Raw genomic sequence first — 144,179 nt, forward strand, 5'->3', positions numbered from 1 at the left:
GTGACATATCTCAATTTTAAAAAAAGATACAATTAAAACTATAATAATGTTGTCTGGGATGCCACGTTTACACATGCAGCCTGAGCTCCCCCGAAGACAGCCCTGGGCACCAGCAGTTCCTGTGACCAGTGACCCACAGGTCACCACAGCTGTGTCACAGCTGGTGGCTCAGGAGACAGGAGCAGTCTCCCAAGTTTAGGCTAAAACAAAAATGCGGCATTAGCACATAAAGCAGTTGAGATAAAACTACTGAACAAGCACCCAGTAGCTGCAGATGAATGGCCCTGCTCAGTGAGGGCCATGAATTCTCAGGCCTCTGATCTAAAAATAAAATGCAAGAAAAATCCATTCAACCCAAAGGCAGAAAATCTGAGCCACGCCCACCCCCACCCCATCTGCCAATCCATGCTGTCTGTCGCTCTGTAACTGCAGAGGGATGGCCTTATCTTGCAGTTAGTCAGTCATGGCAGACGGAGTTCTTTCTGAAATGTCCTCCCAGTTCTAACAGTACCACACTTCTCCTTCCCATTGCCTTATTCCTTTCTTCTGAACAACTTCAAACAGTCTCTTAACCTCTGTGATTCTTCGTATTAAATATCAGTTTGGCTAGACCCTAAGGCTCAGATAGTTCATCAAACATTACTCAAGATGTTCCTGTGAAGGTACAGGAATTTTTTTTAGATAAAATTTACATTTAAACCAGTAGAGTTAGAGTAAAACAAGCTGTGTACATAATATGGGTGGGCCTTATCCAAACAGTCGAAGGCCTTAACGGAACAAAGACTGATCTCCACTAGCAGGAAGGCACTGTGCCAGCAGATGGCCCTGGGATTCAAACTGCAACTCTTCCTTGAGCCTCCAGCTTGCTAGCCTACTCTGCATATTTTTAACTTGCCAAGCCTCGACGATCACATACAGGAATCACCAATGATTCAAAATGAATCTCTCTCCCCTTCTCTTGTTCTCTTGCTAATTCTCCCAATATACGTGGTATGTGTGTGTATATATATATATATAAAATATATAAAACATTCTATTATATAATATTGTATAATATGTATATTATGCATAACACATCATTATACACTGATACATTATACACTGATACATATACATTCTTTTTTTTCTTGGATATGGTCTTGATCCCTGTCTCCTGTACAATGTCACACACCTCTGTCCATAGTTCATCAGGCATTCTGTCCATCAGATCTAGTCCCTTAAATCTATTTCTCACTTCCACTGTATAATCATAAGGGATTTGATTTAGGTCATACTTGAATGGTCTAGTGGTTTTCCCTACTTTCTTCAATTTTAAGTTTGAATTTGGCAAAAGGAGTTCACGATCTGAGCCACAGTCAGCTCCTAGTCTTATTTTTGTTGACTGTATGGAGCTTCTCCACCTTTGGCTGCAAAGAATATAATCAATCTGATTTCGGTGTTGACTGTTTGGTGATGTCCATGTGTAGAGTCTTCTCTTGTGTTGTTGGAAGAGGGTGTCTGCTGTGATCAGTGCGTTCTCTTGGCAAAACTCTATTAGCCTTTGTCCTGCTTCATTCTCTACTCCAAAGCCGAATTTGCCTGTTACTCCAGGTGTTTCTTGACTTCCTACTTTTGCTTTCCAGTCCCCTATAATGAAAAGGACATCTTTTTCGGGTGTTAGTTCTAGAAGATCTTGTAGGTCTTCACAGAACCGTTCAACTTCAGCTTCTTCAGCATTACAAAAGCAAAATGGCTGTCTGAGGAGGCCTTACAAGTAGCTGTGAAAAGAAGAGAAGTAAAAAGCAAAAAAGAAAAAGAAAGATATACCCTTTTGAATGCAGAGTTCTGGAGAATAGCAAGGAGAGATAAGAAAGCCTTCCTCAGTGATCACTGCAAAGAAATAGAGGAAAACAATAGAATGGGAAAGACTAAAGATCTCTTCAAGAAAATTAGAGATACCAAGGGAACATTTCATGCAAAGATGGGCTCAATAAAGAGGACAGAAATAGTAGGAACCTAACAGAAGCAGAAGAGATTAAGAAGAGGTGGCAAGAATACACAGGATTATACAAAAAAGATCTCAACCCAGATAATCACGATGGTGTGATCACTCACCTAGAGCCAGACATCCTGGAATGTGAAGTCAAGTGGGCCTTAGGAAGCATCACTACAAATAAAGCTAGTGGAGGTGATGGAATTCCAGTTGAGCTATTTCAAATCCTAAAAGACGATGCCGTGAAAGTGCTGCACTCAATATGCCAGCAAATTTGGAAAATTCAGCAGTGGCCACAGGACTGGAAAAGGTCAGTTTTCATTCCAATCCCAAAGAAAGGCAATGCCAAAGAACGCTCAAACTACCGCACAATTGCACTCATCTCACATGCTAGTAAAGTAATGCCCAAAATTCTCAAAGCCAGGCTTCAACAATACATGAACCGTGAACTTCCAGATGTTCAAGCTGGATTTAGAAAAGGCAGAGGAACCAGACATCAAATTACCAACATCTGCTGGATCTTCGAAAAAGCAAGAGAGTTCCAGAAAAACATCTACTTTTGCTTTATTGACTATGCCAAAGCCTCTGACTATGTGAATCACCACAAACTGGAAAATTCTGAAAGAGATGGGAATACCAGATCACCTGACCTGCCTCCTGAGAAACCTATATGCAGGTCAGGAAGCAACAGTTAGAACTGGACATGGAACAACAGACTGGTTCGAAATATGAAAAGGAGTACGTCAAGGCTGTATATTGTCACCCTGCTTATTTAACTTCTATGCAGAGTACATCATGAGAAACGCTGGGCTGGATGAAGCACAAGCTGGAGTCAAGATTGCTGAGAGAAATATCTGTAACCTCAGATATGCAGATGACACCACCCTTCTGGCAGAAAGTGAAGAACTAAAGAGCCTCTTGATGAAAGTGAAAGAGAGTGAAAAAGTTGGCCTAAAGCTCAACATTCAAAAAACTAATATCATGGCTTCCAGTCCTACCACTTCATGGCAAACAGATGGGGAAACAGTAGAAATAGTGGCAGATTTCATTTTTGGGGGCTCCAAAATCACTGCAGACGGTGACTGCAGCCATGAAATTAAAAGATGCTTACTCCTTGGAAGAAAAGTTATGACCAACCTAGACAGTATATTAAAAAGCAGAGACATTACTTTGCCAACAAATGTCCATCTAGTCAAGGCTATGGTTTTTCCAGTAGTCATGCATGGATGTGAGAGTTGGACTATAAAGAAAGCTGAGCGCTGAAGAATCGATGCTTTTGAACTGTGGTGTTGGAGAAGACTCTTGAAGAGTCCCTTGGAGTGCAAGGAGATCCAACCAGTCCATCCTAAAGGGTATCACTCCTGAATATTCACTGGAAGGACTGATGTTGAAGCTGAAACTCCAATATTTTGACCACCTGATGTGAAGAACTGACTCATTTGAAAAGACCCCGATGCTGGGAAAGACTGAAGGTGGAAGGAGAAGGGGACGACAGAGGATGAGGTGGTTGGATGGCATCACCGACTCAACGGACATGTGTTTGAGCAAATTCCGGGAGTTGGTGATGGACAGGGAGGCCTGGCGTGTTGCATTCCATGGAGTCACAAAGAGTCAGACATGACTGAGAGACTGAACTGAACTGATGATAATATTCTACAGCCTTTTGTATACTATGGACTTTGTTTCTCTGGAGAACCCTAATGCACTCCTAAAATAACTGAATTCCTATCAGAAATCATCTCTTACAACCAATACTTTCATAAAATGTCAAGTCATTACATGATTTAAAATGTAAACAAAAAACCCCCACAAAATACAGCAAATCTAGGAAGAATAACATCTGTCTATATATTGATCAAACTCATCAAAGTATTTACATTAATTTTAAATGCAACTATACATCATACTAGTGGTAATAATTTTGTATCCTTTCTATGGCTATTTTCTTCAGTGTATAACAACTCATTAGGATACTAAGTTACACCATATTCCTTTGAACTGATAACAGTACCAGATCTTTCTGGGTTCAAGTCCAGCTCCACTATTATTCACAGGGTGACCCTGGGCAAGCTACCTCTGTGTACCTCAATTTTTCTATATATAAAATGGGGGTAAATAATACCCCCTCCATGAGTCTGCTGTAAGAATTAAATGTGATAGCACATATAAAACACAAAGTAAATTGTGTAGCAGTGTTTTTCAAATAGTAAGTTTCTGACCTACTAGTGAAATAAATTTAGTGGGTCTCACAACCATCATTTGTTAAAAAATAGCATAAATTCATTAATGTGGGAATTATCAGAGGACACTAGACATACAGAGGGTGAGTAGTGTGTTACCAAATTTGTTTTAGATATGTGTGCATACACACACACACACAGACCAGGTTACACACACAGACTGTTTAGATTTTTGTCTTACAATGGGTCACAGTGAAAAACAAGTGTGAAAAGCCAGCTTCCTCCATATAGTAAGTGCTCAATAAAATTTGGTAGCATTGTCATTATTATCTCACCCTAAGAGGTAATACGCCTTTCTTTACTAGCATAGTAAAAGAAAGCTGCTAACATTGGTGTCAATTTTACCCCTGTTTCCTGCAATGCTGCTTAAGAGTCACTCCAGCTCCCTAAGTTAACTTGCCAACTCTCTCTCCTCAAAGGACTCAGGCGGTCATTTAAATATTTTCTGACTCACAATGCTGGCCAAGGATTAGTGAGGCCCTGCCCAGCCCAGAACACATGAAATGTGATTTGCTAAGAAAACCACTTGAGTCTGCAAGGCTGCACAGGGCTTTTGTAAAATTAAAGCCATGCTGGAGAGACACAGTTCTCTCCCCCCCGCCCCCCGCTCCGCTCCCCCCACCCCGGAGATGTGTCATAAAGAGAGGTTACATAAGGTCAGTTAAGCTGTACCTTCTGAGGCTGGAACCTCAGCTCTGTAATGTGCTTCCTTGTTTGGGGGCTGGGTTATGTCACTGTGTTTTTCCCCTAACTTTCCAGCCACACACACTCCTCACTTAAGAATGGAAATGCAATCCCTATCAACTGTTCTTATAGCTTAGGTAAAGGGAATCTGTTACACCAAAGGAGCTTAGAGTTTGAAGATCTCAAAATAATTTCTATTGCATGTAAGTTTTTCCCCTCCAAAAATGAAAAACTCAGCCCCAACTTTTTTGTAACAACAGTGATAAACAACTCCAATCCCCCACCACAGACAAACACAAATACACACACACATGCATTAGCACTGTTTTGTTTAAAATGGAGCTCCTTGTCCCAGCTGAGAGTAAGCTGAGGTGTGAGTGGATCTGCAGTTTTCAATGGAGTCCCCAGGTTGTTCCTTAAATTCAGAAAACCAGGTTCCTACAGATGCACATGTAGGTGCTGTGCTTCTTATTTCTTCTTCTGTGAGAATACAACCTTGGGCTTGTGCCAAGGCATTACATCTGGAACATATAAGTGCGTGTAGGGGTGTAAACTAATCTTTTAATATGTGATAGTATTCCGTTCTTATTTTTATTCCATTCTTCAAACTATGATGGGGGGTGGGGGGCAATTGCTTTAGCAGCAAAAGCCCTCCCGTTAAATGCAATCTATTTGCCTAGTAGATAAAACAAGTTAAAGTGCAGCCTTACTCCAATGCCTTCCACCATTCCCTGGTGCCTCCAGGGTGTGGGGTCCTTAGTTCTCACCGCATTTCTCAAGGCATGGAGGCGGGGGAATTGGGGAGTATCCTTAGGGATCTTCATCACAGCCTCAGAGTAAAGGGAGCCGGTCGGTCGCATGCTTGGTCAGTGCCAGGTGCACCCCCATTCCACAAAATCGGGGGTTAAATGTCTCATCCAAGGCCTTCAGCCTCAAACACTACACTATATGGTGTCACTTTCTCCAACAATGAAAAAAGATGCTGATGTTCCTGGATTTTTGTCTGTGCAGCCTGAAGGGTGGGCCTCGGAGTGTGTCCCCATAAGACAACGACCGGTGGAGGTGAGTGATGCACCCAGGAAAAGTATTTCAGGACTGGACTTAGTATCGATGAGACTGTCAAACTTCCCACTGACTACAGACTCAGTACAACCCTTGTCAAATACTTAGCTGTCTTTTTTGCAGAAATTGACAGCTGATCTTAAATTTTAAGTTGATCTTAAAATTCATATGGGGACCCAAAAGAGCCAAAACAATCACAGAAAAGAACAAAGTTGAAAGAATTCATAATTGTTGATTTCAAAACTTACTACAAGGGTATAATAATCAAGACAGAACTGACAATGGTAGTATCATAAGGACAGACATATAGATCAATAGAATAGAACTGAGAATGCAAAAATAAACACATTTGTGACTGATTTCTGACAAGGATGTCAAAACAATTCAATAGAAGAACAGTCTTTTCAACAGACCGCGCAGGGTCAACAGGGCATCCACATGCAAAAGAATGAAGCTGTACTGGTCTACCTCACACCACACACAAAAATTAACCCAAAATGGATCAAAGAGCTAAATAAAAGAGCTACAACTGTAAAATCCTTAGAAGAAAATTTAGCCATAAGTCTTTATGATCTTAGATTAGGTAAAGGTTTCTTAGTTAAGACACCAAAAGCAGAAGCAACACAAGAAAAATAGGTAAGTTGGCTTCACCTAAATTAAAACCTTGGGCTTCAAAGGACACCATCAAAAAAGTGAAAAGACCAACCCAAAGAATGGCAGAAAATACTGAAAAATTATGTATCTATCTGATAAGGGACTGAATCTAAAATATATAAAGCACCTTATAACTCAGTAGTAAAAACACAACCCAGTTTTTTAAATAAGCAAAAGATCTGAACAGACATTTCTCCAAAGACAATATACAAATGGCTGATAAACACATTAAAAGATAGTCAATCAACACAATACTGAGGGAGAACAAAGTTGGAGGACTGACACTTCAAGACAGGATTTACTATAAAGCTCCAGTAATCAAAACAGCACAGTACTGGCAAGACGAGACCAAAAAAAAAATCAATGGAACAGAACAGAGAGCAGAGAAATAGACCCCCATAAATACAGTCTACTGATCTCTGACAAAGAACAAAGGCAATACAGTAGGGCAAAGACCATCTTTTCCACAAAGGGTGCTGAGAACACCTGAACATCCACACACACACACAAAAAGAAAATCTAGACATAGACATCACATCCTTCACAAAAATTAACTCAAGATACATCACAGACCTTGTAAAATGCAAATGTCTGAAACTCCCAAAAAATAAAACAGCAGAAAGCCGAGAATACCTTGTAACGGTGATGACTTTTTAGATCTAACACCAATAACACAATTCATGAATGAAATAATAAACTGGACTTCATAAAATTTAAAAAAATTTCTCCTCTGCAGTAGATAATACCAAGAGTAAAAGAAGATAAGCCACAGAGTGGGAGAAAGTATTTGTGAAAGACACAAGTGGTAAAGGACTGTTACACAAAATATACCAAGAACTCTTAAAACTGAATAATAAGAAACCATCTGAATGAAAAATGGCCCAAAGACCTTAAAAGACACCTCAACAAAGAAGATATACACATGGCAAGTAAGCACAGGAAAAGATGCTACATATCATCACATGACAACAGGGAAACATAAAACAGCAAGGAGGACACCATTACATACCTACGGCAAAGGCTAAAATCCAAAAAACTAACAGTACTAAATGCTGACTAGCAGGTGGAGCAACAGGCCCTCTCTCGTATGCTGCTGCTGGGGATGCACAACGGTACAGCCACTTTGGAAGGCAGTGTGAAGGTTTCTCAAAAAACTAAACACGCTGGGGCTTCCCTGGTGATGTGGGGGTCAAGAATCTACCTGCCAGTGCAGGGGACGTGGGATCGATGCCTGGTCTGGGAAGATCCCACAAGCTGCAGAACTAACCCCATGCACCACAACTTCTGAGCCCTTGCTCTTGTGCACGCCAGCCACACCTACTGAAGCTGGACAACCGAAGGCCACGTGCCGAGAACCCATGCTCACAACAAGAGAAACCACTGCAATGAGAAGCCCATGCACCGCAGCAAGGAGCAGCCCCTGCTCACAGCAAATAGAGAAAGACCGCATGTAGCAATAAAGACCCAGCACAGCCAAAAAAACCCACAACAACCAAGGACACTCTTATCGTATGATCCACTCCCTGGTGTTTACCCAAAAGAGCTGAAAGCTTATGTCCACACAAAAACCTGCACAAAGATGTTTATAGAGGCTTTATTCATAATTTTTAGTACTTGGAAGCAACTAAGATGGCCTTCAGTAGGTAAAGAGAAAAATAAACTGGGATACACCCAGATAATGTCATTCAGCGCTAAAAATGTGCTATCAATTCATGAAAAGACATGGGAAATCTTAAATTCATATTACTAAGTGAAAGAAGCCAAAATGAGAAGGACACACAGTGTATGATTCCAACAGTGTGACATTCTAGAAAAGCCAAACCATGGAGACAACAAAAAGACCATTGAATACGGCGGGGGTGGAGGAAGGTATGAACAGGTAGAGCACAGAGGGTTTTTCAGTAGTGAAATATTCTGTATGGCATTGTTAAGATGGACATATGTCATTGTACACTTACCCAAATCCACTGAAAGGAGAACACCAAGAGCGATGAGCACTTAGGGAAACTATAGAATTTAGATGTCCATGAAGTGCCCCTGCAAGTTCATCCTTGGTGATGAATGTAGCACTCCGGTGAGCCATGCTAATAATGGTGGGGGCTACGCATGTGTGGGAGCAGGGAGCAAGGGGAAAATCTCTGTATCCTCCTCTCAATTTTACTATAAACCCAAAACTGCTCTAAAAAATAAAGTTAAAAAACATATTTAACACCCCTAACCATTAGGAAAATGAAAATCAAAACCACAATGAGATCACTTCACCTGGACTAGAACAGCAATGATCAAGAAGATGGACAGTGGTAAGCATCGGTGAGGATGTGGAGTCATTGGAGCCTTCACACACTGCTGGTGGGACTGCAGAATGGAACAGCCACAAGGCAAACATTTGGCAGTTCCTCAAGATGTTAATCATTGAGTCACCATACGACCTGCAATTCCACTGCTCGGTACATACCTAAGAGAAGTGAAAATCCATTTCCACACAAATTTGTACACTCTTCCAGGGGAAGGTGAGAGCCAGGGCAGGTAAAAACAAGAGAGCATATGGACAGAGAAGGTGCTCTTGGACATATGGTTAAATGGTGGGGGGGGGGGGAGCGGGAAAGGCTGGAGAAGAATACATACAAAATAAGTGATTATGTTAGCCTTTTAAAAAAATATACACAGGTACACAAACTTGTTATGTAAGGTTGTAAGACAAATACACACCCAGCTGATCATAAACCTTCTTTCTGGATGTAAGCCTGGGATGAGGGAGGTGGAACTTCGTTATTTACTCTACAATTTCTGATTTGCTTGCTTTTCTGTGTATTAAGAAATAATCAGGGCAACGCATGCAAAAGATAATTTCTTTTTCTGGCCAAAACAGAAGAAAAAGGAAGAGGCCACTGGAGTTGGGTAGTGAGGGAAGCTGTGAAAGTGGACAAGAGCAAAAGAGCATCCCAAGTAGTGGGAATAGCAGGAGCAAAGATTTGAAAGTGGAAAAGCTTCTGGGGTGTTTGGAGGATGTCAGGTTCATTCTGTTACAGGAACCAGTGGGGACCTGGGGTGAAGGTGAATCAGAACCGTGAGCTGAAGCAGCCAAGTTCCAAAGGTGTCATATGCCCCTCAGGGAGTGACGGCCATGACGACATAGGGTACCGCTGGGAGAGAACGGGGGGCTATAGTTGGGAAAGAGGTCTTGGCAGCAGTTCAGCTTGGCCTCTGTCTCACCATAAACCAATCGCCAACTCCATTATCCAGATTTGTCTAATAAGATGGTCTCCAAAAAGAACAACATCCACACCACTGAAGTCCCCAAATCTGAATGAAGAACTTCCAGTGTGTCTGAGCACACCTTTTCAATAGGAGCACAAAGAAGTGATGGAGTGACCTGGGTCAATCCTAAGTACCAGATGATGACCCCAGTAAGCCCCGCCACATGCAGGCTGTGAACAGGGTAAACACTTTGCAAATATCTTTTCAATTAATCCTCAGAGCAAAACTCTGAGGTACAGGCAAGCACTACCTCCCTTTACAGATGGGCAAACAGGTCTGGGGGCTTCCTTGGTGGCTCAGATGGTAAAGCGTCTGCCTACAGTGTGAGAGACCTGGCTTCAATCCCTGGGTTGGGAAGATTCCCTGGAGAAGGAAATGGCAACCCACTCCAGTACTCTTGCCTGGAATATTCCATGGATGGAGTAGCCTGGTAGGCTAAATTCCATGGATGGAGGAGCCTGGAAGGCTACAGTCCATGAGATTGCAAAGAGTCAGACACGACTGAGCAACTTCACTGGTTCACTGCAACAGGCTTGGAGAGATTAAGCACCTTGTCCAAGGTCACTCCCTCGGTTAACACTGCAGCAGAGACTGGAACACAAGACCCCAACTGCCATCTCTACAACCTCCAGACATTTCAATCTGCTTCAAAGCCAGGTCAGTACTCTGCTCCAGTTTCCAGGAAAATATTATGGAGCTCAGAACTGGAGTTGAATTCAGAGGTTGGGGTTCTACCAGCAAATTCAGACCCATAAAGTTACTATATGCTGGCTGGAAGTGGAGGTGGGGTGTTGGGATAAGGAGCCAAGTTGGACTGGTTAACTAACTAGCTTGCTCTTTAGCTGGCTGAGCCAGGCGAGACACCAAGCTGCCTCCTCTGTCCTCCAACTCTGGCCAGGGGCCCCAGCCTCTTTTTCTGAGCGTTTCTGTTTTGACTTGGGCCCCATGTCCAGTTCTGCCCTGAAAACCTGTGCTTCACCTTGGAAAAGCCAGGAGACACCTGGGACATGAAAGTGATCACCTCCTGTAGCCTTGTTCCTCCATGGCCACCAGAGACCCTGGGGCACCCGCCCAATGTCCCCACAAGCCCTCACTGAGCCAGGGGCTGAACACTCACTCTGCCTCCCAGAGCTGACATTCCACAGGGATGTGCACCCAAGAGAGGCCTAAGATACTTATAACACCTGTCTCTCTTCATGTCACTGAACAGATATTCAGGGAAGATTAACTGGCATTTACTGAAGGCTGCTACGTTAGTTCCTTTCCCACGGTACATTCCAACACACACACACACAGCTATAACCAATGAGAATCCCGCATCAAGCCCCCGAGGCTCATGCTCATTGCCCAGGCAGCAGATTCAGGAACATCACTGCCCTGGGTCCCACTCTCTGGAAAGGAAAGACACCAGCCTCCTGGTCAACCAGGAGCACACACAAGGCTGAGATCTTACTCCAGCCACCTGCTAAGATCTGGAGAGAGGCTGGGGGAGGTTCTGCCCGTATCACCTCATTTCCTCTCTCCTTTCCCCAGGGAGACAGACCATATCCATATGTAAAGAGTGGTCTTCCCCAAGGCACCCACATGGCTGCTCCCTCTTTCAAATGGGTTTCCGCTCAAATACTGCTTCCTCAGAGAGAAGTTCCCTAACTTAAACCAAACCAGCCTCCATCCCAGCTACTCTGAATCCCCTTACCCAGTTTCATCTCCTTCATCACACTGACCACTCCCCTTGGCATCTTATCATGGATCTAGTTGTCTATTACCCATCTTCACCCCTGCGATGTGAACTCTGAAGGGAGGAGCGCTGTTGGTTTCGTGACGGCTGTGTGACCAGTGCCAGGGCACTCCCTACGTAAGTGATTCTTGAATAAGTGAAGAAAATTAGCTGAGCTAAGTGGCTAAGGTACATGGGGAAAAAAAGCAAGGTTTTCCTCCAAAACTCTCCACAGTGGACCCCGCTCCACTCATCACACTGGTGACCTCCCACAGAAACTGGAACTGACTCAATAAATTAGCATCATATACATAAACATTTTGCTTTCATTCAAGTTTCAACCTGTTTGTGCGAGGTGCCACGAATCAGGCAATATCCTTACAAACCATTAAGGTAATGGGTCCAAGGATTAATCTTCTAAAAATATAGCTAGGACTATAATTAATAAACTGATTAAGGAATTAACTTGACAAATCTCAAAAAAGAACAAAACGAATGAAAGAAACAGAGCCCCATTCCTCATGGCCACCCACCCCTGCTGCCCAGTGAGTTACAGGAGCCCGGACGATAGAGAGCTTGGCCTCGAACGGTTCTAAACAATTGCAGTTTTCTTTGGTGCCTCCTTGCCTCAGGCACCCTCCAAAGACTTTTGACTCAGGAGAACACTGAGCTCTGGTCAGGGGCTCAGGAACTTTGGTGATGGCAGAGAAACAGAGGCAGCTCACTGGGATGGGTGGGTGGTGGATGAAAGGATCAGGATGCAACATGGACCAGAAAAACTGGAGCAGTAGTACGCACCTCTCCTCCTCATCAGAGGGGGTACGGGGACGACATCCGGTTCTCTGCATCCCACATCTTTCTCTGCCAGGAATAGGCTCTCTCAGGAGGCAACGAGTTCCCTTCATCGGAGGATCCAAACTTGGGTTAAGCAGTAACTAGGAGGAGGTGCTGTGGAGGTGCTTTAAACTGCAGGCTGAACTGTGTGACCTCAAAGGTCACGCTGTAGACTGACATTCCTATGGGCCAGTTCCTTCGCATTTCACTACTCCTAAACCTCTCCAGCCTCCACGAGCCTCCCTCAGTGGATACCCAATGCGTGCTGTCCCTCACGGACATTTAGTGAGCACTTACTGTGTGCCAGGGGCCAGAGTGGAGCAGGGACAAGGGCAACAGGATTTTATGTTCTTCTGGGTGGACGAAGACAATAAACCCATGAGCAGATCCGTGAGGAAAACCATTTGAGGCAAGCTCCAAGAGTAAAATACAATGGGGGAATACGGGACTTCTCTGGTGGTGCAGAGGATACAAATCTGCCTGCCAACACAGGGGATCCCTAGTCTGGGAAGATCCCACATGCTGCAGAGCAACTAAACCCATGTGCCCCAAGTTCTGAACCTGCACACCTAGAGCCCGTGCTCCGCAACAAGAGAAGCCAACGCAACGAGAAGCCTGTACACTGCATTTAGAGACTAGTCCTCTCTCTCTGCGACTAGACAAAGTCCTCACACAGCAACAAAGACTGAGTGCAACCAAAAATAAATTTAAAAAATGGGGGAACATGACAGAAACTGACAGAGAAGGGGCTGCTCTGGACAAAGTTGTCAGGGGAAACTTTTCTACAGAGGAAACATTGAGCTAAATGGCATGAAAGTGCCAGACATGAGAAAAGGTGATGAAAGAGTGTGCTCAGCAGAAGGAAAAGCACGTGCAAAAGAGAAGTCTGAGAAGTCTCCTGACGAGTTCAAATATTCATCAACTGCATCCTATCCTAAAGGCCCCACCACAGGCCCTAAACACACATCTCCCTCCACCGCACCTGCCTTCTTTCCCCACTGACTTCTTTATCAGATTTTCTCAAGTCAAGGCAGAGCTGATTTGACTCTGAACTTTCCACTGGTAGGTGTGCTCTGAGCAAGGGCACAAAGGAACATGTGTGCACCTCTACCTCAGGGACAGAGGAAATGCTGACATCTTGACTCCATAAAAAATTGGGCCTGTCTTGTATAGGGAACCATAACTCCCATCTTCCCACTTGGCGTTCAGGGCCCACGTTTGGAGGATGCGGGCCTTTTGTAGAATACGATCTAAAGAGAACCCTCTGAAAAAATACACACCTGGGCTCCAAGCATCTCAGGTGTATTTCAGAAGGTTCTTAGAGCCCCAGGTTCAGAATGTCTGTCTGTGGTTACCACCGCTACAAGAAAAAACTAAACTGGTTCAGCCCAGGAGCACCCCACTGATAGAAGGGACAACCTGTTAGAGGTGAGTAAATGAGAGGGGACAAGATCAGACCCTCAGACCCATAAACAGACTCCCCCACTACCTCATCTAGCTCTGATAGAAGATGTCAGCCTGCCAGGGGGACCAAGGCCTGAAGGGGTCCTAATGAAACCTTATCCACTCCACTCCAGTGAGGGAAACATCCCACAACACCCCAGAGCCTCCAGAGAAGGTCCAAGACCCCGTTTTCCAGGACTGTCCTTGACAAAGGTCATCTCTAATCTCACATTCTGAGATAACATTTCGCACAAAGCTGGTTAAGCATAGGAAGTGTTAATGCAAAGCCCAAGTGTTTCAAGGCGGAAGGGGACACCACAGCTACTGTGTAAATAATTCAGGTCCTTATCAGGAAATGGGGAAGTGCGGAGAGCTTGCTCACCTAGCTCACAGGGGAGTTTGGGATGGTGGTGCTCTGTTCATGTCAGTCAAAATAGTAACAAGAAGGACAGTTAGCCGAGGGAGAACTTACCTTGTACCAGGCACTACAATAAAAACTTTAATCTTACACAGCCTTTAAAGGTTTCTCCTATTATCATCTCCACTCTACAGATGAGGAAACTGAGGCATGGGCAGGTGAAGTAACTTGTGCAAGACTACACAGCTGACACCCAGACATAGCAAAACTCTTCCACACCCCAGGGTAGAAGGTGGTAACACCTGGGCAGTGCATGAACTGCTTAGAAATAAGTTTCTGCTAGCTCACCCAAGACAACCACCGTTTAGCAGTTCTCACATCCTTACCCAGTCCTGGAGGCAAGCCTGATTTAGGCATTAAATGGAGAACCCTCGAGGAACAAGTCACTCAGTTTCAGCAATGTATAAGCCCTTGATGAGGCCGCTGATACTGCAAGCGCGTTTCTTCCTCGTGGCAAAGCCCACGGGAACTCGACTCAGTAGAAACTTCCACACTCAGAAAACGCTTGCCCCTCTCTGGCTACGAGGGACCGAAGTTCGCCTTAACCCCATGGTGTCCGCCTCCCCCTCTATCCTTGGATCCTCGAGCCGCTTAGTTTAAGCTGCAACAAGCACGGGAGCCCGAGTGGGCCCGAGACCGCAGCCACCGCCCCGCGCGCCCAAAGCCGGGTTCCCCGCCGCGAAGTGACTGGTGGGTCCTGCGAGCCCCGACAAACAGCGCCCGACGGGAAGACCCGCGGAGGGAAAGGGGCTGCACCCCAAGACAGGTGGCACCTCCCTCCCCGGAAGTGGGTCCGGGAACTTTTAGCCCAAGAGCTACCAGAGGGTCGAAGGCAGGGTCTAGGCGGAGCGGCGTCCGGTCGGGGCTGGTCGTGGCACTGCCTACCTGTGCCGCGTCCGGGGTTCCCCTGAGCGTTCAGGGTGCCCGGAGCCAGGAGCGCGCACTGTGCCGCGGGCACCGGGATGAGCGAGGGCGGCTTGGAGGTGGGGTCTAGCTCCGGCTTGGTGGGTGAAGTGGAGAGGAACCAGCCCGGGAAAGCCTCCCGCCCCAGGGTGTCTAGCAGGGTCTCCGGCCCGGGAAGGCTAGCGGAGTAGCGGGGCTCCAGGCCAGCCACCCACACTCACCTCGGCTCCCAGCACGGGCTCGATCCGCGGGGCTGGCGCACGCCGCGGCTACGACTCTGGCAGCGGCCGCTACGGGGGCGGCTCCCCGGGGCGGGGCGGGGCCGGGGGCGGGGAGGCCGGGCCGGCCACGTGGGCGGGAGGCGGGCCGGGGACCCCAGCGGGCGGCAGGCCGGGTGGCGGGGAACTCGGACTCGGTCACGCTTGGCCGCTGCTCAGCACTTCCCACTCCGCACCCTGTCGGGGTCCCAGGGAAGGCTGGGGACGGAGAAGGGGAGGCCTGGCCCCCGGGGCATGCCCAGCACCCATTTGGGAGATAACTTACTGGGTCCGGAAGAGGATGCGCAGCCCCCGAATCGGTGGCTCCGGAGATCTGTATCCCAACGGGAGGGGGCTGTGGCGACTCCCGAGCCCTGGGCAGCAGGAGCGGCCCGGGCGGGCGAGGGCCCGGGTCAGCGCTTGGAGCCCCAGCCTCGCCTACCAGGCTGACCTTGGGCGTGTCTGGTCCTGCCCAGGCCTCACTTTCCCCGACTGTGGGAGTGAGAATAAGGCGAATCCCTGCGCGCCCAGCAGGTTCTCAGAAAATAAGTTTGTGGGCGGATGCTGAGTTTGAAAGAGCAGCAGCCAGCAGTGTGGCCTGGGTCTTTCCTGCCGAAATAGACATGAGAATCTAAATAATCTAAAATCATAAATCTAAAAGCATTTTCTGTACTCATCCATTCAACAGATTAAATTCTTCCAGTCCTCAGGACCCCATAAAGTCAGGAATAAAAAAAAAATCCCTACACACTAGTTATGAGCTCTTATGAAAGTACAAACCATGATTAAAAAAAAGTTCATCAGCTGCTTTCATGTGCCTGGCGAGGACTTCAGGTGCTTGATCTACAGCCTTGTGAGGTGTAGGGCTTGTATGGGCCGTCTCAGGAACTGAAGCTTAGAAAAGTGAAGCCAGCCCCCAGGTCAGAGGAGAGAGCACCAGTTCCAGGGCTAAGTTTCTCCGCATCCATACCGCCAGTAAACCAAGGATCAGGTTCTGAGTGGACCTCCTCACTCTCTCCATGGGGCGAGCTCTAACCCCCACCCCCTCATTCTACCTCACAAGGGGGAGGGGGATGTTGGGGGCTTCCCAGGAGGGACCTGCCCTGGCAGCAGCCGCTGGGATGTAAATCTCCCAGCCCAGGCACCACCACCCCGACACACCGTCACCAGCACCAGGCATTCAGACCTTCATCTGGCACAGCTGAGACTCCCTTTATTGAAAACTCCTGTCTCTCCTTTGCAGGCACTCAGCCTCCTAGGGCTGCGTGACCTCTTCCTAGCCCACAGCCCACCTTCTGGGCCAGAAACTGACCAATCTTGAGCAAAGGAACTTTCATTCCAACAGGGGCAACTTCATTCCACTACACCTTGACCCCAAACCCAGTGCTTCATGACCTATCCCTTTCCTGTGTAAGGATCACACACCCTCTCCAGAACTCCATCTCCAAGGCCAAAACCTATATCCAGATCCCTAGTCCTTGACCTTTTCTTCCAAACCTCTTTTGTTACTCTCCCTCCTCCACACAGTAGAAGATCACTTACTACAGCCAGCCATGTTTATTAGGTAATAATAAAGGGCTTCCACTCCCTCAACAACCCAGAGCTCGGCAGGCACTTCCGCCCCAGAGGTCGACACCTGGTGCTCTATTTAGGTGGCGTTGTCCGAGATAAAATTTCTATTTCCATTAGATTCCATGTAATGATTGGAGCATCTGCTACATGCCACAGACCATGCCAGACTCTGAACCTCAGCAGTGACTGTGTCACAAGACAGACAGACATAGTCCCTGACCCCATGGAGCTCACGGCTGACGTGGGAACAGTCAGAGCCGTCACTGGGCAGGTGAGGGGGCAGGACGTGGTGAGAGACACACAAGGGAAGTGCCGGCCCAGACTCAAGCACGGGGAGGCTTCCTGTGGGATGCGGGGCGACAGGGCTGGAGAGGACAGACGTGGAAGCCCAGAGGTGGGAGAGCAGAGGGCACGCTTCTGGAAGCCCATGGAAAGGGGCCTTGGTGGCCAGGGTGACACACGAGACCCTGACCGTGGAAAGGCCCAGGCAGAGGTGATGGGACTCCGTGGCTGCTGAGTGAGGAATGGATGCAGTGGGTCAGTCTCCTGGACACAGCAAAGGCAATGGGCGTGTTGACCATTACTGGGGATGCACTCCTCAGTTTCCTTTGTTTTTCAGTTCCGGGTGTCCAGAGATCAGAACAGATCTGCAGGAATATGTAGACCAGAAACAAATCTATGTAAACCCACAATGGTTTATATGCAGTGCCCCATCACCTCCCACCTACTCATGGTTTGGGCCTGCTAGGGGGAGGGTAAAGAGGACTTGGCTCCTGGGCTTAGATTAGGAAACTGTTGGGGAAGAAGAGTCAAAGGGAGGACCCAAAGGGAGTCCTGTGGTGGGGTTGTGGAGGGAATAAGCAGGAAATGTGCGTCACTATCCATGGAGTTTGAAAACTGGTGGAGAAGCCAAAGATATTGATGATCAGCCACCTTTTCTCCTTGAAACAGTCAGTTCATGAGGGCTCATTCTTGAATTCAGCTCCATCTCCCCTAACTTTGCAAGACAAGGTAGAATAGGACCAAGGCTGTCACCTAAGTCATCAGGTGGGAAAGCTGGGGTGTGTACTGCAGGTCTCCACATGAAAGAGTGAGTGAAGAGCTATAACTGGTGACAGGTAGGGAAGCAGGGGTGAGGGGCTGGGATGAGGCACCAGGGAGCACAGTTGGAGAAAGCCATCTCTTGAGAAGGCACAACAAGGGCAAGGGCGAGATGGAGACCACCAACCCGGCCATCGAGTGCCCACCAGGTACCTTTAACACTCATCCTGTGAGATCACACATTTAAAACCCACTGATAATATAATACCACTCGTATGACCAATGCTGAAAGAAATATTAAGAGTAAGATAAAACCCACTCACAATCACCACCACCCAGTCATCAGTTCAGTTGCTCAGTCGTGTCCAATCTTTACGATCCCATGGACTGCAGCACACCAGGGTTCCCTGTCCATCACCAACTCCCAGAGCTTGCTCAAACTCATGTCCATCAAGTCAACGATGCCATCTAACCTTCTCATCCTCTGTTATCCCCTTCTCCTCCTGCCTTCAATGTTTCCCAGCATCAGGGTCTTTTACAATGAGTCAGTTCTTCACATCAGGTGGCCAAAGTACTAGAGCTTCAGCATCAGTCCTTCCAACGAACACCCAGGACTGATTTCCTTTAGGATGGACTGGTTGGATCTCCTTGCAGTCCAAGGGACTCTCAAGAGTCTTCTCCAACACCACAGTTCAAAAACATCAATTCTTCAGCGCTCAGCTTTCTTTATAGTCCAACTCTTACATCCATACATGACTACTGGAAAAACCATAGCTTTGACTAGACAGACCTTTGTTGGCAAAGTAACTTCTCTGCTTTTTATTATGCTGTCTAGGTTGGTAATAGCTTTTCTTCCAAGGAGTAAGTGTCTTTTAATTTCATGGATGCAGTCACCATCTGCAGTGATTTTGGAGCCAAAAATATAAGAAGTCACTGTTTCCACTGTTTCCCCATCTATTTGCCGTGAAGTGATGGGACCAGATGCCATAGTCTTGGTTTTTTTAATGTTGAGTTTTAAGCCAACTTTTTCACTCTCCTCTTTCATTTTCATCAAGAGGCTCTTTAGTTCCTCTTCACTATAAGGGTGGTGTCATCAGCATATCTGAGGTTACTGATACCCAGCAACATCTACTGTTATTTTGTGTGCTTTTTTGTTTTCCATTTAACATATTGTGAGCCTTTTCCTTGTGATAAAATATTCTACATGACTGTTAAGAGCTGCCTGTTGGTCTGTGGTATGAATGTGCCTCTTCTTATCAGCAGTCCTGACTGGTACCTGGTTTGATCCTCACTTCTCAGCATCGAGGATAATGCTTAGTGATGAAAATCTTTGCATAACTAACTTTGATACACAGTTCTGGTTATTTCCTACAGAGAAAATGCTAGAAGTGGATCACTGAAAGGAATATTCAAGTCTTCTGCCTTTAGCAATGTTCAGATGCCCCCCCCACACACACACACACTTTCTTTGAAAAGTGTGGAGAATCCAGTTGATGAAGCAACACTAACCTTCTCCCCCAGGAGATGGTGACACCTGTGAAGGAGTAACGTGTTCATCTCAGTGTTCAGACCTAAGCAATATTCTGCAAGCAGCTAATACAGTAAAAGACTTCTTTCTCTAAAAGCAAGTCCCATCTGCTCTCATAATCTGGGCTTGAGGAAGACCTGAGAAGCAAGACCGGGAGGTGGAGTGGAAAGATAGACAGGTGTTTCAGAGCAGGAAATGCCTGGGTTCAAATCCAATGTCGCCCTGCCCTGAAGGTGGGATGTTACACCTAAGCCATAAACCCTGCTGGGAGTATGGGATGCGCCCAGGTGGTAGCAGGTGTCCAACTCACAGGGGTGACTCTAATACACAACAGGTCATCACCAAGCCTAAGTCTACAGTCTGGACACAGGACCCACAGGGAGTACAAACTTGAGACAATGCAAGCCACTCGGCAGGGGATGTAGGACACCCCAGTGGCCCTCAGCTCTGGAGATCATGGTAAGCGAATGGGGATCTCACCCCAATTTGCAAAGCAGGAATAGATGCAGTTTACTCTTCTGGGAAGCCTTTTGAAATGCACTAGCAACTGTTCCTGCTTACCCTGATGACAACTGAGACAAATAATGGCTGTGTGCACTTGCCACGTGCCAGGCACTGGACTATCCGGACTATCCCCTCCATCTGCTTTATCCTGACAACCACACCATAGGCAGGTGCATTTTTATCACCATCAGACAGAGGAGGAAACTGAGGACCAGGGAGATGAGGTAACTTGCCCTGCTGACCAGTCAGTGGTAGGGCTGGGGTCTTAAGCTGGTTAAAGAAGCAAAGCCCAAGTCCAGCCCACATGGAAGGCATAAGCAAGGGGCACAGCCTGCCCTCAAGGAGCAGCTGAACTAGTGAGTGAGAGGGTCTGGCAATAAACACGGGAGCTGCTCCTGAAGGCGTGTGTCAGGACCTGAATGAGGGTGGACAGTGGTCAAGGAAGGCCTGACTGGTTGGAGACTTCGAGAGGGAGAAGGAAAAGTATGGCTCAGAGGGTCCAAGACAGGACCACACCAGTGAGGATCCTCAAATTCTGCTGTGGCGACAGAGAAGAAAGAGAAACACAGAGAAAAAAGAGGTTGGCTAAGAGCCAGGTAATAACTTTGGGGTTCACTTCTGGGTTATCAGCAGTTTACAAGTAGCCATTTCCTGTAGTTGGTCCCAGCCAACTGCCTGCAGAACTGAGTCCTCCAGGAGACAGGGACTCCACTGTGGTCACTGAGGCCCTCTGCTACCCAGACCAGGGCTAATGGAGATATCTATCACTGTACATCCCTTAACCTGCCCCAGGTGACCACATCCCCAAAGGCAAGGGGGGCTCACTGTGTACTGGGTTCTATGACTGTAACTCTGCTTGGGCTCACAGTTAAGCCTCACCTCAGCTCCATTTGGTACTGAGCTATTACTTATTTCCCAGATGTAGAAACAGTCCTGATTGGCTCAAGTGACCTGCTTAAGAGTCCCCCCAAAAGTCGCAGACTGAGATCTAAGTTCCGGGTACCTGAAACCAAAGCCCCACTTTAATCACAATGATTAAAGAATCTCGTCAAGAATGCACAGTTATATAACCGTGTGCAGGATCTTCAAGTACATAAACCAAAGGCAGGTGCTGCTTATGTTTGCCTTCTCTCACCAGTCACACTTTGGCCTTTGCTGTGAGTTCCGCCTGGCCTGGCCTTGCCCAGCTGGTGGGGAATATCCATGCTTTGTCTGGGACCTGCCACCTGGCCTGCTCCCTGGAATGTTTTGACCAGCCACATCAGGAAGAGCGGTCCTCAACCTAAGGACCATCACTCGGTCTCTGCATCCCCTCCAGCTTCTAAAACTTGGGAAATCCCCCCAACCACGAGTTGGTCGTCGTCGGTTAGAGGAACAATCACTGCCTTTGTTCACAGCCAGAGCAAAGTGTGGTAGTCCAGCACAGGGACCTTAAAGCAACAAATTCAGAAAAATGTCTGTACCTCTATCAGAGCTGAAAGATGATCAGGGGACAATGAGCCCGGTAAATGGGACACAGGCAGATCTGAGAACCCAGTCAACTGTTACAGGCTATGTACAGTCAACTTTTAAGAATCCTGCCTTAGTTTAGTTTTGTGAGGAGCACCTCCCCCTCCACAAGCCCCATGCCTTCCTTCCACAACAGTCACATTTAGACCCATCCTCTTCTCTTAGGAAAAGAGATGATTTAGCGTAGCACGTAACAAAGGTGCTCCAGGAGACAGGGCCCTGTGCCCGAGCCCTGTGCCCGAGCTCCTGGGCTGAGGCTCCTATCAGCAGGGAACTCTCTTCTACCCATGTCCATAGGGCCCACAAGTAGTCCAAAACCTGCTCTTCCACAGAATAAAAACCGCTATTTACCACACGGCTAGCACTTGCCAAGTGTGGCTGAGGGTGCCCTATAAACCTCAGCTCATATAAGTCTCACAATAACCCAGTGTGGTGGGTATCAGTCCCATCTTGCAGATGAAACAACTGAGGCTCAGAAGAATTAGGGGGTTTGCCCATAGTCCCATACTGAGAATGAGGTGGAAGCGAGATGGCAGGGATCATGTATATCTTATTCATTACTGCATCTCCAATACATATTTTAGGCTCTCAAATAGATATTGTAAAAAGATTTTATTACCTATAAATGTGAAAGATGGTCTAAAAACCCTCTAGAAAGAGGCCAGGGAGCCAAGTCTAGTGATCTTGCATTATTTTTCATTAATCTCAAAGACCCCATTTAAATTGTATCTCCTTGCAAAAGGCCTTACCCCTTGTTTCTGTCTGTCCTGCCCTTCATTCTATCTCCACTATTCTTGAACCACTTCTGATTTTGTTCCTCTCAACTGAGAAGACAGGGTAGTGGGTAGGGGTGGGAAACGTCTTATTGAGTCCTTTATTAAGGACTCACTATGCCCAAGACGTGCATGCGTGCTCAGTCGTGTCTGATTCTTTGCGACCCCATGGACTGTAGCCTGCCAGGCTCCTCTGTTCATGGGATTCTCCAGGCAAGAATACTGCCGTGGGTTGCCATTTCCTCCTCCAGGGGATCTTCCTGACCCAGGGATCGAACCGGCCTCCTGCACTGGCAGGTGGATTTTTTACCACTGTGCCACCAGGGACACCCATGCCTGAGACAGTGAAGGTATAAATTATGTCTCCTTCCTCATCCACCTGCTTATTGCCTGTAGCCTCTTATTCAACTAAACCTAAATTAAGTGTCTCCTAATTAAAGCCTGTAAGGGGGAGCTGGTCTTTATGCTACATGAAGTTTGCATTTCTAAAACAAAGTAAATAAAGCCAGTGGTGAGGTCCCACAGATGTTGGCAACTGTATGAACCCAAAGCAGATATAAAAATGGACTCTTGCTTTTTAATACCATGGTAAAACTTAGGGCTTCTCATGCTGTCCAACGACTGAGCGACTTCACTTTCACTTTTCACTTTCATGCATTGGAGAAGGAAATGGTAACCCACTCCAGTGGTCTTGCCTGGAGAATCCCAGGGATGGCGGAGCCTGGTGGGCTGCCGTCTATGGGGTCACAGAGTCAGACACGACTGAAGAGACTTAGCAGCATGCTGTCCAAAGAGGATTTTCTCACCACTAACAGGAAAGAGGTATTCACTTACTGCAGCATCTACCTAATGAGATCCTTCCAATGGAGTCCTTTTAGATCCGTCTGCTTAACATCTGAACCAGCTGTACTCTCAATATGTGGACTGAGGAGGGAACCAACTCGCCGTAACCTGCTACTCAAGTTTTCTTCTTCTTGGAAATTATGTTGAGAGACAGTACAGCCCATTGGTTAGGAATGAGGATGATTCAATCAGATGCACGAATCCCAATGTTGCTGACTTCTTGTTTGTGCCCTCGGCAAAGATACCCCGTTTCTGGGTGTCAGAATCTCAAAAATGAGACCCCAAAGTTGACATACATCAGGGATAGAACTCAGAGCACATGGCACACAGAAGATAAGACACCATCTGTCAGAAGAATGAACAGGCACCGTTTTCTTTCTGAATGACAGGAAATTTGTGGCTCCCAAATTTCAGCATCCATCAACTTCTTTTCCAATTTCTTCAAAGAAAGTCCATTGTTCTGAGAATCAAATTTCTCCTCGAGGTAAGTGTCCCTGCCCCTGTTCCAGACACCGAGGAGACAACAGGTATCTGACCGACAGAGGGTAGAGTAAACGATCAAGGGCAGCAGGTTCCTTTTCCTGCAAGTATCAGACAGACCAGCCACCCTGACCTACTCCTCCTCCTGGGTAATCTCTCTCCCTCTCAGAACGAGGGCCCACAGAAAATTGTGCTAGGAACCCCAGCTAGTCAGGAAACAGAAAACACGACCTAAAATAATGAGCCACCACAATCTTAAAACAAAACATTTTATTTGATGCAGAGATTCTAGGGTACAAAAACAACATTTTGCAAATGTCACCTGTGTACTACTATCACCTATTTACAGAGTTATGTACAAATCAAATAAGACAATAACATCTTCAATGTAAAAATATAGCATACTGCTACAGTCTGCTGGTCAGTGCTCACTATTCCATCAAAGCTCACAAAGGAGAAACTTAAAGATGAAACAAAGACAATGGCAATAACCACTGTTCCACAGGCCTTCCCCCCAGACATAGTAATAGGGAGCTTCTGCAGTGAAAAACAAAACATACAGTGAAAATAAAAGTCATCTACTCTCTAAATGAATACATTTGGTTTTTACAAAAGCTTTTGCTCTCTCCAGACTCACTACATCTTTTTCTTGAGACAGAAAATAACCACTTATTAAAAATAACATGCTTACACATTAGCGACATCCAATGGTAATTATTTTTTGGCTAATGACTGGAGCGGCCAACTTTGTCTTTGTCACATACAAACAGAAGATAGCTTCTTTGAATCTTCTCCACTGAAATTTTCTTTGATAAAAACATCAGATACACAGTCATAATGGTTTGCTTTTGTCAGACATCTGCTTGTACAAACCACAGTGCTTGGTCAACTTGGAGCCATGGCTCCAGCCCTTTAGAATACGGACACGTTCCTTGTGGAGTCTGTGGTCCTCACTGAATTTTGGAGAGGAGTTGAAGAGCAGGAAGGAAGGCAACTGCCCAAAATTCCCAAGAGGGCCTCACTTGCCCTATTAGCAAATTAGCCCTTAGCAACTGCTATCTTATCTGTGGTTAAAGTCTGCACCATTTAATAATACTGTGAGTCATGAATTAAAGGTGACATATACAGATATATAAAAATAGAATCCAAAATTGGGAGGGAGGGGTGGTTGCCACTCAGAAAGTAAGAGCTGGTCTTGAAGAAGCTCGGGAATGACATCAGACACATCAAGAATAAGCACCAAGTGTTTGAATACACAGGGAAAAAAATAACAAACCCACATATGATAGAGGACTACTGCTGAGAAAAAAAAACTGTAGTAAGCAACCTTCAAAATGAACACAGGTGATATACCACTTTTAAAAAAGCGTCTTTATATTTCTAAATAGTAAAAAAAGCTGGGTACGTAAGAATTTCTGTTAATCCCCATCCTGAGCTTGGCTTTCACAAGGCACCAATATGAATAAGGCACCACATTCTATTTGGGCAACTAAACTGAGTGTGAAGCTGAGAAACAGAAGGACAGTGAAAGTTATTAAGCCCCTGGCAAGCAAGAGCTGTGAAGAATGAGTAGGGGTGAGATTATTTATCACTGGAATAAAAACACTAGAGGGATGACTTCACTGTGGTTTTCAAATACACGAAGGTGACCAGCTGTTCTTTTTCCACTACATGCTGAACAAAAGCAGGCTGGTTTGAATTTCTATAAGGAAGATGTACAAAGAACTATCTATCAGCAGGGTAGGTTACAGAAGCTCCTTCGCTGAAAATCCAGTATCACATCCACAGCCAAATGTCTGAAATAATTCATGCGCAACCCTTCCTGTTTGACACTATAGGGGCACCTGCCAGATAATCCAAACTTTCTCTCACCCCCTAAGCTCTGCAATCGGCATGAAAGCTATTGTCTTACAGTCTGATCTCCTTCTGTTTATTTTCACCCTGAACCTGGAAAGGAGGTGATATAGCAAGGATGATCCAACTCCATGAGGACTCCTGACTGGTATCTCCGTATTCTGTCACACATCTCCAAAACAGATCAATTTACAAGTTATTTAAAACCAAAGACAGGGCAAATGCCTGGCTCTAGTGGATACTCAGGACTCCTTGCCATACTCTTCACAATGTCTGCTTTCCTCATTAGGGCCTGGCCTAAGCTCAGCATTAAAAAAAGTGATTTATTTTTTTTAAGTGATTTAATTCATCTAAAAAAGTGATTAAGCCAAGAGTTAAAACTATAAATAAGGTCCTTTAAGGTGTGGAATTTAAATGAAACTGCTCCAAGTGTCACATTTTTTAAATGAGGACAAACCTGATTTTGAAATTAACAGTTGCCTTGCCTTTTCCTTAAGATATATGAAGTGTGAAGAAACAATCGAAAGATTTCAAATATATTCACAATCATAGCAAATTTCTTTAGGGAAGCAATGGGTAAAAAAAAAAAAAAAAAGCAATCTATCTTCTGGCTGCGTTTAGCAAGAGTATTTTCTTGTGGTACCAGACATCTGTAATTACCATGGATGCCTTTCTTTTCAAATCTTCTAAAGCAGATGTGGCAAATTGATAGCTAGTGGGCCAAATCAGGTCCACCCATGGGTTTCCGGAATTCAATTAAGAATTTTAGTGCCCATACTAAAGAAAAATAATCAGATTTTTTTCATGTAAAACTGCAGATTCTCAGTTTCTCTTGAAAAATGGGACAATCAGGAAACACTATATGGTCACAACTGGTTGGAGCGGCTGCTCCCTGTAGATGCAGCACAAGGGTGTCTGCTGGCCACAGTCTCCACCAGGCCCCACTGTCTCTCTGAGCCTGAGAAGGGTTTGTCATCACACCTTATTTATCACTACACTTGCTACAGGGGGGCCTCCTGAAGGAACAGCATTTGTTAAGTAAGAACAGACTCTTTCCCAACAATATCAACTAGAAAAGGCTCATAAGCTTCTCATTGCCATTGTCCACCTCTCTCCAATAAAGACAGAGTAACTCCTCTCTCCTTAAGAGAGCCCCATGAGTGCTGAGGTGGTTGCGGACTGCAGGGCTTTCTCTCTTTAGGGAGGACAGTATGTCATTTCTTCACCAGGAATTAAAAAAATAAAAAAAGCTTTTTTCTTCCTTTGCTTCTTTTAAAGGAAAAGACAACCCAACTCTGAACTTCTGATGTGGGACTGTCTTCAATCATAATTGTGTCAACTAAAAACTCTTTGTCTCATGACTTTTATGGCCTCTCTCATGTTGGGCTCAAAATACTATTACCTGACTGGGTCACCCACTGAAATCCTGGGACCTGGGCCTGGATGAGTTCTGATTCTCTGGAGATCAACGTGCCTCACAGCCCCAGGCCTCAGTCCTCCAAAAGACTCCTGCCCCTGTATGACTGGGCTGGGCCCATCCAGGCAGTCCCCACTGCTTGTAGCTCATCTCAGAGGAGAACACACCTTTGCCTGGGCCTTCATCCACCTGGTCATGCTCTAAGAAAAGCCGACTGTGCCAAATGCTAATGTGTCATGTGTGGCAGACATGTAGGGCATCGGCGAGTCAAGATAAACAACTAGCTCCCTCATTTCAACTACCTGCCCTCCCCGGTTAGCTGAAGGAAGCCTGGACCTACCTCTGGCCTCCTGTACAGAGGATACCACCTAACTGAGCTACAGAGCCTTTTACTCTCGGGATGAAGGCCCTTCATTGAGTTCATTCCCATATTCGAATTCTTGGTTCCCCAGCATCTGAAAGCCTGACTTTTGAACCTTTATCTGAATTCTGTCCTATGATTTCCACCATCCAGGACCATTCGTGAGTCAAAAGCACCTCTGCGAAAACTACGTTTTGCATTAATCCATACGGTAACCGTTCCCACTTCCAGCATGAAGTGAGGAGGGGTTAAAAAAAAAAAGTGAAAGTAATAAGACAACACTAGGAAGTTGGACTTCTCAACTATTCAGAGCTGGGCATTCGCACTGTCATTTTCATTACTTGGTACAAAAGTTTGATTTTGCTGAACATCACAATCTTTAGTATTTCAAAATAAGTACCTAAACCCTAAATCCAAACTAAAGCATCACTTGATTTTTGGCCAAGCACAATTTTTCCTTTCCATTTTCCGAGTGAGTTTATTTAGCAAGCTCTCTGCCCATGCTCACAGAACTCAGCTGATGCTTCTTATCCAGTCTTTGACTCTGTTTCTGGGGCCAGTTTCTCAGAGATGCCTCCTTTCACGTACAAAGCTGAACGTCTATTCCAAGACAGCTCCTAATGGCACTTCTGGGGTATGCACCATTTCTTGACTTCAGTAAGAAATCATTCTGAAAATGTTCCAAAGTGCATTTTCATACATTAATAAGACTGACCTATCTCCTTCACAGAATGGATGCCGACAATGAATGGCAGGACACTCACGGGTGCGCAGAAACTCTACATTCATCTCGGATTCCACAGTGGCAACATGGAACATCCCTCCTCCAACAAGATGCTTGGTCTTACAGGGGAGACAGTTCTGCAGCCCACTTGTCTCTCCCTCAGAGCAGCTGCAGGAAACTCGATGCCAGAGAACAGACAAGCATGTTCTTCTCCCAAGAAGCTGCCAGCTGCCTTTAGAGCAGGCAGTGTGGTATTTGCATCAAAGATACACACAAACCTCTTCTTTCCAGCAAGGGTGCAAGCCTTCCCTTCTCCACCTGCTGGGCATGAGCCTCGAAGGAAAAGTCCTCCCCTCCCCACTTCCGCACACCCCACCTTAGGATGCTTCTCAGTGTCCCCCCCTCAATATTGGTCCTATTTTGTGAAGGAGTGAAAATCAGGGTCCCTGGTATTGGTGCCAAAATCCAACAGCATTTATGAAAAAGGCAGAAAAAGATATTCACTCCCCCTTAAGGTCATGGAGATGGAACAACTATTTTCCCTTTGGAAACTAAAATTCTGTACAGAAGTCACTCATAAAAACAGAACATATACTTCTCCCTTTTAAAGCAAATTCTTTCCTCTTAAGCTCTCAATACCTATTTTTGGTAGAATGAAGTACAAGAGACAAATCTTTAATTGGGTAAGTCAAACAAAAAGAAAATGAAACCTTATTCACAGGCTGGGGTTGTGAGGGAAGTACTTTAAGATTCAAGAATTTAATGATTTCAGGTCCCATGTCTTCTCTAGACAATACTTGAAGAGCACATTCATCTTTGTAACAATCCCTTCCTTTTCACCTTCTTAAAAAGAGGTTTGTCATTAGGTAAAACAAGTTCAGCAGATTAACTGGCTACCACCTCCACATACTGCTGTTTTGTCAGTGGATTCTCATCCCTAATTTTCTGTTCAGAGCTTTAGACTAGAGGTCAACCAAAGCACAAATTACAACTTCGGTGAATACAGCCCAGTTAGGTATCAGTTTCTTAAAAATAAACATTTAGGCACCAATATCTGAGATTCAGCAAAGTAAGTATAAGCCAGGGAAACTTGGTGGGCAGACCTGGCCCCTGAGTGATGCCTATTCAGATCAAGATGTGGCCCCAGTGCCCTCTGCACATTGACCAACCCATCTCAGAAAGAATGGTCTAGATGGTGATCGGCCTGGCCCTGCAGCCCCCTCTTTGGACAGACATGTCCCCCAGTAATATATAAGACTCATTTTTATGAAAAATGACTGTATATTCAGTTACCTTCTTGACCTCTGACTCCAGAGCTTTTTTTTAAACACCCCTGGCATTGTAAATTCCATACCAACAATGGAAAGAGGCATTATCTTTAACTACATGGATTCCAGAGAGACTGGCACTTGACTTCTGTGGGCTGTAGTGGCATCAAAAGTGCTTTTTCCACACAGCATTTCAAATCAAAACAGCCAATAGCTAACTGGCAAAGTTTGCACAGATAAATTAAGTCTGAATGATCAGTGCAGGTATTTTCCTGTTTCTTCCCTACCTCCCAAAATTGGCTCTAGTCCAAAGTCTGACCTAACATGGCAAGCTGCTGTCAGACAGTATGGACGTGCCTTTCACAGTTCCACATGGTTTCAGAGAACTGGAGACTCTGCCAATATATTTGGTAGAGAATAGAGAGGCAAGGAGAGCAAGTACTGGCCAGGATTTCGCTCTGAATATCCTTGTAAGAGACCTCAGCTCCAAGTGGGCCACATACCCAGAGAGATGAGCTGGGGAACCAGAGAGAGGCGGCAGCTAAAGTGGCAATGCTTAGACTCTTCCATTCTGTTACAAAGGGGCGACCATGTGGAGTTCACCAGTGTAGCTGCAGCAACCAGGTTCTGCTTTGCATGCCCCTGAGGCAAGGAGCTTGGAAGGAAGGGCAGGAGGGTCTTCCTCACCTAAGAAAAGAAGAGAGGGCAGAGTCACATGTTACTGCTGGGTGCTCAGGCCAGAATGAGGCTGGATCTGGGTTTGCACCATGCACTTTGCACAAGTGAGGCAGGCATCCCCACCAGCTCAAGGCTGGGCATTCTCATCCTGCCACCAGCTTCCAGTTCCCTCAGCTGAAGGGCCAGGTTTGCATGCATGAACTCCAAAGGGTTATAGGCACAGTAAGAGCAGCTCCACATGGCATCCTGTGGGGGGTTCCCTGGGGAAGCAGGCCCTTCTACCAGAGCCTGTGTTGAGCTAGAATGGAGAGAACACTATGCCCCATGAATCCCTGGGTCAATACATGTGGCTTTAAAGACATTGGCAAAGTGGGGAGTGGTGAACTCTACAAATCTACAGGTCCACAGACACTCATCCAACACACTTGGGGCCCAATGTGTTTAGTATCACCTTTAGAAAGGCGATCTAATGCACATACTGTATGTTACATAACACGGTCCTGGGCAGCTCACCATAATTTCTTATCAGTATTTCTGTAGCGCACACACCTAACAATCCCATTACCTACCTGGGAGGCTATATCAGTGTAGTTTTGTTACTTCCCATAAGGTTCAACTGACAAATAAAATTGCAGCAAAATTAGCAAAAAGCTTCTCCTGGATTCTGGAATCCTAGGGCAAGGCTGTGGCCCGCATTAGGAACCCAACCCACCGAACCACCAGCTTCCCACTCCCCGCGCCTCACCCAGGCCTGAGGAGGACGACACGCTCTCCGTCAGCGAAGACGTCTCCGTCTGGTCCGCGGAGAGCCCTTCCATCAGGGGCAGGGACAGCTCGGACGAGGGCACGGATGAGTCGTAGATGCCCGAGTCCCGCGGCATGTCCGAGGGCCCAGCCGCTTTCCCCGCGTGCAGCAGGGGCCGCAGGACGGCACTGGCACCCGCGACAACGGGTCCAGCCTCCACGTCTTCGTCAGGCCCGAACTGTGGGCCCCCAGAGGGTGGGTCGGCTGGTGTCCCGGGGCCCGCCAACTCGGCCTTGAGGCCGAATTCATTCTCGGGCCCTGGCTTGCAGAGGACTTCGTTTAAAACCAAGCCTGAGTCAAACTTCTCCAAGACTGGCTCCCGGTAGCGGAGAGGAGGCGGATGGAAGGGAGCGAACTGTTTCTCAAACCAGTCAGGCTCCTCATCAATAAACTGGTGCATGTTGCAAATGGCGACATACAGGGAGCGGCCCGACTTGCTCCGGAAGTAGTTCCTTCGGCTAACGCGTCCCGGCTGCTGCCCCGGCTCTTGCGGACTGCGGTCCTGGGAGTGCAGGTGGGAGCAGAGCTGGGGAAGATGGTCCATGAGTTTGTACTTGGTGCTCAGGTCCAGGACACCGGGAACGTCTCCTTCGCAGGAATAATCGAAGTAGACGGCGATGAATTTGCTGAGCGCCGTGGATGAGCTCTGCTTGGCCTGGCGGAGCTTCTCGGCAATGGCAGACACCGCCACCAGGAAGAGTTCCCCTTTCCCCGAGCCTCGGCCGCCTCCTTTGTGCTTGTAGTTCTTCTTGTCCACAAAGTATTTCATGCCTTTGGAACACACCACGATGATGAACTGGGACTCGTGGATCTTCTGGATGACCCATTCTCTCTGCCCTTCCCTGCAGAGGCTGAAGTCTTCCCACAAGTCCAGAGCCACCTGGAAAGAGACCAGGTAACCTCACTCACCTGTACAGCTTGGCGAGTGACAAGATGGGCAGTGTTACAAGAAGGGCTCATCATCTGCCCCAAATCTCTGCTATGTGCAGGCTCCAGGCCACCCAGCTCCAAGGAACAGCTAACATTCCATGGGTGACCAACCACCAAGCACCAGGCCCTCTGCATCATGCTCTCATTTTAGCATACTGTGGGATCATTACCACTCCCACCCTACAAGTGAAGACAGAAGTACAGAGTATCTGACAACCTGCTTAAGTCACACATCACATGTGAGGCCTTCAGTAAACCTAAGAGTGTGATGGTGAGCATGGAAAACAGAGGAAATGAGGGAGGATCTATCTGATGAGTGAGGCTGCCTGGAGGGGGCAGATCCTGAAGAGAGAACTGGAAGGTGGTAATAGCAGGGTGTGGGTGAGGGATCTCAAAGTGGGCTGGGAAATGGAGTTCAGGTCTGGATGCCAGAGTCGCCCACTCATGCTGCCAGCTGACTCAACGACAAATAGTATGAGTGACAAAGAGGGCTTCCCTGCCACTCTCACAGCCCTGAGGTCAGCCTGCTGTTTACTAGGTGACTGGTGCATGGAGAGAAGGGTGATGATCTGCAATAACACCACCACTCTGGTTCACTCACTTGTAGAGACTGCCATCTCTCACCACGACTTCTCAGCAGTCGACAGGACCACATCCCTACCAGGCCTTTAACCCAAGGGGAGGTCTGGGAGGGAGTTGGGAGTGGAGCACTGACAAAGTAAGACCACAGGACATGTGTGGCCCCTCAGAGGGCTTCACTTTCTCAGACCATCTTCACCTGATTCTGCTGCAAATTCTTTTGGCAATTTCATTTTGTAGTTCAGAAATTAATTCCCAATGCCTATGCCTAAATGTGGCAGCCACAGTCTCTTATGGGCGAAAGGGTTCTGAAATGACTTTGACTTCCTTTTTTGCTCTAAGGTATTACCAAAGGGAAGAAACTCCCCAACATCTACCTACTTGCTGAAAATAATCCTGAATTGTCTTACACTTTCCTTAATTCTCGCTAACATTATACATTCTGAAAGCTAACTGACCAACCACTTAAAAAAATGTTCCTGCCTGACCCAGCAATTCCATTTCCAGGTATCTATCTCTGGAAAATCAACAGAAATGAGGCAAACTGGAACCAAAGATGTTTAACAATTTGAAACAACTCAATTATGGTGAATCATTAATATGAACCAAGTGTCTACTTAAAACTTCAGTTTCCATAGAACTACTAATAATATAAAAAGTCACTGAGTGAAGAGAAAGAAAAAAATAACTCCAATCCATCCAAAATGCAAAACTGTATGTATGAGTTCATCTATGCAGAAAAAGACTAGGAGGAAATACAACAACTTTAACTGTGGTTCCTCTTCTCCAAGTTAAGATTATCATTCATTTTGAACTTTGTCATTCTTTTCTAGTTTCCAAATTTTCTATTACACCCATACTTAGGTTACACTAGCCCACCTTTGAAGTTGCTCAGTTGTGTCCGACTCTTTGCGACCCTGTGGACTGTAGCCTACCAGGCTTCTCTGTCCATGGGATTTTCCAGGCAAATGTACTGGAGTGGGTTGCCATTTCCTTCTCCAGGGGATCTTCCTGTCCCAGGGATCGAACCCAGGTCTCCCGCATTGTAGGCAGACACTTTACCCTCTGAGCCAGCAGGGATGCCCTAAAAAGAGTCCAAAATGCAGTACTTGGATGCAATCTGAAAAATGACAGAATGATCTCTGTTTGTTTCCAAGGCAACCCATTCAATATCACGGTAATCCAAGTCTGTGCCCCAACCAGTAATGCCGAAGAAGCTGAAGGTGAACGGTTCTGTGAAGACCTACAAGACCTTTTAGAACTAACACCCAATAAAAATGTCCTTCTCATTGTAGGGGACTTGAATGCAAAAGTAGGAAGTCAAGAAACACCTGGAATGACAGGCAAATTTGGCCTTGGAGTACAGAATGAAGCAGGACAAAGGCTAATAGAGTTTTGCCAAGAGAATGCACTGGTCATAGCAAACACCCTCTTCCAACAACACAAGAGAAGACTCTACACATGGACATCACCAGATGGTCAACAGCAAAATCAGACTGATTATATTCTTTGCAGCCAAAGATGGAGAAGCTCTATACAGTCAGCAAAAACAAGACCGGGAGCTGACTATGGCTTAGATCATGAACTCCTTATTGCCAAATTCAGGCTTAAATTGAGAAAGGAGGGAAACCCACTAGACCATTCAGGTATGACCTAAATCAAATCCCTTATGACTATACAGAGGAAGTGAGAAATAGATTTAAGGGACTAGATCTGATAGACAGAGTGCCTGATGAACTATGTACGGAGGTTCATGACATTGTATAGGAGACAGGGATCAAGACCATCCCCATGGAAAAGAAATGCAAAAAGGCAAAATGGTTGTCTGAGGAGGCCTTACAAATAGCTGTGAAAAGAAGAGAAGCAAAAAGCAAAGGAGAAAAGGAAAGATATTCCCATTTGAATGCAGAGTTCCAAAGAATAGCAAGGAGAGATAAGAAAGCCTTCCTCAGCAATCAGGGCAAAGAAATAGAGGAAAGCAACAGAATGGGAAAGACTAGAGATCTCTTCAAGAAAATTAGAGATACCAAGGGAACATTCCATGCAAAGATGGGTTCGATAAAGGACAGAAATGGTATGGACCTAACAGAAGCAGAAGATATTAAGAAGAGGTGGCAAGAATACACAGAAGAACTGTACAAAAAAGATCTTCACGACCCAGATAATCATGATGGTGTGATCACTCACCTAGAGCCAGACATCCTGGAATGTGAAGTCAAGTGGGCCTTAGAAAGCATCACTGCAAACAAAGCTAGTGGAGGTGATGGAATTCCAGTTGAGCTATTTCAAATCCTGAAAGATGATGCTGTGAAGGTGCTGCACTCAATATGCCAGCAAATTTGGAAAATTCAGCAGTGGCCACAGGACTGGAAAAGGTCAGTTTTCATTCCAATCTCAAAGAAAGGCAATCCCAAAGAATGCTCAAACTACCGCACAATTGCACTCATCTCACACGCTAGTAAAGTAATGCTCAAAATTCTCCAAGCCAGGCTTCAGCAATACATGAACCGTGAACTTCCAGATGTTCAAGCTGGATTTAGAAAAGGCAGAGGAACCAGAGATCAAATTGCCAACATCCACTGGATCATCAAAAAAGCAAGAGAGTTCCAGAAAAACATCTATTTCTGCTTTATTGACTATGCCAAAGCCTTTGACTGTGTGGATCACAATAAACTGTGGAAAATTCTTCAAGAGATGGGAATACCAGACCACCTGACGTGCCTCTTGAGAAACGTATATGCACGTCAGGAAGCAAGTTAGAACTGGACATGGAACAACAACTGGTTCCCAATAGGAAAAAGAGTATGTCAAGGCTGTATATTGTCACCCTGCTTGTTTAACTTATATGCAGAGTACATCATAAGAAATGCTGGGCTGGAAGAAGCACAAGCTGGAATCAAGATTGTTGGGAAAAATATCAATAACCTCAAACATGCAGATGACACCACCTTTATGGCAGAAAGTGAAGAGGAACTAAAAAGCCTCTTGATGAAAGTGAAAGAGGAGAGTGAAAAAGTTGGCTTAAAGCTCAACATTCACAAAACTAAGATCATGGCATCTGGTCCCATCACTTCATGGGAAATAGATGGGGAAACAGTGGAAACAGTGTCAGACTTTATTTTTTGGGCTCCAAGATCACTGCAGATGGTGATTGCAGCCATGAAATTAAAACACACTTACTCCTTGGGAGGAAAGTTATGACCAACCTAGATAGCATATTAAAAAGCAGAGACATTACTTTGCCAACAAAGGTCTGTCTAGTCAAGGCTACGGTTTTTCCAGTGGTCATGTATGGATGTGAGAGTTGGACTGTGAGGAAAGCTGAGCGCCGAAAAATTGATGCTTTTGAACTGTGGTATTGGAGAAGACTCTTGAGAGTCCCTTGGACTCCAAGGAGGTTCAACAAGTCCATCCTAAAGAAGATCAGTACTGGGAGTTCATTGGAAAGACTGATGCTGAAGCTGAAACTCCAATACCTTGGCCACCTCATGCGAAGAGTTGACTCACTGGAAAAGACCCTGATGCTGGGAGGGATTGGGGGCAGGAGGAGAAGGGGACGACAGAGGATGAGATGGCTGGATGGCATCACTGACTTGATGGACATGAGTTTGAGTAAACTTCAGGAGTTGGTAATGGACAGGGAGGCCTGGTGCGCTGCAATTCATGGGGTCGCAGAGTCGGACATGACTGAGTGACTGAACTCAACTGAGCCCACCTTTCCCCAGGCTAGTCACTCACAAAGTAGAGCAAACAATGGGTTGTCTGTATTTGAAGACTGTGCCACTTGCTGGTCTTTCAGGCTGATCAGCCCACCGCTAGAACCTTCATACATTAGGAAACCCTGCCAGCCTTGTAAATATGCCTTACTGACACTAGGGGGCAGCCTCACCACATGGAGAGAGTCTAAGAAACTCATTGAGCCCTCCATCTCAAAGCACAGATAACTTCCAAGGGTGCCTCCACAGTAAGAGAATCTGCTTGCAATGGTAGAAACACAGATTCGCAGGTTCGAGCCCTAGATCAGGAAGATCCCCTGGAGAAGGAAATGACAACACACTCTGGTATTCTTGCCTGGGAAATCCCATGGACAGAGGAGCCTGGCAGTCTATGGGGTCACAGAGTTGGACACAACTTAGCAACTAAACAACAAAAAACAGAATCATTGTACAGTTCTTGCATCTGTAAGAAACAGAGTGTGTTTTCCATGAGAGCTTCAAACTTCACTCTAAAATGAACACTATGACATTATAAAAAAGTTACATGTTAATAGCTTAACTCAAAAGAATAGGTAAGAAACCAGAGTAGACCATATGAGCACTTAACATGTTGTTAAGCAAAGCTCCCCCAAAGAACTGTCTAAACCCACTTCTTTACTTACCATTTTCTCTTTGACCCTCCAATGCCATGATGACCTCCTCCCACCACCCCCACTGCACACTGCCATCTCCTCCACCATCCATACACTCAACAAGTCTCTTTAAAGCATAAAAAACTTCCTGCCAGGTGGGTGCCACTCAAGGCTTTTGAGCAGGAGTGTCAGGGTTAGAACGAAATGTCAGCAAACATTTCGTTTCAATGATGGCTATGACAGGCTCAAAGAAGAGTGCCAGGGCTAACCCCTAGTTGGAAGCTAAGAGTTTATTAGCACACATCCCACCCAGGATAAAAGAAGAGACTTTACATTCCTCACCTCACAGCCACAGAAGTCCTGGAGGAAGTAGGCAAAGCACTGGACAACGTTCATGTGATTCTGGCCATCTTTGCTGGAATAGCAGAGGAAGACCTTGGGCCGAGGCCGGAGCCTCTCCCTGGGGAGTGCTGTGGTGTACGTGGAGGACTCTGAACTCTCTTCATCTAAGTGTGAATAGATATTTTCTAAAGTGGACAAGAAGATAGGGTTGGTGCCCATGAGCAGCGCTCTGACTTGTTCCCCACGGCTCGAGACGTGATGCCGTCTTCAGTCATCATGTCACTTGGCGTACTCCCAGCTCCCTAACTCTACCAGCCCCTTGGGTCACCTCTGGGAATGGGACAGCTGATTTCTCCAGCGGAGCCAAAAATGGCCAAAATTTGTTCTTCACCAGAAACTGACCATGGTTAAGCCAAAAACACTGCCAGGGCCACCCACCCACCCCCACCCTCCACTCTGGTCAGCGGTATCTCGAACCAGCTCTTGCAGCTGAGTGCAGCTACCGGACCAATGAAGCTTCAGCAGAGCTGACGTCCTTTAAAACTTTCATTGAGGTTTAGGGGAGCTTTTTTTGCACAACTTACAAAGGTAAAGTGCGTAAATCTTAAGAGTACATCTCAGGAAATTTTTATCTGAGTTTATATTTGTGTAACCACCACTCAGACTAAGATACACTTCCAAGTTTCCCACAAGCTTCCCTCCTGTCATCGGACTTTTATAAGTGATAAAGCCCTACCTCTTCCCTTACTCATACCTTTGGACTTCCTATATGCTACTGAATTCATCATCCTGAGTTTGAGAAGGGAAGTACACCCGTCCTTTTAGTGGCTCCTGAGGTGAAGAGTCAAGTATTTTAATTCTGGGAACTACAGCAGTCAGGGAACTGACTACAGTTGTGTGGTTTTCCAGTCACTGCCTGGAGGGACCAAGTGCTCCCAGTCGCCCTCTGTTGGCCCCAGTCCTGCCAACTTGGATTGGGGGTGGGACACACCACACAAATACCTTGTTGCTTCTTGCGGCACATCACTGTGAAGAGCGTGGCGAACGCAGATATGACGACCAATGGCACAGTGATGGCCACGGCTCTGATGGGCCCAGCCCACGGGGAATGCACTGGGAAGTTTCAAAGGGAAGGCTTTTAGATGTCAGCAGTGTAACAGGTTCAAAGAGAAACATTTTTTTTTCTTTTTAAAAATAAGCCGCACAACAGGTTCCAAGACTCCCTGACCACCTTTCTCTAGTAATGATTCGGTGATTATAAAAGGATTCACTTTAAAAGACTGTAGCATACAATTCAACAGCTAGAATCTACTGAGACCACTGAATACCTTTGAGTGAGAATATGCCCAAGGAAACCTCCCATCCCACCACTTTGCTTCTGAGGACAACTGACTACTTATTTAGTCCCAGTGACACATGTAGCACACTGGCTTTGATCTTCCTGGCATCAACATTAGGGTGGAAGGAAAGTCAGATTTGATGGAACATCATGTAAGAGTGAGGAGCTCAAGTGTTTTCTTTTCCTAAACCATGAAGTACAGAAAGTATCAAATATCTTGGTCCACTCTGTAGTTCAGAGGCAACATTTCAAACACACACACAAAATCTCACCTGGTTTTAAGGCATAATGCATCACTTTTCTTGTCGTATTACTGTCATCGACCAGCTGCAAAGCAGAGGATACTGTATTATTTTTTTTTAAGTGATAGCATCTCAACAGATTCCATTCATTTTTCCATCTGTGGTCAGTGGGGCAAGCGGAGGGCAGAGCTGCTGCTGCCTGTGATCATTTTCAAACCGAGATTAGATAGTAACAGTCGGATACATCTCTGCTTTTCCAAGCAAATGAGTATACAGAAGATAGATAAATAGTAAGGCCCTACTGTATAGCACAGGGAACTGTATCCAATATCCCATGACAAATCATAATGGAAAAGAACATGAAATAGGAAATATATATACATGTGTGCATGTATAACTGAATCACTTTGCTATACAGCAGAAATTAACACAACATTGTGAATCAACTCTACTTCAATAAAACTTTTAAAAAAAACAGCAGTTCCCTGGTGGTCCACTGACTAGGACTCGGTGCTTTAACTGGCAAGGCTCTGGGTTCAGTCCCTGGTTGGGGAACTAAGATCCTGCAGTACAGCCAAAAAAAAAATTTTTTTAATAAAAATAATAGGGCTTTCTTGAGTTATGTGTACCTCAATTATATAATCCCCAGGAGACACATTTTGAAGAAGGCAGCTGGTTATCTCTGTATTTTGCTCCTGCAAAGAAACAAGTAACACTTTAAAACTTTCTTCTCAGATAAAGGTCACCAGGACCCCTCTTTTGTTCTGGAACTGAATGAAGGAGACTTCCCGCCAGTTTCAATTATGGTTTCAGAAGATGACAATTAGAAAGCAACTGTGCTTATCTGGCAGGTTATCTGAACTTCCCTCTGCTAAAAGGCCCAGGAGAGCCTGCGACCCCCGTCATAGTCTATGCTGGGCTGGTGGTGCCCTGAGCAGCAGTTTTTTTTATCTGAAGACAAAGAAGCTAGTTAGAATACCTTTTACTTAATAAAAGAATGGGGAAAAAAATTACCCTCCCATTTGTGCATATTTTATTTGCCACAATAGAAGGTCAATGACAGAGGTGAGAGCGGGCAGGAAAACCAAACTCAGCACACGCATCTAGGAGGGCGCTGGTTTCTGCCACCAGAACTAAAAACCTCTCTTGGTGCTCTTGTGGGGTCATCGAGCAGTCTGGTGAACTTCCATGAAATACCGCCCACTCCCTCTGACTATCTCAAGTTTAAGAACTTGGTTACTGAATTTCAAGTTAACCTTGGCCTCTGTATAAGTTGCGAGCCACTGACATGCTAGTGACTTGGCTCCCAGATTAGCTGTGAGGCCTTAAGCAGCAGGCCAGGTGACCTCCGTGGGCCTCAGGTTCCACATCTCTAAAGCGAGGGTGACAGCAGCCTTGGTTTCATTGAGCTGTAAACACTCAATGACCATAGAACTTGCTGACCAGCACACAGTGAGCACCTGATTCAGGTTTGAAATGCAAAAGACCTGACGACTACGTCATTGTTTCGGATCCTTTGGTAAAACTTCACTGGCTACGTCAGCACTGGGCCGGCTAGGGTAGAGATAATTAGATAATTAGGGAGTGAGGGGTGACTCAGGATGACCCTGAGATGAACTCAGTGATAACATTCTACCCACTGCTCAGAGTCCACAGAGCCTAATGTTCACACTGAACCATCCAAATTCCAGGGGCTCTGGGGTCACTTTGAAACATGCAGTGGTTTCTTTATGCATACCCAGCAGCTTACCTGTTTACAGGTCTTTCGCTTGAAGGGTCCTTCATGCTTGAGCTTGTAATGAAGATAGAAGAAGCGGAAGCCAAAGGTGTGGGGCGCGTGGTCAAAAGACACCTGCATGTCCGAACCGTGCTGAGTGATATTGAGGTTCCGAGGCTTCCAGACTAGGGGGAGGAAGGACCCAAGTGAGCACCCTGACTCCACTTGGGATTGGACAAAGACAGCTACATTGTGCTCAGTCACTCTGTCATGTCCAACTCCTTGCAACCAAAGGGCCTGCAGTCCGCTAGCCTCCTCTGTCCATGGGATTATCCCAGCAAGAATACTGGAGTGAGCTGCCATTTCCTCCTCGAGGGGATCTTCCCAACCCAGGGATCGAACCCACTTCCCTGACGTTTCCTGCATTGGCAGGCAGATTCTTTACCACTGTGCCACCTGGGAATCCCAAGGACAGCTATACTTACAGGGTTTACAAGCCAGGTTGTCCGGCTGCAATAGCAGGTCACACGCTATTAAGAAAGACACATGTTTTTAGTTTTAGGACAGTTTGACATCTTCCTCACCTAACAATTCAATACAATATAAATATTCGGTACTGAACACTGCTGGAAAGAGTGTCAAACACAGCAACCGCATCGATTCAACAATGCTTCTCAGTATAGCCCAGTTGTATCTTGTGAAAATTTGAATTGTACAATATAAAGATATTAATGCAGTTCATCTTATGCCACATAAGTGGAAACAACATGAAGTCACCTACATTTTAAAAGCTTGTCAGGTATTACATAGCTTCAAGGCCATGGCCAAGGGCAGTGAGACTGTGTTCATGCTTCTGTCTTAGGGAGGGGGCTGTTTTAGCTGCAGATAGAAATAATGCCAGCCCCTACCCAACTGCAGAGTGTTTAGGCATAAGAGAACATCGGAGTGATCCTGGCAGCTTGTCTTGAGGTTACTTTAACTTTTGCAGGCTCTCCAACTTAAAATCCTTTTGATGGAGTCTAAAAATGACATCCAGGCATCTACTAGGTAGCAGCACCAGTGCTGAAAACGAGGAGCTTTGAAATAGGATTTAAATGTGATTTAAAAAAAAAAAAACCATGAGAGAGGCCCTATATGCCATGCTGCTAACCCAGGAGGACCCTCTGGAAAATGTGCTTACGATGCCAAGAAAATCAAAGGCTGCATTGAGGTCATGGTGCCCTGAAATGGTGATAAATGCACCTCCTGTCCCACCTCACCCCCAGAGAGACTCTGATTCTGATGAAGAAAATTAAAGTAGGCTAGTTTTGATTTAGGCAAGCTTTCCATAAACACATTCTTTGAATCCTCTATCTGGTTGTTACATGTAAGGCATTGAGAGATACTGTAAAATGCACATGGTCTCTGCCCTATGAAATCTTATTTTCATTAAGAAAATGAACGTCTCTGTATAGAGAACCACTACAGTGTTAAGAGAAGAAAACAATCAGAGTAAGAACTCTAGAGCAGCAATTTGTGCTGATGAAAGACACACCACACCGTGTGCAGAACAGGTGGAAAAGGAGAGGCAGGCAGAGAGGGGAACCCAGTCCAGCCAGTGGTTGGCTGCAGGGTGAGGACTCCAGAGTCGGGCTCCGTGGCATTCAAATCCCAGCCCCCAGCAGCCCCTTTAACCTCTCTCTGTGTGGCTCCACCTCTAGTAAGTGGGTTTGGTAAGATTAAATCCTTTGTAGGGCTGTTATGGAGGTCAACTGCATTAATATTTGGAAAGTATTTAGAATGGAGTCTGGCACAGAGATGTTAAATAAATTAACTTCCTAGAATGAGGTGACCTCAGGGACACTACTTGATTTTCTTAACCTAATCTTGAAAAAATGACAGGCAGCCACCCACAGAGGCCACCCTCCTGAGGACAGGTACAGAATGGAATCATTTGATGCTTACCCTCCACCTTAAAATAAACTTATACTTTCTTTTCCTCTTCTTAAGTTAAACAATTTTACTACATGGCTGCATTGCAGCACCTTCAAAAAAGGTCAATTGTCATGTCCACTCTATAAAAAGCCCGGAATGGGTGTTTCTGGTTAGATGACCAGTTGTTGTTTAGTTGCTCAATTGTATCTGACGCTTTTGTGACCCCACGGACTGAAGCCTGCCGGTTCCTCTGTCTATGGGATTTCTCAGGCAAGAATACTAGTGTGCACTGTCATTTCCTTCTCCAGAGGATCTTCTTGGCCCAGGGATCAAACGCATGTCTCCTGCATTGGCAGGCGGATTCTTGACCACTGTGTTGCCAGGGAAGCCTGGGTCAAATCTTAATTTTATTTTTTCTTTTTTTTCCCCCAATTATTTTTATTAGTTGGAGGCTAATTACTTTACAATATTGTAGTGGTATTTGTCATACATTGACATGAATCAGCCATGGATTTACATGTATTCCCCATCCCGATCCCCCCTCCCACCTCCCTCTCCACCCGATTCCTCTGGGTCTTCCCAGTGTACCAGGCCCGAGCACTTGTCTCATGCATCCAGCCTGGGCTGGTGATCTGTTTCACCCTAGATAATATACATGTTTCGATGCTGTTCTCTCGAAACATCCCACCCTCGCCTTCTCCCACAGAGTCCAATCCCAGTTATTTTTATTAGTTGGAGGCTAATTATTTTACAATATTGTAGTGGTTCAAATCTTAATTTTAAAAATTGCTTTTCTGGATGCTTTTCTCTTCCCCATGCTAGTTTCATACTAGTATTTCGTGTACTCTTGAACATATCTCTGTCAAAATGTCTTTAAAAGCAGGAGAAATGTCTCCCCGTGGAAAGTAGGCAGGAAAGACCATACTCACTGCGGGTTCTGAAGAAGAAAGGGTGATAATTGCTTTCATTTTTAATGGAAGGAAAAGGGACGATCTTTACAAAGTAATCCGTTTCAAATTTCATATTCAGGAAAGGTTGAGATTCCATCCCCTAAAAGGGATCAAAAAACACGTGTGATGTCACGGAGAAATCACCCACCCCTCTACCTACGTGCAAGAATTCCAGTCCATCCTGATAGTCCCCCAGACACAGTTCTAGGGTTGAGGGGGTTGTCCCCGGGCAGGAAAAAGTCAGGTTTCTTTTCCAGACCAAGTTTAGGTTTGGACCCCTAAATGAAAAGGAATATGGACAAAACTTTTTCTTACAGTGAAGCCGAGGCTCCAAGCTGGTGGGGAAGAGTCCACAAAGCCACCTTCCAGGATGGCTGCTCCACTCCAGCTTGTAACCTGAGAGGTGTGTCTGTCTTACCACCAAGAGGTGCTGGAAGGTTTCTGGGAGTGTGGAGCAGGCTTGCCCACCTGGGCAGGCGGGTGGGACTCCGCAGCCCCTCCTCCTGCAGTTTCACAGGCTCTCAAAAGACCATTCAGTCCCCAGAACAATGGCACGTCTTCAGGAGTGCATTCCCCTGCATGCAACTTACAGCTCTTTTGAAGCTACTGTTGAGCTGCTTCGGGTCCTTTAGAATCAGTTGTTGGCACTGTCGTCCCTCTGACTTCAGCTCCTCCAGTATTACCCGAAATCCTTTTAGGAATTCGATGCCTGAGCAAAGCAGAATGCTTTTATTAATATGAAAAGAGGACCTAATTACTTTTGAACACACTTTCCTTCCTCTAAGATCACCGTCCTCTCCCCCTACACAATAGAGTAATAGGCATTCTAAGTCAGGCAGGAATACCTGGGTTTACAGAAAGGAAAAAGGCATACCCTGCATTCCTCTCATACAGGCCAGGTGACTTTCTGTCCCACCATTACTAATGAATACATCTCTAATCCTGCCAGCCGAACGAACATCCGTTTGCTCTATGACATTAGGGTTCAAATATTTAGATCCAAGTCACAATTGATCATAAAAATCTGCAGTGGAATATATAATTTCCACGTCATTAAACAAGGTGTATTCAGCTGACAATCATTTCCAGTGACTAGGGACTTGCCCCGAACCATGTTTCAAATACTTTCCATTTTAGTCCTATATTTGCTGGCGTGTTTCACTGAGCAACATAGAAAATTCCCAGCAAAGTGTGTGTCTACACCCAAGGGGGTCCTAGGCTGGAGATTAAATAGCTTAGGAGAATGCCTATGTGATTTACAAAGCCGTTCTTGCTCTAATCACGCCTGAAAGGCAGACACCCAAGAGCTGCCCAGTGTGTGCTCTTGATGCTGCCCTCAGAGGCCCCCGGGACGCCCACAGCGCCGCTCAAAGGGGCTGGCCCAGCCTCCCGCCACCTGAGCTTCCCCCGCTGCACGTCCAACTAGTTGCTTTCAAAAGGATTAAGCTCTGATGGCCACGAGAGCCGGTGCTGGGGCTTCGTATCCCATGGAGACTGGAGAGGTCCAACTGCAGCTGGAGTTCCCCGAAGCAGGCCTCAATTGGCAAGATATCGATTTCGCATTCTTTCGAAACACCAGACAAGGAGACATTTTTCAACCCTTCCCCTTTCCAGGGCAAGAGTAATTACACAGGATGCAATTAAGCAGGTGGGAAAATTATCGATGGCAAAGGCCAAGGAAATCTTTTTCTCTTTCGAATAGGTTCTCCAATCCTGTAATTATTTGATGAAGAGCACATATTTTATGGTGGGAAGGGCAAAGGAGTTACAATTAGAGCTTCACGACTTAAGAGGTCGGAGCACAGAGGGCACAAGTCCGGATCCCGCCGTGTTGTAGTATTTCGAGTACAAAGCTTCCTACAGGGGTGAGGGCTGGCGGAGCCACAGCAGAGATTCACACATGCTGACCAGATCCAAGGTTTCTGACCAGCAACTATTCAGGAGATCTCACAGGAACTTGTCTTTTGAAATCCTCCCATTCCTCCCCTGAAAATATTTTTGAACAAATCCTTATTATTTATACTAAGATTTAATTCATGCAATGTTGCCAGAACTGTTTAAACAAAAGCCAGGTGATTGATATGACTGTAAGACTGTACATCTCACAGTTACAGACAAATTCATCAGTTGGAGGTGGGAGTGGGTGATTCCAGTTCTTATATTTAAAAAGACTTGCCTGGAAAACCACTATTCCAAGTCTGGGAATAAATGTAAATCTTATAGTAACAGGTTTATCAAAATATTATAACATCTCATAGTTAGATCATGTTTACAATTTTATAGGGCAGTAAAATAAAGGGACTTATTTACTCCTTGTCATTTAACTGATTGAATCCTTCTCACAACCACAAGAGGAAGGTATTGTCCCCACTTTATAGATGAGGAAACAGAGGTGTACAGACACTAGATGACTTGCCCAGGGTCACACAGGGATGAAATGGCCCAGGTTGGATCAAACCCAGAGTGCTCTTAATGCATGTGTTTTTCTATCTCCCAAGGAGTCTACTTAACAGAACCTCATAGAAATTGTTAGAATCTATCCAGCCATCCCCACCCACACACTGTCATGCAGAAAAAGCTCATCTTTCTGCCCTCACGGTTCCACATGTCAGTTCTCCTCACATCTCTTACTTTCATTCTAAAGAAGAGGGAGACTGCAATGTGTCAGGCCAATCCTTTAACCATTTTTAGCCTTATGTTGGAATGACCACTTCTCTTTTATCCACAGAGGATGTTTTTCCTTTTAAATGTTAAGATAATGTTGTTTTTGGAAAACCTGCTGCATTCAGACCCAGTGGTATTTACATGGAGAAGTGAGTCAGGCCCATAGGTCTGATCCATTCTTCCTCTCTCTACTCACCTTTTCTGAATCTGGTTCCTTTGAGATTTACCCCATTTAGATTAAGAAATTCAGACTTTATCTTACTTTTTCCTTGGTCAGACTTTTTTTTAAATTCTAAGATTGGGTGCAAAGTCCTAGGAAACCTGAGGACCGGGATCTGATGTGATAACAACAGACACTATTACTGTTTTTTAAGAGCTCTCTTTAGAAATGTACTGTGTGTGTGTGTTGTCCTTAATTCTTTTTCTACTTTTAACAGGTTTATTGAGGCATAATTGGCATACAATTAGTTTCATTTTACAGAGAACATTTTCATATACTTTGACTTATGTGTATACCCATGAAACTGTCATTAAAACCAAGAACTTACCTATCACCTTCAAATTCTTTCTCCTGTCTCTTTATACTCCCTCTCACTTCTGTTTCCAGGCAATTAGGAACCTGCTTTTTGCCACCAAAGCTTTCTTTGTATTTTATTGACTGTGTCAATGCTCAACTTCTTTTTTTTTGTCTTGCTGATTTCACTCAGAAAAACTATTTTGAAGTTCATTCACATTGTTAAGTATATCATGGTTTCATTCCTTCTTTGCTGGCTGGTGTTCCATTGTGTGAACTCACCTCAGCTGGTGTATCAGTTTATGCAGTGGACATTCAGGATGTTTCTAGTTTTGGACAACTAAAAATAAAGCTGCTATGAATGTTTGTGTGGATATATGCTTTCCTTTCTCTTGGGGAAACAGTAGTCAAATGGCTGGATCATGTGGTAATGCATACTTAACTGTTTAGAATACAAAAAGGTTTTCCAAAGTAGTTATCCCATTGTACATTTCCACTCAATAATTTTTGCAATTGTTTTGGAGTATGCGTGCTCAGTCACTTCAGTCATGTCCAACTCTCCGCAACCCCATGGACCATGGCCCGCCAGGCTCCTCTGTCCATGGGGTTCTCCAGGCAAGAATACTGGAGCGGGTTGCCATTTCCTTCTCCAGTGAGAAAGTATGAAGTGAGTGAAGTGAGTGAAGTGAAGTCTCTCAGTTGTAGTTGATTTATAATGTTGCATTAGCTTCTGCTGAATAGCAAAGTGAATCAGTTATACATATACATGTATCCACTCTGTTTCTAACTCTTAAATGAGGAGAAAGTCATGTGCCTCAGATGGGGAAGCTGAGGCTCAGATAGGTGTAAATGCTTCTCTTAAAGGTTGTGTGTGTGTGTGAGTGCACACTGTCGTGTCTGACTCTTGGCAACCCCATGGACTGTGGCCTGCCAGGCTCTTCTTCACATGGGATTTTTCCAGGCAAGAACACTGGAGTGGGTTGCCATTTCCTTCTCCAGGGGAATCTTCCTGACCCAGGGACTGAACCTGTGTCTCTTGCATCTCCCACAGCGGCAGATGGATTCTTTACTACAAGCGCCACCTGGGTAACTCATCCTGGGTTCAAACCCAGGCCCATCTGAACAAATGAGCTCTCTCCATGTCCCACACTCAACTACCCCATCCCATCCTGGGCATCATCAATTCATTAAAGAGGACAAGCAGATTCAGCCCTAACTTGAATCTGGCCAGATAGTGTAGGTTTGTTGTTTTGTTTTTTTTTTTCCTGTTTAGTTTGTTTGGCTTTTTTTTTCAGTCCATACAATTTAAATATAAATTTAGTTCATTTCCAATATTTAAAAATTGTTAATTCCATGATTTCTCCTGAAAACTGGGGTTGTCCTGACAACTCGCAAAATGTGTCAAGGCTAGGCCGGTGCATCTCCATGTGGCCAAAGAAATGCTGGATCCTGAATCCATTACATTCTTGGATAGGCCACTCATCCCCCCACTCCTGCTGAGACACACAAGCAAAGACCTCAGTGACATTTACCATTCACACACTATTATTTTACAAACCTACATTTCTCTTGGTAACAGCCAAGGGAACAAAAGATGAGCCATGAAGCACAGCATGAAGCTGTGTGCATGCGCAGCAAGAGTTACAATCAAGTAGTGTCTGTGCAGAGGCACACCTAAGCCACACTTGTGGCAAGACCTACTTGGCCCCAGGAGGCCACTGCACTTAGGACCTCCGGATTGGGTACCACCCACCATCGTAGACTCCACTTGGACCACTTACCGAGGGCCCCGGGGGACCAAAGAATGGTGACAGCCACTTGGTCGTGGCAGGCGTACTGACTGATGGTGATGTTCTGGGCGTCGGCGATCACGTGCTTCCCTACCGGATTCAAGTAAGTGGTGCAGTCTGGAGGGTTGGGAGAACGAGGACAGTTAGATTTAAAAATGTGTTTCTTTCTTCTTCTAAGTTCATCTTCTCAAATTACATACACAGAGCATGCTCGGAGTTAGCCAAATCTACTCTGTTTAAAGATGTGTGCCTCAAAGCCCACAGATGACATCAAAGGTTAGCTGTTGGGAAAACTGTAAGATGCTGCCGTGGGGTTTATGTATAACACCACCACCCCCTCACTTTTAAGTTAAAGTGGTTGGAGGATTATGTAAGGTCTGGAGTTTGCTGTATCAGGCATTCACTTTTTTACTACTCTGACAGTTTACCTAAATCAGTAATAAGTTAGGTTAGTTCAAAATTTTTCCAATGTTACAGAGTGATCTGAAACCAAACAATGACTAAGTAATCTGGGGTTTGTTCTTTTTCAGAAGAAGCCAAGAGGGCAAGGTGACTGGGAAAGAGGAACTCTTAGGAGGATGTGAACTTGTGGGGGCGTCATTCACAGCCAGGCTGTTAAAGAATCCAATTAGGACCTGCCAAAGGGACTAAGTGATTTAGTGATAAGCAGAGCACCTTGGATGTTAACTAGCATGACAAAGGTAAAACTTTTGTTCCCAACACTACCTCATCAAAGACACCCACAATACCCACTGAATCCAAACACTCCCATGGTGCTTGAAAAAAACGAAAACCACTGATTCTTTGATTTTGTCTGAGGACGTGATTCATTGCCACCTGCCCGTGCAGCAGCTGTGCCACCTGGAATTGCTAAGTACACTTTCAAAGTCTGCACGATCCTAAAAAAGCTGCCCGAAGCATCCAGCCAGACCCAGGCGGGGACCTCAGAGGATGGCTGCAGGCTGTTTCAGCCACGCGTGCAGGGGGAGCCGCCAGCCTTCACTACAGACGTCAGAATTACACTACTTTATCGCTATTCCTTTCCAGTGATTGAAGACTTTCTTTAGTATCTGATGCAAAAGGTCTTCCATCAGATTTCAAACCTACTCATTACCCTCTCGGAAGTCAGGGGATTTTGGGAATGAGGTATTCAGAGGTATTTTCTAAGAAGCTTGGTGAGTTTGTGGCACTGCCATCCCCCCTCCCCATAAACTATACCACACATTTCCCACTTTTTATGACGAAAAACATTCACGAGATATCTGAAAGTCACAAAAGAATATAAGAAAAACATAGAAGTCATCCATAACCTCCCACCACACAGAAGTAACTGCCAACATCTAATGGATACTTTTGCAAGCCTTTTAATGTGCACATGATATTCTTTTAAAACTTCTTATAAGGGCACAACACACATGCACTGAAAACACCCCCCTCCTCTTTGAAACTCCATCTTCCACTCTGCTTTGTGTTCTGCTTTTTCGCCTAATTCCTACAGAAGGCACACTCCCTTCTGCAAACTCCATCTGCTTCAAAAGCAATCACCTCTACATTTCAGCATTACTTTTGAAAAGATGTTAATGATTAATAAAACCAAATTCTACCTCTGATGAAAATTCACTCTCAAAGTGTTCTACATGTGTTCACTAGATAGATGAGAACTTTAAAGTAGGGGGAAAAATGTTGAAACACCTGGTTTAACACACACATTGAACAAACAAGGAAACTGAAGCTACAGTGATCTCCTGGGTGGCTTGCAGTGTTGCCAGTGATCAGCCCAAGGCCAGGACACAACACCACCTCTGAGGGATCACACAAAAGGCTCTTGCCATTCTATCTCCAGCACAAAGCTGGACTAAAAAATAAGTTCTGAGTCAGAGGTATTAACTGGCAGAAATCCTGGCTGAGACCAGCTTCTCAATTAAAAAAAAAAAAAAAGAAGAAGAAGACAAAATCCCACCATGTATATAAAGTTCAGACATTTTCATTTATTGAGATCTACAATGAAAGAAGGGGCCTTCCAGGTGGCACTTGTGGTAAAGAACTCACTTGCCAATGCAGGAGCATGAGAGACACAAGTCTGACTGATCCCTGGGTCAGGAAGATCCCCTGGAGGAGGGCACGGCAGCCCACTCCAGTATTCTTGCCTGGAGAATCCCATGGAAGAGAAGTCTGCCAGGCTAAGGTCCATACGGTCCCAAAGAGTCGGACACAGCTGAAGTCACTCCGCACAGCACAGTACATAATGAAAGAAAACTTTTGACTTCAGACAGCTTTAGGAAAAGATTCATGGACAAAAGTAAGTCATTCTTTTTCTTTCCTCTTTTTTCATTTCTAATGTCAAAATCGGCATTCTCTGGGTTTCTGCAAATGCAATTATGCAAATATAAAATCTATTAATTAAAAAAATGTAGTATAACCTATTCAGGCATTACCCCCTCAGAGCCTGAAGAAACAAGAAATCCAATGTGAAAGGAGGCAAGATCTGAGAGCTGGTTTTGACTTAAAGGCAAGACATTTTCTTTCTTTGTAACATTTAAGAGCAAAGGAATAGAAAAGTAACATTTCTGTAGTTTAATACTTTTGGTGAAAACTTGATAATTGGTTCTTAGCTATTTCAAACAGAACTAGTAACCAGTCAACAGAGCAGTAACAGGAACTTCTTGTGGGAGAAATAAATTATCTTTTTCAATGGAAAACAATAACTAAGTATTTTTGCACAGCCTGGATCCAATTATTAGCGACTCTTAACATTTTGGATTCTGGTTACAAAATAATTATGCCCAAATGACATTTGGCCAAAATGCAACCTAGCTTCAGATGTCTCAGGAGTTGAGTTGTGAATTAAATTCTAATTAAATGCCAAAGAATCAGAAAGAAAATAATGACCAAGAGATAGACATTGGCATGGGGGCCATGTATCTAGTCCCATGAAGGAAACACTAAGGCATTTTAAGTTTTGTAGGTATGGATCCTCTTTCACAAAACCCCATATTAAATTAGAGATGCAAATAGTTGTTTGCAGCTGACCGGAAAGTTTTGAACTTTGAATGTAATACAAGATCTACCAGGACCAAGAACATATTATTAGAAATTAACTTTCGAATCTAAAGAAAGATCCCTTACACGTCTTTACTTAGCTGAATCAAGTCTCATGGACTTGTAAATCTTTCCTAAGCATCATAGCATTTACCCAGAACATGCATGCATCATGGACGTGAAGTATCTGAGTTTCCCATGTTAAATCCTCATCAGTGAAAGTACCCATGTCAGCGACTGTGGGCATGAACTTGACATCCATACTTGTATTTAAAACTGTTAGGTTGCACACATGATCTCAAAAACCCTGCTTTAGTAGTGTTGATTCCAAAGGCCTCAGTGTGACCTACAGCCCTTACTCATAATTCTCTCCAAGAGACGAATCAAACATCAGGAGTCACTAATATGAATCAATCTCCTTCCTGTCAACATTCTTACCTATAAATTATGGCTCGTAAGGCTAAAATTGCTCATAATTCTATATAATTACCTTCTAGGGCATGAAAGCAGATGCTCAGAGGGGGTTCTACATGCTTCATCAGAAAAAAAAAAAAAAAAACCCAACCTGCCCTCAGGAAACAATTTGGTCAGAAAAAGTCACAATTCCTTGACAGAAGGGCCCCAAAAGGTGCTTGGGTTCCAGCTCCAGTTGGAATGACTTCTAATAGTAACATATTAGTTACTGAATGCACACTGAGGCCAGATCCTGAGATGAGCAGGTATAAGCATTACCTCACTTAAGTCTCAAAATGGTGCTGAGGAAGTTAATCATTACTTCACATGATGAGAAAACTGTGGTTTGGAAAAGTGCAGTCGTTGGCCATCATTCACGGCTGATGAGGTGGGGGATGGGGTGAGAACTCAGGCCCCCATCAGAGGTGGCTGACTGGAGACGCCCGGGCCCATCTGAGACACAGATTCACTCGGCTCATTCTGTGTTTGTGAAAACTTTTAAGTAAATGCCAATATATATATTTTAATTAATTTATTCAATTGGAGGATAATTACAATACTGTGGTGGGTTTTGCCATGTATCGACATGAATCAACCCTGGGTGGACATGTGACCCCTTATCCTGAACCCCCCTCGCACCTCCCTCCCTACCCCATCCCTCTGGTTTGTCCCAGAGCACCGGTTTTGAGAGCTCTGCTTCATGCATGGAACTTGGACTGGTAATCTATTTTATATATGGTAATATACAATATATATATTTTTTAAGTCCATGCTGGGACTTCCCTTGGTGGTCCAGGGGTTAAGACTTTGCACTCCCAATGCAGGGGGCATAGGTTTAATCCTTGGTCAGGGAACTAAGGTCCCTGAATGCCACACAGCATGCCTCCCCTGCCAGAATGCTCAAACTAAAAGAAATCAAATTCCCCACTCCTCTTGGAAACCACATCTGACTGAGCTGGCATGGAGGACCCAGTGCTCCTCTAGGACCAGACACGGGCTGTCCAGCTTACCACGGTCCCCATCACTCTCAAGCATCCTGTGCTTGGGGTGCTTTGCTCATGTGACCCCTACTGGGCCCAAGGGCATCTGGGTTGTTCCTAAGGATACGGCTATCTCCTGAGGAAAGCAGGGGAAGTCTCCCCACACAGCTGCTCTTAGCACTCTGGGGGACTAACCAACCCGTTCAAGCTCTGAAATACTTGGGTGGCTTAGATGAGTCTGAGGTGCTTCGGCTCTGTTGACAAACCTGAGCAAGTTCAGGAAATCCCCCCACTCGAGGACCTGCAGGGTCCCCGATTAAGCACGACCGTGCAAGCTTTAGATCACTGAAGGGGCTCTGTTCTGCAGCGGTCAAGTCGTTTACTTACTGTCATATCTGAAGGTGATGTTGTGCAGCCCACTGTTTCTGCTGGCCGGCCCCACTCCCTGTGGGAAAACAGGAGAACATGAGGAGGAGTGAAGTCAACTTGCTTTTCCAGCCCAGATCCCCATGGGGTCAAAACGCACACATGATCACAGAGACCCAGAGTCACGCCAGTCACCAAGCAAGATCCACGCTCTTCGTGGCCCCCGCCCAACTCCCTCCAGCCCAGGAGGTTCCTAACTGCCAGGCCACAGGGATGAGGGGTACTCACTTCCCCTGAAACAATAGCAGCAGGCTGCTCTGTGTTTGGGGGTTAAATAATAATTCATTAACAGTAAAATTGGGAGAGAGAGAGACCATGAGCTGCCAGCTGGAGCCCGTCCAGTTGGATCCACTTTTGAGCACTGATTGGTTATAAAATTTGCCTACCAGACACTCTCGTCCAAAAGCCCAATTAAGCCACGACAGATAGGCAATTCCTAAAGTTCGAGGAAACAGGTATTTCATTCCCAGAGTGGGAATGAGTGTGGGAATAAGCTGTTACTTTTAATGAGAAAATTCTTCACTGCCTCCATACCTATGCTTGGAACATAGACGGTGGGTCATAAAAGAAAAAGAAAGGACTTTAAAAGGTCTACCTCCGACTCCCAGTGATGTGGCCGCTAGCCATCTGCACTCCTAATAGCAGGGCTAACAGCTCCGCCAGACTTCCCACTTTAATTACAGCATCCACACGGGAGCCCCGGCATCCTCCTGCTGGCCCCACCTTTTCCTGACCCACCACTTATCCACCATGGGAAAGATCAGCTAAGACTCTGGTTTAACTGTTTCTATAACCATCAGCAAGTGCACCATTCAGCGTGAATTGCAGGATTCTCCCCCCACACAAAATGTTAATTCTTAGATGCTAACTGATGGGAAAATATTCTAACCACACAGCTACAATTTCCACCCGACGAGGAGGATGCTGGGGAAAACCATATGCTGGCAGTCTGGTATTTAATGGGCAGTTGTTACACTGAGACGCAATGTGAGGAACCCTTCTGACGGAGCCCAGGGTCTCAGGCCACAGTCCCAGCACATCCATATGGTACAGACATGTTCACTCGGCTTATCCTGAGGCCAGGCACACCCACTGAAACTGTATCCCTGGGCTCAGATAAACACAGACCTTGGGAAAGCACAGCTGTGCAGAAAGGGATGGACACACCTCGTTCTAATTAAAGTGAGGAAGAAACGGTTAACAGAAAATCTAAATCATCATGGCGCATTAGCTCCATGATCAGCTAGGGTTCCCCTCCCCTTCTTCCTGGTTCACCTTCCTTCTCCAGCTATCCTCCTTCCATCCTTCCTTCCACGTATATATGAGATTCCAGAATTCCTCACCTGAGTTGAAACACTTTGCAAAGTGTTAATCCCTTACTCAAACCTTAAATGCCTCTATTACTGATTAGAGATAGGCCCACAGTCTGCAACTGGAAGATGCCCAACTTACAGATGGCCACAACCAGAGCACCACGACCAGGAGATCAGGAAGTAGAAGATACAACACCTCCACGACCCCTAAGTCTTAGGACCCCCAAGACAGCCAAGCCATACCCTTCACCTCCCATACAAAACCCCAGGACCAAAATTCACTTGGATTCCCTGGTGGCTCAGAATCTATCTTCAATGCAGGATGCCAGGATTCGATCTCTGGGTGGGGAAGATCCCCTGGAGAAGGGAATGGCAACCCACTCCAGTATTCTTGCTTGGAGAATCCCATGGACAGAGGAGCCTGGTGGGCTACAGTCCATGGGGTCACAAAGAGTCGGACATGAATGAGCGGCTGACACACATCTACTATGAGTCAAACATTATATGAGGTACAGTGGTGAATGAAAGTCATTATCCCTACCTTGAGAGCAAAGTGGTTCATTCATTCAAAGAATGCAAATCACACAGCACGTATAGACAAATCTCAAATCACACCTTGACCCTCCAAGAACTCTCAGTATAGAAGGCATACAAGGTCTATGTAGCTATGGTAACAGGGCCATAAATAAGCACACAGTGTATGAAATGTCACAAACAGTACGTCAGAAAGGATAAACCCAGGGTAAGAACACTGCGTACCAGAAGTTTAAAAGAGGGAAGAATAACTGGGCTAGAATGGAAAGGAAAGGGGAGTCTCAGGAGAGGGAAAGAAAAAAATGTAATCCAGGGGCCAATGAAAGTACCTTAATCCTTCATCCTCTAGCTGGGACCAAGGGCAAACCACCTCACTCCACTGCGTCTGAGTCTCCTCAAATTGTCTTTTTATTAAAAGACAATTCTTTCCTCTGAGATGGGAGTTTGAGGAGGGCCACATGAAGCCATGCAGAGGAAGCATTTTTCAAAAAGGAAATGCATTCCATTTAATAGCATGCCCTGAGGCGTGTAGGACTCTGGTGACCAATCACATCAGCTTTTCATTTTGCTCTTGTTCTCCCTATATTTCTATTGCAACATTTTTAACAGATATTCATTGGGCACTTGCCATGAATGCACTATGGAAAGGAGACCAAGACAGTGAGAGGGGCTATATTCTGTATTCAGAAACCAAAATCACTGTAAATAAGGGCTCTGTGATGTGGGTGAAGCTGCTCAGAGGCAGGCCCGGGGACCTGGCCTCAAAGGACAATGAGGCTTGCCTGTGGCATCCACTCACCACCAACTGAGCATTCCACCTTCATCGAAGAGCACTCGGCCAAGAAGACTCGGCCTAGAACCAGTCCTGGGTCCTGGTGACCTCCTGACATGCAAATCTGCCCTCATTCTGCTCCAAGCCCCCCGATGGCTCCCTGCCCCACTCGACCATTCCTGACGTGGCCCCTGCCTACCCTGTCAATCACTCCCCTCCCTGCCTCCCACCTTGTTCTGGGCTACATGACTGCTCACTATATGTTCTGGGGACACACATATTCCCTGAATGCCCTTCCCCTTACCCGGGGCCTGTTCCTCTGCGGCTTCTCACCTTAGCCTAGGCCCTCTCACACTGTGTTCCTGACACATCAGCTTGCCTACACACTTTTTTTTTTAAAATATACTTATTTACTTACTTGTTTATTTATTTGGCAGGTTCTGGGTCTTAGCTGCGGCACGTAGGATCTTTTAGTTGTGGCATGTGGGGATATAGTTCCCTGACCAGGGATCGAACCCAGGCCTGCCTGCATTGGGAGCTCGGAGACTTGGCCACCAGACCACCAGGGAAGTCCCTGCCCGTGCACTTCACTCGATGGGAAAACAGTGATCCATCCCCACAATTTGACCGACATAGCACTTCTCTGAATGCAGAGGCAAGGTGGTCATCCTAATTCCACAGAAGATCAGAAATAAAAAGACCATGTGATCAACCAAGGCTGATCGTGCGAGCAGGAGGCACGGCTCCCGTGTGCGCTGTAAAGATTTTTCACACTGGGACGTCATCAAGTACACAGCTTCTCAGCACATGCCTCAGACAGACACCCCACCAGGCTGTCCTCAGCTCACGCCTGAGAAATGCTTCCGCTGCTCCAGAGTCCTAGGGCCCCCCTGAGCAGCAGTGCGCCAGGCTGGCCTGCAGAGCACTGGTTTTCTTACAGTTGGGGGTAGACAGAAGAACCACCACCCCGGCAACACGTCCACATATGCGCTCCAGAATGCATGAATATGTTACTCTACATAACAAAGGGGCAGTACAATTAAGTTTCAGGATCTTGAAATGTAGGGGAAAGTAGTCTGATTTATCCAGGTGGGCCTAATAATAATCACAAAGGTCCTTAGAAGAGGGAGATGGGATGGTCAGTCAGAGGAGACATGACAATGGACATAGAAGGCAGAGAGGCAGAGAGATGGTTTAAAGATGATTTAAAGATCTTATACTACTGGTTTGGAAGATGGAGGAAGAAGGGGTTACTAGCTGAGGAACTCAGTTAGTTCAGCCACTAGATGCTGGAAAACGCAAGGAATGGATTCTCCCCCCAGAGCCTCCAGATAGAGGCCACCGACACCTTGATTTCAGCCCCAGAAGATTCATTTTGGAGTTCTGATGTCAAGAGCTATAAGATAATAAGTTTGCGGTATTTTAAGTCACTAAGTTGGTGGTAACTTTTTAAAATTAATTTTTACTGGAGTATGCATGTGTGAACATACGTGCGTGCTCAGGCGTGTCCAACTGCAATCCCATGGACTGTAGCCCGCCAGGCTCCTCTATCTATGGAATTTTCCAGGCAAGAATACTGGAGTGGGTTGTCATTTCCTTCTTCCTACTGGAGTATAGTTGGGTTACACTGTTGTACGGTGGTAACTATTTATTACAGCAGCAATTGAAAGCTAATGACTTACATAATTTCATCTGCCACGTGGATGAACTGCCTCTCAATGCCACACACACACACACACACACACACACACACACACACACGCTGTCATTCTCTCCTCCTGCTGACCGATCACTCTCACTGCTTCCTCTCCCACCCCCTCTTCAGGCAGATGCGGAACCCTGATCCGTGAGCACTGCCACTGTAGATTTAGCCATCCTACACAGACGCGTCTGTGCAGGGACACTGGGGCTCATCTGGAGTAGAAGAATGGTTAAGAGAATGCGGTCTGGGATTGCCACAGGTGTCTGCAGATCTCCTCACTTTCCAGCTGTGTGACCTTGGGCAAGCTTCTCAACCTTTCTGAGCCTCATTTCTCAGTGCTGTGAAGTGCTGGAATCAAGCTCCGTGGAAAGGACTGGTGTGGGGACCACGTGAGATGATTGATATGTGTCAAGTGCTCTGCACAGCACCTGGCACATATTGAAACAGTTATTTCACAGGCAGCAATGGTTGTGTCATGATTCCTGAGAAGACTCCTGCCCTAATAAACACAGTGAGAGCTATGCTGCGAGGGGACACATGAGGGAGGCAGGGGGGTGCCCAGAGGAAGTGGCATTTCCAGGTACGAGGTTTCCAGCAGCCAGACCTGGGGGCACGGTGGGAGAAGAAGCAGCCGTGCAGGGCAGAGCCAGGTGGAAGGAGGCACCAACCAGCAGACTGAGGACTGAGTTCTGCTGCTGCTTGTGGTGGGAGCTGGGTGACCCAGAGACTCCACTCCTGCAAACTGCCTCAAATGGGGTGAAACTCAAGGCAAAGTGACTAGGTCAGGCTCCACAGTCCAGGGCCGAGGACACGGTCAGCCCTTGCCCCTGACAATTATTAGCTTTTCATCATAATGAATGCATGCATAATTGAGCCAGTTATACACTCAGGAACCCAGGAGGTCCTAGCTTGGTGTGACAGGGGGCCTTAAGGGCTTACAGTCAGGGCCTGCCGTTAGAGAGTACGGAGGAGGCCACTCACAAAGCTGGTCAACAGCTTCGGAAGCTGTTTCTTCAGGAAACAATTCTGAGCTTTTACCTACTACACCCGTTTTGATATTTAATGAGCTGAAAATTAAGAATACTTGCTTGTTACCTATTACTTAAAAATGCCAGTGCTGTGACCTCAGGGTGTCACATTCTTAGTTAACTAACCACTAACGGCAGCTTTTAATTTGTTCCCATGCGAGGTAAGGAGTAAAGCCGGGGCACCCAAGCTGGGCTGTGATCCCTCTATGCCAAGCAGAGAAAGAAGAAGCAAATGCAAAGAGAACGGAGAAAACAGCTTTTACTCTGGAAGCGGGAGGGGAAGGAACACCCTTCAGTGCTCAAAAGGAATAAAATTAAAAAGGCAAAAACCTACACCATGCTCCACCCAGATGGCAAAAAAAAAAAAACAATGGCCTGGACACAAAATTCAGCCATGGGGCGGGACCCCATACAGAGCAGCCAGCATCGCCACCAGGGGCCGACAGCTGGCCAGTTTCCTGGGGGGCCCTGGGGGATTCCAGGCGTTTTGAAAAGACCAACTTTCCAGAGCAACATTCCCATTCCAGCTCCAGAAAAGCGTAAGTGCCACTTTGGAAAAATGCATTTTGAAAAGGACCATGCTGATTTATATAGTGCCCCCTTTCCGATGGAAGACAGGCCAAACGGTAAGGCCTACGTGAGACTGCCTTCAAATCAATTGTGGTGAAGGAACTTTAAGAAAGCTACTGAAGTTTCAGTGAACTGAGATTAGGGGAAATTTTGAATAAAAGCATTTGTCAGGAAGAACTGAAAGGATGTTTTTTGGGGGGGCGGGGCGTGATGTCCGGCAGGCAGACAGGATCTTAGTTCCCTGACCAGGGATTGAACCTGCACCCCCCTGCATTGGGAGCCTGAAGTCTTAACCACTGGACTGCCAGGGAAGTCCCTGAAAAGATTTTTTTTTTTAAAGGCACACCAGCCAAGTAACTACTTAAAATTATGGGCAACTCAAACATCCTATTGTACATAACATTTCCTTCACCGTGAGTTTACAAGCATGTCAATGAGATTAAAAAGATAGCAGACAGTTTTGTGAAGCTTAAAATGCACAAGGGGAGTGACGTTTTTGCCTGTGACCAGTGGACATCACGAGGGCAAGAGGCAGAACATGGGGTCAATGTAGTTCATGCGGGTTCAGAGGGTTTCATAAATGAAGACAGATCCCACTTACTTCAGTTCAAACCTTTAGTTTAAAAAAAAAAAAACAAAAACCAGCAAAGGCAGAGAAGCCCCAGGTGATGTAAGCCGAGGAGAATGCTGGCAAACCCAAAACACAAGGAGAATAAATCACAAAGCCAGCTTGGGCCCGGATCTATCTATCCGAGATATTCACGCCACATTCCCAGGAGCTGTTCTCTCCCACTCCCCATCTAGAAGCAACCAACTTCAGACTCGCGGGGTGCCAGCCAGCTGTCTGCTTTAGGGAGGTGAGGGCTCGGATGTCTAGTGGGGAACACACAAGCTCTGTGAGGGGAGAGCCGGTGGGTTCCCACCAGCAATTACCACATCGGCCCAAAAAGACCCGGAGATCTTAAGCTAATTAGAGAGATTTGCTGGAGGAGGTAGGAAATAACTTCTCCACAGCATCGCCTGTGCACCAGACCAAAGCCGTAATCATGATTCATCTCTGACATGTTGCTAATCATTGCACACATGTTCCTAATTTCACGCTCCCCGAAGGAACGCTGAAGGGACAATTGTTTCTGAGCTCTAACATGGAGCCAACCTATGCCAAGTTACCATGTGTCCTGCTTATCAAACTGAAAGCTCTAGTTTTCATCTGAGCGTCTTTTCCCTCTTTCGCCCTTCCTCCATGCCCACCCTGGAAAAAGAAATCCATTCACTAAAGACAGAAGTGTGGGAGGGCATTTATATGCGTTGTTTCTCAGTTTTTCTTTTTTTATCTTTTTTTTTTTAAATATCATTGACATATAACGCTGTGTAAGTTTAAGTGTACAAAGTGTTGACTTGATACATTTATGTATTGCAGTATAACAGCAACTTTTCTACATGGTGGCGGTCTAAATGGGATTTAATACATTTTAATATAACCTTTCTTGCTGCAGACTTCATAATTTTCTCTTTACCTTGCCACTGGAACATGCAAATACAGTAAAAGCCCAGATACCAACACACACACACACACACACACACACGTGCATGCTGACTTTTTTCCTCTTGTTTAAAAACAAAACAAAACTCTGCAGCCGCCCTGGTTTTCACAAAGCAAAACCCCAAGTACTTTTTCCAATGAGTCTGTTAAGAATCTGGGCGGTGTGTTCTCTCATGGCTGATACTCGCAAATAGACAGGATTGTTCCATTTTTCCAGTTCTCCAAACGTTAAAAGCAAGCTATAAAACATGCTTCTGGACGAAGAGCCAGGCCTCTCCCCTCCACTTGCACACACCACTCCCATCCACACAAATGAGAACCGCATGTTAAAGCACCAGCATCCTTAAGGTAACCGTCAACATATTTGCAGTTTCAAAAGCACACATGGGCAACGCGTGGACACACATAACCTGGTTTTCTGTAAATACCGGGTACGAGGGGGAAGCAAACACCAGCCACCCGAGCACACACCCGGCCAATCGGCTACCGGCTCGCCCTCAACTTAACTCGGAAAGGCGGTTACAAAGACTTCACTCCAGAAGCCCAAGAAAAGTATCTTCCTGCGAGGGCAAAATAGTGATTAGACAGCAGAGGAAAAAATTAAAGCTATAAACATGATTGTTATGCCTAAGCTCAGAGGAAATGTTCGGATCAAAACAAAACTACTAATAAAAAGCCTTAGGACCACACAGAGAGCGAGGACTGAATTGTGCCGACTTCAAATACAGTTTCCGAGGCCGGGGGACGGAGCCTCCAAACGCTCTATCACATCTGGAATTCTGCTTTTACAGCACAGATGCCTGCAGAAATGGGGGACCGTGGCGTTGCCATGGGACCCAGGCTCCTCCGGCAAGGCCAGTCCCCAGCATGCCCCACACATGTGCTTCCTTCAAGGTGGATTTCACATCTTCGCAAATTATGGAAGGCTGCCCTCTCAGGTTTTAGTGCTAATTGAAACATCACAGGCTGCGCTATAAAGCAAGGCGACCCCTTTTGTCGGCCTATTATTTCTGTCCACCTGGTGGTCTTGGACAGAAAAACCTTAAAATAACAGCGGGAAGCAGCAAGTCAACATTAGACCCCTTTTCATAAGCTACTTGTGGCTTTCCCCCCTTCACAGCCATCCAGCATCCTTTTTAAATTTTCCTGTCTCTGGCTGCAAAAACCCAAGGCAGTCCCCTGTGCTCCAGGCCACCTCCCATCGCCTGCTTTCGGGAGGGACCAGGCTCAGGATCCAGGGCTGCTTGGCCGGTTGCCGGAAATGAGCCACTAAGGCCATCCCAGCAGTGCTCCTGCCATAGCAGGAGGTCTTCACTCTTAATTGCTGATGACCCCTTTGCTGTTAAGGGGAAAGGGTTTCTAGAGCCCCAAGGAGACGCCTGTGAGAAACACTCCTCACACCACTTCCCCCAGAAACTTTCCTGGGGGAAACCTTCCCCCCCAGAAACAATTCTGGGACATTCCCAGAGCTCTGGAGAGACCACTGAGCGCTTTCCAGAGTCATGTTTAGACACAAAGAATTCAGAGACTCCACTTAGAAATGAGGGGGTGCATCTTGGCTTCCTCCTTCTCTGGGAAGCAACCCCCACAAAAAACTGACCCCTCCAGGTGTGGGCTCAGATATACACACACCCCATGGGTGCTGCAGGTACTTCCCGTCACCCCTCACCTGCCTCCCTAGGGCCCCAACGGGCTCAGAACAGGGGTAAAGACCCTCATCTCTCTTCTCCCTGGGAGCACTCTTCCATCCGTACTGACTAGAATGTCCTCAGCCAAAACTCCAGTGACCTTCCTAATATATATCTGCCTCTTTGCAAGGTCTGGCCTTTCTCAGATTTCATGGAGGAGAGGAAGAGAGTCAGCCCACCCAGAGGTGAAACAATAGTCACGAAGCCCCACGGGCGGGTGGGGGGACTCAGGCTTCCTGGTTCTCAGCCCTGCGACCTCCTGATCCAACTCTTCCAACTAGTCTGTTAGAGACCACATCCCAAAGTGTCCCTGAGATGCAGCCGGAGTGTGTGTGTGTGTGCACGCCTGTGTGTGCACGTGTGTGTGCTCTCTTGCGCGTGTGCCTGAACCCAGTCACACAGAAGAAGGAAAAAAAGCACCAGGAAGTCAGCAGTGTGGCTCCAGGTGTTAACACTTAGCGCATCCTGCCCAGCCCCCACCAGCTTGAGGCTGGCCTCCTGGGAGCCGGACACAGCAATTAGGCCCTTCCCGGGCAGGGCGCCTTTGTCCCCTGGCTAACATCATTAGTGTCTGACTTCCTGCGCACAACGGGGGCCTCCCAGGGGGCAATCGCCGGCTGACCGGGGCAGGGCATTAGACTTCCTTTGTCAAAGACCCTCGAATGTTAACAAGCATGTGAACAAGCTTCTCCTCCACCCCCCACCTCAGTTGCTCCTCCAGCCCACCAAACACTCCGGGGGCAATTCTCAACAGTCTTGGTTCTCCCAACTGGGGGGAAATCTTAGTTCCCTGAGAACAGTATGAAGTCTCCATGTCGATTTCCTAGAGTTGTTCCCCTACAGGCAGGCCACTCACATTTGCTGAGTACCTGTTACTTGCCCTGCATTAAGGAGGCTGAAAATGGATAACGATGACAGTGCTCAGACAACATGAGTCAGGGGCTGTCCGACCCCCAGCCTGCGGCCTGCCTAAGTACAGGTGTCCCACTCAAGCATGCTCACAGGCTGAAGTACAAGATGGTCTCAAGATGCAAGGATGTGCTGAAGGTTTGAGTAACATCCTGAGGCTTTCAAACACGGATCAGATCGGAAAAATGGGTAGGAGGGGGGGAGTCTGAGTTGTTACATAGCTTCAAACCACTAAAAACCTCTCACTGACCCTTATCCTTCCCAACAGAGGGCTCCAGCCTTTTATTTGGGGGACACAGATGTCTGAGGATTTGGGGAGAGCTGTGGTCCACGTGTATGCATGTGAGTTCTTCAGGAGGTTTCAGGATTCCTGAAATCACCCAGGCTCTTACCTGCCTGCCTTATCGATAGCTTAACACCAGGTCCACAGAGGGAGTGGTTTAGGGACCCAGGGGGAAACTCTGACAATTAAAAAAACTAAATTCAAATAAGGGAGGGAGGTGGTTAAATCTAAGATCTCAGTTTTAAGTAAAATTCCAGATTAACGCCTCAACTGTTATCCTTTGTAGCCAGTATTTGTTCCAACTGAGTAACTGAAGACTTTGTCTAAGACTCTGGGACTCATGAACTTAAAGTGGGAATGTAAAATACAACCGTTTCTGCTGTTAACCACCTGAACCCATGAAGAGCCTCTATCACTTTGAAGATCACAGGTGACAAATCCCGTTTGCAGTCAAGTCCTTTTTACTGAGTCAAGTTCTTTTAAAAACATAAACTATAATGTGGTTAATTCTTATTCCTTTTTCCCACCTTTGCTGAATGGGAAGGAACACACTCATATAGTGTGTCCAGAAGAAGGAGAGAATGGCTGAGTTTCTCACTCCTGCTCAACTGCTTCTTCCTATCTTTGGTATCTGTTGTCAACACACAAAATTAGGTTAGGTTTGGGACACGTTCTCAAATATTTGCCCAAGAACCACTAGGGAGGATAATCTCAAACCCCAGTTTCCCAAAATGAAGAATAATCTACAATTTTGACTTCTTACTCTAGACACACCAAAACTTATTCGAGATTCAAAAGTTAGATGTCGGTAAAAGGAGAGAAATGAGACTGTCACCACCAAGATGCCAAGACCCCCACAAGTTGATTCTGATGAACCCTGCAAGTTTCAAAGAGTATATCAGTTCACCTTTGGTTCTGGTTTTTACCTTTTGCCAAACAAATTTCTAAATAGTAGGTGAGCGGAAGGATATATTCAAACACTAATGATCCCTGCAACTTGAAGTCTCCCTACTTCTTGGATGGAAGCCAGTAGTCTGCCCTTAAACTATAAGCAATAAATCCAGAAGGCTCTCTTTCCTAGTTTCCCAATGATACCACATGGAATTCCCATTAAAATACTCCCATGCAAACACACACACAATGACATACCAATTAAATCATTGTGTGATTTAGGCCAGGAAACAATTGTGTTTGCCAAAAACTATTCAACTTTGTTTCAATTTCCTTGAATGGCCAGAATGTCATTCTGAGAAGGAGGGCAAAGCATGAGGTAAAAAATGAGTATCAATGTCTCAGTTGATTTCAGATTTAAATAAATATTCCTTGTGGGTGAAGGAGAGCATGCAAAGTTCCCAGGAATGAGAGTTCCCTGCCCCACCTCCCCAGGGACAATTGGCACAGATTGGTGTAGAGGTAAATTAGCCAATACGCGTGAGGCAGACAAGGCAAGTAGAACGGCACTGACGCAGTGGTGCTGGTGGTGGATCCCTACTCCCCCAAGGGGGGTGAGGCACGCAAGTGACATACACAACCTTCCTCCTTGACCCGTCAACAGAAAGAACTCAATGCACCGTAGCCCCTTCATCAGCTCTCTGTGTAGAAGTGCTTCCAGAATCAAAGCAACATGGTGGAACTAAATTAGAAGCCTGTAGTGGCTTTTTATCATGAAGTGGGTTTTATCATGAAGTTAGGATGAAACAGACACTTAACAGAAAAAAAAAAAAATTAAAAGAAGCAGTGATTAGGTATTTTTAAGAAAATAAAAAAGGGAGGTCCGAAGGTTCTGGCTAAAATGATTTCAAGCTGAGGATGAGCAGCTGGGTGGACGTGAGGCCAAGCTGTCAGGCTCTGTGGGACACGGAGCCACGTCAGCCACACGAGCACTGAGGAAGGCCACTCCTCCCCAGGCCGGGAGGGACCAGGTACCAAGTCCTGTCGGCTGCTTCCCCAGCTGTCCACGAGGGGTGAGACACTCGGTGGTTCTCAAACAGAGAACCCTAGGAGTGGGTTTTCAAGTTTCTGGGGAAATAGTGGGCTTTTCTTTGAAAGGGGCTTTATTACTTTTGTAAACCTAACAAGTCCAAGGCAAAAGAAATTTAAGTACAGACAAGAATGTGCACATCTTCTCTAGTCAACACTATTGTACTGTATATTGGGGTTGGCCAAAAAGTTTATTTGGGTTTTCCATCTTTTGGAATAACTCAAATACTTCAAAATTGCTAAGAGACTAGATCTTAAACATTCTCATTACAAAAAAAGAACTGATAATTATGTAATATGATAGAGGTGTCAGCTAAAGCTATTGTAAATCATACTACAATATAAATGTATCAAATCAACCTAAATGTACACAATGCTATCCCTTAAACTTATATAATGCTGTAGGTCAATAATATATGTATATATCCCAATAAAAAGAAAAGTGTCCCTAAAACTCCTCCCCTCCCCATCTCTTTGGAAACTCTTCCAAATGATCTCTGTTGCACATGTCACAAGGACTCTAACTTAAGTAGGATCCTAATACACACACCATTTATTATGATAAACATCTACTAGCTAATGTAGTTCTACTAGCTGATGTAGTTCCTATTGGGAGAGCCATGTGGGTAAAATAGCAAAAAGATCCTAATGAGGTGAGAATCAAGCCCACTGGCAAATTTCTAAGCGTTCAGCCAGCTCTAATTAGCCATCATTATTAAAAAGTAGCGGGCCCTTTCACCTGTTCTGAACCCAGTTGTGTATATGGAAAAGGCAACAAGGCAGATTCATCGAGAAGGCAACACACACATGTTAATATTTCAGTAGGCTGCCTGTTGATGTGGGTACCCTAAATGTTGCTCTGTAGGATAACCAAATTACTATGATTTATGCTGTATGTTTAAAAGAAAATTACACAAATTTAGGGGATTTTATGATTAGTTGGCTGGTCTCATGTGAATAACAGAACTGTGTAAAATTAAAAGGGAAATGGGCAAATCCAGGAAGCGGCTGACAACAGCTTTATCCTGCACGGTAATCACATTACAGCGGCTCGGAAACCTCGGAGCGCCAACTCTTCAGAGCCCGGGTGGCTGGGGGAAGACCACTGTGGGCAGATTCTCCAGAGCAAGCTGAGGAGATAATATAATTCGCCAATAAAAACTGTATACTCCATTTTGTGATTAGAATCACAACACACGTGTAGCATGAAGGAGGAAAAGGATCTTGCCTCAAAAACTTAGCTGTGCCCCAGAATTTATCAGCAGATGCCTTGAGGGCTAGAGATACACTTTACACAGGGAAGGTCCTTTTGAGTGATGGAAAACAATGCTCTTCCAGGAGTTTAACCATCTGTCCTGGAAAACAAAGCTAAAAGACACGAAATTAGAGGCAGTAGGAGATCCAACCAGTCCATCCTGAAGGAGATCAGTCCTGGGTGTTCATTGGAAGGACTGACGCTGAAGCTGAAACTCCAATACTTTGGCCACCTCACGCAAAGGGTTGACTCATTGGAAAAGACTCTGATGCTGGGAGGGATTGGGGGCAGGAGGAGAAGGGGACGACAGAGGATGAGATGGCTGGATGGCATCACCGACTCAATGGACATGAGTTTGAGTAAGCTCCGGGAGTTGGTGATGGACAGGGAGGCCTGGCGTGCTGCGATTCATGGGGTCGCAAAGAGTCGGACACGACTGAGCAACTGAACTGAACTGAACTGAACTGAATGTTATATTTATGGAATGAATGTGCTCAGTTATACAACTGAGCTCCAAGTAACAGAAGCCCAGAGAAAGGGAAGTGGAGAGGGGAAGGCCCACCAGACACCAGAGAAGTGTTTTCACAGAGGAGACAGGTCTCTGGCTGGACCCTGCGGCATGTCGCACTTTTGGGGGGTGGGGAGGGGTGGGAGAGGGTGGGGGTGGGGAGAAGACCTTTCCAAGCAGAGGCAGCAGAGGAGCACGTGGCCACATGGTGAACACTCGGGAAATGGCCCTTAGTCCTCAGGGATGAGGAGGAGCCTCCCTCACCAGCCAGAACGAACACTGGCAAGCTGGAGTGACCGACCCAACAAACCCATCTCTTTCGAGTTAAACATCCCCTAATAGCCTGAAAGGATAGGCACCGCAGGGCTGGGATGGACAGGTGGGCTGGGTTCTGCATGTGGCACAGCCTGGAGTTTGGCAAGACCTAAACAGAGAGGGCCTACAGAGGTGAGCACAGCCTGATGTGACAGGTGGGCCTGCAGGGGAACGGTGCAGGGACCTCTGATCCGGGTCGATGTCGCAGTGGGCTAGGCTGGGGGTGGAGAAGAGCAAGAGACAGACAGTAAAACAGCAGCTTCAAAAGATGAACCAAAAGGACCAGAGGGCTGAATCAAAAGGAGTCAGATCCTGGGGCCTGTGGACCAAAGGTGCCACTGACAAAAGAGAAAAGATTAGAGCTCTGGTCTCTTTTCAGAGTCCTCTTTGAACATGGGCCTGATTTCCTGCCTGATACAGATGGAAGGCATTTAAGAAGGAGGAAGCGAAGTCCAGAGCACCATCAACCTCCAATTTTCACCTATCTTCCCTCCATGGCCAAAAATGTCACTAACTGTTGGAATTAGTGCCACAGACACTCAGGGTGGCAGTCAACATCTGCATTCTCTAATCTTTCCCACTCGCTCCCACCCACCTCGACCGTCCCATCTATACTTGGGGTAAACCAGCGCTGTGCTCCTAGCAGAGTTCACTAAAGACAGAAAGAAGATGACTCAGAAACAAAGGCCCTTTGTTAGCCTCTACCAACTCTTCAACAAAATTCCTGAAGATCAGAATGACGAAAAACAATCTTTAAAAATCTGACCTTGGCACAAACGGACAGAGACCGTGTGATTCCCCTCACACAAGGTACCCAGCATAGTCAACTCCAGAGACAGAAAGTGGAATAAGGGGTTTGCCAGGGGCTGGGGGTGGTGGGCAATGTGTTTAGAGTTTCCATTTAGGAAGATGAAACGCTAGACCTGAATGGTGGTGATGGCTGTAAAACAATGTGAACGGACTTAATGTCACTTTAAAATGGTTAAAACGGCAAATTTTATGAAATGTATATTTTACCACAATTTTTGAAAAGAGGGGAAAAACAACAACAAAGAAAGGAACTGAAGGATTCTGAGCAGGAAAGCAATTAATAAAATGGTGCTGTAGTTATGTCTGCAGGAAGAATTAGGAAGGGGGACAACTGGAGGAGGGAGAGGCAGCCACTGCAGGCATCCAGATGTGAGGTGAGAAGGATGGAGATGATGGGGGGATGATGAAAGGACCCGTCTGAGGTGGTTTCTAAGGAAAAAAAAAATGGCAGGCCTCTGTGACAAATGTGATAGAGAGGTGATGATGGAATTCAAAGGCAACTTGAGGGCTCCTCTTTTGGGAAACCTGGAAGGTTAGTGATTTTGTAGCAATATAGAGAACCCCGGGGAAGGAGTCTTTTCTTTTTTAGGAAAAAAAATTTAGTGAAGATGAGGTGATGACAGGGAACCTTCGATATAATACCATATTTTTTTTGGGAAATACAGGATCATGAGGCAGGAAGTCATGCATGAGGTCAAGCAACAGAATCTTAACGGCAGATGGGCTAATTAAAAGGAGGTATGAGAAAGGACAAAGGGCTAAGAACAGGGCTTTGTGGGATAGGACTATCCACATTTAGGGCCCACGAGGAGGAAAAGAAGATAGAAAAAGTGGGGTTGGTAAAGTAGAAGAGGAGCCAGGAAAGACCATTAGGTAAAGGAGAATGAAAAAAAAAAAAAAAGAATGTCAAATAGGTTTCATGTAACGGAATGTCAAGATGGATATTTTCTACATGAAAACCACCTTATTGATTACGAAAATTCCTGAGCAAATAAGTATATTGATGGCTCATTTAAAATAGCTTCTCCATATAAATAAACTCCTAGGTCTTTTGTTGCTATTCAGACCTATCCCCTGGTTTTCTAAAAAAGTAGGAAGCATATTATAAATACTATCTAAAGAAAATCTTTTCTTACATTTGCAAACTTACAAAGAAAACGAACGACATTAGCACTGGAAAAGGCATTTAAAAGAATCTGGTTCACTGTCAGGGTTTTGTGTGCAGGATCAGAGCTTAGCATTCTGCCAGGAGAGCCATCCAATCTCCCATGTTATTATGGAGAAGAGCACAGGGGCCCTAAGTCATGATACTCTCCAATTTCTGCTCAGCGCTTTACACTTTTGTTGTTGTTTAGTCGCTCAATCAAGTCTGACTCTTCTGCAACCCCATGGACTGCAGCCTGCCAGACTCCTCTGTTCATGGGATTTTCCAGACAAGAAAACAGGAGTGGGTAGCCATTCCCTTTTCCAGGGGATCTTCCTGACCCAGGGATCGAACCTGCATCTCCTGCAGTAGAAGATGGATTCCTTACCACTGAGCCACCAAGGAAGACCAGTTTATAGTCTGAGTTACTGCTAAATTAGTTTAAAAACAACAACAAAAAAAAAAAACACAATCTTTTGGCAGTTTTGAAATTATGCTATCTTGGAAATGTAGAGGTAACCAACACTCAGGTCATTTTTAGCCAAATACCCCTAACTAACCTACCTAATAGCTAGCATTCAGAATAAACAATAGCCCAGAACTCAACAACAACAAAAAAAAGTTGGAAAGATAAGCTACAACATAATTGATAAAACTCAAAGTTATCAACTTAAATTTCAGTTCAGGCATATACTTTTTGTCCAAACCTCCTGGAAATGGTGAATTTTTGCACAAAAGCACAAATACAAATATTAATTTTTAGATCATCCTCTTTTGGATATTTTTCATCATTAACGGCCATTTGACAGGCAGACATCCATAGTACTGCCAACCTTAAGTGGATCAGTTCTGGCTTTGTGGCTAACAACTTTTTCCCCAAAAGTAAGGGAATACAGCTGAAGTGCGGTCATCTCTGAAATTTGATTCATCTCTGAGAAGAGGCCTGCAGGAATATTACATCGCTTGAGTTTATTTCCAGATACCCAGAACAGTCTGGAGAGAGGCATATTTTAAGAAAAGTAACTCCTACACTGATTAAATGCTTATCGCTAATGAACATTTATTGGGTAGTAACAGAACTGTGACCCTCATAACCACACTACACTCATGTCTTCCAGAAGGTACAGCTTCAATTCAAAAACATAGTTTTTAAGGGGGAAAAAAAAAAAAAAGAAACTTCCAAGCTACCCAACATAGCAAATACCTATCTCAGTTTTAAAAGTTTCACACTGTTTTGAAATTCTCCCCATACTTGAAGAACCCCAGGCCAACATCTTGTTGACTGATATTAAAGAAAGATTAGCCTCACTTTCCTCAGCAACAATCACCTTCCAGAAGATTTGCCTAAGAGGAAAACAAACACTATCTGATAAGGGAAAAGTGGATTCCATTGCCAACCTCTGGACTCTCGGACCTGGAGCATTCTGACTGTTTGTACATGTACATTCACCACGGGGGCACTGCACGGTAGCAAAAGCAGACAGTCTAGGGCTCTAAGCACCCCTGCCCCAACACTGTCACAGTCACAGAAAGCATTTCAGACAGGACACATGGAGCCCTTACTCCTCGCTTCCCAACCCCCACCAAAGAGGGTCAAACATAGACTTTAGCACCTCTCAGAAACTTCATGAGAGAGCAGAGGAGAGTGTGTCGGCCTGGCTAAGGACCCTCATGTCAGTGCAACTTCTTTCTTCCCAGATTTATTAACAGATGCAAGCCGGGTACTTATAAACAAAGGAGTCATTTCAGTTTCTGCTTGGAAAGATGGGAGCCAATACGTTCCTTCTGGGAATTCAGGGTAAGAGTATTACAAAAACAGTGTCCAGATGTGCTTAAAAATTCAGTCTGCTTCCTCCTTTGGGGTGCAGTGGAGGGAGAAACAAAAGGGTGGGAGAGTCGTCTTATGAAAATTGAAAAGGTTATTAGTTTGGGGTTTTATTTTTGGCTTGCACGCTAACCTGTCCTCTACTGACAAACCACACAGGAGCACCTGAGGCAGGACCATTGGGGCTTCCCTCCCTTGAAGGATGCAGGGAGGTATTTCCGGCTGACCACAGTGGGAGCCTGGGGACCTTCTCTAACTTCCAGAATGTCCCGAGTGACAGACGGTTCCACCAGGTGGTGATGAAATGGGAGAAGAGACTCTTCTGAAAGCTGAAGATTCTCAAAATGAAAATCAAGCATTTTTGTATCAAAACCACCACCCCTGGGACAAACCTTCATTTAAAAAACAAAAAAAAAGTCTTATAACTGAAATGTTTCATCATCGTCACATCCCAGTTCCAACCTGGACATTTGCTGAGATTTGAAGCTTCCTCAACCCGGTGATTTCATTCCCAGAGTTCTTTCTAACTACAGAGAGATTTAAATAGATAGTCTATTAGATAAAGTGTTTCTCGGTTTTCAGAGGGCTTTGGGTCCTGAGAGTGAATGAGTGTTTCAAGTACAGCATAAATAAGGGAGACAGAGAGCTAGGCATATATTATGAATAAAAAGATAATCCTAATAATAGTTTACATTATCACAAGCCAAAGTTTATGTGAGCAGCTAAGCTCCCTTTCAAAGCAGAGGGCAGCTGCTGGTACGGCAGAGGAAAATGGTATGTCAAAAATGTGACCTACCTTCAAGCTTGTTTAACTCCCCTGTCAGCCACCGCTTCCTTCCGCCACCTTACAATGCCATGGGGGTGGTGAAGGGATCCGTTCTCAAATGTGTTGCTTGCAAAGGCACGGAACTGTCTGAGCTAGACGGACTTCATCTCCGCTGCTCCTGGACAATCCTGACAGGGCCAAGTGACCCCAGTCAAGTGACCCCAGCAGAGAGGTGGCCCTGGGGTAGTCCCCCACTGCCTCCCACGAGTCAGGGGGACAGGTCCGGGATGAACAGTCTTAGTCCCCGCAGGCTGCCAGCAACCCTATGCAAGTAGGCAGGGTGGTGCTTCCGTGCAGATGAGCCAAGTCACTAAGATCCTCCTGGCATCACACGCTCCCCAAAATGCTTAAAAAAAAAAAAACCCAAACCCCTTTAACCCAAAGCCCTAACGTGTGTAGACTGAGAATCTGTACTCAGTAGGTAACCCAGCCCTATTCACAGGGCACCCAGGATTTGCAGAGCACATGAAGGGTCTAAGAGTGACTCAGACGGGGGCCAGGAAGTGACATGCAGGTAGAAGTGACTACCTGAGTGAAGAAAGGGTGAGGGAGCACCTTTGGGGAGTGGCCAGCTTCACATTTCCAAATTAGAACAGTGGTACTTCTCAAACCACTCATTTGGAGCTAAAATATGTCTGTACTTACAGGGGGCAGGAGGCACATCCGAACAGGAGAAACGGTCCCTGTGATTTATCTCCTTTTCAATTTCCATAGGTAGGAAGCCTATTTCAAGATGTTTTCACCCAGGCCAGAGCTTTCTGCAAGGGCTGAAGCTTCAACCAGCCCAGAGCAGAACAAAGAGAACAAGTTCCCAGTAAGGAGCAGATCCCGAGGAGACTGCCCCCTTCCTCCCATGCCTCCCCTTGTCCTCACTCTCACCAGCAAAGCACAGCAACTCACTCAGTGAGGAGCCAGCTGGGGGCACTGGGGAGACCCCCAAAGTGCCTGTGAACCCAAAAGAGTGGCCACCCTGCCCAGTGCCTTTCTAGCGGAGTACCACAAGTTAGAGGCCACAGAAGGGAACCATCAATTCATAGGGTGTTGGTAAAGGTTCAGGGAACGTGTTCACAACCAAGCTCTATTTCTTGGGGTGAGGGAATTCAGAGCTACAAGCGGCATGTATCACGCACAGCTCGGTCCTTTCTGCAGGGGATTAAGACACTGCTCTATCACTGCTGCAGGTGGTTTAAAACCACCCAGCACCCTCCCAGGGCATCCTGTCATCATTCCTGGCTAAGCTCAGAGCTTCCGGAGAGCATGACCCTAGGAGATAAGGCTCTTCGTCAAGAAAGCTTTCTCACTGCCCTCAAGCAGTAGGCCATTCTGGTCTCTGTGTGGGTGACCTCTTCCCCAGTTCCTCCCTATCTTTTCCTCCTTCCACCTGCGTCATAGACCCCTGTGGAGATGACCAGCTTCCTAACAGCCTATCAAGCATTCTTGTCTCCTTGCCTGCCCATTAGCACTGTCAAGCAGAGTTTCCTTGTGTTGTTCTTATGAACTGGTAATTTCAGCCTAATGCAAAAAAGTGGGGGGGAGCTTAATGAACATTAAATGCTACTTCTTCCACTCTTCCAGAAATATTTTTATCGTATCCATGGGACCCTCACCAAGGACCCACTAAAGCACACCACTTCAACCTGGGCAGGTCGCAACCACTCATGATGACAGCACCTGGATGGAAACCCAGTGGACAGCAATCCCTTGGTGAGGGCATGCATGTGCATGTCACTATTTTCACATCTTCAGCTTTCCTAGTGAGACAGCTAGGTATAAAATAAGATACAAAGGGGAAGAGAACTATTATTTTATAATAACTTTAGATGGACTAAAATCTATAAAAAATACTGATTCACTACATTGTAGACCTGAAACTAATATAATATTGTAAATCAACTATACTTCAAAAAGATGACAGCTCAATGCAAATGGGGGTGAGAGGGAAACGGAAGATTAATCTCTCAGCTCTGCAATTACCCACATGCAGACTTTCTGCCAAACAAACTATTTCTTATCTCTGGTCAGTTTTTATCTGCAGCTGCCCTCTCCCACCCCCGCCACCACTATGCACAGACCCTGACAGTCGATGACAGAGTGGTCCAGGCCTCCGGGACTGTCAACACCCTGATGGAATTCAGGGCTCACAGGGAGTCTGAGACAGTGCCCTTGTTTATGGACTCAGTGATTGATTGGACCCTAAAAGCTCCTGGTCCAGAAGAATAAGTAGGTTGAAAGCAATCATTAACAGTAGTGTAATGTTTAAAAAAACAAGAGATGCGAGGGGGTCTTTGGCCATGAGGACAAGTGTACAGGAAATGTGAAGGATGGAGGCAGGTGGACATACTAAACACTTTCAGGTAAACACCAACAGACACAAATCAACAATGACAGAGGTGTTGAAGGGGTGAGCATACTTTGTAGAAATAAAGCAATCTGTATACAAAAAAAAATTTTTTAGCCACACCACACAGCTTGTGGGATCTTAGTTCCCTGACCAGGGATCAAACCCATGTATTTGGCAATGAAAGCACAGAGTCTTAACCACTGAACTGCTAGCGAATTCCCTGAGTGTGAATTTTTTTTTTAAAAATCAAAACCTTCATGGAGGACAAATGCTACTTTTATTATAGAAAGAGCTGCAAAAATGGCTGAAGGCTGGGTGTTTCTTTCTCAAAAGAGATCAAAAGCAGACACCCACTCTTGCAAGAGGCAAGAATCCAGATGGAAACAGAAGGGACCAACTCAATAGGGAAATGGAATGGGAAGGACAGAAAAATTACACCCTCTGAGTTAAAAGTTCAAGTTATCTCAATAAAAACAATCCCTAAATTCTTCAGAGTAATTCTAGTCTGACTGCCCCACTGTGTAAGTAAAGAAACTGAGAGTCAGAGGGGTCGCCCACCTTGTCGACAGTTATAGTCAGTTGGCCTGAGATGCCCTCATCTCGGAGGTCACACTGATATGAGACCATCTAACAGAGTGACTTCTAGCCCAAGATCAGGATGCACAAAAGCTCCAGTAAAACAAGATTCATTTATATTCGATTCACAGGAAATGTGCGATCAATCCAAAATCAACCTTGGAAAATCTATGTCTGAAAAAAGGTTTGCCAGCCAAACTACTGGTACAGATAGAATTCCCATGAAAATGCTTAGATTCAGCTGTTTTTGTAATAAGTTATTAAGCCCAAAAGATTCACTCAATCAATATTCTTATTTTAAAACCCTCATTTACTCACTTCAACATTTTCCCTAATACTTTTACCGAGCAATACTTCATCCACACAAAGCAATAAAACTTACTCCGAAGGTAAATAAGAAGGTGGAAAGACTCAGTCCCACTCTAGTAAACTCAGAATGAAATAAATACACAGTGCCATTCAAATAATAAAATATAAATAAAAATTATAAATGTCAACATTTTTTAGGATGTGGAAAAACGAGCACACTTATTCACTGTAGCCGTCTGCCACCAATCATTATAAATGTATCCACTATGTGGCCAGGCACAGAGCTAAAGGTTTTTAAAACAGTATCTTATTTAAGCCTTAAAACAATCCTGGGAGATAAACTATTATTAACTCATTTTACAGATGAAGAAAATTGCCCAAGGTCACAATAAATGGTAGCAAAAGGCAGAGCTGGGATTTGTGGACCAAATCTGTCCTCTTCTCAAAACCTAAGTCTGCACTGTAAATTGGCTCAGTCAATACAAAAGGCAAGCTGGTAAATGTGTAGTAAGAGCTATAAAACCTTTGCCCCAGTAATTCCACTTTGGGAAACACTGTGTGCCAAGGAAGCAAACCAAAATGGCAAGGGTGGGAGGGCAGGAAAGCAATCTGCATGAAGATATACATAGCAGCTTTATAACAGCAATAACCTGGAAACAGCCCAAGTGCTTCATCTATGGGGAGACAGGAGCAATAAAAGGGGCGGGGGCACACAACATGGAAATATGTGGCCACAAAGAGCGACAAGTCTGTGAACTACGTTACATCAAAACATGGAAATATCTTCAGAAAACAAACATAAGTAAAAAACAAAATAAAATTAGCCATTAAAAAATGCAGTGATTACAACTCTGCATCAAGATGTGTTTATGTATTCAAGAGTGGAAGAAGAATCATTTAATGCTCATTATGCTTTTTTTTTTTTGCATTAAACTGAAGTTACCAATTAATAAAAGCAACACAAGGGAACTCTGCTCAAAGACGTTATGATCCAGAACGTCCTTCTCTTTCTGATGCAAAGATGTGACATTTTCATATAAAAATAAAGAAATAGCTCTTCTAATTTTAAAGCCCTTTCTTAAAAACAAAAAAAAAGACCACCCCCTTAGGCTCTCAAGTAAGCCCTCTTTTAATGTAAGATTAACAAAACCTCCTTATTTATAAAAACCTGTGGCTCATGAATTTTTTTGTTAGCCATTTAGCCGATTTAAGAACTAATATGTTGACAAATTGGAACATTATTTCTGTCACCATTTGGTTTGCATTAATAAAAGGTCACACTCTCAGAATCTCACTCTTATAATGCAGTTGGAAAAGTAATGCTATTTAAGACAGCATAAATACACGCGGGTGGGGAGATAGGTTTAAGAGTGTCTGAACACATTGAGATGGAAGCCATGTGCTAGATGCCTAAGGTGGGAGGTTTGTGCCCAGGTGCCTTTCCAGAGAATCTCGTTCCCCAAAGAGGAGCAGGATCTGCCCATGCAGGTTCTTCACCACACCCTGTCCAGGTTGACACGGGGACCCAGCAAACCTCCAGGCACCCCCAACCCTATCCACACATCATTCTCCTGAACTCTCCAATGGCTTCCTGTACATCCCAGCATCTTGGGGAACAGAAGCTCAATTAAGGAACATGCTAACTATTGTATCTTTTTAAGATGAACAAGGTTGGGACGTTGGGGCAGGAAATGGCCCACAGTTGGCCCCGACTTCTGCATATATGGGAAGAAAAGCTGATTCCTCCAGTTGGCCAGACTGTTCCCTGCCTGGGCCCACCTCACATCACTGTTCTTTCCAAAGTTCCTTTCTCCTCTGCCCTCACCAACCTAGACGGCTGGCCTGCCCATCCTGCCCTCTACCTGGGATGACTTACTGCTATTCCTCAAGCACAAAGGACCACAGGACCCTGTGAGCACCTGGCACAGAGCCAAAGCCCCCCATTAAGGCAACGTCTGCCTCCAAGGCAAGCTGTCCGAAGGGCAGCCTCGAGCTCTGTGCAGGTATTGAAACTTGAGTACAATTCAAAATTCAGTCCCACAACTGTACCGGCCACATTTCAGCCACCATGGTGAACAGCTGCTGAAATGGACAGTGCAGAGAAGAACATGTCCATTGTTACACAAAGTTCTACTCGATAGGATCTGCCTACCTGCCTCTGCAATTCCAGGTGGCATTCTCCCACAGCTAGAAAACTCGTCACCTGACACCTCGGTGATAGCTCAGTTTCACTGGAGCAGCATTTGCTTTTTTACATGTAAAAATGGACGTTTTTGTTGTACAGTTCCAGGAGTTTACACACGTATAAATGTATGCATGAGTGTGTGCTGAGTTGCTTCAGTTGTGTCCTAGTCTTTATGACCCTATGCCAGTGTTCTCTGTCCATGGGATTCTCCAGGCAAGAATACTGGAGTGGGTTGCCTTGCCCTCCTCCAGGGGATCTTCCTGACCTAGGGATCGAACTTCCATCTCTTTTGTCTCCTGCACTGGCAGGCAGGTTCTTTACCACTAGTGCCGCCCGGGAAGACATTTCATGAGTGTACACGTGTATAAACATACAATTAGGTGCATAAATGCATACATCAGTGTATCCACCACCACATTCAGCACACAGAACAATCCCATCATCTCCCGAAAATCCCCTTGTTCTGCCCCTTTGTAGTCAAACACTCTATCCACCCCCACCCCAACCCCCCCCCCCTCCCAAAATCCCTGGCAACCACTGATCTGGCAGCTTTTTAAAAAAAAACTCAGATTCCCGGCCTTCCCCGGGAAATCCCACTTAAGCAGATCTGGGGTGAGTCCCGGAATCTCCCACCCCCGCCTACCCCCAAGAATGTTCCTCCGTCCGGTGCTTCTGGGGTTCAGCCAGGTTTGGGAACCTCCAGGGTAAATGCCGAATCGTGGTTTAATTTAATTCTCTGCAAAGCACTCGGCTGGTATCTAGTCTTGCTCTCCTCCCGCCCCCACGAGCTGTTCTGCAGCACATGGCTGATGTCCATCTCAGGCTGGGTGCTGCTGGGAAGGCAGGGCAAGTTGGCCTGCTGGGGGCAGGGGGCAGGGTAGGAACTCTATGGCTCTGGTTTCTGGCGGAGGGGAGAGAGGCCTCTCTGAGTCACGTGGCCTCCCATCCTAATCCCTTCCTGGCTCTTTGTGCCTTGGAATCCTCATCTGGAAAAAAAGGAACCACATCAGAAATAATCCGTCTACCTCCGAGGCTCAGGGGAAGCAATGATTTACATAACACGTTCAAAGGCGCTGGGCAGCAGAGACCAAGGAGCCTCTCACCCTAGATACATCATCACTACCCAGAGCTGCCTCTGAATGGAACTCTCCTCACCCTGTTTACTTGACAGTGGTGGGGGGATCAAGACTCAAGTTACAATAAAATTGCAGCCTTTGAAAAGAAAGAAAAAAAAGTAATCACAAGGCTTTTTTTTTTTTCCTCCTAAATTCGTGATCCTGACGGCAGTGTACCAGATTCCATTTTTAAAGAGGAATTCGGAAGAGTCAGCATCATCTCAGAAAACCTCCTCTGCTCGTAAAGTAAACAATTACGAGGGTCAACACTTGAGTCGAGCCTTTCTCCCCGGCTTTCTCCTGCCCTGCTGAGGATTCCTGGAAAACACTCTGAAAAGTTTAAGATGATCAAAGAAGAATGGCCAACCCAAGAAATGCTATCATTTAAGATCACATGTTTATTTAGCCCCACCAAGCCTAAGAGAGAAGACTGTTTGAAAGGGAGAGAATGCCTGCTTAATCAACTAAAAATGCATTCATTACTATGCTATTCACCGCAGCTTTCCTGAAATCAGACACTTTTGCCCCTAGACCATAAGATTGAAGCGATTTGAAATGAAAATATTTCCTGTCCACTGCTTGCCAGTTTCTAGCCCCAGAGTGATATAACAGATGACATCCAGTACAATAAATGCTTTTATTAACCATAAATTTGAGACTGCTTTAGGGATTTGAAGTGTTGGGTTTCATGCTGAAAAAATGTAATGTTATCCACAGACCATCGGTGAGTAACAAAAACAGAGGCACAGGTTATGCTACTTTGATCAAATTATGGCCAAAAAAAAAAAAAAAAATCCACCGTCTTTTGCATTTTAAATAGTAGTTGCATTCAGGGTGTATCTTCATGGAGCACCACAATAGTTTAATCATATGTCTTAGAGACTGTAATGGAAATTCATCCTGAGTGCAGATTTATAGAACCAGCAGCTTCTATTAAACAGAAAGGAAGTTAAAAAGTGTTATAAGGTTAAGTGAGCTGCGAAATTCAAATACTAAAAAGGGACTCCAAAATCAGAGTTGCTCAACCCCGGCACTACTGACATCTTGGGCCATTATTGGGGCAGGCTGACTTGTGCATTTTGGGATGTTTCGTGGCGTCCTTGGCCCTCACCCGCTAAACGCCAGTAGCAAAATCCCTCCCAGTACAATCAAAAGTGTCGCCAAAGATACCCCAATCACCGCCAATTGAAAACTGTTGCTCTAAAGCCTGTTTAGCAAATGCTGCGTGATTTCTCTTTTTCTAAAGAAAACATTAGAGTCCAAGGAGCCTCCCAGCCTCATCCCCGCCCAGGGCTGCCCTCTACACAGAGATGGTTAGTGATTTCTCAACTGAAAAGCACTCTGCACTTCCTCCCCCACCAAAACCAAAGGGAGCAGAGCCGTGGAAACTAGAATTCTCTCTCCCTGAACAGAGCACACCAGACGAAGTAAAGGCGGCCGGCCGCCCCTTCCCCAGGCGCACCCTGGCCCAGCCTCGGCGTACTCTAGCACAGGGTCCCAAGCCATCTTTCTCTGGCCTTTTGCTGTCAGGCCACAGAGGCCACTGTGGATTCTGTGCCAGAAAATAAAATGAAAAGCGAGACTGAATCTCTGCAGTCCATTCTCTGGACGCTGAATGTCCCACTATTGCATCTCGGCATGACATTTCACGGTCAGCAGGAGAGGAGGACTGGTCCTGAAAGCTGAACAAATGCCGGGCACACAGGCCTGCCGGCGCTCTCGCCAGCTCACTGTACTTATGAATAAAAGATGGAGGTTTTGTCTCTGTCGTCTCCCTGGTACCCTGGGAGAATAACAACTTGTTGCTTTTTGACATTTTAACTTACTTTGAGAAATAATCAATATTAATTTTCTGTGCCTTTGGCCCTGAAATCTAGGGTAGAGATAAAAAATAAAAGCATGCCATGAGGTGGAAGACAGTAATTCAAATTAAACAAATAAACTCTCTTAAGGGTCTCTAATAAAATAATTCAGGCAGTATGTACTCACAGAAGGAGAAGGCTGGAAACTGACTTTAAGGACATGTTTTGAGTGGAGTGGCCTTTTCTGGGAATAAAGTTCAATGTTTTCTCAGCACAAAGGAAAGAAGTGACTGAGTTTGGTGTGAGGGAGCACTCAACCATGCACTCACCCAGGCCAAAGCAGGAGATATAATAGGAACTCATTCCTGGTCAGTCACTGATGGTGACATCTACAACTCTTTGAAACAAGCCCCAGTGAATGGCAAAAGCCTTAAGCATTCTTCGGACGCGACACTCCCAATTTTGAGAGCACAGCTGATTTCAGATCGTCTTCAAGGAAAGAAGTTAAATTACAAGATAGTGCAAAAGACACCTTGCCATTTCTTTGGATTCCCAGGAAAGTAAAAGAGAAGTCTTTCTGTACAGCACTGAATTAAAAAAGAACAAATAATACAAGACCAAACTGGGTTAAATCATTAGAAAGTTCTGTGTGTGCAATAATTTCAAGTAGAAAAAAACACATTTTGCTCTTTGCTAGAACTGCACCTGTGTTTGTTACCTACTGATAGCTAAAATCCAATAGCGTCACACTTGAACCTTTAGAAAGATCTTGCAAAATTTTAACTTGACCTTAATCATGAGGAAACAATCAGAAATTCAAATTGTGTGACTGTCTATACCACAAGTGACCCCGACTCTTCAGAATGTATATGTTATAAAAGATCAAAAAAGAGGTGCAGGGACTCCATCAGATGCAAGGACACTAAAGAGATAGGGTATGTCTACAAGCGGTGAATGGCTCTTGTCTGAATCCTGGAATGTGATTCAGAAAGAAAGCATGAAGGACACTGGGGGACAACTGAAGTACGTGGGGGCAAAGCACTGGTGACTCTCAGCTAAGAGGAAATGGGTGTCTACCCCACTGTTCTTTCAACTTTTCTACAGGTTTGAAATTTTCAGAATCCAAAGTACGTGGGAGACAATAGAGTAAAGGGGAGCCCCAGGTTCGAGTGACTGCTGGTCTGCGTGGGCACGGGGCGGCAACAATTTCACATTGCGGTTTAGTTTCAGAAAATGTGTGCTCCCCAAATATAAAGTCTTAATACAGAATAGGTTCAGAATTGACATAAATTTTTAAAAACGTAATAATGTGACTTATTAATCACTTAACTGGGTGGTGGTGGGGGTATGTAGACACAGCAGACATTTAAGATAATTTAGGTTTCTGCCTTTATAAAAGGCACAGGTCCCTTTAAAATGCCTTGATGCCTTTCCCTAAAACTTGTCTGCAATTTATCATTTTCTTCCTCCTCTTATCAGAATTCCAGTTTTCAGCACGGCTCTTTAAAACTCCCCTGCCTTCCGCCCAGGCTCTCTCCCGTTATCTACCCCATCTTTTTTTAATGAGATAAAGGCAATGATTATACTAATCTCCAACTTGAAAACTATGCGCTATAAAGGGGGGAAAAAGTGTGACCAAGCTCAGTAGACGGGAAATGTGCTCAACTGAACAGATGTCAGCACAGCATTTCTGTGTCTTGAGGTTCAAAACGCAGGGGAGCACAAAGGGGCAGGCTGTGCGTCCAGAGCGGCCCTGAGAGACCGCGGTGGCGCGCCTCGAGCACGTCGGACACTGGGAACCCATCGCTCCCGCCTCCCGACAGCAGTCTTCAGGCAGCACAACCAGATGTTACATTTTCCCTGCTTAATTTCGGTAAAACTCCATGACCTCTTTCTCAAATTAAAAGAGGCAATGCTATTTTTTTAAAAACCACAGGAGCTATCTTTAGGGAAGCCTTCTAAGGATTTCATTAATTCATAGCCAGCCAACCAGGACTTTTCCCACAGTCTCCCACAAAAAAGCCCGGGAAGTCACTGATTGCTTGGCTGGATCTGAATATGAGCAGAGGTAAGATCAGAAATATCTAGTTCCTCCCACGGGGAGGCAAGGCATGGAAATCAAAGCTGGGCAGAAACTCATTACCACAGCTGGCCGGCAAACCCACAGCCCTGGAAAGAAGGCAAAGAGCATCTTTGATTCTGGACCGGTGGGTGACTTCAGAAAATGAAAGGCATTCACAAGCAGAGGGAACCGAAAGAAAATGAGGCTTGATTCTCTGTTAACACTACCAAGTTTTCACATACCACCTAAGGGCTGCTGCCAGGGAGTAAGGGTCATGTTGTTCACATTGTTTCGTGAAGTCCAAAACCAGGGTGTTTAGTGAGCCCTTAGCAGTCTTTTTTCGTCTGTTTACTTTTTCCATTCACAGTGCAGCGTAACCTGGACAGTCCAAACCCCCCCTCTTCAAGAATCCAACCCTTTCCTAAGTGCGACTGCCATCCAGGACCAGCCCCGGCCCTCATTTTCTTGTTCCCTGGGAACCCGTCCTGCAGCCCAGAGGTTGGCCAGTACTGGGGACACGGTGCCAATAATCCGCGGTGTGGATGAAGTCGGGCGTATTTTTATGCGACTCTCAGCACCTAATGCCACATGATGCACCAGTGTTAAGAAAACATAAATAAAGCCAATTATACTCCAGTCAAAATAAAATTTAAAAGATAAAAGAAAATCAGAACTCCAGAGGACATTGTCATTATTAATACAATTGCTCTCCTTAGATGACAGCTGCTCAGAGAGGCCACCCAAGACTGCCCGCTCTCATTGCCCCTGGTGTCCTGCAGAGCACTTGCTCACACAGAGGGAGAATCTACTGTGGCCACTGCTGATCTCCTGGTACAACAGGAAGCAAAACAGATCAAGGCCCTGCCCCCAGGGAGCTGACTGTGAGGCAAGGGAGATGCACAGGAGACCAGAAAATACTGTGTGTTTCATGGTACAAAAAAAAAAAATCTATGGGGAAAACTCAAGTGAAGAAAAGTGGTGAGCAACAGAGAGTAGTGGTTGCTATTTTAAATACAATGGTCAGGTTCTGGTAGGTTGTTATCCTGTTTGTCTTCCTTACTACAATCCAAGCTCCAGAAACCAGGCCTCACACATAGAAAGCACCAAATACACACTGAAGGAAGGAATGAAGGTCGCTGAGGGTCACCCCCATCAAGCTGTTCGGCTGCTGGAGAAACCTCCCAAGCGTCACCATTCCTGACAGGTGCATATGTGGGCAAAACTCAACGCACCCCTTTATCTAGTCCCAGCCTCCATCTTCAGCCTTCTTGTCCCCACCGCCTCCAAGGAGCCGCCCTCCTCCAGCTTCACCCACATTTTTCTTTCTGCCCAACTGTCCCTCACCTCCGGGCTCCACTTGCCAGAGGCCCTTCTCAAAAGTCCCCTGGGCGAAATCTGTCTTCCCTAGCCATCTAATCCCTGCCTCAAAGCCTCCTCTGAACCATCCAAATTAAGTGTCTTCTTCATAAACAGATCAAGATTCCCCTTCTTGACTGCATCACTGCAGAAGGCTGGATGCACCCTCACGAGATCTGGAATGATGGGAGGGCTGCGGGGGTGGTGTCTGATTTCACTTAAGGTAGGCTTCCTGGCAAAGGTGAAAGTCACACGGGGGGGAAGCTGGGGGGCCTTTGTGGAGAAGCCTCCCAGGGAGAGGTGGGTCTCCTCCAAAGCAGGAGAAACTGAGGCAGAACAAGTAGCCAGAGTTCCTGGGAATCAACCAGGACATGAGCTGCAAAGCCAGAGTCCGCAAGGCAGGCACCCAGCAGCACCTCAGACACAAGCTTCTCATCGCCCAGCTTGCCACGCGGGCAAATGCACAGGCGGGATGTTCCGGGATGCGGAGCAGGAGCCCTGGTTCATACTACTCTGGGGGGAGTGCGCCAGGCAGAGCGAGGAGGGGGAGCTCCCTGCCTCTCCCGGTCTCTGAGCCCCCAGGCCTCACAGCCCCGCCTGGGTAGGAAGCCACTGGAGCCAGGCGCCTGGTCCCACTCCTCTTTGTACTTCCCCAGAAAATGTAACCACAGTACTACACCGTGGCCTGACACAGAGGAGCTGCTCTTGCCGCCTCACTCCAAATGTCTCTGTGAACTGCAGACTGGGAGCAGTTACAGCAAATCCTATATGTGAGTGCCTGGGTCCCAGCCCGGGCAAACGTGCCCCCTGCAGAGGACGGAGGTGATGTGCTGTCACTCAGCTGGGATCACGCTCAGGCTGACCGCTTGCTCCTGCGTTTTGTCTGGATTGCATTGTATTTTCCTCAGATAAAAGGGAAAGAAACGCTTTTCAGAAGAGAAACCAGAAATCACCTGGACAGAATAAAATCATAGAGAACCATATGGCCTGTCTCAGGGAAACGTACCTCTTCTTTCCAAGGAAACCCACCCTCTATCCCCATCAACCTCCCACTAGCAAGTCAAACAGTCCAGCTCAGAACAGAAGTCTGGGGCCATAGCCAGCATTTTTTTAAAGGGTTACCATTCAATGTGGGGAAAAAATCTACAAAACTGACAAAACAGAATACTTGGAAAAACTCCTGGTTTTTAAGGGAGTAAAGGACTTTCAAATTTGAAAAAAAAAGCTATATTTAAAGCCTGATCCCTTATGATTTAAAAGGATTCATTTGAAGTATTCATTTAATGTGTAAAAGGTAAATTTCCACCTGAACATTTTCATTAATGCTATCAATTTCCAAATTCTCTTTTCAAAGTCATGGTTACAATTTTATAGGCATTTCTGATAAGTTCAAGCAAGCTTCCCTACAATGTAGTAATTTTAATGAAAAGCCTCATGATTAATGTCTATTAAGATCAGGTTTAGAGTGAAGAAACGGACAGAAGAATTACAATGTATTAAACTTTCCACAATACCTGCCATCTACTGCCCTTTCAACTTTTAATGCACGGGCTTTATGCAAATAAGGCATGAGGTTTACTATAAAACAAATGCCTCTTAAAAGTGCATAGTAGAGGTAGTTTTCATTTACCCTATTAAATGAGACAATTTATAGGCCAACTTCCGTTTTAGAAGAGAATTACATGTGTGTTCACATCACATCTTTATTTTGTCATCCACCCGGCTGATTTGTTGAGGCCAGCTGGTACTTATTAAGCCCCCCCTTTAAATGTTGTAGCCTTAATTAGCTACATCCACCTTTCCCCAACATTTCCAAACAAGGAACCAAAGAAAAGGAAAGTTGTTTTTATCATGGATGCTTTGAACAATGGAGTTGCAAATATTAAAATAATAGTCTTCGTTAGAGACTCACTAGTCATTCCCTTTTTAGGCCCCTTCAAAAGAAACAGGGTACAGATGGAGTTTAAATTTCAGTCTTTGTTTACTGTAGGTAATTTTTCAATTGTTCAATTTTTAGTTTCATACCTGGTGTTATTAATTAAACCTTCTCAAGATACTGCTCGGGAAAGCAGGAGAGACAGTCTCCCCAGATATATTCTTGGTATTAGTTAAGCTGTAAACGTCTTACTTGGGTTTCTGAGCACATGAGAACAAACAGACAGGATCTACAGGCAGAGAATAAGCCAAGTATGGTTTTCTATGAACAGACATCATGCCCTTCCCAGACACTGAAGCCTTCCCAACTCACACAATGAGAAATTCAGTGGATCGAATTACTATAACCTGCCTTATGTAAACGAAAGACACACTCACTCATTTGGTTACAACTTAGGAGGATTTCCTTCTTAAAAAAAAAAAAAAAGAATGCATTCATGACTTTAAGTGTGAATGATATCAACAGGCTAAATTTGAGCAAGATAAGGAGCATCTCAAGGAATCCCTCTTAGATTTGGTCTCTTCTTGCCCCAGCTTTAATCTGCAGTAAGACTATATCTGTTTCAATAGGATGTGATCACTCCTGGGCTTGTGTCTTTTCAATCAGCCGGTGGCCCTGCCGGGTTTAGAGTGGCAGAGAGGAAGTGGCCTGTGGTTAAACAGAGGAAATACCAAGGCATTTTAATAGAGCAAATAGTCTCTTTACTTCCCACAGGGAAGAGCTTCAAAGGCCCCAGGCCCTGGAGGAGACAATGTGTTGTGAGGCCATCAGTCACCTAATCATGTGTCAGGCCCATTCAGAACATCCCGGCAGCGAAGACAAACACTGCCCAGGAGGACGTTGCCTCCCACTGCCCAGGCAAGTCAGGCTGCCTGGAGATGGGGCCTGCCGCACCAGCACAGACAGGTCCCTGGGGCTTGCTGAGGTCAGGAACACTTCCAGATTTGGGGGGGATGTGAAACAGAAATGGTCTTGGCTGCCAGTCTGGGGTGGCTGGACAAAGGTCTGCTCCAAAGACAGACCTGTCCCCCAGCCCAGCCTGTTAAGTTCTAGGGGTACCTGAACCCCTGCTTCATCCCATTTTTTTTTTTTTTACAGATCAAGGGTGAGGGGCCCTGAGCTTCCAGAAGCCTAAGAACCTATCCATCAGGGGCAGACACAAGAGGCAGCAAGGAATGAAAGGAACAACTAACTGTTGATGGGATGGCCTCAGCAGCAGCAGACATCTGCCGGGTATGGTATGTGAAAAGTTTAGGGACTGATGAGGGAAAGAGAGTTTGAAAGCTTTAAAAAAAAAAAAAAAGAAAGAAAAAAACAATACAGTTTAAGCCAAATGAAGTATGAGAAATACTCAACTTAAAGACTTAAAAAAGCATTAGCAGTTCTTTCCTTTGTAAGGAAGCTGTCTGAAAGGTTTGAACGGCTGAGAATATGATTTGGACCCTACTCGACTCTTTCCTGAGACTGTTTTCCAGACAGGCCCAGCTGTTCTGGGGAGGAATCCAGTGGAGGCGTCGGTCCCCCTCACCCTGGCCTCCTCTTCAGTCCCCAGTACCAGAGGCACCCCCGGAATCACTGGCTCCCCAGGTCCCCCCTCAGCCAGCCTCACCCCTGCCATTTTCCAGGGCTTGGACAAAGTCTCCACTTTCCATTCTAAAGGTCCAGTGAAGTAATTTAAAGTCAAGCTCTGATTTTAAATGTTTACAGTGTGGTTCTCACCTCCTTCTTGCCATCACAGAAGTCCTGTCTCCTAGAGCAGTGATTCTCACCGCTGAGAGCATCAGAGGAACTTGCTAAAATTATCAGTTCCTGGACCCCACCTCATGCCCATTCTGGTCTCACTGGTCTTGAATCTGCATTTTAATGAGCTCCCAAGGCAATCCTGATACTGGAAGGGCTCTGACTTCACTTTGAGAAATGTCTAGAAGGAAATGGTGCCTCAGCCAGCACTTAGCTGCTGGGCTCATTCACCCAGCTGTACCCTCCCAATCTCCCCCTGCCGCACCTCCCGCCGCCGCCCCCCCCCCCCACCGTTAATAACTAGCACAATGCCCCAGGCACTGCAGGGGCTCTGGGTCCAGTGGGCGGATGGGGGAGGGATGGGAAGCGAGGGCTGCTCAAGAAAGATGGACCCCAGCCAGAGGATTCCCAATTAACACAGCAAAGCAGGCTGGAAGAAAGCATCACGCTTCTTATAAAAATGTTTCTCTGAAAATGTGTCAACCAGGGCTGAGTCATTTTTAACTTAGAGATGCAATGTGCAACATGGACAACACAGCCACAAGACAGGCAGATCAGATGCAGGCTTGAGAGCCACGAGCTGCAAGTGAATGAAAACACATCCAATTCAGAATTAAATAAACATGGCTGGGCTCGCGGCCAAGGAGAGTTCTTAGATTGGACTTTTATCAAGAACCTAAATTTTAATCAGCTGCAACTTCTTCTTTTCCAAGTACCACCCTATTTCTTCCTACCTTTTGAGATGAAGTGTTTGCCTTAAATGGGAAACTTGCACTTCATTGTAAAGACGATGCCAGCATTCTGGCTTCCTGAATTCCTGAAGAAGCAGACTTTTGGGAGGGGAGGCAGTGGAAATTGAGTTTCAGGGATAATAGACCAGGGAAGGGGTACCCCATTTAGGTAAGAAGGCAAGAAATGTTCCTTCCTCCTCCACAGCAGGAAAAGCCACTGAATAAAAACCTGTGGGAATAGATTTCTAATTCCTTGTTCCATGCATAGGCTTCTTAAAACAATGAGCAAGGCAAGGACAGGGAGGGGCGGCGGGGGGGGGAACCTCTGTGCAAGTGACTGATATAAAGTTACACATCACAAACACAACCACTCCACTTCCAAGAAGCAAGCAGTTAAGACTGTCAAGGAGGATGCTGGCCCCTCTGGAAGTTTTACAACTTGTTACTTCTTTGAGAAAACTGTATTACTCAAAGGGCAACTTCACCTGGCAAGTGCCCTAAGAGACTTTGTTTTTAAAGCAGTCGAGGAAGTGTGCCCACAACTCATTTCTAAAACACTGAGATGGTATCAGCCCCTTAATTGCCCCACTAATAATGGGAGGCTGTGAAATCTGACCACTTAAACCAGGCTGGCTCCTCTGAGAGCAACCCCAAAGGGAGGGTTACAGCTGCTGAGGGTTAGCCGGCTCCAGTCACCTTGGGAGTCCTGGGAAAACACACATTCTTGCAGGGGCAAGAGTTCCTGGAACACCCGCTCCCTCCAGAGCCAGGGGGTCGATCGCTCAGTTCCTCTCCAGCACCCAGATCCCGCACCTCCTTCAGGGCTCACTCCTCTGCCCTGCTGTGCCTCTACCCTCCAGGTTCTGTGTGACCTAGACCCACAGGGAGCCTTCACTTGTTTGCATCACACAGCATCAACCCCTACTGTTAGATGTGAGCGAGGCCCCAAATAGACGGTAAGCAACCTCAGAACTGAGACCAAGGTCTATCGGTTGGACACTCACTGTCAGGTAGGTCACATGGAGATGAATCAGACACCCAAGTAGCAGTACATCAGTACTTACTGGCCAGTCCCCTGACAAAGCAACTTCTGGAAAAATTCACCTAGGGAGGCAGGGGGAGAAGGGGCTTCCTGCAGGAAGTGACGCTGGAGCTGAGAGGGGAGGCTGAGGTGTGAGGAGAAGGAACACAGGCGGGAACAGCATGTACTAAAGCCTGCTGCGGGGAAGACACTGCAGCCTGCTGCTCTGATCTTCATCCCTCCCCTTCCCCCTTCTTAAAATCTATCACTTGATACAGGATTTAGCAGGAAGACTGCGAGGTCTAATTGGGTTCATCCAAGATTTACAGTGCACCAGGCCCGGAGCCCACCAACAAGAGGTTAAGTGCCTGGGTAAGGAAACTAGTCTGAAGACACAGATGGGAACACATACTGACAACGCAGTCTGATGAGAGCCAAAGGCAAGGACCTGCAAGAGAAGGCGAAGCAAGGGGAATAGTATTCAGAGAGGGCCTCCTTGAGGAAGCATCACTTGAGCTGAGTCTTGGGCCCATGGGGCTCTCAGGGAGGGAAAAGGCACCCGAGGAGCAGGGAAGCAGCGTGCCCTCGGCAGCATCATAGGCACAGGAGTGAGGGAGCAGGGTGGGAGGGGCAGGTGGAGGTTGGGAAGGTGAGTATGTGAGGCAGGTGGGTGAGCTGGGCTCCGTGCATCAAAGAGCAAGTCCAGGAAAGAAGGTGCCAGGTATTAGGTTGGGGAGAGCCCGGAATCCAGGAGTGACTCTGAGACTCCCATGCTCATTTAGGAAGTCAGTGAAGATGACCCCAAGGGAAGGATTGTGGGACCAAGGTTAAGAGCTGTTGAGGTTACCTCCAGCATGAATGCAAAGCCACTGGAGCGAGGTTCAGGATGGGAACACATGTACACCCATGGTGGATTCACATCAATGTATGGCAAAACCAATACAATGTTGTAAAGTAAATAAATAAGTAAGTAAATAAAACTGAGATTAAAAAAAACAACAATGTGGGTGCAGGTTAAGGGAGAAGAGATTCTTACTGAGAGCGCAAAGCCACTAGCTCGGCTCCTTTAGGGACCTGCTATACCCACAGCATTAAAACTTCACACAGTTGGTGCATGGATACATGAAGCCACCTGGGCAACTGCAGAAAAACAGCAAATTACACTGACCCACCTATGCCATCTTATGAAAATAGAAAATGCCAGTGATGCTGTTTACCCAAATGCCAACATACCAGTTTAGAGATAAAAAATTTAAAAACTGGTAAGTCAATGTGAGGATAGTCTTAAGGAAAACTTTTAAAACCTAAAAACAGGAAAACTTGGTATCTACTGGGGAAAAAAAAAAAGAATAGTGGTATTTTACTAAAATGGGGCAAAGTAAGAAAATATGTTTTACTCAAATAAGGAGGTTTTGTTCACTATGGGGTGCGTGAGAAGGTGGGTGATAGCTGTCTACACTGCAGCCATAGGGTTTGAAGACATTTCAGCTTACCCAGCTGGTACCTAGCCTTCCTTGCTGTTTCTCTGAAGGCAGGGCAAGTGACGTGAGGGCACCAGCCTGTGGTCCTAAAGGGGTGTCAGTTCTAGGCCGTGACTGCTTGAGGCCCATTCACAGCACCCCACAAAAGGTGAATGAGCTCTGCTCTAAGAGATCTACCCCCTACCCTTCCCTCAGAGAAGCAGTGTTAGGGAAGCTAGGAAATCCGCATTTACTCCCATTTCCCAAGTGAAGAATCAGAGGCTAAAGGTGCCCAGGAAAAGAGGCAAGGTCATGTTAGTGGCTGCCTGAGTGCAAAGCCGGTGTCCTCTCCACAAAGCTGAAGGCGGTGAGTGCCCACACGCCAGGTTGATCCTGGCTTGGGTGGGGGGGTCAGATAGATACAGTCTCCAAGTCCTCGCGCTCCGCAAACCCAAGAGCACTGCTGGGGAGCTGGGATGGCAAGCCTCCAGAGCACAACCTCCTCCGCATGTCCCACCGCTCAGATGGCATCCAAGAGGCGATGGTTAGGGGCAGACGGCTCCCAACACAGGACAACGACGCTGCCCCTCTGCTCTCAGACACCTGACCGAGGTGACAAACTCACTCCCCCCTTTGGTCATGAAAAATATCCGCAACTTAAGCGGGGTCGGGGTGTGTGTGGGTGCGAGAGGGTCATCGGAGAGACCATCCGCTAGGCAAAGGGCTGAATGCAAAAGCAAACTGGAGTCTTGAGCTGGGGTGAAAGTGGGGTAAGATGGCCTGGCCCGGAAGGAACAAAGCAGTCCCGAGAACGGGGCGCACCCCTGCCCAGCATTCAGGGTCCCCTGCCTGGCGGTCCCGGACCTTTGCAGAGCTGAGGACCGGAGATTCGGGGTAAGACCCCTCTCCCGACTCCCGCTCCAAAGCGCCCCCCATTCGGACAGCGCGGAGGAGCCTATCCCGGGGGCGCGCTGCCCTGAGGTCCCGGGCCTGGAACAAAGGGTGGGGCGCCCTCCTCCCGCCCGCCGCCGGGCGCCCCTCTCGCCCGCCCGCCTGGAGCCGGACCCCAGCCCGTGGCCGCGCCTCATTAGCAACACAAAGCCAGGGGTCGGGCGGCCTCTTTCAACCCAGCCGGGGGCAGCCGGACCCGCGCCCCGGGAGGGAGGCAGGAGGGCGGGAGCAGATGGGATCCCAGCCCTGTCGCGCACGCCACGGACGGAGAGCAGGCAAGTCGGCGTGGGCTCCGCTGCCCGGGAGCACCTGTGCCCCCCGCGCTCTGGGGGACAGCGAGACCTCTCCTTACCCTCCAGCCACAGGTGTCGGCGCCCCGCGCTCTGCTGGAGCCGCCTGCGGCCACGGCCAGCTGCGAGCCGTTGAGGCAGGCGTTGACCGTGAAGAAGACCGAGCAGAGCTGCAGCCACGGGGCCATGGCCGTGCGCTCGCCCAGCCGGGCCCTACTCTGCTCCCGGGCCGCCTGCCGCTGGCCAGCCCGGAGTGGGCGGTGGCGCCGGCAGCCGCGGCGGAGCGGGCAGCACCTCTGGGCATGCGCTGCGGACCCTAGCCCCGCCCCTTCCCCCGGGGCCCGCCCCTAGGCTCGAACTTCAGGTTTTGGCCCCGCCCCCCAGGTCTGGCTTGGTGACTGCAGCCAAGAAATTAAAAGATGCTTGAACCTTGGAAGAAAAGCTATGACAAACCTAGACAGCGTATTAAAAAGCAGAGACAAAAAAAAAAGCAGAGACATTACTTTGCCGACAAAGTATAGTCAAAATTATGGTTTTCCCAGTAGTCATGTACGGATGTGAGAATTGGATCATAAAGAAGGCTGAGCGCGGAAGAATTCATGCTTTTGAACTGTCGTGTTGGAGAAGACTCGAGAGTCCCTTGGACTGCAAGGAGATCAAACTAGTCAATCCTAAAGGAAATCAACCCTGAATATTCATTGGAAGGAATGATGCTGAAGCTGAAGCTCCAGTACTTTGGCCACCTGATTAGAACAGCCAACTGACTACACTGGAAAAGACCCTGATGCTAGGAAAGATTGAGGGCAGGAGGAAAAGGGGGCGACAGAGGATGAGATGGTTGGATGGTATCAATGACTCAATGGATATGAGTTTGAGCAAGCTCCAGGAGATAGTGAAGGGCAGGGAACCCTGGCGCACTGCTGTCCACGGATCGCAGAGAATTGGACATGACTTAGCGACTGAACAACTCTCCCTTTCGACCCCACCACGATCTCTAAGCCATGCCCCTACAGCCAATCTCCAGTTGACTTTTGAGGAGCCAATAGCTGCAGTTTTTTCCCCGACCTGAAAGGTCTTTTTTTTTTAATCGAAAGATTTTTTTTTTCCATGTGATACCTGCTCCCTGCAAAACTCCGGAAACCCCCCAAAATATGATAATAATGTTTAAATAATAATTTACAACCACCTCTTGAATCCTCCCAAACACACCTAAAAGCATATTACTGTTATCCCAGTTTTCAGCATGGAAAAGCTAAGGTAATGAATGTGGTGGTTAGAGAAATCCTGGCTGAGACCTCAGACAAATGACTTGTTCTCTCCCCATTATTGTTCCTTCCCCCCAAGGAAAACTGGTATAACAGAGTAAGTGTCTTATGCTGGGGAGGATTCTATTGGTTAACACAAACAAGTATTCAACAAATGCTACAATCTACTATTAACTGACTCAGATAAAGTCACACAGCTGGTACCTGCCAGACATGAGATTCAAATCCAGATTAGCAAAAACAATACTATTAACCACTACACTTGTCAGACTTTAACTCTTGTGAAGTGGGTAGTACCTCTGCTTGGAAAAGGAAGCGGAGGTTGGGAGAAGTAGAGTAACCAAGATCCCCTGACTTCGCCACAAGCCCCCTTCCCCTTTGTCTTGCCTCTGTGCCCTTGAATCCCATCTCTTCACATTTCTCCATTAGCCTGTCCCTCATATATGCCACCACCCCCTCCTTCTCCATAACAGCTGCCAAAGGGCTTTTCTTGCTTCCACTTTTGTCCCAAATACAATGCATTTCTCCACCTTGGATCCAGAGTGGGCCCTAAAAAGGTGTCAGACCACTGTCTTCTCCTGATTAAAAATCTTCTGCAGTGGTTTTTATTCAATGGCATTTGGAATAAAATCTGTCCTGACCTCTTCCTCTCCCGTGTTCTCTCTTCCTACTCTGCCTTCACTACTTGGCTCCAGCTATAATGATCTCCCCACTCAACCTCATCTTGGTTTTCCTATCTCAGTCAACCTTAAAGACTCTCACCTCTGCCAGTCCAACAAGGCAGTCTCCTCTACATGACCCTCTCCTTCTTCCAGGGCCCAGAATCTCCCCAATCTCCTATATGCCTGGCCTTCATGTGGTGACAGACAGCTCAGCTGCTGCTAAAACTGGGTCCCTGTATTTTCCATTGTGGCTCCACCACACCCTGCCCATACCTTGAACTTAAGACTCTGCAGAGGCAGGGTGGCCCCCCAGCTCTGTAAGCTACCCTCATGGAGACAAGTGGGCTAGAAGAACTCCTAGCGACTGACTTTGGGACCAGGGAGCTGAGCCAGCATCACCTGAACTGGAGGCTGGAAGTGGGAGACAGTGGTGCCCAAAGAAGAACCTGGTGTTGCCACCAGAGAAAGAAAGGGAGGATGGGTACTGGGTTCCCAAATTACAACATCCACCAGAAGACTCAGGTGCTGGGATTTCCTGTTCATGTGCATCACTGGACAGGGAAATGTTTTATTTTTCATCTCATCGCCAGGATATTCAGGAATTCAGCCAAACCCAGCATCACACTTCTTTGGTCATCCAGAAGAACCAGGACCCACAGAAGGCTAACTCCAGGGTGGCCTTCTCTGAATAGACCTCATGCAGACTGCAAGGAGATCAAGCTAGTCAATGCTTAAGGAAATCAGTCCTGAATATTCATTGCAAGCACTGATGCTGAAGGTGAAACTCCAATACTTTGGACACCTGATGCAAAGAGTTGACTCACTAGAAAAGACCCTGATGCTGGGAAAGACTGAAGGCAGGAGGAGAAGGGGCCGACAGAGGATGAGATGGTTGGATGGCATCACCAACTTGATGGACATAAGTTTGAGCAAGCTCCAGGAGTTGGTGATGGACAGGGAAGTCTGGTGTACTGCAGTCCACAGGGTCACAAAGAGTCAGACACTATTGAGCAGCTGAACTGAATAGAACTGAACTCCCTGGAAGGCCAGTGGCTAAGACTCTTCCAAAGCAGGGGCCCTGCGTTCAATCCCTGGTCAGGGAACTAGATCCCACATGCCGCAGCGGAGAGTTCGCAGTTAAAGTGCTACCGCTAAAGATCCCACAGGCTGAAATGAAGATTGAAGACCCCATGTGCCAAAACTAGGACCCAGTGCACAGCCAAATACTTTTCTTACATCGCCAAACTGCTCAACATCTCACAGTAGTCTTAACTGGCTTTTCTAGTTGCTAATGAGGTGAACCATGTGCTCATATACTTAAGAGACCATTTCCATTTCTTTCTTTTCTTCCCGAGTTGGACCCCAGAAAGAGGATCAGCATTTGGAGCTTATGATAGAGGGAGTCTTACGAAGTGGGAAGCAGGGGAGAAGAGAGTTCTTCCCGGGTTTCACTCACATCACCAATCACCACATGACTGAGTGACTGGGGAAGGGTCTTACATCCTTTCTAGTCTCCACACCCGCTAACTTTTGAGTTCCCTCCTGCCCACAGTTCGCTGCCCCATCTGGCAACTGATGGCCTCTGAATAGATGCTACAGAATTCAGAGAGTGCTCCAACTTTTCTAAAGGAGAACAGAGGGTGCAAGAAAGAAAAGGCCTACGTGTCTAGTCTAAAATATGGTTAGAATGACATCTCTCCAGACCAGGGACTGAGAGGCCCTTCTGTTTGCTTTCTAGGGAGGCCATAAGCATGCATGTGGGGGGCGGGGTGGGACAGGAGAACCACATACATCAAAGGGTCAGATTTGGTCAGGAAATAAAGGCAATAAATTGGCATTTGGCAACATCCGCCCATACTGGTCTTCTTCAGTGATTCTTTTCCTTTCATCCCCTTTTTATTCTGACCCTTTAGAATATTTGTGCAGCTGCAGGAAATGAGCCTCTATACTAGAAACGGATAAAATGAGGGGGGTTGGATCCCCTCAAGGCCTCCATGGGCCATCCTTCCCCTAGGTCACAGCAGAGCCCAGTTTTGTAGGTGACCAGAGGATGAACAGCCCTTCCTGCCAACAATACAACACATGGTCTCCTGGTATCACCCACCATGGCTAGGGCTGTCTGTGGCCCAGGCACAATTTATGCCTCCCCTCACCGTCCTGTCTGCTTCGCCTCCCTGCCTCCAGTGCCCTGTACTCTGCCTGACACACATCAGCGGGAGAGGAACTGTGGCTGCCTCCATCTCTACTTGGAATGAAAGCTGGGGATTAAACAGATTAAATCACCTTAAGTTGTTGATGAAATGCAAATAAATATATTTTCCCAGTATACCTAGAACCTAACCAGATAAGGTTAGGGAAAAAAAGAATCCTTAACACGAGGATTGGATTTTGGTAGGAGTCAAATTACCCCCTGAAACATAAGAAAGGATAAAGTGATCATGCAAACAATTCGTATCCTGAGTCATTTTCAGCTGAAAAGGACTAGAAACCATTTTAATGAACGGTAGTTAGAAGCGGAGGGGCCAAAATTCTAACTTATTTTTGGTATTGTGATGTATATGTGTTATGCACTAATCCAGGCATTAAAGGTAAGGTGTGTCCTCCACCTCGTGTCCCAGCAGACTGAGGGCGATTTTCCCTGGGCTTTGGGGAGAGCAGTAGGAGGAGCATTGGTGCCTTGCTGAGAGTCCCACCGATGACAGTCCAACTCCGGACAGTCTTGGCTAGAACTGAGAAGTTGTCATCATTTCCGCTTCACAGATGGGGAAGCCGAGACTCGGCCAGGAGCTCCCAGACTCATCTGATCCCCAAACTTTGCCTGGGGCGCTGGTCCGCATTCTTCCCAAGCCGGCACTGGCGCCGCTCAGATTGCCCAGAGGCCCGGGGCGGGGACGCGCGGAGGACCCGGAGCGGACGACCCAACCCTGCGCCTCGAAATCCCCGGACACGCATCCTAAGTGCCGTGGCCACTACAAGGAGTTCACGCGTCCACTGCCACTTCCCGTTTCTTTTGAAGCGCGGGAGCCCAGTCTGCACTGTAGCCGCGAGAGGGCGCGCGTGGTGCAGGTTGGAGACGCCCAGACAATCCCGGACGCGCAGCCGCGAGGACGGTATATTTTAGGGCAAAGCCGCGGTGCAGGTGCAAATACTCGCGGGGTTACGTAAAGCTGGTGCTATGTAAGGGTGCAAGTAGAGTTCAGGAGGCGGTAAGAAAACATGGTTAAATATTGGCTTTCAGTAACCATGTGGCTTTGGGCAATTCACTAAACCTCTGGTTGTCACTTTTCTTAATGGTCACATGGGAATGACAAGGATGCAGACTTCAGTTCAGTTACTCAGTCCTGTCCAACTCTTTGTGACCCCCGCGGACTGCAGCACACCAGGGTTATCTGTCCATCACCAACTCCCAGAACTTGCTCAAACTCGTGTCCATTGAGTCGGTGATGCTATCCAACCATCTCATCCTCCTTCGGCCCCTTCTCTTCCGGCCTTCAATCTTTCCCAGCATCAGGGTCTTTTACGATGAGTCAGTTCTTCACATCAGCTGGCTAAAGTATTGGAGCTTCAGCATCAGTGCTTCCAATGAATATTCAGGACTGATTTCCTTAAAGATTGACTGGTTTAATCTCCTTGCAGTCCAAGGGACTCCCAAGAGTCTTCTGCAACACCATGGTTCAAAAGCATCGATTCTTTGGCACCCAACTTTCTTTATGGTCCAACCCTCACATCCATACATGACTACTGGAAAAACCATAGCTTTGCCTAGACAGACCTTTGTCAGCACAGTAATGTCTCTGCTTTTTAATATGCCATGTAGGTAACAGCTTTTCTTCCAAGGAGCAAGTATCTTTTACTTTTATGGCTGCAGTCACCATCTGCAATGATTTTGGAGTCCAAGAAAATAAAGTCTGTCACTGTTTCCATTGTTTCCCCATCTATTTGCCATGAAGTGATGCGACCGAATGCCATGAGCTTTGTTTCTTGAATGTTGGGTTTCAGACCAGCTTTTTCACTCTCCTCTTTCATTTTCATCAACAGGTTCTTCAGTTCCTCTTCACTTTCTGCCATAAGGGTGGTGTCATCTGCATATCTGAGGTTATTGATATTTCTCCCAGCAATCTTGATTCCAGCTTGTGCTTCATCCAGCCTGGCATTTCGAATAATGTATTCTGCACATAAGTTGAACAGGGTGACAATATACAGCCTTGACGCACTCCTTTCCCAATTTGGAACCAGTCTGTTGTTCCATGTCCTGTTCTAACTGTTGCTTCTAGACCTGCATACAGATTTCTCAAGAGGCAGGTTAAGTGGTCTGGTATCCCCATCTCTTTTAAGAATTTTCCAGTTTGTTGTTATCCACACAGTCAAAGGCTTTGGCGTAGTCAATAAAACAGAAGTAGATATTTTTCTAGAACTCCCTTGCTTTGTCGATGATCCAGCCGATGCTGGCAATTTGATCTCTGGTTCCTCTGACTTCTCTAAATCCAGCTTGAACATCTGGAAGTTCTCAGTTCAGTTCAGTTCAGTCACTCAGTCATGTCCAACTCTTTGCAACCCCATAAACCGCAGCACGCCAGGCCTCCCTGTCCATCACCAACTCCTGGAGTCCACCCAAACCCATGTCCATTGAGTCAGTGATGCCATCCAACCACCTCATCCTCTGTCGTCCCCTTCTCCTCTTGCCCTCAGTCTTTCCCAGCATCAGGGTATTTCCCAAGGAGTCAGTTCTTTGCATCAGGTGGCCAAAGTATTGCAGTTTCAGCTTCACCATCAGTCCTTCCAATGAACACCCAGGACTGATCTCCTTTAGGATGGACTGGTTGGATCTCCTTGCAATCCAAGGGACTCTCAAGAGTATTCTCCAACACCACAGTTCAAAAGATTCAATTCTTTGGCGTTCAGCTTTCTTTATAGTCCAACTCTCACATCCATACATGACCACTGGAAAAGCCATAGCCTTGACTAGAGGACCTTTGTTGGCAAAGTAATGTCTCTGCTTTTTAATATGCTGTCTAGGTTGGTCATAATTTTCCTTCCAAGGAGTAAGCATCTTTTAATTTCATGGCTGCAATCACCATCTGTAGAGCCCAGAAAAATAAAGTCAGCCACTATTTCCGCTGTTTCCCCATCTATTTTCCATGAAGTGATGGGACGGGATGTCATGATCTTAGTTTTCTGAATGTTGAGCTTTAAGCCAACTTTTTCACTCTCCTCTTTCACTTTCATCAAGAGGCTCTTTAGTTCTTTTTCACTTTCTGCCATAAGGGTGTGTCATCTGCATATCTGAGGTTATAGATATTTCTCCCGGCAATCTTGATTACAGCTTGTGCTTCATCCAGCCCAGCGTTTCTCATGATGTACTCTGCACATAAGTTAAATAAGCACGGTGACAATATACAGCCTTGATGTACTCCTTTTCCTATTTGGAACCAGTCTATTGTTCCATGTCCAGTTCTAATTGTTGCTTCTTGGCCTGCATACAGATTTCTCAGGAGGCAGGTCAGGTGGTCTAGTATTCCCATCTCTTGAAGAATTTTCCAGTTTATTGTGATCCACACAGTCAAAGGCTTTGGCATAGTCAATAAAGCAGAAATAGATGTTTTTGTGGAACTCTCTTGTTGAAGCCTTACTTAGAGAATTTCGAGCATTACTTAAGTAGCATGTGAGATGAGTGCAATTGTGTGGTAGTTTGAACATTCTTTGGCATTACTTTTCTTTGGGATTGGAATGAAAACTGACCTTTTCCAGACCAGTGGCCACTGCTGAGTTTTCCAAATTTGCTGGCATATTGAGCACAGCACTTAAACAGCATCATATTTTAGGATTTGAAATAGCTCAACTGAAATTCCATCACCTCCACTGGCTTTGTTTGTAATGATGTTTCCTAAGGCCTACTTGACTTCGCACTCCAGGATGACTGGCTCTAGGTGAGTGATCACACCATTGTGGATATCTGGGTCATGAAGATCTTTTTTGTATAGTTCTGTATTTTCTTGCCACCTCTTCTTAGTATCTTCCTCTTCTGTTAGGTCCATACCATTTCCGTCCTTTATTGTGCCCGTCTTTGCATGAAATGTTCCCTTGTATCTCTAGTTTTCTTGAAAAGATCTTTAGTCTTTTCCATTCTATTGTTTCCCTCTATTTCCTTGCATTGATCACTGAGGAAGGTTTTCTTATCTCTCCTTGCTATTCTTTGGAACTCAGAATTCAGATGGGTATAGCTTTCTTTTTCTCCTTTGCCTTTTGCTTCTCTTTTCTCAGCTATTTGTAAGACCTCCTCAGATAACCATTTTGCTTTTTTGCATTTCTTCTTCTTGGGGATGGTTTTGATCACTGCCTCCTGTACAATATCATGAACCTCCGTCCATAGTTCTTCAGGCTCTCTATCAGATCTAAACCCTTGAATCTATTTGTCACTGTATAATCATAAGGGATTTGATTTAGGTCATACCTGAATGGTCTAGTGGTTTTTCCCTACTTTCTTCAATTTAAGTCTGAATTTGGCAATAAGGAGTTCATGATTGGAGCCACAGTCAGCTCCTGGTCTTGTTTTTGCTGAACTGTATAGAGCTTCTCCATCTTTGGCTGCAAAGCATTTAATCAATCTGATTTCAGTGGGTTTTTCTAAGTTGAAGTAAGCATACAGCTATGAGGGTGCCTGAATGTGATACCGCTGCAGCAGCTGTGGCTGTGGACTAGGAGTTGATGGAGGCAGGCCCAGGGGAAGCTGCAAACCAGAAAGCAGCTAGGGCAGATGGCCACCTCTTGTCTCCTTCCGGAACTCACACCCTGGTTTGGCTCTGCATTAGACTGGGAAGCTATGCACCATATCCTGTTTACCATTCATTCATTTAACAAGTGCTCATGGAGTCCCTGCCCCTTGTCAAGCATTATGTCAGAAGCTGGAGACTGGTATGAACAACACAGACACTGTCCCCAAGACACTGCTCCAGGTGTCATAGAACCAAAAGCAAACATTCCATGGGGGATACTGTCGCTATTAAAATAATCACATGGCCAGGGAAAATTATAAGTAGGTGAGTTGTTTCTGAAGATGTGATGCCTAAGCTGAGGTTCCAAGTATAAGAATTACCTGGGCAAAGGTGAGGGAAGAGGAAGAGTATTCTGAGTAGAGCGAACAGCACATGCAAGGGCCCTGGGGCATCAGAGAGTGTGGCATCTTCACGGAACCAAAAGAGGCCAGTGTTGTTGGAGAACAGGGAGGTGTGGGAAAATGACCAGCAGGGATATGCAGATGGAATTTCATGCCCTGTTTTGAACCGGAGAGTAGCCAGTAACTTCCAAAGCGTTTAAGGGCAATGGCGGGACTGTATTTTGAAAAAGTCCCTTGTATCCCAAGTGCTGAGTGCAGGGTACTGCCTGGCATGTAGTCACCATTTGACACATACTTGTTGAATGAATGAATAACCAGGATTATGGCTGAAATTCTGGGATTTAATGTCTTGCATGAAAAAATAATTAAAACAAAAATAAACTGAAAATATATTAAAGAGCTAAATGTAAGACCAGATATCTCAGAGGAAAACACACACTTAACAGTCTTTGACATAAATCTCAGAAAGATCTTTTTTGACCCACCTCCTAGAGTAATGAAAATAAAAACAAAAATAAACAAATGGGACCTAATTAAACTTAAAAGTATTTACACACCGAAGGAAACCATAAACAAGATGAAAAGACAACCCTCAAAATGGGAGAAAATATTTGCAAATAAAGCAACTGACAAGGGATTAATCTCCAAAATACATAAACAGCTCATGCAGCTCAATACCAAAAAACAAACAATCTAATCAAAAAATAGGCAGAAGACCTAAATAGACATTTCTCCAAAGAAGACATACAGATGACCAAGAGGCACAAGAGAAGATGCTTAGCCTCACTGATTATTAGAGAAATGCAAATCAAAACTATAATGAGGTACCACCCTACACTGATCAGAATGGCCATTATCAAAAAATCTACAAACAATAAATGCTGAAGAGGATGTGGATAAAAGGGAACCCTCTTACACTGTTGACGGAACGTAAACTGTTACAATCACTCTGGAGAACAGTATGGAAGTTCTTTAAAAAACTAAAAATAGGACTACCATATGACCCAGCAATCCCACTCCTGGGTATATACCTGGAGAAAACCATAATTCCAAAAGATGCATGCTCCCCAATGTTCATTGCAGCACTGTTTACAACAGCCAAGATATGGAAACACCTAAATGTCCAATGACAGAGGAATGGATAAGGAAGATTTGGCACATATATATAATGGGATATTACTTAGCCATAAAAAGGAAAAAATTTGTGCCATTTGCAGAGACATGGATAGACCTGGAGAGTTTCATACAGAGGGAAGTAAGTCAGAAAGAGAAAAATATTATATATTGATGCATACATGTAGACTCTAGAAAAATGGTACAGGTGATCTTATCTGCAAACCAGAAATAGAGACACAGATGTAGAGAACAAACATATGGACACCAAGTGGAGGAAGGAGGTGGAGGGATGAATGAGGAGATGGGGATTGACACATATATATCACTACTATGTTTAATGTAGGTAACTAATGAGAACCTACTGCACAGCACAGTAGTAGCTGCTTATAATCTTTGTAAGATACAGGTTAAGTTAATCTTAAAAAAGCATTCCAATGCACATTAAGTGTAGACAAATACTATTTGATTCTATTTATACGAGAGCCAAATCCATAGACTCAGAAAGTTCACTGGTAGGAATTTCCCTGGTGGTACAGTGGAGAAGGATCTGCCCGCCAATGCAGGGAACACGGTCCTGAAAGATTCCACATGCCACAAATCAACTAACACCGCATGCCACCAGTACTGAAGACCACACACCTAGAGTCTATGCTCAACAAGAAAAGTCACCACAATGAGAAGTCAGCGCACTGCAACAGAGTAGCCCCCGCTTGTCACAACTAGAGAAAGCCCAGGGACAGCAGTGAAGACCCAGCACGACCAAAAATAAAGAAACACTGGCAGAGGCCAGGGATCAGGGGTGTGGGTGGGGAGGAGGAATGGGGAGTCAGTGTTTAGTGCGGACAGGGCTTCAGTTAAGGAAAGTGAAAACCCTGGGGGGTGGATGACGGTGAGAGTCATCACAACAATGTGAATGTACTTAGTGCCTGGAACTGTACAGTTAAAATACGGTTAAAATAGTACGTTTTATATTATGTGACTTTTACCACAGTGAGTGAGTGAGTGAGTGAAGTCGCTCAGTCGTGTCTGACTCTTGGCGACCCCATGGACTATAGCCTATCAGGCTCCTCCGTCTGTGGGTTACCACAGTAAAAAAATAAATTATTTTCTTTTAAAAAAGCCTAGAAAAACATCCAGCCCAATTAAAGCTCCAAATCATGCAAATAAAATAAAAGGTATAAATTTTTCTTACTGTCTTTTAAGATTATTTATATGGTAGAGTCTTTTATTATTTTTGATAAGGTTATTTTATAGAACAACTTTAGATTTACAGAAAAATTGATAGGATAGTACAGCGACTTCCCATATATCCTGCCCCTAGTTTTCTTTACCATTAACATATTATTGATACATTAGCATGATACATTTGTTACAATTAGTGAACCAACACTGATAAAGTATCATTAACGAAAGCCTGTACTTTGTTCAGATTTCCTTAGCTTTTACCTCTCATCCCTTTTTTGTTCTAGCATTCCATCCAGGATACCAATTAACATTTAGTTGCCAATTGTCTCTGGGTCCGCTTGACTGCTGACAGCTTCTCACACTTCCTTGTATTTGATGAGCTTGACAATTCTGAAGAGCTTCAATTAGGTATTTTGTAGAAGGACCATCTATAGGGAATTGCCTGCTGTTTTTCTTGAGATTAGACTGAATATTATTATTTTTCCCTTTAATCAAAATTATATGTGTACAAAGTTTAAAACGTCTTATCAGTACTAATAGATATATAATGAAAAAGCAGTCCTCTGAACTGTCCCTTGCCAATCTCACTCCTGAGAGCCTGAATGTGTGCTAAGTCACTTCAGTCATGTCCGACTCTTTACAACCCTATAGACTACAGCCCGCCAGGCTCCTCTGTCCATTGATTTCCCCAGCAAGAATACTGGAGTGGGTTGCTATTTCCTATTCCAGGGCATCTTCCCAATCCAGGGATCGAACCAACGTCTCCTGGGTCTTGTGCACTGGCAGGCAGATTCTTTACCACTAGTACCACCCGGGAAGCCCCATAGCACCCTCCACTTCAACAATTTTAGCTGTTTTCTGGCATTTGCTGCCATATTTCTAAAATCCTACGCTGATCTTATTTTTTATACGTATTGTATATTTTTTTAACTTTTTGTGCATAGCCGATTAACAATGTTGTAATAGCTTCAGGTGGACAGCAAAGGGACTCAGCCACACATACACATGCATCCATTCTCCTTCAAAACCCTCCTCCCATCCAGGCTGCCACATAACACTGAGCAGAGCTCCCTGTGCTATACAGTAGGTCCTTGTCGATTATCCATTTTAAATACAGCGGTCTGTACATATCCATCCCAAACTCCCTAACTATCCCTTCCTTCCATCCTTCCCCTCCCCCTCACCACCAGCAACCATAACCATAAGTTTGTTTTCTAAGTCTGTGAGTCTCTTTCTATTTTGTAAGTATGATCTTGCCTTTCTTGAAAGACCAGTTTAGACACTGACTCCTAACTAAATTCCTGCTTTTCATGACACCTGAGAATCATGCTCTCTTTATATTCCCTTCCTCTAGCTGCCCACTGAGGTGTGAGCTGGATGTCCTCCCCCAGCTCTTCCAGATCCACTCTGACCTGTACAGACCACATCACCAGGCTCTCTTTTCCAGGGCTTCTGGGTGGGATGGGCTATTGCAGGGCATAGGTAGGCAACTGGGGGACAGGGAGAGTGAGCAGAGGTGTGTGCGCCCCCAGCTAGCTCTGTGGGGTTGCTTCGGGGGCTGCATCCTTGGCCCACTCTCAGCACCCTCTCCCTTTAGTTGTCCCGCCTCCACTCCCGTTTCTGACAACGGCTCCTCCACTGTGCCTTCTTGGGTTTGGCAGGGTGGGGGTAATGGCCTTCCCTTGGAGTCTCTTTTCACTGCTCGGGCAGTCTCTTCTCTGAAATTCTCTTCAAATTCTCCCCATTTAAGAGCTGTTTCTTGTGGGGATTACTATTTTAGTTAAATCAATATTCAGTGTGTCTATTATGACGACCATATAAAACATTATTCACCTTTAAGGCAAATAGTGTTTGATGATGGAATTTCCTCTCTTGATACAACTACCTTGGGGTTTTGTATGGGTACTCACTATTTGGGTTTCCCTGGTGGCTCAGATAGAAAAGAATATGCCTGCAGTGCAGGAGACCAGGGTTCAATCCCTCGGTTGGGACCATCCCCTGAAGAAGAGAATGGCTACCCACTCCAGTATTCTTGCCTGAAGAATTCCATGGACACATGAGCCTGGCGGGATACAGTCCATGAGGTCGCAAAGAGTCAGATAGGACTGAATGACTAACACTTTCACTTTTACTTAGTATTTACCTAAAGGCATTGTTTTGTGTAATGCCCCCCTTATTAAATCTTCCCATACAGCTTTCCACACTGACTGGAGCATGAACTTTTCTCCCAATTCTATTTTATTCCAGGAGTGTTGCCCATAGAGTCCCCATGTTCCTGCTCCAGTCAGGCATAAGTGTTCCCGAGGTTGGCTGCCCAGCTGTCATTTCCTTCCTTCTCTCTCATGCTGGAATCGTAGGTACTTTTTCTTTCTGAGTTTTCTCACTCATTTTGATGGACATATCTTTCATTAGCTTCTTGAGAAAAGGTGTGGAGGTAAATTCTGTGAGACCCTGCACATCTAAAAAACATCTTTGTTAAACATTCAGTTCAGCTGAGTTCAGTTGCTCAGTCGAGTCTGACTCTTTGCAACCCCATGGACTGCAGCACGCCAGGTCTCCCTGTCTATCACCAACTCCCAGAGCTTACCCAAACTCATCTCCATTGAGTCAGTGATGTGATTCAACCATCTCATCCTCGGTTGTCCCCTTCTCCTCCTGCCTTCAATCTTTCCCAGCATCAGGGTCTTTTCAAGTGAGTCAGATTAATAATTTGGGTATTGAATTTTGTGTTGAAAGTGATTTTCCCCTGGACTGTTGAAGGCATTACTCCTCTGTCTTTTGGCTCTTGAGGTTGCGGTTTAGGAATTCGATGGCAATTTTTTATACCTGGTCCTTCGAAAGTCATTCTGTCTGTCTCTGAGCATTAAGTGGCTCTGTTTATCCCCTTTTGTCAAGAAGTTTCACAGGGGTGAGTCTCTTCATTCACTGTGCCCCCTGGCTTCTGGGAAATTCTTTTGAGCATTTATTTTCTTTTGTTTTATTTATTTATCTTGGCTATGCCCCGTGGCATGTGGGATCTTAGTTCCCTGACCTGGGATCAAACCTGGGATCTTGGCAGTGAAGCCAAGTCCTAACCACTGGACCTCTGGGGAAGCCCCTTCTGAGTATTTCTTTGCTATCTTCCTCCTTTCCTCTCCCTCTGCTTACTCTCTTTTTGGAAATCCTACAGTTGGAAGATAAGTATGCTAAGTTTATCTCCCAATTTTCTTTTCTTTTTTCTTTCTTTAATTTAGTTCTCCAACCAGGGATTGAATCTGGGCCCCCAGCAGTGAAATCACCAAGTCCTAACTGCTAGACTGCCAGGGAATTTCCTTTCCTCCAATTTTCTCATCATTATCAACCATATCCCATCTCCTAGTCACTTTATTCCATGCTTTTGAACATTTCAACTAGATCTTCAAACTCTCGTGAATTTTTGTCTCAATTATTACATTTTTGGATATCCCTTAGCAGTTCTTTCTTATTTAGTGACTGTCCCTTTTTCAGAATATCCTGTTCTTGCTTGAAGAAGGTAATTTCTTCTCTTATATCACTGAGACATAGCTTTGTTGATGTCGTCTTCAGTTTCCTCCAAATGTCTTTTTAAAGTTTGTTTGAGCTTTTCAAATGGAATACACTTTTCCTGGCTTCTCTAAAATCATTTTTAAGGAAATGGACATGTTATGTCAGCAGATTTAAACTGGGCCATCAGCATCCAGAAACAAAGATCCCAAACAGGTCACATACGTCAAGAGGAAAGAGGCCCCAGTGAGCCACTCGAATGAAACATGGTCAATACACATCCTGGAGCAACCACACCAACTCTCAGTCATTTTATTTCTCAAATTATGGTGCCTAGAAGTTTTAGCTCCCCATTCACCTTCTACCACCAGATCTGTTGGACCTTGAACCTAAATGATATGACTTGCGACATGTATGAATACATTATCAAAATAAGCAGCATTTATATATTCAACTGTTTGTTTAGCAAGCATCTGCTGAGTGCCTGCTGTGTGCAAGGCATTGGAAAAGAACACACTCAAGGCGTTGCGGTCCCTGCCCTGCAGGAACGTACTGTCCGGGGCAGTGCCTCCTGCTTGGCAGAGCCCACGGCGCCTGGCAGCAGCCACCGCACGCCTCATCAGATCAAGGATGTGAGGCCAGGGAGGTCCCCTGGTTGGCCCAGGACATGTGGCTATTTGGAGACAACGCTGCATCATGAAACTAAATCTTCCTCCCTCACATTCTGTTTCAAGCCTGGGGTGTAAAGAGAAGCTGGAGAAAATAAACCACAAAAGGAGGGCTCAGAGGACAGGAAGCTGTGCTCGAGTCTTCCAGACAGACAGAACCCATGCGATACATTTAGAGAGAGAGAGAGAGATTGATTTACTGTAGGAACTGGCTCACAAGCTTATGGAAACCGAGAAGTCCCACACCCTGCCCTTTGTAAGCTGGAATACCAGGAAAACTGGTGGGGTAGTTCAGGACAAGTCTGAAGGCCAGAGAACTGTGGCTAACTCCCAAACTGAGTCTGAAAGGCCAGGAACCAGGAGAGCCCTTGCTAAAGCACAGGAGATGTGACCTCTCAGCCTAGGCCAAGAGAGAATTCACCTTTCCCAACCTTCCAGTCCTAGCTGGGCCCTGAAAAGATTGGCGGATGCCCACACCCTGAGGAGGGCCATCTGTGGTACCCAGTTCACCAGTTCCAATGGTAATTGCTTCTGGAGACACCCTCACAGGCACAACCAATGATGTTTTACCAGCCATCTGGGCCTCCCTTGGTCTAATCAAGCTGACAGAGGAAATGAGCCTTACCATCTCCCTGCTGCTCCTGGGTTGGGAGAGACACCCATTTACATTTTAGCAAGGACTCGCTCAGGCAAGCAGCCAGGAACTGGGGCTGCGAGGCATCTGGGGAAACAGGAGGGAGGAGGAGGAAGAGACACTCTGTGCTCCTTGTACAGTTGGGAACATCTTCTCTACTCCTCTGAAGTTAATCCCAGTGGAAGAAAATCCCCACGATTAAATAACATGCACACCTGGAGGCAGCAGTGGCCACCCAGAGTGTGAGTCTATCTGGTGAGCCCTCCATGGTGTGGGAGGCCCAAATCAGCACTCCTTGGTCGCGAAAAAAACACAATGCAACCTGACTCTCTGGTCTCTCTCCCAACCTAAGTCCCTGAAGCAGGAAATTCTACAGTTAAATGTCACTAGAGATGGAGCAAGAAAGTGATAGATTGTAAAAGCAGCAACAGAGCAAGGTGTTGAGCCAAGTTCATGGGCAAGAGAAGTCAGCCTCACACCACCAACAAAAAAGCACATAGAGCCCTGGAGGCCTGCTCACACCCTCCCTGCCAGGGGTCTTCCCCTCCTGTGTGAGCCCCGCCCTGCGGATGCAGGTCAGACAACTAGCCTCTGGCATCCCTGCCCCTTGGTGGGATTGCCTGCAGGTGAGCCCAGGTAGGGGCTCGGGGGAGGAGAAGCAGGAGGGAGAATGGCTCTCTGCAGTGGTCAGACGATGGCTTCCACTGGCCTTCTCCAGTGTCTATGCACAGACATGGAAACCTAAGATAAATTCTTCCCTCACTGCTGACTGCTGTTACATAATGTTTCACAGTGTCTCCCTGGGACTCTCCAGGCAGTCTCATTTATTGTCTTAGTGTTGTTCATGACTTTGTTCATGATTTCCAGCTTTCTTCATGACTTTCAAGCTGCTTTCCATAACACTGAGCTACATGTACATTGGCTACTTTTGACATAGCTTGTACCTTTAAAAGTATGCATATGTTATCAAGGCTCATGTTGAGAATGGTGTACAGTGCCACAGACTGGATTCCTTTAAAAAAAAAAAAAAACTGGGAACATTAAAAAAAAAGTTTCTGAATTAATTTTAAGCTTACAAAAAAGTTGCAGGATTAGTTTAAATAGTACCAGTATACTTGCCACCCAGCTTCCCCTACCGATAACCTCTTGTATAACTAGAGCACAATTATCAAAACCCTCACATTGATGCAACACTACCTCATAATCTACAGATGCTATTGGAATTCCATCAATCTTTCTACTAATGTTCCCTCTTTTAAAAGATAAATTTTTTAATTTAAAAAATTTTAGATTTATAGAAAATTGAGAAGATAATAGAGTTCTTTCATATACTTTACACCCAGTTCCCCTTTTTAAACATATTAGTGTGATACATTGCAACCATAAATGAAACCAATATTGGTACATTATTATAAAATAAAGACCAGACAGACTAGAGATGCATACTCAGTGTGACTATTTGTGACCAACTATTTGTGACCCCATGGACTGTAGCCCACCAGGCTCCTCCGTCCATGGAATTGTCCAGGCAAGAATACTGGAGTACATTTCATTTCTTATTCCAGGGAATCTTCCTGACCCAGGGATCGAACCCGAATCTCCTGCTCTGGCAGGTGAATTCTTTAACACTGTGCCACCTGGGAAGCCCCTTAATAACTATAGCTCATGCTTTATTCAGATTTCGTTTGTTTTTATCTAATGTCACTTTTCTGCTCAGGGATCCCATCTAAATATCACATTACCTTATATCTAGTTTCATATTCTTCTTAGATGCCTCTTGGCTGTGACAGTTTTTTCAGACTTTCACTTTCCCATTTTTATTTTATATACAAGTTACTGAAGTTAATGTTACATTTGTCTGTGAAGTTCCCCAAACAGGGATGGAACCTGAATACCCTGCAGTGGAAGCATGAAATGCTAAGCACTGGATGCCAGGGAAGTTTCCAGTTTAGTCTTTAAGTAACTGTATATTCAGTGGGACTGTGACTGAATTTGAATTTAAAGGGTAAATAACATAGCCAGCAATGGATACAAAAACTGTTGGGATTGTGTGTGTCCTCAATTTGTGGACAGCATGAAAGCTTCTTCTTCTTTTTTTTTTTTTTTTTTTGGCCATGTGGTACGGCATACAGGATGGGATCTCAGTTTCCCAACTAGGGAACCTATGCCCCCTGCAGTGGAAGTGCAGAGTCTTTAACCACTGGACTGCCAGGGAAGTCCCACTTCTTCATTTCTAAGATAAAAAGTTATTTTTTGTTAGGTGAAATTACAGAAAGGTTTTGTTGCATGAGAGTTCAAACGTGTAAAAAGGGGCATATGAAAGGTGAGCAGACAAAGGGGTAGACTCTGCCAGTTCTCAATTCGTTGCCTCTCAAATCTAAAATTCATTTTTCATGACTTGACATGCAGAAATGGAGTTGATTCTTTATTTTCTTTTGTCAGCTGGCACCATGTTAAACAGTGGAGGGCTACAGAGAGACATTGCAGCCAGAGGAGGAAGGCCTGGTCTGGTGTGTTCCTTCTGGCAGGCGCCTGCAGTGTGGGCTACTTTTCCTAGCACTCAGCTACTAAGGCGTAGATGGCTTTTCCAGCTCCCCACTGTGTAGACACCTTCTTCAGTACCAGGTTGGAGCAGCTGGGCTCCTGCAATGCGCAGCAGTCAGAAGCTCCAGCGCCCAGCAGCCTCACCTGGCACCCCTTTGGGGCGGTTTCATAGCAGAATGTCTCCAGTGAGACAGCTCCCCGTGAACTGTCTTCCTGGAACCATGATGGATGGGTGTCTGGCAGGTTCTGACAGTGCAGCATTCACCATTCAGTGAGCTACAGCTGAGGCCTTTCCTATATTCTTTAGGGTTCTCTCTTAGGGCTGCTTCTCGGTAGCCAATTCTTCATTTCTCCAATCTCTTGCTATAGTTAATAATACTTTATATTAACCTTTCCCTGTTCAAGTAACTTGTGGTTTCTGTCTCCTAGTTGGACCCAACTAGTCTTCACATAAAACAGTTTCAGATTTGCTAACTCATCTCCTTTTAAGAATCATAGAAAGAAACACTCAGTAATTAAACTATGATCTTCGTGTACAGTCCTTTTCATCCTTAGTCTCACAGTATTCAGTCAAAATATTGTTCTTCAGAGTTACTTATGTTAGCCTTTTCTTCCCTAGTCTTCCTGAGGCCATATTATTTACTTGTAATACATTTAGATTCCTTACTGCCAGTGTTCCATTTGGAATTCTCTTCTCATCCTGGTTGATGTGAATGACCAACTTATTCTTGGACCGTATGAACCATTACCCTGATTCCATAAAAGGGTGTAGGTATACTCCTATAAGGGGTTTCCCAGGTGGCACTAGTGGTGAAGACTCTGCCCACCAATGTAGGAGACGCAAGAGATGTGAGTTTGATCCCTGGGTCGGGAAGATACCCTGGAGGAGGGCATGGCAACCCACTCCAGTATTCTTGCCTGGAGAAACCCATGAACACAGAAGCCTGGCAGAATACAGTACATGGGGTTGCACAGAGTCAGACATGACTAAAGTGACTTAGCATGCACAGAAGCAAACTTCTGTGAGGGCTGTGGTACCCTCTACCCGTTTCCATTTCTTCCTTTCCATCCAGTTCACACCCACACACCTTCTATAAGCATCCAGTCTTTTCAGCTTCTGATTTAACCTTCTTGGAATTCTTTTGCCAGATGATATATGGGGGACTATAGATGAGTCTCAGCCTCTCTAGAGGGCAAAGACTTAGTTTCATATTCCTCCTGTCTTTGCTTTCTTTGGAGGCTAAGGGGAGCTCATCCCAAAGCTTAATAAAAAGAAATATTTGCTGAAGCTTACCACTGAAAGTCATGTTGGAGTGCAAATTGGTCATTTTTATCAAAATATATTAATTTCTAGGGACTTCTCTGGTGGTCCTGTGGCTAAGATTCCAGGCTCCCAGTGCAGGGGACCTGGGGTTCAATCTCTGGTCAGGGACTTGAACCTGGTCAGGGAATATGGTCAGATCCCTTATTCCACAACTAAAGATCCTTCATGCCACAACAAAGACCCGGCACAGTCAAATAAATAAATAAATATTTTTTAAAAATGAATTTCTCATCTCTACCACATTGCCATTCCACTTCTCAATATTTAACCTTAGAGAAAAAAATCACATTTGTGCACAGGTAGATGTGTACAGACTTATTTTCTGCAACATTATTTTTCATGACAAAAAACCAAACCAGAAACACCCTTAGTATCTATCAATAGAGACTTGGCTAAAAACATACAATAGGGATAGCCAACCTGGCACAGTATACGATGCCATGGGTTTGTTTGTTTTAACAAAGTAGAGTATGAGAAGCTTAGAAAAAGCTCTAAGACATACTGATCAGTGAAGGGAGGAACTAATTACAGGAAAATAAATACGGTAGAGTATCATTTATGAAAGCCAACAGATAAATAAAACAATACCACATATTTTATTTGGGTACATATATATATATATATATATGTATACAAATCTGTAAGAAAAAGATTCAGAAGCATGCATTTCAAACTGAAAAAAGTGATTTAATTTGGCAGGGGCTGCAATAGAGGGACTGGAGATTCAGGGGACAGGATTTCAAAATAAACTTTGATCTGTATTGTGCTCACTTTTTCAATAGTAACGTGTTCATGTGTTATTTGTATAATTAAAAACAAACAAAATGCTGACTACAGTAACTAAATCACAAAACCCTTGAAAAAGGCCTACAACCTACAGTAGAAACAGATGGCACAGTTACACAGTCAGTATTTGCCCTTCTATAGAAAATTCTGGAAAATGACAAGGAGCTTCCCCTCTCTCTCCCATAAAATATAAATTCTTTTCTAAAAGTTGCCTGAAACTAAGGTTTGCTGTCTGCTAAAGCAAGTAATGTGAGTAATACAATAACTTAGAATCTACGTGCACAGTGAGTACCATATACCACCCCCCACCTGTATTCTATAGTTAACATCTGACCAGACCTGCTCTATCACATTACATCACTAAAGTGTTCAGTTCAGTTCAGTTCAGTTGCTCAGTCATGTCCGACTCTTTGCGACCCCATGAATCGCAGCACACCAGGCCTCTCTGTCCATCACCAACTCCCGGAGTTTACCCAAACTCATGTCCATCGAGTCAGTGATGCCACCCAGCCATCTCATCCTCTGTCATCCCCTTCTCCTCCTGCCCCCAATCCCTCCCAGCATCAGGGTCTTTTCCAATGAGTTAACTCTTCCCATGAGGTGGCCAAAGTATTGGAGTTTCAGCTTCAGCATCAGTCCTTCCAATGAACACCCAGGACTGATTTCCTTTATGATGGACTGGTTGGATCTCCTTGCAGTCCAAGGGACTCTCAAGAATCTTCTCCAACACCACAGTTCAAAAGCATCAATTCTTTGGCACTCAGCTTTCTTCACAGTCCAACTCTCACATCCATACATGACCACTGGAAAGACCATAGCCTTGACTAGATGGACCTTTGTTGGCAAAGTAATGTCTCTGCTTTTAATAGGTTGGTCATAACTTTCCTTTCAAGGAGTAAGCATCTTTTAATTTCATGGCTGCAATCACCATCTGCAGTGATTTTGGAGCCCAAAATAAAGTCTGACACTGTTTCCCCATCTATTTCCTATGCAGTGATGGGACCAGATGCCATGATCTTTGTTTTCTGAATGTTGAACTTTAAGCCAACTTTTTCACTCTCCTCTTTCACTTTCATCAAAATCCCAGAATACCCTGCTGCTTTGATTCTTTTCTCTGCTGAGCTATAGGATGGATATTTGACCTGAGGAAAACAACTAATAGTTGAGGACAGAGTCCAGGTACCCCAAGGCATATGCTTTCTATTTCAACCATTTGATGACAGGTGAGAAAGGACACAGCCGCTCTGTATCAAGGTTGCTAAATGCATAACTAAAGCCCCTGGTGGCTCAGACGGTAAAGAATCCATCCGCCTGCAACGTGGGAGACCTGCGTTCAATCCCTGAGTTGGGAAGATGCCCTGGAACAGGAAATGGCAACCCACTCCAGTATTCTTGCCTGGAGAATCCCCATGGACGGAGGAGCCTGGTGGGCTACAGTCTATGGGGTTGCAGAGTTGAACACAACTGAGCGAGAAAGCATACAGTAGAGCACACAGCACAAAGAGTATATAAAATACCTTCAGGTTTGTATTTATTTTCCTATGGGAAAAAAAAAATAAAAATAAAAATAAAACTAGAGTCTTAGCCTTATTACATTAAAGGGAAAAAAAGATTAAGATGATAATGAGCCAGAAAGCTAAGTCACTAATCAAAGACAGAGACACAAATACAATTAGTGTTTTGGGCAAGTTGTTCTGAGGATTCTTGGCTAATCCTGAGACTTCCAGAGGCTTCGCATGGGGAGCTACATTTCAGCTGGGACACAGAAAGGCACTTCCTGCCACTGCTCTCTGGTTTTTTGTGTAGCTTGACTTAAGACCGTGCAAAATAAACAATGGAATTTTGCCCAGGCCTCACATTCCCTTCTGGGAGGAAATTACTACACTGGTGTTTCAGCTCCTCTGTTTTGGAGTATATTTTCTGGTATTTTAATTTTTAAATCCCCTAGTCCTTCTCCTGCCTTTTAGGAAAATTACTTGTGTTTTCTAACTTTATAGACTCAAAGCTGTACCTTTTGAAAGCCTCTCTTTGACTTAGAAAATCTGCACAAACAGCAGAGAAATCAGGCCAAGAGAGATTCAACTCCCCCATCGAATGCACATCATCTAAGCACCTGGAATCATGCTTTTTATGCACAGGGAAAAGCACATTATAAAGCAGAGTGCATGGTGTGATTCTACTTGTGCAAAGAGCCTGTTATTCATGTGGAGAATGTCTGGAAGGAGAGGAGGATCTCGGGGCGGTGGGATGGCTGGCAATTAATTTCTTCTCTGTACTTTCTTTCCTGTATGGTTAACAGTTTAAATATTGAGAATATATAATTTTTATAATTAAAAAGAATATTTTCATTTTGAGGCAATAAAAATGGAGGGTAGGCAATATAATAACTGGAATAGAAGAAAATGCAAGTAGGAACAACAGGATGCAGTCAGACTGAGGTTCGCGCTCAGAATCCTCACAGCCTCAGTTGCTGTTCTTTTCCTTATCCATCCCCTGCCAGACCACCATGCCTTCCGGCCTGCACCTTCCTCCAGGAGCTTTCTGTCTCATCCTCCTGCCTTTTAAAAATCTGTTCTCTAAAGAACAAGCCAGAGTTATGTCCTTAAAGTGAAAATCTGATCTGTAGTTCCGCCCAACTTATAACCTGCAGTGGTCTCCAGTCACACTAGATAAAAACCCAATCTTGTTACAACCTTGAGGCCCTGACTGTTCTGGCCTTTTGCCCCCTGTCCTCTTGCTCACTTTGTTGATAGTTCCCGGAGCACTCTTTTGTGCCTCAGGGCCTCTGCATTTGATCGTCCCTAGTCAAGGCTATGGTTTTTCCAGTGGTCACGTATAGATGTGAGAGCTGGACTACAAAGAAAGCTAAGCGCAGAAGAATTGATGCTATTGAACTGTGGTGTTGGAGGAGACTCTTGAGAGTCCCTTGGACTGCAAGGAGATCCAACCAGTCCATCCTAAAGGAGGTCAGTCCTAAGTGTTCACTGGAAGGACTGATGTCGAAGCTGAAACTCCAATACTTTTGCCACCTGATGCGGAGAGCTGACTCATTTGAAAAGACCCTGATGCCGGGAAAGATTGAAGGCGGGAGGAGAAGGGGACGACAGAGGATGAGATGGTTGGAGGGCATCACTGACTCAATGGACATGGGTCTGAGTAAACTCCAGGAGTTGGTGATGGAAAGGGAAGCCTGGCGTGCTGCAGTGCATGGGGTCGCAAAGAGTCGGACATGACTGAGCGACTGAACTGAACTGAAGTGATGCTGAGACAACTCTTCCCTAAGCTCCACACATGGTCAAGCCCTGCTCCTCAGGGTCTCTGGGAGTGGGGCCAGAAGTCTGCATTTTAAATATGTACTTCACGGAATTCTCATGCACACTTATGGCTTCCCAGGTGGTGGTAGTGGCAAAGAACCTGTCTGCCAATGGAGGAGACATTAAGAGATGTGGGTTCGACTGGGTTGGGGAGATCCCCTGGAGGACAAAATGGCAACCTGCTCCAGTAGCCTAGCCTCCGTATTCTCATTACTTCCACTCTGTTCTTGCCTGGAGAGTCCCATGGACAGAGGAGCCTGGCAGGCTACAGTCCATGGGGTTGTAAAGAATCTGACATGACTGAAGCAACTCTGTATGCAGACACATTCAAAATTTCTGGCTTTTGATGAGGATTCAAGTGACAGGGAACTGAAGAACAAATTTCTGACATACACCTGGAGTACAGCTAGACTCTCTCTGCCCCTTGTGAGGCCACGAGGGTTGTTTGGGCTCAGATATTCCTCAAGAAGGACCTGGGTGTGTCTACTCGCAGAAGGATGGGACTTTAGGGCCTCAAAGTACCTCCAGCTAAAGCTATTATGGCCAGAATTATAGCTAGGAAGATTCTGCAGTGGTGACTGTTATTTATTCATCAATTAGTAAATTAAACATAAAGTATCTACAATAAATTCACTTAAGGTAGGCTTGGAGATGGAGCCAGGAAGAGTTCTGAAGCAAATCCATTCAGACATCTTTCTCAGACACTTACTACCTGAGAACTAAAACTAGGACTCTGGAGGGCCCATGGAGGAAAAACCCTCAGAAGGTACTGGGAAAATTAAACAAATGCTCTCTGAGTTTATACTTAGGACAAGTTCCTGAGACAGGCTCAGTATGTAGTGAGGACATCACAGGAAGATGTGTCCAGGTCTGCCCAACCCACCTAAGAGGGCTTACAGCCCCTCAGAGGAGCTTATCATAGTGCAAAGTGGTTAGGGTTGTTTTTGTTTTTTTTTCCCAAGGAATTTACCTAGTCCTACCTGGCAGGCATAAACAGAAATCAGAACTTTACAAGGAGGCTGTGGCAGGAAAAGCAATGGAGAGTCATTACTTTGCTGGCCTCTTCTCTCTGTGTGTCCTTTGGGAACCCTCTCCCACTCACCCGTGGTTCAAGGGTTGCTCGTCAAGGTGGTCCTGTCTCTCCCTGGGCCTTCTTGCCAAAGTCTTTGAGGGCAGGCGCTCTTTTCACTGGGCTTGCTAACCTGGCCCAAGATGAGCCTTGTGCTGGGAATTCCCTGTTGGCCCAGAAGTTAAGACTCTGTGCTTCCACTGCAGGGGGTGTGGGTTCTATCTATGGTCAGGGAGCCAAGAACCCATGTGCTGTGCTGCACAGTCAAAAATATTTTAAAAAATAATTTTTTTAAAATGAGTCCTGAAGCTATCTTGTTTCATTATGGCACCCAGCAGAGAAAGCCTAGGTGGTGAAGAGAAAGTGTCCTAGTGATATCATACAAGCCTCTAGATCCAGGCAGACCTGAAGCTGGATCCACTCCTAGTCTTCCCACCATAGGCACTAATCAATCTCCTTATTGCTTCAATTAGTTTGAGCTCAGTCTCTTCTCTTCTAATAGAAAGAGGCCTGACTCAGGCACTCACAGGCCTTTGTTTCTTTTGTTATTGTTCCAAGTCTCCAAATAAAAAATGTGCTATTGGCAGAAAACTGTCTTTGTAATGTGATAGTGAAAGCCAATCTCTGAACATAGATGGGCAATATTAACAATCCTACAGAGTGGGGGCGTCTGTAAATACCGGGCCAAGCACAACCCTCCCATTAGCAGCTCTCCGAGGCTGGTCTCCTGTGGGGGAGTGTTGCTGGCTCTTTTGACCAAATGCTCTGCTCTCCAACTCTCTAACTCAACACCACAGAACTCATCATTCCAGCTTTCTTCCTTTCCATAATTGTAATTCCTTTCCCCAAGAGTGGGAAACCCAGCTCCCATTATCCTCAATATACTTACTTCCTTAAACTTGTAATGCACAAAAAATAGTTTCAGAATTGCTAATTCACACAACGTCAAAAAGCAAGTGTACTAACTAGATTCAGTATTTGCTTATAATTTGTTGTCAATAGTCTGAGGGGATGTAGTCAGAACAGAGTGTGCGAAAAGTCATAATGGTATGCTCAGGCAAGCATAATTCCTGCTCTCATTCCTTCCACTCTGTTCTTATGCACCCATCCCCTCCAGCAACCCCTACTCTCCAAAGGTAACCAATCTCATTTCCTGGATTATCCTTCCTGTGTTTCTTTTTTTAAAAATAAGTAGATACATCTGTGTTTTCTTATTTCTTCTTTTCACACTATAGATACTCCTTAGCACTTTTCTTTGTTCATAGTATGTATTAATTATTGTATAATAATATTGTATATACATATAGTAATATGTATAATATCACTTAATAATATATATCCTGGACATCATTCATCAGATCATAGAGATATTTGATCTTTTTTTACAACTGTGTAGTATTCCACTACGTCTGCATACTACGTACATTATTCAACCATGCTCCCACATATGGGCATTTAGGTGGCTTTCAATATTTTGCAATTACAAACAATGCTTCAAAGAATAATCTTATGCATACGGATTTTTATGTTGTTGGAAATGTTTCTGGAGAGTAAATCCCTAGAAGTTGCATAGATGCATCAAATGTTAAATAATTATGTAATTTTCTTAGACGCTGTTAGAGTTCCCTTTATATGGCTTCTACTAATTTGCACACTTTCCAGCAACATACAAAAGTGCCTATTTCCTGTAGCCTTGTCACCAGAATGCTGTGTCAAACTTTAAAATTTTTGCTAATCTGACAAGGAAGAAATTTCATCTCAGCAGAATTTCTTAAAAAACAATCTATTTAGTAAAAAAAAAATTCTGGTATATAATTCCATGAACTTTAACATATGTATAGATTTGTTTAACCATCGTCAGGATATAGAACACTTTCCAAATTCCCTCATGTTGTCCCTTTTTGGTTAAACACTCTCCCCACTCATATATTCCAGACATCACTAACCTGCTTTCCATACCTGCAGTTGTGACTTGTCCACATGTTATAAATATACATTGTCATAAAGAGTCATAGAGTATATAACCTTGTGAGATTTACTTTTCACTCTACATGATGTCTTTGAGATTCATCCATGTCACTGTGTGCACCAATAGTTTGTTTTTTGTTGCATCCTAATGTATGGATGCACCACAATTGGCTTATCTATTTATCCACTGAGAGACTTGGATTGTTTCCAATTTTTGCAGATTATGAATAAAACTGCTATAAATAAGTACTTTTTTAGGAAAATACTTAGAAATGGGATAGCTGAACCATAGAGTAAATATAATGTTTAAGAAACTGAAACTATAAAACTCCTAGAAGAAAACACAGTTGGTAAGCTCCTTTATCGGAGAAGGCAATGGCACCCCACTCCAGTACTCTTGCCTGGAAAATCCCATGGACGGAGGAGCCTGGTAGGCTGCAGTCCATGGGGTCGCGAAGAGTCGGACACGACTGAGCGACTTCACTTTCACTTTTCACTTTCATGCGCTGGAGAAGGAAATGGCAGCCCACTCCAGTATTCTTGCCTGGAGAATCCCAGGGACGGGAGCCTGGTGGGCTGCCGTCTATGGGGTCACACAGAGTTGGACACGACTGACGTGACTTAGCAGCAGCAGCAGCAAGCTCCTGTATACTGGTGTTGATAATAACATTTTGGATTTGCCACCAAAAGCAAAAGCAACAAAAGCAAACCTAAATAAGTGAGAATTCAACTAGAAAAAGCTTCAGCACAGCAAAGGAAACCCTCAACAAAATGAAAAGACCACCTACTAAATAGGGTAAAATATTTGCAAATCATATATCTGATAAGGGGTTAATATTAAAAATATATAAACAATTCATACAACTCAATAGCAAAATAAGTAAATAAATAAAATGAACAATCTGATTTAAAAAATGGACAGAGGAAGTGAGTAGATATTTTCCTAAGAGGACATACAGAAGGCAAAGGAAGTAATCATTTTAAAAATTTTATTTTTGCAGTAATAGTGCAAAGAATCAATGTCATTTTTAAAGGTACTTATAGGGGATTTCCTTGGTAGTCCAGTGTTTAAGAATCCGTCTGCCGATTTAGGAGACATGAGTTCAATCCCTGCTCTGTGAAGATTCAATATGCCACAAAGAAATTAAGCCTATGCACCTGAGCTACTGAGCCTGAGCTCTAGAGCCTGCGAGCCACAACTACTGAGCCCACAAGCCACAACAAAGGAAGCCCACGTGCCCCAGAGCAAGAAAGAACCCACTCCTGCAACAAGAGAAGCCACTGCAACAAGAAGCTGAAGCATGACAACTAGAGAAAGCCTGCATGCAGCAATGAAGCTCATCGCAGCCAAAAACTAACAAAATATTAAAACAAAATTAAAAAAAATAAAGGTACTTAAGAGCTTTGTTATTAAATTTCTGAACATAGTTTGAAGTTTTGAGATAATTCATCAAAAAAGTAAAATTTTCCCTAAATTTCAATTTCCAAACTTACAAATACACACACACACACACACACACACACACACACGTACACGCACAACCATTTTGGATTTCATTTAACTTTGCAGGAATTTTTTACCTCGTTAAAATAGCTCTAAGATTTTTCTCTATCGTTCATCTCTTAGTAAGAATGGTTTTCAAATGTTTTAAAGCTTTGGTACCCTCTTGGAAAGCTAGGGCACAGTGGGAAAATGATGAAGCAATCAAAGAAGTGTAGATTATGAAAAAACCTGTTAGCAGACCTATTGTTATTACTCATAGGATGGTTATTACTTGCAAAACTATTATTTGCAGGGATTACTTTGCAAATTGCTAAGAAAAAGATGTTTTCATAACACTGGCAGTAACAGTAGGTAAGTCAAGTTCCTTGCCTAAGTGCCTAAGGTGCGGGCTAAATATGACCTGGTTCTCGCATATTTAGTAATCTTCAAACATTCCAAAGTTTGCAGCACTTTCAATTCACTCTCTTCTCCTTTCCCCCACTCTATAATCTCCCTCTCTTTGTTCATCTCCACTTGCCCCCACTCTCACTCAGGCCCTCAACTTCAAAAGCACATACTGCACCTATAGATAGGTTGATTCCCTCAATCCAGCTGTTTTTATTTTTTAAACCTGTGTCCTGCTTCTATCATCCTAAGCCAAGCTGCAACCCTAATTCTAGAGCCAAACATGGCTCACAATTTACCGCCATATCAAATTGAACTTCCTTGGGCTTTTTCTGTATCTACCCTCAACAAGCAGGACTGGCTACAAAATTTTAGGGGCTCAGTGAAAAATGAAAATGTGGCACCTCTTGGTCAAAGAACGTCAGCAGCAGAGCATTAAACCAAAGGCAGGGAGGGCCCTGTGTAACTGCATGGGGTTGCATGGCCCTGAAGTTGTCCCCGTCCACCCTAAGGAGGACACTGTTCGTGCTGCCCAGCTTTAGAGTCTTCTCACATGTTGTTCCCTCACCTGGAACATCCTTCCACCAGCATCCAGCTCCTTCCCACATTAAGCCTTACCCTTTTCCCATCGCATCCATGTTGGGCAACAAGTTGAGGACTAATCTTTACACATCTCTCTGGTCCTTCCCCTCCTAAAACCTACAGTAGTCCTAACCATTTACATACATATTTTGTCCCTAATTATATACTTCCCTGTGTTATTTTCTATGCCGTTCATTCACCATCTATTGTGGGCCAACTATTTGCCTTGACTGGGCACTCTCTCTCCCCCACCCTCCCTCCTCAACTGCACTAGGTACTGGGTATACTAAATCCCCAAACAGTGGAGATCTTGTTTGACTTGTTCATCACTCCAACCCTAGAGATTCACATAGTGGCTTGGTGGCTCATGGCAGACAGATACTGAACAAATATTTATTAAATAATAGTTGAATAGTCTTTTCTCTCCACCACATGGTGAGTTCCTAGAGACTAAGAAATGTTTTCATTTGTTCTAGACTGTTGATTGAGAACCTACTATGTGCCATACATTGTTCCAGACATGAAGAGACAGTTCCAGACAACTTCATTTATTCTATATTCCCTAGCATATTATCTCCAGCACATTATTATAACAAGAGCCAACATTTACTGAGTATTTTATATGCACCAGGCATTAGTCTAAGTCTTACCTATTATCTCACTTAATTCCCCCAATGATTCTATGAAATAGGTCCCATTATTATCCCTGTTTTATAGATGAGGAAACTGAGGCCTGAAGAGATTGACTAACTGGTCCGAAGTCAAACAGCTGCTGTGGTTTGAAGTCAGATGACCAGACAGTATTCGAATTTCATGACTACATGGCTATGCTGTCTCCAGTGAGTATGTTTTGACTGACTTGATTGAACTAGAGATCAAGGAACAGCAGGGCTGGTGGCACCACAAATCCATAAATAACCATCAAAGGGGTTGGGCTTTATGAAAAACAACAACTCGTTATACAACTCCTTGACCAACATCAGCTGTAATAGGTGCATTAGTTTTTGCAAGCTTATGATACAGTAATAGAATATAAACTATGATATCATTTATTTCACTGAAATCACTCAGTCATAAAGTGCTAAGTAAGGGAGATAGCCCACTAAGCCACCCATGGAGACCTGGAGGAAAAGAACACTAAGTTCCTAAATGTTGGTAGCTCTTTACTAGACTGAAGGTAAGCAATAAACATATTTATTGGACTCAATAAAGCCTGTTGACACCAACAAGCTTACCAAGGCATTAGCAGGGAAAAAGGAAAAGGATGGAAATGAGAAAATAGGAGGGCAGAAAATGGAAAAGGTGAGTCTAATGGGATGCTGGGAGCCCCCAAGAGCTGCCTTGGCTGCTCTGCTGCTGTGGGTTCTTGCCCCAAGAGAAGGCAGAACAGTCAAACTAAGCATTAAATTTAGCCAAAAACACGTGGAGGAACTTTTAGTCCAATGGGGCTCAGTGAAATGGAGTTAGCAAGTCACTATCTGTCACACTTTGATTTGGATTCCACATCAAGTAAAGGGGCTAGCATACTAAAAGTGGACTAAAACACAAGGCCCAGGTTGATTCTGTGTTGTGTTGTGTTTGGGAGATTTATGCCACTCATAAGTGTGTGATAAGATGCAAGGGGTGAAAGCAGCTATTAACACTGATTAACTCAAAAGTTGACCACCAGCACACACAGCCATTGTTTCCACCAGCACTCGTTAGTGATGGGCTTTGGCTGGCTGGCTTCACAAGAGACAAATGCCATTACAGGAGACGGAATAACCTTATTTAAGCAGTCAACAGATAATAGAGACGCTCCAGGTATTAGCCTGACTGCATTAGTTTGATTTGTTACTACTGTTCACCTTGTCCTGGCATTAATGGAGACAAAGGCTTGGAATTACTAGGAGCAGAGTTAAGCTATGGATTAGAGAGAGCCTGCGTGTTTTGAGGAAAAGATAATTTTATCTTGGGTTTTCATTTCCATTTTCATCTTGCTTGATTTTTCCTCAAAGTTAGTTTTCCTCCTGAATATCATCATACTCTCTCCAATATACTGACAATTAATTGCTAAAAAAAAAATTACCAACACATTATTTCCTTTAACAAGATCAGCCTTTATCTTTTAGGTTTTTGGAAATGATTTTAGGGGAAATATACTAGTTACTGTGTATATTATCTTATCTCTTGAATATTCTCACATATTATGAACTCACTTCACAATATTTTATTATAGTCTGTTATTAGTATCTGAAAATATAAAAGTATGCACATATTACATTCAGAGTTATTTCTTCAATATGACAATTTCTGTATTTATTTTTTTCTGACTTCTGAATGCTACTTGTTTCAGTTAAAAGTGCGTAATTTCTATTATAAACAATTTCATTTATAAATATGTAACTTTGGTTAACATAATTTATTTCAATTATACACAAAATTGAATTTTAAAAGCACATAAATCTGTTATATTAAACTGTCACTAAGAAATACTGTTTCTTTCCTCATCAGACTTTTTATAGTTATAAGTTCGTATAAGTAAAAAATAATTTAAGTACATTATTAGTTGTTTATCATAGTTTGTGATGCTTTCATTTTTTTCTAAAGTCTGTAAGTTTATAAAGAATCCTCACACCTCTCAGTCTTGGGGGTTAGGTTTAATCTTCGATGAATTCTACGTAAACTATGATTACTCCTTGAAAACTCTCAACGTGTGAAAAGCTCTAGTTCAAAAATACTTAAAATATTAACATTGTGAAATAGTTATACACAGGACTTGCTAAGCCAAGCAAAGATTAAGAACAAAAGAGAACTGTAATTCTGAAACTGCAAGATGTTGGAAAGATGCACAGACAGTCAACTGTGATGACATTTAAAAAATAACAGCAAAAACAGCAAATACATATACGAGTGTATATATATGTATACATATACACATGCTTTTATATACAAAAAGGTGTATAAAAATGTTTAATGATCATTATCTGTGAAGGAGGAGATTTGAGGGAGGTTTAACTCTACTTCTACACTACTTGAATTGTTTACAATATGTAAATATGACCTTAGGGATTAAATTAAATGGCTATTTGGAAAAGCTTACCCATCACATGACCCTTTCCCTTCCAATCCACTCCTGATGACTTCTAGTCCTCCACCTTAATATAATCTCACAGGAACCTATGAAGAGCAAAGAAGTACCCGGTGGATAAACTGTGACTATAACATATTTCATAAATAGGGGTCTTAATCTTATATTACCGAAAGCGATTCTTTATGTCAGAAAAAGCGGCTCCACAGTCTGACAGCAGAGACTTCTTCGGAAAACATTTAATGTCTCTGTTCTCCCCTTTACTTCCCTGCTGCCCTTCTCTTCCTCCTCACTCTCCATCCAGCAACAGTGAAACAGGATAATCACAGCTTACTGCTGACACAGAGCTTACTGGGACACAGAGCGGTCTTTCCTCCAAATTGTTCTCAGTAAATGATTTTTTAAAAGCTCTAAAATCTGAGTCATGCTACTTTTCCTCATCAGGAAATGCAAACTCCTCTGATCTTTCTCATGCAATTAAAAAATGAAAGAAAAAAAATATAAAACCAGCATAGATACAGTAATTCAACAAGAACCTTCTACTCTGGTCCTTACCAGGAGAGAAAAGAAGAGCAGAGGAAAGAAAAGGTAAAAGGTAGAAAAGAAAAGGGAAGCAAGGGAGAATTCAATCCAAATGCGTTAAGTTGGAATACAGCTTCCAGGAAACAAAGTCAGCGTCCTCCAGCTTATATTAAACAGAACATCCACTCTGGCCTTCCATTAATTAAACGGAAAACAAATCCCCAGATTCCCAGTAGGACTCCCTTGTGATGCATCTTATTCTATTCCTGTCTTTAACTGACGGGAACCATGGCAAATGCAAAGAAAATACAGTTTTTGTCCCAGAAAGTGCCCTGGTTATTTCCAGTGATAATGTCAGAACAGTTATCCTACCTCCTCAGTCAACGTATTGTTTGTAACAAAACATACAGGTGATTAACTGGAAACAGATATAAGTCAGATGATCATTCTCATTTTGATGAATGAAAGTAAAGCATGATATTGAGTGGACTAGAAAAATAACTACAATTTGCATTTATTTGTAGCTCAATTCTTTTGCGCAATCCAATACTAATGGCATGAATAAGATGATTGATGATTTTACATCTCTACTTTGGCATAATAACTTTGCTGAATAAAAACTTGAAACTAGAGTGCTATAAGGATTTGTATTGATATATGGTGAGAAAATCTCACTGCTTTATGCCAGAAATAAAGAGAAACAAAAGATTCATGAATAAATCATATGCTATATTAAGTATAATCACATTTCAAAATGCATTTTGAACTTATTGAAATGAATCACATCTTTGTGCCATTCTTCAGACTATTTGACTTGAATTATTTTGTAAATGGAATCCAGTTGTAGAGTCAATTAGCTATGAGTTTACTGATTTCAACAAATTAATTTTTTGATTAAATTTGTTCACCAAAAATAACTGGCTTTTTCTGCAAATGTTTATTAAAATATATAGGAAAGGCCTTTATTATAACTAACAGTGCCCATGTATAACAGGTACCATGTTATAATAGTAAGTATTTACAATATATTTTCCAATTAAAATGACAATACTCAGATTAAACACAGAAAACATAACATTTTCAACACTTGATATTTCCATTAATTCTTCATGTTCTGCAACTGGAAGATAATTCCACATGTTTAGTTTTCTATTTATTCCAGGAGATCTGTGTTGAAATTTTTTTTTGCCATTAGAAACTGTGATTCTCTATGGGACCTTTTCAGCTTTGCACGCCGATTTTGGAACCAGATCTAAAATTAAGGGAAGATAAAACAGACCTCAGAAATGTTATTTTATTATTAACATTTTCATTGCCAGAAGTAATAACTAAGTTTGAAAATTTACCTGGATTCTGTCCTCCTCTAGGTTCAGTTTTTGAGCTAAGTCTTCTCTGATATCAATGCCAGGATAGCAGTTTACTCTAAAGACATTTTCTAACACTTCAATCTAAGAATAAGGAAATAATTATTTAAAATGTTGATCTTTGGTCTCATCATAAAATAAACTTTAATTTGTATAGCAAAATAACTGCATTCAAATCTTGGGCAATCAATATGTAAGCTTTTTTTTTTAAATGACTATCCAGAAACTGTTAAAGGAGAGAGAGAGAGAGAGAGAGAGATATGGTCTATTGTTTCATTAATAAGGCTTCTAAACTGAGATCCCAAAGTGGATGGGCTTTTTGCCCAACAGGGCATCAGTTAAAGCCTTTGTATTAAGATTATTGGCTGAAAAAACTTCCTACCTGGTTTTGAGTAAAAGCAGTTCTGGGTCTTCGGCCTCTATACCAACTCAACTCTCTTTTCAAAGAAAGTCTCTCTGAGGGTGAAAAGTAATCTTCGTATTTCAAAATACTTTCTTCCTGCACCGAGTGATCCACAGTTTGAGGTAATGAGATCCCATTGGGAAGAGTGGGGACATGTAGACATAGGTTAACTTCTTTCTCTAAAAAGAGAAAAAATAAATCCCATTTTAGGTGCCCAATTCTATATTCTACAAAGTTGTATAAGAAGTAATCTCAGAAACTTGTCTCTCACTTTCGTAGTAGAATTCTTCTAGGTTTCACAGAAGACCAAAATCCAAAAAGCAAACAAAAATGAGAGCCCTGTCTTGCTGACAGAGAACACATTCTGGCCTCTGTGTGTCATTGATTCTTCAGTGAGAACATTTAGAATATATGATATGGCAAATAAACCCAGAGCTCTTCTGAAGTAAATGAAGGCTCCTGGCATTTCTCTTGAGCGCACTTCATACCTACTTGGATCTAAGGCCAATGTTCTTTTTATTTCCCATAACACTCAGATGGAGGCATTAAAAGTGCCAAATATTTCAATTATGTACTTGGATGAAAGGAAAGCTTTTCTCTAAGTCTATGTAATACGAAAAAAAGAAAAAAGGCCAAATTAAACACTTTAAACAAATTAACAAAGAAATTTAAAAATTAAGTTGTGGCATACCTGAAGAGCTGCAGGTGTCAGCCCAGGGCCTGTGGGGTTTCGTGGATGGAACACAGTCTTTCTTCTGGTCCAGTCCTAAGATACTCTCAATTGAAAAGGGGCAGGGTGAGGGTTTGCCTTCCCCAAGTCGAGCACCTTCCTGAAGGCTAGGAGACATCCTTGCGTGGGCTGCACAGAGCAACAGCTCCAAGCCTCCCTGGCTGGCTCTGCCCCACGTGTCCGGGGCTGGACCTTCCTGCAGTTCACCTTATTGCTCCGCTGACAAGGGGGCTGGATTTAGAACGTCACTAATTAAAATCCTGTTTCAGAAAGTTTTAGCATGTCAATGCACACTGGCCCAGCCAGCAGCTCCAGGAGTTAATTGTTTATTTGTTTGCAAGTAATTAGCAACTAATGGCTACACCGCGGGGGCCACCTACAGGGACAAAAAGTGTTATCTCTCCTAAACAGAACGCGGACTTAACTTTCTCAAAAGAAATGATGCACACAGACTAGCACTCCTCTTTTATTTGAAATCATCAATGTATAAAATCATGCTTTTTATTCTGAAGTTTATACTTTCATGGACTCCAGTTACCTAACATACAGGCAAGACAGAAGAGCAGTCAAGTAATAAATAATCTAATTTAAGTGAATTTTCTCCCAAATAAATTGGAAAAATAATAATCTCTTAATGCTATTACAGTAATTCTGATGAAAATGCCTGTTTTTCACATGCATATGTAATAGTGACTGTTGTCAGTGAAAACACAATAGTATTTGGAGAGCAGCATACTGGAAAAGGTTGGCAATGTTATTAACACTGAGTGTAATTTTCTTCCAAGTGCCTGGATTAACTCACAAGGAACAGTTGCACCAAGTATTATAAATAATTAATGAGTTAATTCTCTTCTTTCATCTTTTATTTTAAATGAGATACAAGTTAATATGAAGATTCATATATAACTACCTCCAATCAACTTAAAAGTATGACTATTCAAACTAAAGGAAGAATTTCTCTCCCATCAGTTGTTTCAAAGAAAAATACATAGTTTATCTTTTAAAGAAAAAATTTTGTTGATATTTTGAGAGACTGGATGGTTCTCATGAGGACAAGACGACTTGTGAAAAATAACCAAGAACAAAATATTTTCATTTCATCATCCTAAGAAAATGTGAAATTAAAAGAGAAATATAGCTGCTAAATGAGAAGATTCTGAAGTGGCCACTTCTCACCAAAGTTGTAACACTTTTAGTTCTTGTACTCTTTTGCTCCTCTTCTTTTAATACCTTCTTGATGATAAATTTAAGTGTTCAGTTTTATCCAGCATTCAAACAACTACTGGGCTTTCCTTGTGGGAAGAAGAAAAGTAGTGTGTCCTCAAGGAGGAAATAGCCTCTACAGGACAGAGAGGAACTTTATCAGATTTTGCCCTATCGTGATGTCACTTCCTATCACAATGTCATAAATACCAAGCTAAATTCCTCCTTACATGAGCTCCGGTGTGAACAAAGAATTCACATACAAAACATAATATGCACACAAGATGGAGTTATAAATATACAAGTAAAGCCATTCTGACAATGAATGAACTGGTAAACATATATACCTCATGGAGGTTTTGCCTATAGTGTCTTGGAAAGGTAAACAGTGCAATGGTGGGGGTTCCCCTACTCTGGAGCGACCCGGAGAAAGAGATTGATTCAGGACCTTCCAGATTCTTTCCTTTCCTTTGAAACATTCACTCACTGATTCATCCCACAAACGGAAGAACATGTACTGCGTACCCAAAAACCCAAATAGGATCCTTGCCTTCATGTGCCCACAAAGCTCACGGTGGTGGCAGAGGTGGGGGGGGCGGGCAGTGAGACAGGTGACAAACAATGATTGTAAATATTAATAAATAAATTATCTTGTACATTAACCAGTGATGAGGATAGAAAAAGAGGAAAGATGAGCCAGGAAAGCTGGCTCTTCACTAAGCGAGTTAGAAGGCAGCCTTACTGAGACCTTCGACCCCACAGACTAGGGCCCTAGAGGCACACACTGCAGGATGCCACGACACAGGCTGAAGCAACTCCAGTCCCCAATTTCTTCTTCATCAACACAGACACTGCAATATTTTTATTTATCCTGAGTTGATTTTATGTGGACTTAATACCATCTGACATCTGGATGAATATATGAAAATAAAAGATAGCAAAGAGTTTCTTTAAAAATGTGGAGGCAATGTTTTCTAATATATATCCACTCAACAGACTTTTACAGAGCACTTAACATGTGTCAGACACCATTCTAGGATTAGGAATGAACAAAAGCAAGGTAATTTCAGAGAGCGATAAACTCACTGAAAGGAATAAACAAGGTGGTGGTGATGAAACATAATGGGGGCGGAGGTGGAGTGAGAAGAGGGTCTTTAAGGATTGATGGTCCGGGAGGCCTCTCTAAGGAGGTGACATTTTAGCTGAGGATAAGAGAATGCTAGCATGCCAAGATCTTGAGAAAGCTCATTCCAGTCAGAAGGAACAGCAAGTACAAAGGTCTTGCAGCTGAAAGGTATTGGAATATTTGAGGAGGAAAAGGGCAGTTAGCCAGAGAGCAGTGAGTGGTACCAGATGCTAGTGTTTGGAAAGCCAGGCCTGGCTGGATAATGGATGCCTTCATAAAGACCTATAAAGACCGTGGTAAGGAGTTCAAGGGCAAAGGGAACCCGGGGCAGGGTTTTAAGCTGGGATTAATATGACAGTCTGAGTTGTTTTTATTCACAACATTTCTGACACCCAATGTATATGGGCTTTTCCACACCAGCGATTCTCCAGTTCTCTGTAGACATCAACAGGGTATCCTACAATTCAATTCTGACCCTAACTACCCCACAGGTTAAGGGCTCAGTCCACCAAGACTATAGATACTACTCACAAGTCCCAGGTGGCCACTTGTACTTTTGACTCCATTCAGTTCAGTTCAGTCGCTCAGTCGTGTCCGACTCTTTGCGACCCCATGAATTGCAGCACGCCAGGCCTCCCTGTCCATCACCAACTCCCAGAGTTTACTCAAACCCATGTCCATCAAGTCGGTGATGCCATCCAACCATCTCATCCTCTGTCATTCCCTTCTCCTCCTGCCCCCAATCCCTCCCAGCATCAGGGTCTTTTCCAATGAGTCAACTCTTCACATGAGGTTGCCAAAGTACTGGAGTTTCAGCTTCAGCATCAGTCTGTCCAATGAACACCCAGGACTGATCTCCTTTAGGATGGACTGGTTGGATCTCCTTGCAGTCCAAGGGACTCTCAAGAGTCTTCTCCAACACTATAGTTCAAAAGCATCAACTTTTTGGCACTCAGCTTTCTTCACCATCCAAATCTCACATCCATACATGACCACTGGAAAAACCATAGCCTTGACTAGATGGACCTTTGTTGGCAAAGTAATGTCTCTGCTTTTTAATATGCTATCTAAGTTGGTCATAACTTTCCTTCCAAGGAGTAAGTGTCTTTTAATTTCATGGCTGCAATCACCATCTGCAGTGATTTTTGAGCCCCCAAAAATAAAGTCTGACACTGTTTCCACTGTCTCCCCGTCTATTGCCCATGAAGTGATGGGACCAGATGCCATGATCTTAGTTTTCTGAATGTTGAACTTTAAACCAACTTTTTCACTTTCCTCTTTTTTTTAAAAAAAAAAAAAAAAAAGTTTTTCAAAAACTTTCACTTTTTCCTCTTTCACTTTCATCAAGAGGCTTTTTAGTTCCTCTTCACTTTCTGCCATAAGGGTGGTGTCATCTGCCTATCTGAGGTTATGGATATTTCTCCCGGCAATCTTGACTCCAGCTTGTGCTTCTTCCAGTCCAGCATTTCTCATGATGTACCCTGCATATAAGTTAAATAAGCAGGATGACAATATACAGCCTTGACGTACTTCTTTTCCTATTTGGAACCAGTCTGTTGTTCCATGTCCAGTTCTAACTGTTGCTCCTGACCTGTATACAGGTTTCTCAAGAGGCAGGTCAGGTGGTCTGGTATTCCCATCTCTTGAAGAATTTTCCACAGTTTATTGTGATCCACAAGTCAAAGGCTTTGGCACAGTCAATAAAGCAGAAATAGATGTTTTTCTGGAACTCTCTTGCTTTTTTGATGATACAGCAGATGTTGGCAATTTGATCTCTGGTTCCTCTGCCTTTTCTAAAACCAGTTGAACATCTGGAAGTTCATGGTTCATGTATTGCTGAAGCCTGGCTTGGAGAATTTTGAGCATTACTTTACTAGCGTGTGAGATGAGTGCAATTGTGCAGTAGTTTGAGCATTCTTTGGGATGGCCTTTCTTAGGGACTGGAATGAAAACTGACCTTTTCCAGTCCTGTGGCCACTGCTGAGTTTTCCAAATTTGCTGGCATATTGAGTGCAGCACTTTCAAAGCATCATCTTTCAGGATTTGAAATAGCTCAACTGGAATTCCATCACATCCACTAGTTTTGTTCGTACTGATGCTTTCTAAGGCCAACTTGACTTCACATTCCACTTCTGACTAACCGACAGTAAATTCAGAGTTCCCCTTCACAGGTTCAATTATTTGCTAGAACTCACACAACTCAAGAAGGCATGCTGTTTACATTTACTAGAAAAGATACAATTCAGGAACAGATGGAAGAGATGTGTAGGGCAAGGTGTGGGGGAAGGGGCACAGAGGTTCCACGCCCTCTCTGGGCACACCACCATCCCAGCACTTCAATGTGTTTGCCAACCTGGAAACTCTCAGAATCCTGATCTTTTTTCAGTGGGTTTTTTTTATGGAGTTTCACACTTGATCTTAGCCAAAAGGCCAAGAAGCGATTATGGAGTTTCATCACATACACAAGATTGATTAATCATTGGCTACTGGTGACTGACCTCAATCTCTAGTCCCTTTCCCCTCCCCTGAGGTTGGGAGGTGTGGCTGAAAGTTACAAGCCTCTAATCTAGGTATGGTCTTTCCTGTGACCAGCCCACATCTTGAAGCTATTGAGAAGCCCACCAAGAGTCATGTCATTAGAATAAAAGATGCTCCTATCACTCTTATTACTCAGGAAATTCCAAGAAATTTAGTAGCTGTGTGTCTGGAACCAGGGACAGAGACCAGATAAATTTCTCTTTATAGCACAGATAGGATTTACAGTTTTAAAATCCCATCCTGGCTGCTACATAGAAAGAGACTGAAGAGTGATGAGTGTAACCAGTGAAACTGAAGATCAGCTGGGAGTTGTTTATTCACTACATTCTTACTGAGCATATACTAATACAAGGCATTGTTCTAGGTATGATGAGAAGAGAGATAACTGTCCCAGGGCAAGAGATGATGGCTAACAGTGGATCTGGGAAGTGGTACAATTCTTTAGGAGGCTGTGGGAGATGAAGTAATTGGATAATTAGTTCCAATTCTTTCATCCCCACAATATATTATATAGCTATCCCCTTGCTGTGGCCTCATTGTGGATACCGTGTACTTCCCAACCCTCAGCTTTGGGCTTGTCCATGTGTCTTGCTTCAATCAACGGCAAGTGTTGTAACTAGAAGCCTGAAATATGACTGGTTTGCCCTCCTGAGCTTCTGACATCACTGTGTGGTCATCCGTGGGGCAGCTGCTGCCTCTCAGCCTAAGTCCTAGAATGAACACACGTGAAGGAGACCCCACCCCATCCTGCAGCCTGCAGCAGGCCAAAAGCAGGCAAACTCAGCCAAACACCAACTGACCTGCAGTTTCATGGGTGAGAAAAATAAATATCTATTGCTTATTAAGCTACTGAGATTTCTGAGGTTATCTGACATACAGCATTGTGGAGGAAACAGCTCCTTCATGTGGGAACAGAAAACACATCTTGCTGGTGGATTGGTAGAAATGAAGGAAAGAGGCATTAAGGATGACTGTTTCTTGGCTTGAGCAAATGTAGTGTCATTTATTGGGGTGTGGAAGCCTGGACTAGGGGAGGAAAGGTTTGGGGAGAAATGAAGAGTTTCAGTTTGGATAGCAGGTGGGCTACTGGATTTACGAGTTTGAGCTCAGGGTTGAATCTCTAAGTTTGTGCATCACTAGCACAAATCATATGTATTAAAACCATTAAAAGCCAGAGGTTTGTACGAGATCACCCAGCAAATGGCCTTAGACACAAGAAGGATCTTAAGACCAAGTCTGATGTATTTCAATATTTAGAAATTGGAGAAGATTGCTGGAGAAGGAACTAGAGAAGGAAACAGGTAGTATAAGCCAAGGGAAAAATCTGCAGATATGATAATCGACCCAAGAGAGGGAAAAAGGATCAAGGACAAAGATGGCTATAACAATATCTAAGTGGTCTCACTGTGTCCATCTTTGATCCCTTATGGTTTTCTATCAACACAGTAGCCAGCAAGAGGGATTATTTAAAAACATATCTGTTCATGTCACAATTCTGATCAAAAAATGGCTTCCCATCTCAGTAAAAGTCAGTCTTTATAGTGTTATACAGGGTGTCACATGATCTGCCAGCTCCCCTTCCTGATCTGATCTTATGGTTCATCACATCTCCCATGCTGACTTTGTTCTCGCCACACCTCTTCCTGAAAACACAGATACAGTTCTGCCTCAGGCCTGTACACTGGCTGTTTTCACTCCCTAGAATGTTCTTCCCTCACATTTTCTCACAGTTTACTTACTCTGTTACCTCCTTCAAGTATTTCCTTAAATACAGTTTTTTTCCAATAAGGCTTACTCTTTCAGTCCCTTAAAAAATTTCAGGAGTCTTGATGCCCTCTCTCCTGCCCTTTGTCTTATTATATGTTTATCTTGTTTCCTGTTTATTGCCTGTTTCTTATCTTTAGAATTTTTGTTTGTTCTGGTTGTTCCAGCATCCACAACTGTGCTCAGCTAAAACTAGATGAAATAATAAGTGAATGATCAGCTGTGTCAATGCTGCTAAGAGGCTGGGTAAAAAGAAGACAGAAATGTATCCACAGATTTGTTAACAAGGGAGTTACTGTCAACTTTGGCAAGCCGGAAGGGTAGAGAAAAAAAGTCAAATTTGAAGTAAACTGGAGAATGAATGAGATATTTCTGTTACAGCAATACGCTGGGCCATATTCCTTGAAAGACTCTTTCACTACAAAACAATTAGATCTTGTATAAAATATATCTCCACGTGCAATGCTGAGATCTGAACAAGTAAGGGAAATTTTGTTTCCTCACCACACGAAACAGTAAAAACCCAACAACCAAGAATTGAACTCAGAACTGGGAGCAGCGATCAGCAGACAAATGATAAATAAGAGGTAACCCACAAGGGCAAAAATCCTTAGCATCACTGAAACCAGGATTCTAACCCTCAGGCTAGTAGTAGGTAGGGGAATTGAACAGAAGATTCTCACTTGAGGTCACTTTAATATTGGTTCCCAGCAAAAGCAGACCAAATGCTCTCTGGGAGAAAGCCTCTTTAATTTAGGTCACAAAATTCCCACAGATTAAAACTAAGCAAATATAATCTCACAATCAAAGAGAAGCAAGCACATGCAGGCAGCCACCATGATAGGTATAGAGGCCAACATGGAGAGGAATTGAAGTTTCCTGTCAACAGTCAACATCCACTTGCCAGCTATGTGAATATGCCACTTGACAAGTCAATCTTCCAGCCCCATTCAAGCCTTCAGATGACTAAAGCCCCAAATGACATCTGACCACAATCTTAATGGAGACTACAAGACAGGACTGGGTATCCAAGTTACACCTGAATTCTTGACATAGAGAAACAGTGAGAGGTATTAAATGAACACTACTGTTTTAAACCACTAAGTTTTGGGTGATTTACGCAGCACTAGATAATTTATCTAAAAAGCTCCATCATAAAAAACTGAGAAGGGGGAACGCGTAGGGAGACAAGAACAAAAGATAGAACACAAATTACGAATATTAGGAATAAAGAGGTGATACCACTATAGAGACTATATCAACATTAAAAAAAGAAGAATATAATAAACAACTTTATACCAGTAAATTCAGTAGGTTACATGAAATAGGCAAGAATGTTAAAAAAAATATATGATTACAAAAACTGAAACAACATGAAATGGAAAATATGACTAGCTACGTATCTACTAAAGAAACAGAACTGGCTATCAAATTCTTTCCCACAGAGAAAACTTCAGGCCAAGATAACTTCACTGGTGAAGTTTATCAAACATCTAAAGAAAATCTTACACAAATACCAATCTTAAACAAACTCTTTCAGAAAATGGAAGGGGAAAGACCCTTCTAAGTTTGTTTTATGAGGTCTGAATAACCCTGATAACAAAAAATTAAAAAAAAAATCATAGACAAATACCTCTCATGAACACTGACACAAAAACTTTAAAATATTAGCAAACTGAAGGTTGACACATATAAAAAGGATAATACATTATGGCTAATTAATGGCCACTATAACATCTTTACCAATGATTTCAAAATATAAACATCGAAATATACCAATCAAGAAAAGGGTTGTGAAATCTTCCATATAATCAATGCTCAATATCTTTCAACATTTATTTTGAAATAAGAAACAAAAGCCTGACACACTGACATTGAAAAGAGATTATAGGAATTGTAAAATTGGAAGTCTATATTTTAAACATCTGTACGTACAAGATGAAGTAAAAATGAGACGTTTATGTTTTATTTTGCTCTAGTAACTTGTAAATCAACTCAGGCTTTGCTAACATTTTCTAAGTATGTATTTCAACTAAATCTCAAATCATTAACCATCAGGAAAAATGCCCAATGTCTTAGATGTTTTGACAGAGTTTTCAAAAAACCAGTCATAGCACAACAAGAAAGAAAACCAGCCTGTGAGTATAATAAGAAAGAAAACCAGGCTGTGAGCATAAGAAAGAAATGCAATTAGCAACGCTTCATGACGTTAGCCTCTTACTTCTGCATAAGAAAAAACACTGTTCTATTTGAGACCCTCAGAATTTTTAAATGTGTTTTCTAAAGTATATAAAAGACTTTAGATTTTACTGTTAACATCTTCAGTATCCCCTAGAAAAGTGCCAAAGTAGACATTCAATTAATATTTGTTAAATGAATAAACAGATGGATGGATAGATGAGACTAGGAGGAGGAGACACTTGTAAATACAAGTGAATGTTGTGTGTTTGCTATTGTTGCCATTGCTTCTTAATGTGTAAGCGTATTCCTAGTTTTCTATGAACTACTTATATATCACTCCAGGGTAATCCACAGATAGACATTATGACATTCTGTAACTATAATGCAATAAAAGTGAGATGGGGGATTCCTTATTTTAAATTGGGGTATAAGAGTTGGACTATAAAGAAAGCTGAGCGCCAAAGAATTGATGCTTTTGAACTGTGGTGTTGGAGAAGACTCTTGAGAGTCCCTTGGACTGCAAGGAGATCCAACCAGTCCATCATAAAGGAGATCAATCCTGGGTGTTCATTGGAAGGACTGATGTTGAAGCTGAAACTCCAATACTTTGGCCACCTGATGCGAAGAGCTGACTCAATGGAAAAGACCCTGATGCTGGGAAAGATTGAGGGCAGGAGGAGAAAGGGATGACAGAGGATGAGATGGTTGGATGGCATCACTGACTCAATGGACATGGGTTTGGGTGGATTCCGGGAGTTGATGATGGACAGGGAGGCCCGGCATGCTGCAGTCCATGGGGTTGCAAAGAGTCAGACACAACTGAGCAATTGAACTGAACTGATAGGTGTTTTACAATGTTCTGTTAGTTTCTGCAGTACAGCAAAGTGAATCAGCTATATGCATGCATATATCCCCTCCCTCCTGAAGCTCCCTCCCATCCATCCCATCCATCTAGGTCAACACAGAACACCAAGATGAGCTCCCTGTGCTATACAGTAGGCTCCCACTAGCTACTTGTGGGGGATTCATTTAAAATCTGACCTTAAAATTTTAAAATCCTGAGGCACAATTCATGTCTGTGATACTCTGTCATTCCTAAGGCAATTAGCCTTTGCTATTACCTGAAAAACATCGTATAATCCTCAGTGGTTACAAGGTTTAAAAGAAGAATAAGCTTTAGCCGCTTAATCGTGTCCTATTCTTTGTGACCCCATGGACTGCAGCCCGCCAGGCTCCTCTGTCCATGGGATCCTCCAGGCAAGAATACTTGAGTGTGTTGCCCTTCTCTACTCCAGGGGATCTTCCCAACCCAGGGATCAAACTCGGGTCTCCTGCACTGCAGGTGGAGTCTACCATCTGAGCCACCAGGGAGTTGGCATTATTTCATACATACTTCTGTCCCTCCTGGCAACCATCACAGTACTCATCAAATAGAAGATACTAAATAAAGATTTGTAGAAAAGTTCACTCTATTTATATCATTTAGAAAACATTTTAGGCTTTTCTCAATCTCAAAAGATTATAGTTTCACATTTGTACATTTTCAAACCAGTCAAAATTGTTTTCTGTACAGTGCCTCTTGTATATATCAAGTTCTTGGTTTTAAAAATTTGATATAAAATTATCTAAAACATTGATGCCTTTTGATTTTAAAAAATTCATTTAATATTTACTATGGTACATAGAGTAAAATGATAGTTTCCTTCAATTCTATCCCATTTTTACTGTCCAACCCACTGGCCACCACTATTAACAGTTTAGTGCTCCTTCCTATCTTTTAGAATGCCTTGACATAAGTAGGTAACTGCACACATTTTATCCACATGGAGCCAGACACACACACTGTTCTGCAGTGTGGTTCCCCCACACTGACATGACATAAGCACATATAGCTCTATCTCATGCTTCAACAGCTGCCTGATGCTACAGTAAGTGGAAGAATCATAATTTATTGAACTCTTCCCTTGATAACGGCACTTGGGTGTCTCCAATTTTTTAAACTCTAACAAACAATGAATACCTTCTTAGCACATAGGCAGGAGTATTTCCATGAAAAAGTTTCTTTGTGAAGAAAAATTTATTGTGAAGAAAAAAAGAATATGCTTTTTGTGAATTCTGCCATATTTCATTCCAAGAAATCTTTACCAATGAACACTCCCACCCACTATAGCCCCTGTCTTTATGTCTTCCCCAGATTGACATTGAGGACAAGAAAATTCAGTTCTAGGTTAAATTAGACTCAGGATTTCCCTAGACTCAGTAATCAAAGATAAAATAGTTCAGGATTTAAGGCTTCCAGGGGCTCAGGCCTACACGTTAGTGTCACTTAATCTAATCATTGTAGATTAAATTAGAGTTGTCAGTTAACTTGAGAACCTGATTGTCAGCTATAACATTGTTTCTGGAGGATAAATGCCATGGTTTTCTTATCAACTTAAAAACAAACGTTTAAGTCACAACAAACATTTATTAAACTCCAGTATGTACAAGGATGTACTAGGTAGCCAGGAGATGAAATGATTTCTGCCCTCAAGAAACTCATGATTAAGAAGGTAGTAATTAACATCAATTTTGTTAGGTGTCATGATGTGATTAGGGTTACATTTACTAAAAGTCCTCTAAAAGATTCTATTTAAATATTTATAGGTGAAATTTCAGAATGTCTGGGTTTTAGTTTAAAATGCTTCAGAAGGGCTTTGCTGGCGGTCCAGTGGTTAGAGTTTGCCTTGCAATGCAGGGGACACTGGTTTGATCCTTGGCCTGGGACAAGCCCACATGCTATAGAGTAACTAAGACCAAGGCCACAACTGCTGAAGCCTGCACACCTGGAGCCTGTGCTCTGCAACAAGAGAAGTCATCGCAAGGAGAAACCTGACCACCACAGGAAGAACAGCCCCCACTCGCCCCAACTAGAGAAAGCCCACACATTGCAATGAAGACCCAGCACAGCCCAAAATAACTAATAAAATACTTCAGAAAAACAAGAAAGAAAAGAAAGATAATTGAAGCAAGTGTTGTAAAATGTTGGTAAGGGCTGAATTGGAGTGATGGGTATATGTGGATTCATTGTCTCTAATGAATAAAAATATAATATCATGGGTTCATCATTTTCTCTACTTTCATAAATACAAGTAGCACAATTCTCTTATTCTTCTAAGAACACCGATAAATAAATACAAAATTTCAATATAAGAAAATAATAAAGATTTATGCACAAGTTGTGCATGGGAGCAAAAAGTGGCCCAAATCAGCTTGAGTGAAACTGAACAGGACTGATGAGTGGTAAGAGCCCAACTCTGGTGTCATACTACCTGGGTCCAAATTCCAGCACTGCCTCTTTTTAACTATTTGACCTTGGGTATGTAACTTAGCCTCTCTGTGCCTCAGTTTCCTCTATAATTAAATGGGGTATAATTGAGGATCAAATGAGATCAATCCTTGCAAAGCCCTTGAAATAATCCCTGACACATAGTAAATGTTATGTAAATTATTTGCTATCATTTATTACCATTATCAATGTTAACAGAAGGCTTTTCAGAGAAGTCTTCAGGTAGAGATGTTTCAAGAAAAGGTCAGAGAAAAGCAACATAATGAAGGCCAATTAGGTATAGGTATTGGGGTGTGTGTGTGTCTGTGTGTGTGTCTGTTTGTTGAGGGGAGTAAGAGGGAGAAAGTAATTGTGATTCCCACATTTCTAGTTTCTGTGACCAAATGGATAATGATATCAGCTGCCTGCCAATGTAGAAGACACAAGAAATGGGGGTTTAATCCCTTGGTCAGGAAGATCCCCTGGAGGAGGGAATGGCAACTCACTCCAGGATTCTTGCCTAGAGAATCCCATGAATAGAGAAGCCTGGCAGGCCAGAGCCCATAGGATCGCAAAAAGTTGGACACAACTGAAGTGACTTAGCATGCACTCACACATCATTAACCGAAGAAGAAGAGGTGAAAGAGAGTTTACCACTTGAAAATTGTGTTTCTAATCATATAAACAAATGACAAAGTATTTAGCAAACTGAATTACCTCAGAATGAAAATAGAGTTCTCCAGACTGAGAAGGTAAAAAACTAATGAAAATTGGCAGCATGCAATTTAAATAATAAAGGTTCTAAAAACACTGTAGGAGAATTTATCTGGATTTGTAAACATTATTGCTATACAGTTCACACATATAACCTGTTCATGTTCACGTATAACATGAACAAATGAGCTCATTTTAGCACTAGAAGATAACTGGAAATAACATTTCTACAATCTAGCAACTCAGATATTAGTGGAATTGACTTAAAGTAAATATATATTTGTAAATGGTTATAATTTTAAAAGGCAGCTGTCATTTCATCAGTGTTTTCAGTAGTTCTTCAGTTAGGGTTTGTTTCATGTTTCCTTGTGATCTCTGAGGGGATGACACAGAACTGATTTGTATTCTCATTATTTCCTATCAGGTAGCATATAATTTTGATTAGTCTCATTATTGGTAATTTTAACTTTCAGCATTTGATTAAGATGGTGTCTGCCGGGTTTTCCCACTAGAAAGTTACTCTTTCCCCCTTTATAATGTAGTATTTTTTTTGGTGAGGTTATTTCTAAGCCTATGCAAATACTTTGCAACAAATGGTTTTATTCATTTATTTATATCAATATGGTTTTCTATTGTATTTATGGAGTTATAATCGCATGACTTATTGTGATGCTGAAATTTCCCCTGATTTGGCTAATGGAAGCCCCCTTCAAGCGGACTTGTGTTCTTTCCACACATCATTTTTTGATGTGGGCCATTTCTAAAGTCTTTGCTGAATCCGCTACAATGTGACTTCTGTTTTATGCTTTGGTTTTTTGGCTGTGAGGCATGTGGGATCTCCCTGACCAGGGACTGGACCCGCACCGCCTGCACTGGAAGGGGAAGTCTTAACCACTGGACTGCCAGGGGAGTCCCTTGACACATCATTTTTGAGCACTTTCTACCTCCTAGCAGAAGGTGTCTCAAGTATATCTTATTCTTTTCTTGCTCCAGACCTAGAGTCAGCCATTTCTCCGAGGAGTCCTATTTCTTTTTAATGAACAATGGTGTTTGGAAGCCAAGATACGGACTCAGATGTGCATCCACTGTTATTGGGGCATCTCTGCTCAAAGGCCTTCTCAATGAAAAAGGTAGGGAATAAATGCAGGTATGTGACATATACACACTTTATATCCAGTTTACCCCTATACATGTATTGAAACCTGTGAGTTCACATGTGCTGTACTTAGTCACTCAGTCATGTCCGACTCTTTACGACCCCATGGACTGTAGCCTGCCAGGCTCCTCTGTCCATGGGGATTCTCCAGACAAGAATACTAGAGTGGGTTGCCATGCCCTTCTCCAGGGGATCTTCCAACCCAGGGTTCGAACCCAGATCTCTCTCACTGCAGGCAGATTCTTTACCATCTGAGCCACCAGGGAAGCCCATGGATACCTCTAATTCCAATCTAGCACTAGAGGGCCCATTCTAACTTTCCCCCTTCCCATACAGTATTTGTAGTATTTGTAATTCCCTTCTCTGACAGTGAGAAACCTGGCTTTTATTATCCTCAGTATATTTACCTATTGCATGTACCCCCCTATGTAACCCAACTGCCACTGCCTCCATCCCTTTCCCACAGAGATGCAGCCAGCTCTCAGCCTGCACAAAAGCCCTCACCAAGCCTGAGCACCAAACAGCCCTCTCAGGTGCCCTCACCCCATGTTTGTTCCAAAATCCTATTGCATGGGGGTTGTCTCCCCACCAACATGCCATTTTTGCCCATCTTTTGCTCTGACACCCTGCACAGGTCCTGGCACTGTACGCCAGGGCACTCCTTTGTGGGGATGCCCTCCCCTGCTTGCTGGATCCAGCACCTAATTCTGGGCCCCCGTGTCTCACCACCCTGCATAGACTCCTACTTTATTTGGTTCCACCTAATGGCTTTAAGGGCTTTCCTAAAGCCCCTAAAGTGGTAAAAAAAAATCTGCCTGCCAATGCAGGAGACAGGAGACACAGGATCAATCCCCGGGTTGGGAAGATCCCCTGGAGGAGGAAATGGCAACCCCCTCCAGTATTTTTGCCTGGACAATCCCATGGACAGAGGAGCCTGGTTGGGCTATAGACCATGGGGTCACAAAGATCTGGATGTGACTGGGCAACTGGGCATGTACACAATGGCTTTAGGGCTGAATTATTCAGAAAGGGAAGAGGAAAAACCATACACTTGTTTTTATATGAACTCACTGTCTTCTGTTATTAAGACATTATTTTTGACCCTATATTATTTTGATCATGACTTAGCTAAATCACTCATATAATTTTTCCTTTAAATCAGTATATTTCATAAAGTACTGAGTTTACTTAAGACAATGTTAATTTGTGCATAATTTATGATATCTCATATCAGTAGTTTATCTAGCTTCTCCAACATTTGTTTCAAATCACAACTTCAATTAAAAGTGTTTTTATCCAAAATCAGGGTAGAAGTCAAAATCCTCACTTAGGCCATTAGGCTTTACATGATGTTATCTCCTCTTCCTCCTCCCCAGCAGATTGCTCCACCCTGGCTCAGCCCTTTCCTGCCACTCTGATCTCTATGCAATCCTTCAAATAGAAAGGCCACTCCTGTCTTAGGGCATAGGGCCTCTACCCTGCTTTGTTTCTCTTCCTGAAACACTTTATCCTCAGATGTCCCCATCGCTGATTCCAGTGACTCCTTCACATTTTTGTTCAGATGCCACCTTTTCAATGAAGTCCACTCTGACAAGCTTATTTAAAATTGAAACTGCTCTTCACCTCATTTTCCCTGTTTTCCATAGCACTCCCCACTTTCTAATATACTATATTTCTTATATTGCATATTACGTTTATATTTCATTGTCCTTCCTACCATCGCCACTAAACTGTAGCTCCACAAGGGCAGAGATTTTTAACATTTTGTTCATTACCTAATATTTATTGAACGAAGACATCCATCTCCCAGTTTAAAATCCCAAAACCAAATTTAGGGCACCATCTAGTGTTCTTGGAAGGATGTGCTGATTTACTGTGAGACCTAACTACATTGATGGTGGTTTAGTCGCTAAGTCAGGTCTGATTCTTGCGACCCCACGGACAGTAGCCTGCCAGGCTCCTCTGTCCATGGGATTCTCCAGGCAAGAGTACTGGAGTGGGTTGCCATTTCCTTCTCCAGGGGATCTTCCCAACTCAGGAATCAAACCGAGGTCTCCTGCATTGCAGACAGTACCAACTGAGCTACGAATAGTACTGGTATACTCAATTCTCAGTAACTCTTTTTCCTGCCCTCTATAGTTCTATAAAAAGTTAAAAAACAAACAGTAAAATGATTTCAATACTTTACCAGTCATGGGAAATAGATGGGGAGACAGTGGAAACAGGGTTAGACTTCATTTTTTTGGGCTCCAAAATCACTGCAGATGGTGACTGCTGCCATGAAAGTAAAAGACGCTTACTCCTTGGAAGGAAAGTTATGACCAACCTAGACAGTATATTAAAAAGCAGAGACATTACTTTGCCAACAAAGGTTCATCTAGTCAAGGCTATGGTTTCTCCAGTGGTCATGTATGGATGTGAGAGTTGAACTATAAAGAAAGCTGAGCGCCGAAGAATTGATGCTTTTGAACTGTGGTATTGGAGAAGACTCTTGAGAGTCCCTTGGACTGCAAGGAGATCCAACCAGTCCATCCTGAAGGAGATCAGTCCTGGGTGTTCACTGGAAGGACTGATG

At 44.4% G+C, this 144,179-nt stretch overlaps 3 protein-coding genes across 7 annotated transcripts in view; all 3 read right to left on the reverse strand.

Moving 5' to 3' along the window:
• ARHGEF3 (Rho guanine nucleotide exchange factor 3) overlaps positions 1-15,837 on the reverse strand; it is a 315,821-nt gene extending 299,984 nt beyond the window's left edge. The window contains exons 1-2 of one of the 4 annotated variants that reach the window (XM_043441928.1): positions 15,407-15,429; positions 12,386-12,486 (exon numbers count right to left, since the gene is read on the reverse strand). In XM_043441928.1, coding sequence (XP_043297863.1) covers positions 12,386-12,435 — 50 coding nt within the window. In that variant the 5' untranslated portion in view covers positions 12,436-12,486; positions 15,407-15,429. Of the gene's footprint in view, positions 1-12,385; positions 12,487-15,167; positions 15,374-15,406; positions 15,489-15,728 lie in introns of those variants that run through there. The other 3 variants (XM_043441932.1, XM_043441929.1, XM_043441930.1) reach the window with 3 other exon arrangements.
• An 8,110-nt stretch (positions 15,838-23,947) lies between these two features.
• Positions 23,948-92,178, reverse strand: IL17RD (interleukin 17 receptor D). The gene is made up of 13 exons (XM_043442835.1): positions 91,969-92,178; positions 52,988-53,045; positions 48,120-48,245; positions 43,751-43,869; positions 43,140-43,260; positions 40,782-40,826; positions 40,330-40,481; positions 39,209-39,274; positions 38,610-38,664; positions 38,001-38,111; positions 36,999-37,183; positions 30,740-31,679; positions 23,948-30,003 (listed from the first exon to the last, which is right to left on the reverse strand). Exons 1-13 carry the CDS (start codon positions 92,092-92,094, stop codon positions 29,891-29,893), a joined length of 2,217 nt encoding a protein of 738 aa, XP_043298770.1. The 5' UTR covers positions 92,095-92,178; the 3' UTR covers positions 23,948-29,890.
• Positions 92,179-125,990: 33,812 nt separating this feature from the next.
• The window catches only part of HESX1 (HESX homeobox 1), a 22,504-nt gene continuing 4,315 nt past the window's right edge, over positions 125,991-144,179 (reverse strand). Inside the window, exons 2-5 of one of the 2 annotated variants that reach the window (XM_043443242.1) lie at positions 127,577-127,846; positions 126,865-127,064; positions 126,465-126,566; positions 125,991-126,370 (exon numbers count right to left, since the gene is read on the reverse strand). In XM_043443242.1, the coding sequence (XP_043299177.1) occupies positions 126,272-126,370; positions 126,465-126,566; positions 126,865-127,064; positions 127,577-127,733 (558 nt within the window). In that variant the 5' untranslated portion in view covers positions 127,734-127,846 and the 3' untranslated portion in view covers positions 125,991-126,271. Of the gene's footprint in view, positions 126,371-126,464; positions 126,567-126,864; positions 127,065-127,576; positions 127,876-144,179 lie in introns of both variants that reach the window. The other variant, XM_043443243.1, reaches the window with a different exon arrangement.

The sequence above is a fragment of the Cervus canadensis genome, chromosome 22 (genome assembly GCF_019320065.1).
Source record: "Cervus canadensis isolate Bull #8, Minnesota chromosome 22, ASM1932006v1, whole genome shotgun sequence".
Taxonomy (NCBI): Eukaryota; Metazoa; Chordata; class Mammalia; order Artiodactyla; family Cervidae; genus Cervus; species Cervus canadensis.

Bases quoted from the DNA above. Each gene is read 5' to 3' on its own strand.
- IL17RD (XM_043442835.1), bottom strand. From the start codon at position 92,094: ATGGCCCCGTGGCTGCAGCTCTGCTCGGTCTTCTTCACGGTCAACGCC. The intron at 40,482-40,781 runs GTAAGTATAGCT...TCCTCCCCCTAG, and splicing joins CAACCTGGCTTGTAAACCCT to TCTGGAAGCCTCGGAACCTC. The intron at 38,112-38,609 runs GTGAGATTTTGT...GAAACTTCCCAG, and splicing joins GCATTATGCCTTAAAACCAG to TGCATTCCCCGTGGGCTGGG.